At 43.8% G+C, this 144,179-nt stretch overlaps 1 pseudogene; it reads right to left on the bottom strand.

The window, feature by feature from the left end:
• Positions 1-36,685: 36,685 nt before the first annotated feature.
• On the bottom strand, positions 36,686-133,792 carry LOC148137382 (putative G protein-coupled receptor 139; annotated as a pseudogene).
• Positions 133,793-144,179: the final 10,387 nt, after the last annotated feature.

The following is a 144,179-nucleotide window of genomic DNA, read 5'->3' as shown; positions in this document are numbered from 1 at the left end:
GGTTTGGAGAGCTACAAGCAAATGGGAGGTGAGTTGGGATAGACTGGCACCATCTCCAGAGGGAGAGAGTACACCCCCGATGGGCTGAATAGCCCCCGTGCTCTGTGATACTGTCCTATTCATGTGAATGTTGAAGCTCTTCCCAGAGCAGAGCCATAGAGATGTACAGCACGAAAACAAATCATTTGGTTAAATTGGTCCATGCTAATGAGATATCCCAACCTAATCTAGTCCCATTTGCCAACACTTGGCACATATCCCTCTACACCCTTACTACTCATATACCCATCCCGGTGCCAAATGGTATATTTATACCAACCTCCTCCACTTCCCCTGACCGAAGGTTCCATACACGCACCGACTTCAGTGTGAAAATAAATTGTCCCTTGGGTCCCTTTTATACCTTTTCCCCTTTCATCTTAAACCTGTGTTCTCTAGTTCTGGACTCCCCCACCCCAGGGAAAAGACCTCGTCTATTTATCCTATCCATGCCCTTTATAATTTTATAAACCTCTATGAGGTTACACCTCAGCCTTCGGTTCTCAAGGGAGGAGTCCACCATTCATGTCAAAATGGGGCACGGCTGATTGAGGGAGCTTCAGACTATTAGGAAAGTTGGTATGCTCCTCCAGCCAATGGGAGTAAATGAGGGGTGGGTCCAGCGGGAGAACACCTGACCATGAGCTGTGCAGGCGTCGTGTCACTGTGAAGGAGGACTCAGTAAGTGCGAAGGGAGGGGAGAGACAGCAGAGACTGGGAGAGAAATGGAGTTAGTGTGGACTGGGAGAGTTTATAAACACACGGTTTTAGGCTGCTAGACTTGAATTAGAAATTCCTGGCAAATTAGAACCAAATGAAGTGCAGGTGCTGTAAATCACACACAGCAACCAGAAGTTACTGGAAAAGCTCAGCAGGTCTGGCAGCATTTGTTAAGAGAACTCAGAGTTAACATTTCGGATCCGATGACCCTTCGTAAGAAATAATGTGACTGAGAAAAAAAATACTTCAGAAGGTAGTGGTTAAGGAATAAATGATAGGTGGTGATAGAGACCAAAGAAAGAGATTGGAGCAGTTCTTCAAAGGAGTGGACAACGATCTGGCTGGGGGAGAGTGAATAGCTGTTTATGGGGATTGTTGTGGCTAACCATAGGTAGTGTGTAATGGCAGGCTATGTAATAACCCTGGTGTGTGGGGTGGGGGGCTAAGACATTGGAGATTTCAGGACCTAAAATTATTGAATTTGATATTGAGGCCAGAGGGATGGAGGGTACCCAAGTAGATGATCAAGTGTGGTTCTTCCAGCTTGCATTAAAATGTGATGCTGGAAAAGCACAGCAGATCAGGCAGCATCCAAGGAGCAGGAGAATTGATGTTTTAGGGATACACACTTTATCAGGAATGCTGGAGTTGGGGGGAGTAAGAGGGCTGAGAGATAAAAATGAGGGGTGTGTGAGGTTGGGGGAAGGGAGCTAGGAAGGCAATAGGTAGATGTAGATGGGGGTCATGATGGGAGGGTGGAGTGGATAATTGGGAAGGAAGATGGACAGGTGGGACAGTTCGAGAGGGCAGTGCCGAGTTGGAGGGTTGTATCTGACATAAGGTGGGGGCAGGGAGATGAGGAAACGTTGATAATGTGTGGTTGAAAGGTCCCAATGTGAAAAATGAAGTGGTGTTCCTGCACGAGTCGGGTGGCTCAGATTTGGGGGTGGAGGTGGCCCAGGACTGGCATATCCTAGTTGGAGTCGGAGGGGGTGTTGAAGTGCTTGGCCATAGGGTGGTGGGATTGGTTGGTGCATGTGTCCCAGAAATGTTCTCAGAAATATTCCACAAGTTGGCGTCCTGATTCCCCAGTGTAGAGGAGACCACATCGAGAGCAAAGGACACAATAGGTGAGATGTTTGGACGTGCAGGAAAATCTCTGCTGGATGTGGGAGGATCCTGTGGTGCCTTGGATGGAGGTGAGGGGGGAGGTGTGGGCACAGGTCTTACTCCCTCGCAGTTGCAAACAAAGGTGCTGGGAGTGAAGGATGGGTTGGTGCTGTGCCTGTATCTAATGAAGTCGCAAAGGGAATGGTCTCTGCGGAATGCTGAAAGGGGTGGGAAATATATCTCTGGAGGTAGTGGAAATAGCAGAGGATGATTCATTGTATCTGGGTGGACAGTGAGGACCGGGTGTTCTATCCTTGTAGGGATAGGAGGGGTGCGATTGAACGGCAGAGGTGCGGGAAGCGGAGGAGATGCACTGGAGGGCACTGTTGAACACATGGGAGAGGAAATTGCAGTCCTTGAAATCGGAGGCGATTTGCTATGTTCTGGAGTGTTCTGCCATCTTGCATCAAGCTTCATTGGAACACTGCAATAAGCATGAGACAGAGATGTTGGCCAGGGAACAGACTCGTGTGGAAGCAAAGGAGTCGTCTTTGAAAGCGAAATATAGATCAACAGCCACAATATCCATCACTGCCACTGAGATGCTGCCAGACACAGGTTCCTATCCCCTCTTTTAACAGCTATTCACCCTTTCCAGCCAGGTCATTATCCACTCCTTTGTCTTTACAAATGTTCCTGTCTCTCTTTACCCTTCATCCCCACCTATGATTTACTCTATAGTCCATATCTTCTGCAGTCCAAGGATGTGCAGGTTAGGTGAATTGGCCGAGCTAAATTTCCCGTAGTGTTCAGGGATTAGTCAGGAGAAATGGTGAGTAATAGTGTAGGGGCACGTGTCTGGGTGGGATACTCTTCAGAGGGTGGGTGTGGGCTTGTTGGGCCGAAGGGCCTGTTCCACACTGTAGGGATTCTAACTTCCCCAGCTGCCATTGGTTCTAAGGAAGGGTCACTGGACACAGACTGACCCTTGGTGAGTGCAGGAGGTGGAAACGGATTCCCGGGGGAGTGGCAGAGGATTCCGTGAGAGAATGAGACATTTTAGACTGAGAGGGTTTAATTACACGCTGTGCAGGGCGTTAGTCCTGAATTAGAAAGTCTTGGTTCTACGTTTGCAATAAATAAGAAAACAGCTGTGGGCCTCAGGCGGTGAAAGTTCCTGGGTTATGGTCACCATCTGCATTGGGGGCAAGGTCCAGCGAGGCACATGCACATGTCTGCTTCCTGGGTGGGGGCGGGGCGATTCGAAGTGGAGCATGTCCAACACATAGCAAGATAAATATTTGTCTTTACTATCCTTGTTGCACTGACTGTGAGTTTTGTTTTGTGAATTCTTTTTATAGGATATTAAGTGAGAATAATTGAGACCGGGATCTCAAAAACAATTTTCTACAGTCAGTGGAGTCATCAGGATCTGAATATTATTGGCATTTAACTGTGGAAGGAGAAAGGTTTGTTTGTTTTGTCTGTGGGAAAATATTTCCAATGTTTTTGTCAAGCAAAACGCACAAAGATGTTCAAGTTCATGGTTGGATCACCTTTGGGGTATGTGATCAATTCTTGGCCCTGCAGCTGAGGAAGGAGATATTGGACTGGGAGGGAGCACAGATTTATCCAACTTAGACCTAGTCTCTTTGCAGGAACTCTCAGATTTAGACCCAATCACCCACTTCATGATATTAACCTGCATGCTCCCTATTTTCAATTCCCTGCAAACCTCTCTTTCAAATTACTTATGGACTCAAATTAAAGCAGCTTTTCCGGTGGAATGTTCCATATTCTGACAAATGTTTGTTCATCCAGAAACTGCTGAAGTCCATGTTCACATTCGGGTTGCAAAGGGCTGAATTGAAAGATGAGATGCAGTTCCTGAGCTCCCATTGAGATGCATTGGCACAGTACAGGAGGCTGAGGACAGTGTAGTTGTGAGCAGACAATGAAAATGACAGGCTGCACTGTGACAGGGAGAAGGTGAAGTCAAATTCAGTTTAAGTTTAGACCATTCAGAAATTCACGTGGTCCAAATTGAAACAGCCAGTTTGTAAATGATACCTGCGGAGTATTTTTTAACAGTTTTTAAAGTATAACATGTCAACTTCAGTAATGATCTGAGTTTTTCATCATAATGAAAATGTTTGAATTGAAGGAAGGTCGCTAGCTCATTTTAAATTCTCTTAATATGATTAACTAGCTGAAACTAAAGAGTCGTTGTGACTGGAGACGTCAGACCCATTGTGCAAGAGCAGCACACCATGTGGAAAATTAAGAATGTTTCCAGTGTCCCTGACGGCTATGTGTGCAGGAAGGGCGCCCATCTGCAGCTACTGGTAAACAGCTTTTCGGACCTGGAGCTGTGAGTGGAGCATCTGCGATACTGCACGTTCAGTGAGTAACACACACTGCAGGTGAGGGTTACACAGGCAGAAAGGGAATGGGAGACCATCAAAACAAGTAAAAGGCACAGGAAGGGAGTGCAGGACTCCCCAGTGATCATCTCCTTCTCAAACAAATCTACTGCTTGGGATTCTGTTTGGGGGGAGCAGATGGGGTGGCCTCTCAGGGGGAAACATCAACAGTCAAGGTAATGGCACTACAGATAGCTCTACTGCACAGAACGGGAGGATCGAGAGTGGCAGGGCGATAGTGACGGGGAATTCAATGGTCAGGCGTACAGACAGGCACTTCTGTGGCCACAGACATGAATCCAGGATGGTATATTACCTCCTTGGTTCCAGGAATCACGATATCATTGAGCAGCGACAGGACATTCTGGAGCTGGCGGGTAAACAGCCTATGGCCGTGGAACACGCAGATACCAACGATATCGCTAAACAACCCGTGGATATGGAACACGTCATTACCACCGATATCACTAAACAAAGGGATGCGGGCCTGAGGTCTGGATGTACGGAGATCAGGGATACATTAAAATGTAGCTCCTTTAATGTAATGTAATAATGTCAGACTTACTCCCAGTGCCATGTGCTCGTGAGAGCAGGCAAAAGAGGGTGGATCAGCTGGATGTGTGCCTGGAGAAATGGTGTACCAGAGAAGGGTTTAGTTTCTTCAGGCATTGGGACTGTTTCTGGGTTAGGTGGGACCTGTACTAGCCTGACCGGTTACCCTTGGGGCGGGCTGGGAGACATCTCCTGGTGTGGGCTACTGCCAGTTCCTTTGGTGAAGTTGTAACTAGTCTGGCAGGGGGATGGGATCTAAAGTGTAGGCTTAGATGGGTCAGATTCAGGTCAGGAATAGGAGGTAGAGTATTCGTGATGTAGTCGGCGGCTCAGAAAGCCATAGGAAAGGAGGATTAAACAAGGATTGAGTCCCACTTCATCCATCAGTCCTGACATCCCAGGGATCAGAGTCAAAACAATATGGAGCTGTACAGCTCTCTGACGCTAAGTGCTTCAGCAAAAAGTGCTGGAGATCCTCAGCAGGTCTGGCTGCATCTGAAATGGTGACAGATGCAGGAAACATTTGCAGCCTTGAAGTATTGAGATGATCACACCATACACTACAATATCGATTACGCTGAGTGCCAGAACATGGGACTAGAATGAATAGGTACTTAATGATCAGCATGAATATGACGGGGCTGGAAAGTCGCCGTTTCAGGTCAGGACTATTAATCGGGACTGAGGAAGGGTCCTGATCCAAAACAGCAACCTTCCTGCTCCTCTGATGCTGCCTGACCTGCTGTGCTTTTCCAGGTCCGCATTGTATAGACTCTGATTTCCAGCATCTGCAGTCCTTAACTATCTCCACCTCCCAGGAGTCAGTCTGATGACCGTCCTTTACGCTCTCACAATAACCAGGAAAGCCTTCCTTGGGAAAGGGGAACAAAGTAGCCCAGGGGTCTCCTGTGGCTGTCCCCATCCCAAAACAGATATACTGTTCTGAAAAATGTAGGAGTTCACAGGGTCTCAGGGGAATGTAGCACTGACAGTCAGGTTACTGCTATGGAGGCTGGCTCCAGTGTAATAATTGGTATATCATGTTCCTGGTGATCAGGTACTCTCCGGTCAGGAGACTGCCGTTTTTGTAGTTGATAGTGAGACATCAGAATGGGATGGTGCCTCCCTGGTGCCATGGTCAAGGATGTCGCAGAGAGGGAGAAGAATACTCTCAAAGGGAAAATTATCAAAGGGAGGTTGTTATATTTTGGTACCAATGACATAGGAAGAGAAAACGATGAGGTCCTGATGACAATATAGCAAATTAGGCTGGAGTTTTTAAAAATAGGTCTTCAAGGATAGTAATATTTGGATTACTTCTGGTGCAATGTGCTAGTGACAGGAGGAATAGCAGGATGGAGCAGATGAATGAGTGGCTGTGTAGTGGAGAATGATTCGCATTTTTGGATCATTGGAATGTCTTGTGGGGTAGAATTGACATGCATAAGAAGGCTGGATTGTACCCGCATTTGCTAGTGCTACTCGGGAGACATTAAACCAGTTAGGGATTGTGGGTAAACCCAAAGAGAGAGTGTGAATAGAGGTAAGTCTGAGGCTGGGACTGTTCAGAAGTCAAACAGTCAAGACAGACAAGGGCAAGGCACAGAATGAAGTAGGACTGACCAGTTATACTGCATTTATTTCAACGCAAGTGGCCTGACTGGGAAGGCAGATGAGTTCAGGGTATGGGTTTGAACATGTGACTGGGATATTATAGCAATTCCAGTCAAGACCAAGGCACAGATTGAGGTCAGACTGGCGGTTTTGATTCGGGATAACATTGCGGCTAGACGTCGGGAGGATATTCATGAGAGTACATCCAGGCAAGCTATTTGGGTGCTACAGAGAAATAAGAAAGGGATAATCACCTTATTTGGATTGTATTATAGACTCTCCCACAAAAGTCAGCAGGAAATTGAGAAACAAATTTCCCAGGAGATCTCAGTTATCAGTAAGAATAATGTATTTCCTATTATAAGGAGTTATAAGACCATAAGGCCATAAGACATAGGAGTGGAAGTAAGGCCATTCGGCCCATCAAGTCCACTCCGCCATTCAATCATGGCTGATGCGCATTTCAGCTCCACTTACCAGCGTTCTCCCCGTAGCCCTTAATTCCTCGAGACAACAAGAATCTATCAATCTCAGCCTTGAAGACATTTAGCGTCCCGGCTTCCACTGCACTCCGTGGCAATGAATTCCACAGGCCCACCACTCTCTGGCTGAAGACATGCCTCCGCATTTCTGTTCTGAAATTACCCCCTCTAATTCTAAGGCTGTGTCCACGGGTCCTAGTCTCCTCGTTTAACTGAAACAATTTCCTAGCATCCACCTTTTCCAAGCCATGTATTATTTTGTACGTCTCTATTAAGTCTCCCCTTAATCTTCTAAACTCCAACGAATACAATCCCAGTATCCTCAGCCGTTCCTCATATGTTAGACCTGTCATTCGAGGGATCATCCGTGTGAATCTCCGCTGGACACGTTCCAGTGCCAGTATGTCCTTCCTGAGGTGTGGGGACCAAAACTGGACACAGTACTCCAAATGGGGCCTAACCAGAGCTTTATAAAGTCTTAGTAGTACATCTCTGCTTTTATATTCCAACCCTCTTGAGATAAGAGACAACATTGCATTCGCTTTCTTAATCACGGACTCAACCTGCATGTTTACCTTTAGAGAATCCTGGACTAGCACTCCCAGATCCCTTTGTGCTTTGGCTTTATTAATTTTCTCACCATTTAGAAAGTAGTCTATGCTTTTATTCTTTTTGCCAAAGTGCAAGACCTCGCACTTGCTCACGTTAAATTCCATCAGCCATTTCCTGGACCACTCTCCCAACCTGTCAAGATCCTTCTGCAGCCTCCCCACTTCCTCAGTACTACCTGCCTGTCCACCTAACTTCGTATCATCGGCAAACTTCGCTAGAATGCCCCCGGTTCCCTCATCCAAATCGTTAATATATAATGCGAACAGCTGTGGCCCCAGCACCGAACCCTGCGGGACACCGCTCGTCACCGGCTGCCATTCTGAAAAAGAACCTTTTATCCCAACTCTCTGCCTTCTGTTAGACAGCCAATCCTCAATCCATCCCAGCAGCTCACCTCAAACACCATGGGCCCTCACCTTGCTCAGCAGCCTCCCGTGTGGCACCTTATCAAAGGCCTTTTGAAAGTCTAGATAGACCACATCCACTGGGTTTCCCTGGTCTAACCTACTTGTTACCTCTTCAAAAAATTCCAACAGGTTTGTCAGGCATGACCTCCCTTTACTAAATCCATGTTGACTTGTTCTAATCAGACTCTGCTCTTCCAAGAATTTAGAAACCTCATCCTTAATGATGGATTCTAGAATTTTACCAACAACCGAGGTTAAGCTGATTGGCCTATAATTTTCCATCTTTTGCCTTGATCCTTTCTTGAACAAGGGGGTTACAACAGCCATCTTCCAATCATCCGGGACCTTTCCTGACTCCAGTGACTCTTGAAAGATCTCAACCAATGCCTCTGCTATTTCCTCAGCAACCTCTCTCAGAACTCTAGGGTGTATCCCATCGGGGCCAGGAGATTTATCAATGTTAAGACTTTTTAACTTTTCTAGCACTATCTCTTTCGTAATGGCAACCATACTCAACTCAGCCCCGTGACACCCTTTAATTTTTGGGATATTACTCATGTCTTCCACTGTGAAGACTGACGCAAAGTACTTGTTAAGTTCTCCTGCTATTTCCTTATCTCCCATCACTAGGCTTCCTGCATCAGTTTGAAGTGGCCCAATGTCTACTTTTGCCTGTCGTTTGTTTCTTATGTACTGAAAGAAACTTTTACTATTATTTCTAATATTACTGGCTAGCCTACCTTCATATTTGATCCTCTCCTTTCTTATTACACTCTTTGTTATCCTCTGTTTGCTTTTGTATCCCTCCCAATCTTCTGATTTCCCACTGTTCTTAGCCACTTTATAGGATCTCTCTTTTTCTTTAATACATTTCCTGACTTCCTTTGTCAGCCAAGGTTGTCTAATCCCTCCCCGGTTAATCTTTCTTTTCTTGGGAATGAACCTCTGTACAGCGTCCTCAATTATACCTACAAACTCCTGCCATTTTTGCTCTACTGTCTTCCCGGTTAGCCTCTGCTTCCAGTCTATTTTAGTCAGTTCCTCTCTCATGCCCTCATAATTACCTTTATTCAACTGTAACACCATTACATCCGATTTTGCCTTCTCCCTTTCAAACTCCAGACTGAACTCTATCATATTATGGTCGCTACTTCCTAAGGGTTCCCTTACTTTAAGATCTTTTATAGAGTCTGGTTCATTGCAAAGCACTAGGTCCAGAATAGCCTGCTCTCTTGTGGGCTCCATGACAAGCTGTTCCAAAAAGCCATCCTGTAAGCATTCCATGAATTCCCTTTCTTTAGATCCACTAACAACATTATTTACCCAGTCCGCCTGCATAATGAAGTCTCCCATGATCAATGTAACCTTGCCTTTCTGACATGCCTTCTCTATTTCCCGGTACATGTTGCGTCCCTGGTCCTGACCACTGTTAGGAGGTCTATACACAACTCCAATTATGTTTTTTTTGCCTTTGTGGTTCCTCAATTCCATCCACACAGACTCCACATCATCCGACGCTATGTCATTCAATACCATAGATTTAATTTTATTCTTAACTAACAAGGCAACCCCACCCCCTCTGCCCACCTCTCTGTCTTTTCGATAAGTTGAAAAACCATGGAGGTTTAACTGCCAGTCCTGACCCCCTGTAACCAAGTCTCTGTGATGCCTACTACATCATAATCATTCACTATTATCTGTGCCATTAGTTCATCGGCTTTGTTATGTATGCTACGAGCATTCAGGTAAAGTGCCTTAATGCTAACTTCCTTATCATTAGAGATGTTGGAAGTCATATGTCCTAAGTTATCCTTGCTTTTTACTGCATTCTCAGTCTGCCTCAATTTTAAATCCGCCTGGAAACATTCTATCCTTCTGCTAATCTTGCCATTTACCTCCATACTCCCTGTTGCTTTCACTTTCCCTTCCCCCCAACTCAGAAGTTTAAAGTCCTACTGACCACCCTATTTATCCTCTTCGCTAGAACATTGGTACCTGATCGGTTCAGGTGGAGACCGTCCCAACGGTACAGATCCCCCCTGTTCCAAAACTGATGCCAACCGAGCCTCTGGGTGCTGAAATGTTAAATGCTTGGATAGAAAGCTATTTTTTCAGTGTGTACGAGAAAGTTTTCTGATACAGCTTCTCAGATGTACCTACCAGACTAGGAACAAAACTTTTTTTCTGTTCATTCACAGGATGAGGGTGTCACTGTCTGGACCCAGAGGGTAGTTAAGAGTCAACTACTTTGTTGTGGGTCTGGAGTCACATGTAGCCCAGACCAAGTAAGGAAGACAGATACTTTCCCTGATGGACGCGTGAACCAGATAGGTTTTTCCAAAAATCGACGATTGATTCATTGTTATCATTCAATTCTTAATTCCAGAGTTTTTTTTTATTCAAATTCCTCCATCTGCTATGATGGGATTCAAACCCAGATCCCCAGATCGTTATCTGGGTCGCTGGATTAACTGTCTAGCGATAATAACATGAGGCCATCACCGCCTCTTCTCTTGGGAAATGAGGCAGGGTGAGTGACTGAGGTATCAGTGGGCAGCACATCAGCACCAAAGATCCCACAGTATTGCGGCTCAGTGGTTAGCACTGCTGCCTCAGCTCCGGGGACCTGGGTTTGATTCCAGCCTCGGGTGACTGTGTGTGTGGAGTTTGCACATTCTCCCCTGTGTCTGTGAGGGTTTGCTTTGGGTGTTCCATTTTGCTCCCACAATCCAAAGATGTGTAGGAATGGGAAGTTTAACATGGTTAATCCAACTAATGTCCAGATGCAATCGGTGAGGTGTTGGAATGTGCAGGCAAAACTGATGTGTAAAGACTCTATAGGGCCTTGGATGGAGGTGGGGTGGGTGATGAGGAGGAAGTGTGCACGCCGGTTCTATAGTGGTTAGCACTGCTGCGTCAGCGCCAGGGACCTGTTTTGGATTCCATCCTCTGGCAACTGTCTGTGTGGAGGATGCACATTCTCCGCGTGTCTGCATGGCTTTCCTGCAAGTGTTCCAGTTTCGTCCCACAGTCCGAAGATGCGCAGGTTCAGTGCATTAGCCATGGTAAATTGTCCATAGTGTTCAGACGCAGTCGATAAGGTGTTGTTTTTTGTTGTGCAGGTAAATCTCTGCTTGATTAGAGAAGATCCTTTGGGGCCCTGGACAGAGCTGGTGGGTGAGATGTGGTCGCAGATTTTAACTCCCTTGCGGTGGCAAGGGAGTGTGCTGGGTGTGGATAATATGTTTCTGGAACGGTGACCAAACAAGGAAGTCGCAGAGGGAATGGTCTCTGCGCAATGCAGATACGGGTGTGGAGGGAAATATATTTCTGGTAGCAGGGTCTGGCTGTAGGTGGTGGAAATGACAGAGATTACCAAGAGATTGTCGGTGTGTGTGGAGGTTAGTGGGGTGGAATGTGAAGACCGCATTCTTACTGTGGTTATAGGGGTGGTGTAAAGGCGGAGGTGCGGGAAGTGGAGGATATGCATTGGAGGGCATTGTTGATCAAGTGGGAGTGTAATTGCAGTTCTTGAAATAGGAAAGCATTGTGGGATGTTGTGGGGTGGAATTGCTCATCCTGGGAGCAGATATGGCAGACGTGGAGGAATTGGGAGGACAAGATCACGTTTTTAGAGGAGTATATCAAGGATATCAGGAGAACGAAAAGGGGACATGATTTTTTTTCGGAAATGGTTTAAAGAGAACCGAAGAGATTATACAAATACATCAAGGATAGAAGAGGAACCAGGCAGTGAATAGGACACCTGAGAGATCAAGAGGACCATCTATCGGCCCACAGGAGGGAGAGATATTATGAGTATATGACATCATTTCTTTACTGGAGAATGATATGGAAGCTTGAGCGTTTGGAGAAATAAATAGTGATAATTTGACAAGTGTTCAAATTACAGAGGATGTGGTACTGGATACCTTAAAACGCATCCTGATTCATAACGCCCTGGGACATGATCAGGTGTATCCCAGATGATTGTGTAAAGTTAGGGAGGGGATCGCTGGATCCCTTCATGAGATATTTGTCTCATTGATAACGATAGGTGAAGTACTGGAAGATAAGTGCCATTATTTTTTAAAAATGGTAAGGAAAGCCAGGGAACAAGAGAACAGTGAGTCTGAAGTCACTGGCAGGCAAGTTGCTGGAAGGGATTCTGAGGAATAGGATTTGCATGTGTTTGGAAAGGCATAGAATGATTAGGGAGTGTCAACATGGCTTTGTGCGTGGGAAATTGTCTCACTAACCTCATTGAGTCTATTGAAGAAGTACAAACAAAATTGATGAAGACAGACTGTGAATGTTGTCAATATGGACTTCAGAAAGACCATCAATGATGTTCCAGAAAGGAGACTGGTTAGTAAGGTTAGATAACATGTAACGCAGGAAGAACTAGCCATTTGGATGCAAAATTAGCTTGAAGATAGTGATACAGAGGGTGGTGATGGAGGGTTGCTTTGTGGCCTGGAAGCCTGTAAGCAGCAGTGTGCTGAGTCCTTACATAAATTACGTGGATGGGAATATAAGAGGTATTGTCAGTAGGTTTACAGATGATACCAAAATTGGAGATATAGTGGACAGTGAAGAAGGTTGCTTCAGAGTAAAACGGTATGTTGATCCGATGAGGCTGAGGAATGGTAACAACGGTTAACTTAGATGAAAGTGATGTGCTGCATTTTGGAAAGGCAAATCAGGGCAGGACTTCTGCAATTAATGGTAAGATCCTCGGGAGTCTTGCTGGAGTGCTGGTTCTTTGCTCCTTGAAAGTGGAGTCGCAGGTCGGCAAGGGAGTGAAGGCAGCATTTGGTACGCTCTCCGTTATTGGTCAATGCATTGAATGTAGAAGTTGCGACGTCATATTGTTGCTGTGCAAGACATTGATTAAGGAGCTTCTGGAATTCAGTTTTCCATTCTAATCTCCCTGTTCTCAGAATGATGTTGTGAAATTTAGGGTGTAGGGTTGCTCTCTGAGCTGTATCTTTGATATCCAGACGTTTCATTACCTGCCTAGGTAACATCATCAGTGGCGACCTCCAAGTGAAGCGAAGCTGTTGTCTCCTGCTTTCTATTTATATCTTTCTCCTGGATGGGATTCCTGTGGTTTGTGGTGATGTCATTTCCTGTTCATTTTCTGAGGAGTTGATAGATGGCATCTAGGTCTATGTGTTTGTTTATGGCATTGTGGTTGGAGTGCCAGGCGTCTAGGAATTCTCTGGCATGTCTTTCCTTAGCCTGTCTCAGGGTAGATGTGTTGTCCCAGTCGAATTTTTTTTTCCTCCGTGTTTAGGGCTACGAGGGACACGACCCTCTCTCCCTCGTAGCCCTACACATGAAGGGGAAAAAAAACACCCGGTAAATTAAAACCACAAGAACTGCGGATGCTGGAAATCAGAAACCACAACCAGGAGGGTCTGGAAAAGGTCAGAAGGTCTGGCAACGTCTGTGAAGAGAAATCAGAATTAAATTTTCAGATCCAGTGACCCTTAACTGATGATGCCTAGAAAAAAATGTTGCATTATTTGCAGAAGGTAGGGTAGTGTGAGGATGTAAGGATTAAAAAATAGATGGCGATAGAGCAAGAAGAATGGTGGGATAAAGGAATGGACAACAATTTGGCTGGGAGGGTGAATAGCTGCTAGTGGCTAACCATAAGTAGTGTGTAATAGCTGGCTATGTGATTACAAAGCCTGGTGTGTGGGGTAGGGGGCTAGAACATGAGGTTGTTAACCTATGGTTAGCCGCTAACTATCTCTGTTGTAACCTGTTCCCTACCTCCATGATTGAAGCTGTCGAGGACACAAACCTCTAGAAAACCCTCCCTAACCCCCTCTGTCCTTCTTTTAAGATGTCTCTTAAAATCGTTCTCTTTAGATTAGATTAGATTCCCTCCAGTGCGGAAACAGGCCCTTTGGCCCAACCAGTCCACACCGACCCACCGGAAAGTAACCCACACACACCCATTTCCCTCTGTCTAATGCACCTAACGCGATGGGCAATTTGGCGTGGCCAATTCGCCTGACCTGCACACCTTTGGACTGTGGGAGGAAACTGGAACATCCAGAGGAAACCATTGCAGATACGGCGAGAATGCGTAAAATCCACACAGACAGAAGCACTGAGCCAACATTTCCATCATTCGTGAAGCACTTCAGGAGATTTATCAATGTGGACGGCTCCATAAAATGCAGGTAGTTGTTGTTATTGCCTGACATTAGAAGAAACAGGAATGAACCCTCGCTTATACCTGATTAACAGCGGCAAAATCAGGAAGAACTGCGCATGCTCCAGCCCAGAATGGGCCTTGGTGATTGATGTCAGCGCGGGACGAATACGAGAATGGGGGCGTGTCTGGACGACCTGTAAGTGCCAGTTGGTCCTCCAAACAAACAGAGTGAATAAGGGGCGGGACTGCGCTTAACTATGTGATTTGCCTCGTTGACGGGAATGTGTGACTGTGCAGGGCACATTAAACGGTAAAGGAAATAAATGACCAGCAGGAAGAGGGAGGGGAATGGTGTTGGTATGGACTGAGGTTTTACAGCAACTTGGTGCACATCGCAAAATGCACATTTGAAAATTCCAGGCCTGTGTTTGCGGCAAACAGGATAACGCCTCAAATCGTGAATGGCACGAGTGAGCGCTGCCATCTTTATTGGGGGCAGTGATCCGCGGGGCACGTGTGTGGCTGCCGACTTTGTGAGGGGCAAGCTGTCGGGGACCGCATGCGCAGCCTTTCCTGGCAGGGAGTGATAGGGCAGGGTTTCCGCAGAGTGTCAGAGTCAGGATGTTTTCAATGTCGAATCGTGGTGCTGGAAAAGCACAGCAGGTCAGGCAGCAGCCGATCGGTGGAAAGGAAGATGGACAGGTCAAGAGCGCAGTGCTGAGCTGGAAGGTTGGATCTGGGATAAGGTGGGGGGAGGGGACATGAGGAACGTGGTGAAATCCGCATTGATCCCATGTGGTTGGAGTGTCTCAAGGTGGAAGATGAGGTTTTCTTCCTCCAGGCATTATACGCCTTGTATTTGGCAGTGGAGTAGGCCCAGGACCTGCATGTCCTTGATGGAGTGGGAAGGGGAGTTAAAATCTTCGGACACAGGGTGTTGGGGTTGTTTAGTGTTTTACTATTACTTTCACAGACTGTTTGTAAATGAGTTTTCCACTGCTGCCCAGCCCCTAACAATGTGCTGTCCTCTTAATGGATTACATTTTCCAGAATATCTTTGCCAGTCAAGAATTCCTAATTCCCAGAAAAGATTTGTATTTTTCTTACATTTTCTGACCATCAAGTTCTGCGCCATTTCCATTCCCTGTAATTCATTTTGTCCTCCCTGAAATATCAGTTGTATGTTTCTCCCTCCACAGATACCAGCGATCAATGCCAAAGGTGCCTGTGGAGATGGTGATGTTTGTCTTCCTTGTACTACTGCAGTGTGTGTGCTGAAGGTGCTCCCACAATGTGGTTGGGTAAGAGACATTAGATTATTCACTCAGCGTCAGTGAAGCATTGACAACGTATGTGCAAATCAACAACAGTTCGTGTTTTTGTTTTGATCATGTTTATAACTTCACAAAAATATTGCTGAGGACTTCTGACATAAGACCACAGATGGAGATATTAGGTGAGATGATTAAAAGCATTGCCAAAGAAGCAGGTTTTCAAGAATACCTTAAAGGAGGAAAGCAGACCTGAGAGGATTAAGGTGGGAATTCCAGACCGTGTTCCCTTGGCAAGTGTAGAAAGAGCCAGGCAGGTGAAGCAATAAATAAACATATCATTGGGAGTCTGAAAGAAAATGAGTTGTCGAGGTCTCACAGGTTATATTGTACAGGGAAACAGATATGTTCACGGCCAGGAATTAAATCAAGGGTACTTGTAAATAACAGCCTTTTGATGGTCAAGAAGTTTTTGGTACAAGTGAGAACTTGGGCAGTAGAGTTTTAGATATTCTTGAGATTAATGTAAGTTGAATGTGGGAGGCTGGCCAGGAGTGTGTTTGGATAATGAAGTCTGTAGATAACAAAGGGATGGATGAGAGATTCAGCAAATGAACTGAATTTAGGGTGGAGTTGGTTGATGTCACTGATGTAGAAATAGTGGTTTTGGAGTGGGTCTGGGCAGTAACCCCCACCTCCTGGATTCAGCTGTTGGTCAGTTTGTGGACATTCAGATGGGAACCTCAATAATTGTAACGCCAAACTCTGACATAATTACTCAATGCATCAAGACCTGGATATTTACATTGTGTGTGAGTATTGTGTTCCAGTTCATTTCGACTTACTGCATAAAAGTTCTCCTTTTATCAAACCATCCTCTCAATAGATCTCCCCCAAATCTTTAATATGTTTTCTGTAATACTTTTGTGATGAGCTGATTAGTGTTAAGTTTACCATCTTGATGTATATGTTTTGTAAACACTTCTCTCGCAGCTCCCCTCAATTTCCTTTGTTTTTTTATAGATATTTTTATTAGAAATTTAACATTTTTACAAGTTTACAAAAATAAACAGAACTCTCAAGTACAAACATTTATATAGTTGAAACTTTATTGCTGGAACAGCACAGCAGGTCAGGCAGCATCCAGGGAACAGGAGATTCGACGTTTCGGGCACAGGCCCTTCTTCAGGAATGAGCAGAGAGTGTTCAGCAGGAGAAGATAAAAGGTAGGGAGGAGGGACTTGGAGGAGGGGCGTTGGAAATGTGATAGGTGGAAAGAGGTCAAGGTGAGGGTGATAGGTCGGAGTAGGATGGAGGCGGAGAGGTCAAGAAGAAGACTGCAGGTCAGGAAGGCGGTGCCGGGCTGGAGGGATTCGGCTGAGACAAGGTGGGGGCAGGGGGGATGAAGAAACTGGTGAAGTCCAAGTTCATCCCCTGCGGTTGGAGGGTTCCCAGTCGGAAGATAAGACGCTACTCCTCCGACCGTCGCGTTGTTGTGGTTTGGCGGTGGATGAGTCCAATGACCTGCATATCCTCGGTGGAGTGGGAGGGGGAGTTGAAATGCTGTGCTACAGGGTGGTTGGGTTGGTTCGTCCGGGTGGCCCAGAGGTGCTCTCTGAATTGCTCCGCAAGTAGGAGGCCTGTCTCCCCAATTTAGAGGAGGCCACACCGGCTGCAGCGGATGCAGTAGATGATGTGGATGGAGGTGCAGGTGAATCTGTGGCGGGTATGGAAGTTTCCTTTGGGGCCTTGGAGAGAAGTGAGGGGGGAGGTGTGGGCGCAAGTGTTGCACCTCCTGCGGTTGCAACGGAAGGTGCCGGGAGTGGAGGTTGGGTCGGTGGGGCGTGTGGATCTGACAAGGGAGTCGCGGAGGGAGTGGTCTCTACGGAGGGAGTGGTCTGCCGTAGAGACCACTCCCTCCGCGACTCCCTTGTCAGATCCACACCCCCCATCGACCCAACCTCCACTCCCGGCACCTTCCGTTGCAACCGCAGGAGGTGCAACACTTGCGCCCACACCTCCCCCCTCACTTCTCTCCAAGGCCCCAAAGGAAACATCCGTATCCGCCACAGATTCACCTGCACCTCCACCCACATCATCTACTGCATCCGCTGCAGCCGGTGTGGCCTCCTCTATATTGGGGAGATAGGCCGCCTACTTGCAGAGCGATTCAGAGAGCACCTCTGGGCCACCCGGACGAACCAACCCAACCACCCTGTAGCACAGCATTTCAACTCCCCCTCCCACTCCACCGGGGATATGCAGGTCATTGGACTCATCCACCGCCAAACCACAACAACGCGACGGTCGGAGGAGGAGCGTCTTATCTTCCGACTGGGAACCCTCCAACCGCAGGGGATGAACTTGGACTTCACCAGTTTCTTCATCCCCCCTCCCCCCACCTTGTCTCAGCCGAATCCCTCCAGCCCGGCACCGCCTTCCTGACCTGCAGTCTTCTTCTTGACCTCTCCGCCTCCATCCTACTCCGACCTATCACCCTCACCTTGACCTCTTTCCACCTATCACATTTCCAACGCCCCTCCTCCAAGTCCCTCCTCCCTACCTTTTATCTTCTCCTGCTGAACACTCTCTGCTCATTCCTGAAGAAGGGCCTGTGCCCGAAACGTCGAATCTCCTGTTCCCTGGATGCTGCCTGACCTGCTGTGCTGTTCCAGCAATAAAGTTTCAACTTTGATCTCCAGCATCTGCAGACCTCACTTTCTCCTCAAACATTGATATACAATTAAATCTTAAATATATAATAACCAGAATTTAACAAAAGAAAAATACCGAGAAAGAAAGAAAACAAAATTGAACTAACTACTAATCTAACCTACAACTAACCAGAGTGCATATTTAAGTCTCTTGCATTATTAAAATAGGAGAAAGAGAAAAAAAAAACAAGTGAAAAAACAAAACAGCGGATAACATAGAAATTGGGTAGTGAAATATATGCTCGGAATGTGTTAACATCAAATGTAACAAAACCCGTATTCGTGCGGGATTCCTCTCCCAAGGGGCCCTGGACCAGCCAGGTTCGTAATCTCAATTGAATAAAAGCTTTTGTCAGGATAGCCGAAATATCTGTATTCATATAATTCAAGAAGGGCTGCCATATTTTATAAAATAATTCGGTCTTTCGGTGCACCATATTTGTAAGGAAGTCAAGGGGAATACATTCCATAATTAATCTGTGCCAATTTGAAAGTCCAGGGGGGGGCCTCGGCCACCCAGTTTAACAAAATATTTTTCCTTGCACAGACAGAGAGAATAGAAAATAGTCTGTTCCCGTGCATGTCCAGGGAGGGTAAGTTCAAAAAGCCCAAAACGAGAGATACGGGGTCTACTTTAATTTCCGTTCCTAAAATTTCTGTCAGGTCACTTACTACTTAAGTCCAGTATCTACGGATCTTACGACATGTCCATAGGCAATGTACAAGAGTGCCCACCTCTATTTTACATTTGGGACACGTTGGAGATGCCCCTGCCTTACATTTTGCCAATTGATCCTGTGCTATGTGGGCCCTATGAAGTATCTTCAGCTGGATAGTCTGAGTTCTGTTACAGATGGTAATTCTTCTAGTGTATTCCCAAATATTATTCCACGATTCTATAGAGATTTCTGGTCCCAATTCCTGATCCCATGTTTTAAGCAGATTGTCCATATCTCCTGATACTTCATCATGTAGTAAATGATAAATAGTACTGATGGAGGATACCCCCATTAATCGTAGTATTCTACATTCTCTATCTAATTTATAAAGACTATCTAATAATGTAGTCTTCTTCTGTATATAGTCTCGAATTTGGAAGTATCGATAGAGGTCTCCGTAAGGTAATCCAAATTTCTGACGCAGCTGTTCAAAAGACATCTGGACCCCATCTTTAAATAGATCCCCTAGACATGAGATACCCCTGGATCTCCAGAGTTTAAAAGTGGCATCTGTAAACAACGTTTGGAATCCCCATGCTCCCACTATCGGCGCATAGGGGGAGTTTTTATGTGAGTTGCCCTCATTTTGCCGCATTATATTCCAAGCTTTAATCGTATTTAGTAATTTAGGATTTTTGCAGTGATCCGTAATGATTTTCCTCTTGTCTGAAAATAAAAGGTTAATAAGTGGGCATTTTACTTGAGAATCCTCGATGTCCAACCAGATTGATTGTGGATCAGAGAAGACCCAATCAGCTATGTAGCTTAATAGTGAACTTAACTGATATTTCCTAAAATCTGGAAAGTCCAATCCTCCTCTTGCCTGTGGAAGCTGTAGCTTCTTCAGCTCAATGAGGGGCCGTCTACGATTCCAGATAAAGAAACCCAACCAGCCATATAATTTGCGTAGTGCCAGCCTCGACAGCATCACCGGAAGCATTCTCATACGGTATAGGAGACGGGGCAGGACATTTATTTTAATTAGTGCTATTCTACCCAGCCAGGAAATTGGAAGGTCTCCCCATCGCTGGAGGTCCTGCCTTATCCTTTCCAGTAAATGCACAAAGTTAGCCTTGTATAACTGACCAAATACTGGGGTAATAAAAATGCCTAAAAATAAGAAACCCTCCAGGGACCAACGAAAGGGAAAATGGGATCCGTCCACTAAGTGGGGTATCATGGCAAGGCCACCCATTAGCATAGCCTCCGATTTTGAGAAATTAATTTTATAGCCTGAGAATGCGCTAAATGTATGAACAACTTGGATGAAGCGAGGTACGGACATCAGAGGATTACTGAGGAATAGAAGAACATCATCTGCATAAAGGGTAATTTTATGTTTACCTGTACCAATCCTCGGGGCCGTTATATTAAGATCAGCCCGTATAGCTTCTGCTAGTGGTTCAATTATTAGCGTAAATAACAATGGCGAGGAAGGACATTCCTGATGGCAGACCCTACACACACTGAAGGTATCCGAACCTAATCCATTGGTAACCACAACTGCTTTGGGATCACTATACAATGTTGAGACCCATTTGCTAAACACCTTTCCAACTCAAAACCTTTCCAATGTGTTCAACAAATATGGTCATTCAACCCTATCGGATGCCTTTTCCGTGTCTAATGAAACTACTACTCCTGGTATCTTTCCCTGATGGTCGGCTTTAATCATATTCAAAACCCTTCTAATATTATTGGATAATCTACGGCCCTTAATAAACCCCGTCTGATCCTCTTTTATGATATGTAGCAGTACTCTTTCTAGTCTCAATGTTAACGTTTTAGAAATGATTTTAAAACCTACATTTAGCAAGGATATTTGTCTGTATAACATACAATCTTCTGGATCCTTTCCTTTTTTAAGTATAAGAGAGATATTTGCCTCTTTCCGCGAAGGCGGGAGACAGCCCTGACTATATGCATAGTTATACATGTCCATAAGTGGACCAGCCAATATTTCTGTAAATTCTTTATAGAATGCAGCTTGAAAACCATCTGGGCCAGGTGCCTTACCGCTCTGAATTTGCCTGATTGCGTCAAGTATTTCTTGGACTGTTAGGGGAGAATTTAAGACCGATACCTGTTCCGGAGTTAGGCCCGGAAAGGTCAATTTTTTAAAAAAATGATTGCATCTTCCTAGTCCTGTCTTCACAATCCTGCGATTTATATAAATCAGAATAAAATTTTCTAAAGATTGCATTAATCTTTTTATGATCATGAGTTAAAATACCCGTACTTTCCTTGATAGACTTGATAGTTTGAGGGGCCTTTTTTTTTTCTTTGCAAGAAATGCTAAGTATCTACCCGGTTTGTCGCCAAATTCATATACCCTTTGTTTTGCTCATAATATTTTCCTCTTAGCCGTTTGGCTAAGTGTAGTGTCTAGAGCTGTCCTAAGGGCCATCATCCTTTGCAATTTAATCATAGAAGGTCTATCAACGTATGCAGTTTCAGCTGCTTTTAAGCGAGCTTCGAGCAGACGCTATTGTTCTCCTTTTATTTCTTTCTGGGTCGCTGAGCAGGAGATGATCAAACCTCACGCGTAAGCTTTGATGGTCTCCCACATCATTGATGGGTTGCTAGACGTACCTAAATTAATTTCTAAAAAAGTTTTAAATTCTTGGAGAAGTACTTTACAAATTTACTGTCTTTCATTAGGGAGGGGTCCATACGCCAATGCCGAGGGGATGTCCCGTTGTTCCTCGCCTTTGTTTTCATATATACAACAGCGTGGTCGGAAATTTTTATACTACCTATTTTACAGGATGATATGGAATTTAAAAAAAATCGAGGGGGCAAAAACATATCAATTCTGGTATGACTTTTATGTGGATTGGAATAAAAAGAAAAATCTCTGCCCTTCCTCTTTCAAACCAGAGCTTGGGAAAAGTCCTGGAATAACATGATCTTGGATCCTTTATAGATCATGGCTTGGGAATCTTTTCCAAGATTTCTAGAGACTTCTAGGAGTATCTGCCTCTCCCTACAGCTCTACAGCCAGAACAGGACCGGGAGGGGGCTCTGGTTCGAGCCGGGCCCACGTATTGCAACCCGATAGGCCCATTCCACCCTTACCTAGCCTGATCCAGCTTCCAGATTTAAAAGCTGTGGCAGGCACTGCTCGAAAAACGCTGTAAGCTGGCCTTCCTCTTCCCGTTCGGGAAGGCCCAGCAAACGAATATTTTTTCGACGACCTCGATTATCGAGGTCATCAATATGATTCTCTAAGGTCCGGACTCGCTGTTCGAGTTCCGGACCTGATCCACGGCCGATTGCGCTGTAGTTTCGGAGGTTGCGGCCTTTAGCTCCGCCCCTCCGACTCGGCGCTCGATTTCTTTAATGTCTCGGTCGTGCTTTTGCAGCGCTGCCGAGAGTGAGTCCCATCGACTTCGGGATTCTTCAATGAATGCGTCGATCTTCGCATCCAGTTTAGAGATGATTTCCACGAGGCTCGCCACTGTAGGTAAGTTCCCTGAGGCGGCTGCTGCAGCTAGAGAGGGTGGGGGAGGGGTTCCTGCTTGCTGAGAGCTGCGGGCTCCCTTCCCTTTAGTAAAAATGACTAAAAATTAGATTGTTTGAATTTAATACTAAGCAGGTAATTAAATTAAACACCTATTTTAAATGATTTGGTGAGTGTAGTGGGGGTGGGTGGCCCACTTTGCCCAAGTATTGGGAGGAGCACTGTAGACTCAGACTTGCTGGGTCGCCGCCATCTTGGATCCCCCAGTTTCCTTTGTTGCAAGGAGATCAATCTCAGTTTTTCCAAACCCCTGATTCCCCAATGTCTGTTTGCTCTCTATAAGGCACACATCAGGATTGTGTTGGAACATTCTCCACTTGCCTGCATCAGTGCAGCCCCCAACAATATTAAAGGAACATCCTCCAGGACAAAGCACTGTGCCTGAGTGGTGTCCCATCCACCGCCTTCAGCATTCCCTCTCCCCATCCCCGGGGCACAGTGGCATCACTGTGTAAAAGCATTGTCCTACCCGACCATAGGGCTGCTCTCTCATTGTGGAGAGATGTCTGCTGGTGGTTTACCCTGAAGGTTACCACAGCCCAGGCAAGGGGAGATGTTGGGAAGGAGAGTCCATCTATTGTGGATGGATATTCTTGATGTGAATCATCAACACCCATGTCCCTGCAACAAAATCCCCCATTCCTGAACCATCCTGATAATTCTCCTATGCACCCTCACAGGGACCCTGCCATCCTTCCCAATGTGTGGGGGATCTCTGGTTTGCACAGACCCAGCTGCTCTGTGTTCCTGTGGGTGATGTCATCATCGAGCAACAGTTGCACTAATCCTCACTGTGAGGGTGGGAGACACAGAAATCCCGATGACATTTTAAGATGTATTTACATGTACACATGCAATGCCATGACAGGTAACACTTTGGACCACGTACTAGAAAATAGACTGGAATAGTTAGGTAGTGGTTTTCTTTGTCACAAACCTGATGGACCACAGAGTCTTTTTCTGTCCTGTAGACCGTTGATGTGCTTCTTATAGGAATATGACAAGCGACATCTGGAATCAGGTCAGAGAAGGTGATGTTAGATTAGATGGCACATGATTGTTTGATTTTGGGAGGAAAGAGACGGAGAGGTTCAGGGGGAAGTTCTGGAACTCGGCGCAGGAATCTGATAGTGTCATCATCACGTGCAAAATAAAAGTGGGGTAACCTCAAGACTGGAATTAAAGAAAGGCGCACATAGCAGAGCTTGGAGAGACTCGAGATTAGAGATAGGGTGGATAATAAGGCTGGAAGAATTCGGGAGGATTGAGAGTTTGGAGGATGTTAGAGAGATAGTGTGAATTTTGAAGCTAGAGAGGAATTAGAGATAAGGAAGAGTTGTAAGGCTGGATGAGGTGAGTGATAGATTTGTGAGGATAGAGGAATTAACAGATGGCGAGAGTTAGTCACAAAGATATTCAACACAGAAACAGACCCTATTGTCCAACTAATCCATGTCGACCATCATTCACCTCCACTTGGTCCACATCCATCCAGATAGTTCCAAAAGTGCAGCTGTCCAAATGTCCATGTCTTAGAATCCCATTCCCCTTGTCTGCATCTACCCCTGACTAATTCAGATAGCCACTTCCCTGAACACTGTGCAATGTACCATAGCCAATTCACCCATCTTGCATTTCGTTGAACTGTGGAGGAACCTGGAGCACTGGGAAGAAACCCACACAGACACGGGGAGAATGTGCAAAGCCCGCAGAGGCATTCGGCCAAAGCTGGAATCGAACCCGGGTCCCTGGCGCTGTGAGGCAGCAGTGCTAATCTTTGAGCCACTGTGAAATTGTAATTGCATTCACAGCTATCACTTTCTCTGGAAGTTCATTCCACACATGATCAACAGTGCAAAAACAAAAAAAAATCCCAAACGTCTTTTTAATGCCTTTCTCCTCTCACCTTAAAAAGTATATACGGAGTCATAAATTGCGCACCCCTCCTGGAAAGGACACCTGCTATTCACATTCCCTGTGCCCCACATGATTTTGTAAACCTCTCAGCCCTCAGCCCTCACCCCTCAGCCTCCTACGCTCCCATGAAAGAAGTCCCAGTTTATCCAGCCTCTGCTTATAATTCAAACCATCTATTCACATCAAAATCCTGGTAAATCTCTTCTGCACCCGCTCCAATTTAATAATATGCTTCCTATAACAGTGCATCCAGAACTGGACAGAGAATTTCTGAAGAAGCCTCAACAATATCCTGTACAACCTCAACGTAACGTCCCAGCTCCTATACTCAAAGGTCTGAACAATGAAGATAAGTGTGCTCAGCACCTCCTTAACCATCCTGTCTACAAACTTCAAGACCTGAACCCCTTGGTCTCTTTGTTCCATGTCACTACTCAAGGCCCTAATTTTAAATAGTTTAAGTTCTGCCCTCATTTGTTTTATCAAGATTTAATATTTTGCATTTATTCCCATCCAAAAATCCAAAAAACTCCTGTAAGTATAAAGACAGTAGGAGTATACTGAAGATGGTAATCAGTAAGGCAAAAAGGGGACATGAGATAGCTTTGGCAAGTAACGTTAAGTATAATCCAAGGGGTTTTCATAAATACGTTAAGAGCATAACGGTAACTTGAGAGAGAATAGGGCCTCTTAAAGTTAAGCAAGGTAGCCTACGTGTGGACCTGCAGGAGATGGGGGAGATACTAACCAGTATGAGATAACTGGCATTGGCGCTAACTGTGGAGAATGACTTGGAAGATAAAGAATTGGGAAAATAGACAGTGACATATTGAAAATGCCCATCTTACAGAAGAGGAGGTGCTGGGTATTTTGTAATGCATAAAGCTTGGTAAATCCCTGGACCTCATCAGGTGTACCCTGGAACTCTGTGGGAAGCTGGGAATGTGATTGCTGGGATATTTGTATCATTGATTGCCACAGGTGAGATGCTGGAAGACTGGTGGTTGGCTAACGTGGTGCCACTATTTAGGAAAGGTGGTAAGGACAAGCCAGGGAACTATCGACCGGTGCGCCTGACGTCGGTGCTGGGCAAATTGTTGGAGGGAATCCTGAGGGACAGGATGTACATGTATTTGGAAAAGCAAGGACTGATTAGCGATAGTCAGCATGAATTTGTGCGTGGGAAATCATGCCTCACAAACTTGAGTATTTTTGGAAAAGCAACACAAAGGTTTGATGAGGGCAGAGCGGTGGACATGATCTATGGACTTCAGTAAGGCGTTGGACAAGTTCCCCATCGGATAATGGTGAGCAAGGTTAGATCTCGTTGAATACAGGGAGAACTAGCCATTTGGATACAGAACTGGCTCAAAGGCAAAAGACAGAAAGTGGTGGTGGAGGGTTGTTTTTCAGACTGGAGGCCTGTGATCAGTGAAGTGCCACAAGGATCGGTGTTGGGTCCAGTACTTTTCATCGTTTATATAAGTGATTGGATATGAGCATAGGAGGTATAATTAGTAAGTTTGCAGATGACACCAACATGCGAAGAAGGTTACCTCAAATTACAATGGGATGTTGTTCAAATGGGCCAATAGGCTGAGCAATATAGATAAATGTGAGGTGCTGCATTTTGGGAAAGTGAATATTAGCAGGACTTATGCACCTTAATGGTAAGGTCCCAGAGAGTGTTGCTGAACAAAGATACCTTGCAGTGAAGGTTCATATTTCCTTGAAAGTAGAGTTAGAAGTCGAATGGATACTGAAGAGTGTGTTTGGAATGCTTTCATTTTTTGGTCAGAGCATTAGGGAGAGAAATTGAAAAAACATTTTGCATTTGTACAGGACATTGGTTTGGCGAGTTTTGGAATATTCTGTTATCCGCCTATCGGAACGATGCTGTGAAACTTGAAAGGCTTCATAAAAGATTTACAAGAATATTGCCATTTTTGGAGGTTTTGAGCTGTTGGAAGAGACCAAATAGGTGGAGGCGTTTTTTTTGCTCTGGAGCATCAGAGGCTGAGGGGTGACCTCATAGAGGTTTATTAAATCATTAGCGGCATGGATAGGGTGAAGAACAATGGTCTTTTCCCTGGGGTGGGGGAGTCCAGAAATAGAGGTCATAGCTTTAGGTGAGAGGGGAAAATATGAAAGGGAACTAAGGAGCAACGTTTTCACGCAGAAGGTGGTATTTGCATGGGATAAACTGCCAGGGGATGTGTTCGAGGCTGGTATAATTACTGCATGGTCAAGGCATCTCGGTATTTATGAATAGGAAGGGTTTAGAGGGATTTGGCCCAGGTGCTGGGAAAAGGGAGAGATTAGGTTAGGATATCTGGTCAGCGTGGACAAATTTGACCAAAGGTTCTGTTCGTGCTGTTCATCTGTGACTCAGAGCTCAGTGGGTTTCAGTCTCTTAAAAGATACATTTTAGTCTGTTTAATTTTAGTAAAGTTACGACATTCAGTAGGTGAGGGTTTATTTCTTCAAATACACATCTGATGATATTTAAGTTTTTTAATATAACATATTGGTACTAATTTATTCTAAAGTAGTGTTTTGTGAATGAGGTAGACTGTCCCATTTTCTGGATCTGTGGAATGTTATGATGCAGGGATGGCATTCGTACAGGCATGCGCTCTTCCTTTTGGATGTAGGAGATGAAGGAGAGTTTCAACGATCCTGATGGTCTGCAGGAAGTGTGGATGCAAATCCTATAGGCTTTCATGGATCAGATGGAGCGGTGGTTAAAGGTAATGAGGAATTTACAAGAGTTGGGGGGTGTGATAGGTGGCAGTTTCAGAAAGGTCGGAAAACGCAGATCGAGTCAGGTACATTGGTTACACCTCGGAAAGGTAGGAGCAGAGAGCAAGTAGTGCAGGAGTCTCCTCTGGCTGTCTCCATCTCAAACAAGTATATTGTTTTGGAAAATGTAGGTGGTACCAGACTCTCAGGGGAATGTCGCACCGACAGCCAAGTTACTGGTACTGAGACAGGCTCCAATGTAATGTGAGGTATATTAGGTTCCAGGTGATCAATGATGATAGGGGACTCCCTAGTCAGGGGCACAGACTGCCGTTTTTGCAGCTGACAGTGAGATATCAGAATGGGGTGATGTCTCCCTGGTGCTAGGGTCAAGGATGTCTCACAGAGGGAGCAGAATACTCTGAACGAGGAGAAGGATCAGTGGGAGCTCATTGTACATTGATACCCAATGACTTTGGAAGAGAAAATATGATTCCTGACGAGAGAATATTGCGAATTAGCCGGGAGTGAGAGTAGGAATAACAGGATAAAGCAGATCTAAGGATCTAGTGTCGGGGCGCCAGTAGCACATTTTTTTTGATCATTGAAATCTCTGCTGGAGTAGAATTGACCTGCATAAGAAGGGTGGATTACACCTGAATTGGACAGTATCTAATATCCAAGAAGGGAGATTTGCTAGTTCTACTCAGGAGACAGAAAACCAGTCGGGGTAAACCTAAAGAGAGAGTGAGAAAAGAGGATGGTACAGTTGAGAAGTTAGACAGGCAAGGGCAAGGCATAGAATGAGGTAGGACTGAGCAGTTGCAATAGACAATAGGTGCAGGTGTAGGCCATTTTTTTTATCAGTATTCTGTTCCTGCAGTATCCCCATAACTCTTGATTCCATTAACGTTAAGAGTTCTATGCAGCTCTTGAAAGTATCCAGAGACTTGGCCTTCACTACCTTCTGGGGCAGAGCATTCCATGTGTCCACTACTCTTTGCATGAAGAAGTTTCTCCTCAACTGTTATAAATGGCCTACCCCTTATTTTTAAACTGTGTCCTCTGGTTCGGAACTCACCCATCAGTGGAAACGAGCTTCCTGCCTCCATAGTGTCCAAGACTTTATTAATCTTACACATCTCATCAGATCACTTCTCATCCTTCTAAACGCAAGTGTATACAATCCCAATCGCTCCAATCTTTCAACATATGATAGTCCTGCCATTCGTGAAGCTACCCTGCATTCCCTCAATAGCCAGAATGTTCTTCCTCAAATATGGAGACCAGAATTGCACACAATAATCCAGGTGTTGGTGTCACTGGGGCCCGGTACAGCTGCAGAAGGACCTCTTTGCTCCTATACTCAATTCCTCTTGTTATGAGGGCCAGCATACTATTAGCTTTCTTCACTGCCTACTGTACCTGCATGTTTGCTTTCAATGAGTGATGTACAACACACATAGATTTCGTTGTACTTCCCCTTTACCTAACTTGATTCCATTTAGATAGTAATCTGCCTTTCTGATCTTACCACAAAAGAGGATAACCACACATTTATCTGCATTGAATTGCATCTGTCCACTCACCTAGCCTGTCCAAGTCAACCTGTATTCTCATAACATCCTCCTCGCAATTCACCCAACCACCCAGCTTTGTCTCATCAGGAAATTTGCTAGTATTACTTAATCTATATCATTGATGTACATTGTAAACAGTTGCAGTCCCAGCACTGAGCCTTGTGGTACCCCACTGGTCACCACCTGCCATTCTGAAAGGGACCTGTTTATCACTACTCTCTGCTTCCTGACAGCCAGCCAATTTTCAATCGAAGTCAGTATTTTGCCCCCAGTACCATGTGCCCTAATTTTGCTCACTAATCTCCTATGTGGGACTTTTATCAAAGGTTTTCTGAAAGTCCAGGATCACTACATCCACTGGTTCTCCCTTGTCCATCTTCATAGTTACATCCTCAAAAAAATCCAGAAGATTAGTCAAGAAGGTTTTCCCCTTCGTAAATCCATGCTGACTCTGACGAATCCTATTACTGCTCTCTAAACGTGCCGTAATTTCACTTTTTATAATTGACTGCAGCATCTTTCTCACCACTGATGTCAGGTTAACCAGTCTATAATTCCCTGTTTTCTCTCTCGCTTCCTTATTGAAAAGTGGGACAATATTAGCTACCCTCCAATCCCCAGGAACTGATCCTTTATTTATAGAACATCGGAAAATGGTTACCAATGCATTCACGATTTCTAGAGCCACCGCCTTAAGTACCCTGTGATGCAAACCATCAGGTCCTAGGGACTTAACAGACTTCAGAACTAACCGTCTATCCAACACCATTTCCTGCCGAATATAAATTCCCTTCTGTTCATCTATTACCCTAGGTCCTTCAGCCACTATTACACCTGGGAGATTGCTTGTGGTCTTCCCCAGTGAAGACAGCTCCAAAGTACCTATTCGACGTTTCTGCCATTTCCTTGTAACCCATAATAAATTCGCCCGTTTCTGTCTTCCAGGGCCCAATTTTAGTCTTAACTATTCTTGTTCTTTTCTTATACCTAAAAAAGCTTTTATTATCCTCCTTTGTATTTTTGGCCAGTTTGCCTTTGTACCTCATGTTTCCTCCACATGTTGCCTTTTTCATTATCCTCTGTTCATCTTTAAAAGTTTCCCAGTCCTCCGGCTTCCCGCTCATCTTTGCTCTGTTATACTTCTCTTTTATCTTCATAAAGACCTTAACTTCTTGCACCTTCTTAGGATCTTTCTTCCTCTTTGGAGTGAACGGATCCTGCACCTTCTGCATAATATCCAGAAATACATGCCATTGTTGTTCCCCTGCCATCCCTGTTCGGGGATTGAACCATGGAACTTTGTCCAGCTCTATAGGTCCCTTTGTTCAACTGCAATACTGACACTTCCGATTCTCCCTTCTCCCTCTCAAATTCCAGATTAAAACTGATCATATTATTGTCACTACTTCCTAATGGCTCCTTTACTTCGAGGACCCTGATCAAATCCAGTTCGTTGTACAACACCAGATCCAGAATTGCCTTTTCCCTGATAGGCTACAGTACAAGCTGTTCTAGGAATCCATCTCAGAGACACTCCACAAACTCCATTTCTTGGGGTCCAGTATCATCCTGAAACTCATTCTACCTGCATGTTTAAATCCCCCATGTAGTAATCCCTTTGCAACAGGCTAAGTTCAACTCCTTATTCAAATTGTACACTTTTGGGAGCCTGAAGATAACTCTCATTAGAGTCTTTCCACCCTTAGAATTTCTCAGGTCTTTCCATATTGACTCTACATCTCCTTAATCTGTCTCCCACCCTCCCCTCCCCCTTCGCAAGGGTCTGAATATCATCCCTCATCAACAGGGCCATCCCACCCCACCTGCCCATCAGTCTGTCCTTTTGATAGCACTGCACTGCTTTTATTTCAATGCAAGAGGCTTGACAGGGAAAGCAGATGAGCTTAGGATATGGTTTTGATCATAGGACTGGGATATCGTGGGTATTACAGAAACGTGGCTTAGGAATGGACAGGACTGGCAGCTTAATGTTCTAGGGTATAGATGCATGAGGAAGGATAGAAAGGGGGACAAGAGAGGAGGTACAGTGTTGTTTTGATTAGGGATAACATTATGGTTGTCATTAGGGAGGATATTCATGGGGGTTCACCCAGTGAACTTATTTGGATTGAACTGGGAACTATGAACATGATGATCTCCTTGTTGTGGTTGTCTGCGTGGGTTTCATCTGGGTGCTCTGGTTTCCTCCCGCAGTCCAAAGATGTGCTAGTTGGGTGGATTATCCAGGCTGAATTGCCTCGTAGTGTTCAGGGATGTGCAGGTTAGGTGGACTGGCCGTGTGAAATTGCCCATAGCGTTCAGGTATATGCAGGTTGGGTGGATTATCCAGACTGAATTGCCCCATAGTGTTCAGGGACGTGCAGGTTAGGTTGGATTAGCCATGGGAAATGCAGTGTTACAGAGGTAGGGTAGGAGTATCTGAGGGTCAGTGTGGATGTGATGGGCGGAATGGCCTGTTTCCACACTTGGGATCCTCTGATATTTCTACAAGGTTTAAAATAATTCGGGAAAATAATAGACCAGATCTAAAAATTGGTGTTCAAAATTAGACAAAGGCCAATTTTGACGTACAGGGCAAGAACTTTCAATATTTCTTTGCTGTTCCCAGGTAAAGGGACAGCTGGAAGGTGGGAACGTAACATAAGGAATAGGAGCAGGAGTAAGTTGTCTGGCACCTCCAGCCTGCTCTGCCATTCAATAAGATCAGGGCTGATCTTTTCATGGCCTCAGCACCACTTTCCTGCTCTCTCACCAAACCCTTAATTCCTTTCCTGTTTACAAATCTATCTTTTGCTTTAGACATTCAAGATGATAGCCTCAACTGCATCAGTCACCAAATAATTCCACAGACTCACAACCCTTTAGCTGAAGAAGCTCCTCCTCAACTCAGCCCTCAATTTGATACCACCTTATTTAGACACTATGCTGTCTAGTTTCACCCGCGCCCAGTGGAAATAACCTCCCTGATTCTATCTTATCTATTACCTTCATAATTTTATTTTTTTCCTATACAATCTCCCATTCTTCTATATTCCAAAGACTGTAATCCCAGTCTGCTCAATCTCTCCTCATAAGGCAACCCTCTCAACTCCAGACTCCAACTAGTGACCCTCCTCTGCACTCTCTCCAATGCCAGTCCATCCTTGCTAATGTAAGGAGACCAAACCTGTACACCGTCCTCCAGGTGTGGCTTCCTCAGCACCCTGTACAGCTGCAGCATAACCATCCCTCTAGCAATGAAGGACAATATTCCCTTCGCTGCCTTAATTACCTGCTTTACCAGCAAACCAACTTCCTGTGATTCATGCACAAGGACACCCAGCTCTCTCTGCACATCAGCATGGTGCAAGTTTTCAATATTTTAATTATCTAGTTTGCTGTTAGTCTGACCAAAATGAATGGCCTCACGTTTCCCAACTTTATACTCCATCTGCCAGACCCTTACCCAGTCTCTTAACCTATCTGTATCCCTGTGCAGACTCACAGTGGCCTCTGCACATATTGCTCTACCTCATCTTAATGTGAACTCTGACTCCGTACACTTGGTCCTCAACTCCAAAACATTTGTGTAAATTTAAACAGTTGTAGTGCCAACACTACTCCAAACACCCATTTATCCCCATACTTTAATTTTGTTCATTAACCAATCCTCTATCCATGGTAATGAATTACCCAAAATGCCGTGCAGCCTTTACCTTCTTCAGCAGCCTTTTGTGTGGCAACTTGTCGAATGCCTTCTGGAAATCCAAATGAACCACATCCACCGGTTCCCCCTTCAACGCGCTTGTTGTGTCCTCAAATAATTCCAGTAAATGCGTTAAACATGACTTGCCTTTCATGAATCAATGCTGTGTCTGCTCAATGACACAATTTCGACCCAGATATCTCACCATGACTTCCTTGAGAGATTCAAGCATTTTCTCCACTACCGTAGTTAAGCTAATGGAACCTTTTTGAAAAATAGTGGCATCACATTCGCAGCTTTCAATCTGTCGGAACCATGCCAGAATCCAACAAATTTAAGTTAATTATCATGAGTGTATTTGCTATTCTCTCCCCTCCCCCAAACCCCCACCCCCGCCCCGCCCTGCCGTCATCTCTTTTAGTCCCCTGGGATGCATTCCATCACGGCCAGGAGACCCATCGACCTTTAGGCTGTTATCTTTCCCAACACTACCTCTTTACTGAGAATGATTGCTTCTCTGTCCTCATCTGCCATTGCCTCCATAGGCCTGTGTCAATGAGTATGTAGAGAGAATGTTCCTGTTAAGGTCAAGGCTGGTAGGTGTAGGGAATGCTGCCTGTCTTGAGAAATTGAGGGTCTGGTCAAGAAAATGAAGGAGTCATATGGCAAGTACAGACAGCTGGGTTTGTGAGAATCCCAAGACTCCATCACTGTCACACTGGTCCCCTCACACTCACTCCATCACAGTCACTCGGCCAAACTCTCACTCAGTCCATCTCCGTAACAAGGGCACCCTCACAATCACTCCATCACCATCACCCCGAACCCCTCACACTCACTCCATCACCGTCACACTGGTCCCCTCACACTCGCTCCATCACCATTGCCCTGACCCCCTCACACTCACTCCATCGCCGTCAAACAGATCCCCTCACAATCACTCCATCACCGTCACACTGACCCCCTGGCACTCACTCCATCACTGTCACTGATTCCCGCACACTCACTCCATCACCATCACACTGATCCCCTCACACTCACTCCATCACCGTCACACTGACCCCCTCACACTCACTCAAACACCGTCACACTGACCCCTCACACTCGCTCCATCACTGTCGCCCTGACCCCCTCGCACTCACTCCACCTCCGTCACCCTGATCCTCTGGCACTCTCACTCCATGGCCCTCACCCTCATCCCCTCACACTCACTCCATCACCGTATCACTGACCCCCTCACCGTCACACTGACCCCCTCACACTCACTCCATCATCGTCATACTGTCCCTTTATACCCACTCCATCACCATCGCTCTGACCCCCTCTCTCTCACTCCCTCACCCGCACACTGACCCCTTCACACTCGCTCCATCACCGACACCCTGAACAGCTCACACTCACTCCATCACATTACCCTGTCCAACTCAGTCCCTCCATCTCCCTGACCCCCTCACACTCACTCCATCAGCATGACCCTGACCCTCTCACACTCACACCATCACCGTCACACTGATCCCCTCACACTCACTCCATCACAGTCTCCATGACAACTTCACACTCACTCCATCACCGTTAACCTGATCCCCTCACACTCACTCCATCCCCGTCACATAATCCCCTCGCACTCACTCCATCACCATCACCATGACCCACTCTCACACATTGCATCACAATCACTCGGTCAAACTCTCTCTCCCTCCATCACCATCACCCTGAATACCTCACACTCACTCCATCAGCGTCAACGTGACAACCTCACACTCACTCCATCACTGTCACACTGATCCCCTCACACTCTCTCCATGACCTTCTCGCTGAGCCCCTCACAATTATTCCATCCCCGTTATCCTGACCCCCTCACGCTCGTACCATCACCGTCACCCTGACCCCCTCACGCTCGCTCCATCACGGTCTCATTAACCCCCTCACACTCACTCCATCACCGTCACCCTGACCCTCTCACGCTCACTCCATCACTGTCACCCTGACCCCCTTGCACTCACTCCATCATCGTCACTCTGACCCCCTCACACTCACTCCATCTCCGTCATACTGACCCCCTCACACTCATCCAGCACCGTCACACTTGTCCCCTCACACTCACTCCATCACCCTGAAACCCTCACACTCACTCCATCGCCATCACCCTGACAACCTCACACTCACTCCATCACTGTCAGACTCACTCCCTCACACTCACTCCATCACCGTCATACTAACCCTTCACACATTCACTCCATCACCGTCATACTGACCCTTCACACATTCACTCCATCACCATCATACTGACCCCTCATACTCACTCCATCGCCGTCACCCTGAACCACTCACACTCACTCCATCACTGTCACCCTGACCCCCTTGCACTCAATCCATCATCGTCACTCTGACCCCCTCACACTCACTCCATCTCCGTCATACTAACCCTTCACACATTCACTCCATCACCGTCATACTAACCCTTCACACATTCACTCCATCACCGTCATACTGACCCTTCACACATTCACTCCATCACCATCATACTGACCCCTCATACTCACTCCATCGCCGTCACCCTGAACCACTCACACTCACTCCATCAACGTCACCCTAACGCCCTCACTCTCACTCCATCACCGTCACCCTGACCCACTTATACTCACTCCATCTCCGTTACCCTGATCCCCTCACAATCACTCCATCACCGTCACCATGACCCCCAAACATTCACACCATCACCGTCACACTGATCCCCTCACAATCACCCCATCACATCACCATGACAACTTCACACTCACTCCATCACCATCACACTGATCCCCTCGCGCTCGCTCTATCACAGCCACCCTGACCCCCTCACCCTCACTCCATCTCCATCACCTTCTCCCTGAACCCCTCACATTCTCTCCATCAATGTCACGCTGGACCCCTCACACTCGCTCCATCACCAGCACCCTGAACCCCACACACTCACTCCATCACGGTCACACTGACCCCCTCACGCTCACTCCATCTCCGTCCCCTGACCGCCTCACTCTCACTCCATCCCCCTCACCCTGACCCCCTCACACTCACTTCATCACCGTCACACTGATCCCCTCGCACTCACTCCATCACAGTACCCCGTCCCACTCAGTTCCTCCATCTCCCTGACCCCCTCACACTCACTCCATCACCATCGCCCTGACCCCCTCACACTCTCTCCATCACCGTCACCCTGATCCCCTCACAATCACCCCATCACCTCACCATGACAACTTCACACTCACTCCATCACCGTCACCCTGATCCCCTCAAACTCACTCCATCACCATCACACTGATCCCCTCACACTCAGTCCATCATCGTCCTCTGTACAACTATACTCACTTCATCACTGTTATCCTGACTCCCTCACACTCATTCCGTTACCTCTCATGCCCACGCAGTCTCCCACCATCACACTCCTCACACACCTTAAACTGAGCTCCTGCCTGTGAACACCGACCCAGTTGATCCCCTCTTAAATGGCCTTTAACCCCATCCCCATTCTATTCACTGAGTAACAGACAGTATGTCCCACACTATGTGTTCTGTTTGTGATATCCTTTCGTACCAGTCTCAGCCACAGCCTATGGTGCCACTCCACCTGTTACCCCCTCGTAACGGCTCGTGTTCTCACACCCACTATATCCCCGAGCAATGGCGTTTGGCCCAAGCTCCATACTGTTGCCCTCGCAATGGCCTGACACGTCGTCCCAATCTCTGTTCCCTAACATCGGTCTGAGGATCGACAACCCTCTTCTGTTCCCCCAGCACCGAAGGATTCCAGGAAGACACTAACATTGGGAGGTTATGATCATAAGATGGAGAGAGAGTGAATGAGATTGGGGAAGGCAAGTATAGTGGAATTGAGTGTGTAAATGGGAAAAGGAGAGAGGAACAGTTGCGCCGGGTGAGAGTGGGAGGGATATATGGAGGGAGATTGACAAAGGGAGCAAGGTGAATTCTGCTGAGAGCCAAGTTGGAATGGGAGATCCAGAAGGGAAAGTAAGGACAGAGGGAGTTAAACCCAGCTCCTGAGCTCAGGGCGCGGTGCCCTCCCCTTTCCTGAGGACCAGGACTTGGGGCGGAGTCTATCTCTCTCCGGCTCAGCTTCTCCAACACAAAGACACACAACAACATCGGTCACTCTGCTGCTCGGCACGCTTTAATCAACATTTTTATTGTTTACAAATGGAAGTGTTGGATACAGTCAGTGGCCACTGAGTTGTGAGAAACATTGAAATGTATCTCTCTAACCCTCTCTGTGGGATAAGGATGGACAAACCAGCGCTACCCTCAGTCTGTTACCATAGCGACAGGCTGCTCCATCGCTGAAACACTGAACTGAAATGAGAAAATCCTGGATGGATTGATTAATGAAGAAATTTGATTGATGGATGGATTTGGGTGAAGGGATGTTTCAGCACATTCTTCAGCTGCTGCCTGAACTTAGTCTGGGTCACGGCATAAATCGCGGTGTTTGTGCAGCAACTGAGGAGCTGCAGCATGAAGCCCAATTCCTGGACAAAGAGATGGAGATACATAGGGGTATCCACAATCCACAACATCCGGAACCAGATAGAATACAGCATTAACATTGACCATAACAGGATGAAATTGGCCGAGATCACAAACAGTAAAATGATGGATTTTTTTCGGTTTCTCATTTCTGTGTCAGACTGAGCGTCCCCATTGGTGTGAGCGCGGAGTCTCCTGCGGGCTCTGCTGGTCACTAAAATGTGTCTGACGGTGAGAGCATTGAGCAGCAGAATCAGTAGAAATGGGACACACGGGGTTAGAATCTGGTGGAGGAACTCGATTGTGACCCAGACTCTGGAGAAATGAACAGCGCCTGTTACCTCACAAAACCAGGGGCGGTTCTCCAGCCAATACCGAGCCGTGAGCATAAAATACCAGAAAATGTTCTTTAAACAACTCAGCCCAGTCACTGCTCTCAGAAGCACAGCCGCCGTTTTCTCACTGCAATATTTACTTTTCAGCTTCTGGCAACAAATGGCCACAAACCGATCAAAGGTGAAAGTGACGGTGAACCAGACAGAACAGTCAGTGGCTGCATAAAGCAGGATGGCGTGGATATTACACACGGGGACGGAGTCCCTCAGGAAATAAAACTGTTCCGGATAAACAATGGGAATGTGTCTCAGGATCAGGTCGAGGATAATGACCAGGAGATCCGCCGCTGCCATGGCCCCCAGGTAACGTCTGACACATGGAGACAATCCACAATCTTTATAAAGCAGGACGTAGATGGTCACTACGTTCACTGTGAGGAATGAAAACAAACCCATTATCCATCAGCCTGGAGGCAAAGGGACCCGTTTGATTGGGGACCCAGTGAGATTTTCAAATGTTTCCCTGTATTCAGGGATTTATTAAAATAATTGGAGTTGGAATAACAAATGGGAAGGTGGGAATTGCTGACAAAAATGTGACATAAACCACAAGAAACCCTCCCTCCCCAAACACACAGGGACACATCCATAAGGACAGATGGTTTCCAGAACATTCCCACACACTTAGTCACTCCTTCCCAGTGCCTAATCCGGAGGGTGGAAACGTTGCTGTCCTGAAGGATTCTCTCCCAGTTTTCTGAAGACGAACGGAGTTTGGGAATTCCTGTATTTTGGTTTAAATTGTGGTCGATCCCGTGTCGTGAAGAAATGTAAACGAAGGGAAAACGTATTCACCCCTTTAACTGCCTGAGGGGCCTTCAGAACACTGTCTCCTTCTCCCTGGAACGGGATCTCCTCCCTCGGGATCTTATCATTTGTTCAATGCACTGACATCCGGCCGTTCACAAGCAATGTCAGGGACAGAACGTTCCGGGGAATGTCGGTTATAGAATGTTGGGGAATGGACGTTCTGCGGAATGTCAGTTATAGAATGTTAGGGACAGAACGTTCCGGGCAGTGTCAGTTATAGAATATTGCGGACAGAATGTTCCTGGAAACTCCTTCACCTGTCCATCACCTTTCTCAACTATCCACCCCACCAATACGATCTACTGTGCACAGGCTACATACCTGTACAGCACCGGGAGCTGCATTGACCACATAATTGCATTATCTATAAACCTCAACCAGAAAGTCTGACCAGCACAGCGACCTGTGCAGTGATCACCCATGAATTAATCTGTAAACCAGGAGCAGTTACCCACCCAGCATGTAGAACTGTGTACATCACCCTCGTGTACTGATCTGTAACCAAGGAGCAGTTACCCTCTCAGCATGTAGGAATGTGTACATCACCCCAGTGCGTTGATCTGTAACCCAGGAGCAGTTACCCTCCCAGCACATAGGACTGTGTGCACCACCACAGTGCATTGATCTGTAAACCAGGAGCAGTTACCCTCCCAGCATGTAGGACTGTGTACATCACACCCTTGCATTGATCTATAACCAAGGAGCAGTTAACCTCCCAGCATGTAAGACTGTGTACATCACCCCAGTGCATTGATCTGTAACCCAGGAACAGTTACCCTCCCAGCATGTAGGACTGTGTGCACCACCCCAGTAAAATGATCTGTAAACCAGGAGCTGTTACCCTCCCAGCACGTAGGACTGTGTACTGCCCCAGTGCATTGATCCGTAAACCAGGAGCAGTTGCTCTCCCAGCATGTAGGACTGTGTACGTCAGTGTATTTCACAGTTACACTGTTAGATCCCTGCCTAGTGTGGAGAAACTTGCAGCCCATTCTGGAAGTGACAGGACTTACAGCTCCCACCCATTTACAGCTCCATACCTCCATTGTGCCATGACAAGGGGGTGCTGTGGGTGTGAACATCACTGCCAGAGAGAAATGGCGGGGGAATCAGTTTAAACGTCACCACATGGGAGGGGTTTCGGGTATAGACAGAGAGGGGCGACTGAGAGACATTGTTATGGAAGGATGTGTTCCCATGTTTCAGAATGCTGAAATGTCGACACTTCGATAGCATCCTGTAACATGAGCCAGTCTTCCCAGGAAAGATGGGAAAAAGGGATATTGGTGTGAGGTCAGATGAGCATTTGTACTGCATTTTTGTAACTGGAATTGGTTTCACCAGAATGTATGACTCATTGGGCAGATTCTAACAATAATTCATCTTTGCATGATTTTCCTTGAGTGTTACAGAGGGATTATCTGCACGAGGCTGAGCTAGTTTCCTGTTGCTATCTCATCGAACTCACCTCATTAACTACCCGTCCCACTCCGTGGTGTCCCTCTCATTCAATACCAGCCCGATTCTCCCACCCATCATGGTTGGATGCACTCACTATCGCCCGGGTGCCCCTGGATATTCCGTGATCCTTGGCACGGGTGACATCTTTAAAAGGCCAATGGGCACATGGTTGAGCTTTCTCAGCTTGGAGCTGCCCTGCACAGTTTACCCCGAGCAAGGCAGATAAGGAGCAATTTTCCCACGGTTTGTCGACAGGGGCACGGAGGTCCTGGGGGATTGGCTAGTACAGAGGGGGACCATTCTCTTCCCAGAGGGGGCCACAACACCAGACCCACTGAGCATGGTCTGAGCTCACCACCCAGCTCAGTGCAGGATCTGCGGTCTGAAGAAATGTCCAGCAAGACAGGACAAGCAGCAATAACCTTTCCTGCTCTGTCAGGAGAAGTGTCACCGTATTCTCTCTGCTCCCTCACACTCACTGTATATCTGCTGTAGCACCGACCCCCGAACAAGGCTCATGCTCCAACACTGTCACTGCTGCATGAAGCACCTTCGCTCTCTCTCTCTCTGAGTCTCTCTCTCTCTCTCTCTCTGTCTCTCTCTTCACCCCCCTCGCTCCCTCCACTTTACACCCGCCCCCACAAACACTAATAACACTGCATGGATACAACACTGTTAACTGACTCCCTCCGGACATCTCACCATGACCCTGTCCCCCACTATCACGAACACTAACAGCAGGGCCATCCACACCCACCCTCCCGGGAGAAACAGCCTGGAATAGGACAAAAAGGGCCAAGCTGGGTGGTGGAGTGCCCGATATCCGTTCCCTCCCCCCCCCCCCCTGCCCCCGCTATGTGGGTTGGACCCTGATACGAGCCAGAGAGGGCGAGGATGCCTCGTGTGGAGATTCTGAAACATCTATGTCCCACCGACCGAGTAAGGAGCAATGTTCAGTGAAGGGCAATTCTCACTTTGCACCCACTGGCATCTCCGTATCCCCCCGGCACAACTTAGAAGCCGTGGCCCTGATGCCATCTCCCTTTTGTGTCGAGCTGGTACAAATGGAATCCCCATGGTCTTGTTGGGCAGGAGGTTGGGCTCACATCGCATCGTCACCACCACCTGCTAGGAAGGGAGCACGGAGGCTCCCTCCTACACCTCCCCCTGTAAACAGCTCAGATATAGAAACTAATCTGTGAGAGTTACTGCTCTCCACACTTGTCCTGACATCTTCTCAACAATCTGTGCTCATATACATGCAGCGCTCTCTGCTCTAAATGTCATGTTGAGGTTGTACAGGACATTTGTGAGACCTCTTCTGGAATACTGTCTCTAGCTCTAACTGATCTAAATGTCCTTTATACGGTGTAACTGTCCCTGCTTTCACCACTTCCTCTGGAAGTTCATTCCACACACAAGCCAGATTCTGTCTAAAGTAATTAACCCATTCTCATGACTTTTGCAAATCGTTTTCCTCGCACGTTAAAATATCCCTCAGTTTTGAATCCCCACCTCTTTGGAAAAGACATCGGCCCTTCAGGTTATCTCTACTCCTCATGATGTTATATACTTCTGTAAAGTTACCCCTTAAATCTCATACTCTCCAGTGAAAAACGTCCCACCCTATCCAGCCTCTCCTTCTAGCTCACTCCTTCCTTTCCCAGCAACATCCAGGTTAATCGCTTCTGAACCCTCTCCGGCTTAATAATATCAAGGTCAATAATATCAAAGTGAATAGTCAAGGTATTTTCAAAGAGTACAAGGAGTCCTAAACTAGAGGACGTAGTTTTAAGATGAGAGGGAAAACATTTAAAAGCAACCTAAAGGGCGGTTTTTTTCACCCAGAGGGTGGTGTACCTATGGAATGAGCGGGCAGGGTGACCAGCCTAGACACAGTATTCCAGAAGAGATCTCACTAATATCCTGTACAACCACAACATGACGTCCCAATTCCGATACTCAAAGCTCTGACCATTGAAGACATGTGTGCTAAACGCCTTCTTAGCCATACAATCTGCATGAGACGCAAATTTTAAAGAATTATACCTGACAGCCTAGGTCTCTGTTCTACAATGCCACCCTACTTTTAATTGTCCCTGTCCTGCTCTTGTTTGATTTACCAAATCCAATTTCACGCATGAATCAAAACTAAACTCCATCTGCCACCCCTCAGCCCCGTGTGTGATATTACTGCCACCTCCCCCTCCCCCTTCAATTTTAAAATGTCCATCCCCTCTCCAGGAAGCCTGTACACTCCGGCCTTGATTTTCACAAAGACCCTGAGCTTGGGTTACCTTGTGCAGTTTGGAGAAGGAGGGACAGATTGCAGACGCAGTCAGTGGGGAGGAGAGGCTGGAGAGTAATCACCGGTCAAGTGTCATTTCCTGGTTTTAGGAAGAGGACAGTCGCACGTGAGTGTTGGATAATACTGATCGGTGTTTTGGGGCCAGAAATTATGGTTTTTCTCCATCTCTGGTGTTCAGTAATAAATATCTATTCGAGACCCTTCATTGTGCAGAGTGTATCTGCAGGATCTCTTTCCCGAATATTGCAGACTACAGATAATAGCGATTAAAGATGCTCATAGTTAATTTCGATGGCACAGCACTTACACACAACATCCAACAGTTGAGACAAATATTTTGCATTTGTTTAACAATGCAAAGTGTTTTGTGTAGTTCAGTAATGATAACCTGATTATAATAACCGAGCTGAAAGCTTACACTTAAAATGGTCCAAAATCTGGGTATTGTAGTGTAGTGGGTAATGTCCCTGCTTCTGAAACAGACGTCTAGATTTGATTCCAATTCCTGAATATGTGTGTTCATGTTCCTAGCTCTGGACTCTAAGTTCTGAATTCAAGGGCTGCCTGCTGCAGAGGTATGTCACAGCGTGTCAGAACGGGCTGATGAGCAAACACACAGGAGAATACTGTTACAGCTTTATGGGTATTGTCGAGTGGTGCTAGTGTCCCTATCTCCGGGTACAAAGGTCTAGGTGTAAATCCGACAGAAGTGTCTCATGATACATCTGAACAAACTGATTAAAATGGATTTGGAATTGTGATTTGATGGAGAAGAAAGAGGTGTCAGTATTTAATTTCAGAATTTAGGCCCGGGATAATTGAAAGCACAGCTATTCGTGATTGGAGTCACATTTCGCTACAGTAAAGGTTTATAAAATAAAAATGCTCATGGATAGACTTTTTCTCCAGATTAGGGACGTCCAAAACTCGGGGGTATTGGTTGAAAGTGAGAGGGGAAAGGTTTTGAAGAGTCCTAAGCGGCACATTTTCATGCAGAGGGTGGTGTCCGTATGGAATGAGCTGCCAGAGGAAGTGGTGGAGGCTAGTATAACTGCAGCATGTAAAAGGCATCTGGATGTTGACAGACCTGCCGAGCTTTTTCAACAATTTCTGTATTTCTTAAAAAATGCATTCATTTTAACAAAGGTATTCTGAATAAATTAAACATTTTATTTTTAATGACGCAGTGCCATGTAAACATACTTCAATTCGGCTGAGATCATTTTCTACTAAGGGTATGGCTCTGTGTATGACAACAATGATGCAGCTACATGCAACAGGGAATGTGGTGGATATAGAGTTTGGACAATGTCCAAGGAGACCTCCCATGAGTGGGCGAGGATGACATTACTTTGTGATTCAGCTCAGAGAGGGAGAAAATGTAATCTGTCTGAGAAGGAATGGCCTATTGCACTCTCTCTCCTTCATTGTTCCTCATTACAGCAATGTTAGCGAGCTAAACAAAAAAACTCTAAAGTCATCGTTACCATTCTTGTTTTTATAGAATCCCTGTAGTGTTGAAACAGGCCCTTCGGTCCAACAAGTCAATACCAACCTTCCAAAGAGGATCCTTCCCAGATCCGTTCCCCAACTTTTACCCCTGACTAATGTATCTAACCTAGAAACCTCTGATCACTAGGGATAATGTAGCATGACCAATTCACCTTTCCTACACAGTTTGAGCTGTGCGAGGAAACTGGAGCACCCATTAGAAGCTCACACAGACAGGGGGAGAATGTGCAAACTCCACGGAGATAGTCACCCGAGGTTGGAATCGATCCCAAGTCCCTGCAGCAGGGCTAACCACGGAGCCACTGTGCCACCTTTTGGGAGATCCCTGACACGAACTCATTGGAATCTCCTCACTGCCGAATGCAAAGGCAATTCAGCCAAATCCAACTGTTCCAGGATGAAATCCCATTGCTAGCAGCTGTGTGAGTAGAATATCGTCAGAAGCAGAATAACATTTTGGACAATCTCTCAACTTTTCTTTGTGTCATGAGTTCCACTAATATCTGGACACAAAGTTTTTTCAAGTTAAAATTGCAGAGATTTTGTTCATGTATGTGTGTGTGTATGTGTGTGTGCCAGTGTTTTTAGAAAGGCAAATATTAATTATATATTTGCAATACCCAAACAGTTTGCCATTCATCTTTCCACCATTGTTTGAGTAACATTGCTCTGGATCATAAATATGCTATCTTAGCAAATTAAAGGAACTAGCCTGACTTGTTCCTAAAACTGACCCTGACCCTGTCTAAGACCTTTAGTCGGCCATCTCACCAACCTGGTTACATTTAACATTTGTTGTGAGCAGTGGAGGAGTGGGACGAGAAAACGAAACAGTGACCCAAAAAGTCGGGGAACTATAGACCGGTGAGCCTGATGTCAGTGGTGGGTAAGTTGTTGGAGGGCATTCTGAGGGATAGCATTTACATACATTTGGGAAGGCAAGGGCTGATAAGGGTAGACATCGTGGGAAATCATGTCTCATTAATTTGTTTGAGTTTTATGAAGAGGTGACAAAGAAGATTGATGAAGGCAATTTGGTAGACATTGTCTATATGGACTTCAGCAAGGTGTTCATTTAAAGAACAAAGAGCAAAGAAAATTTACAGCCCAGGAACAGGCCCTTCACCCTCAAGCCTGAGCCGATCCAAATGTATTGTCTAAATCTGAGGGTCAATTCCTAAGCATCTGTATCCCTCTGCTCCCCACCTACTCGTGCATCTGTCCAGACGCATCTTAAATGAATCGACCGTGCCTGCCTCTACCACCTCTGCTAGCAACGCGTTCCAAATGCCCACCACCCTCTGTGTGAAGTACTTACCGCGTGTATCACCCTTAAACATTCCACCTCTCACTTTGAAAGCACGACCTCTCGTTATTGAATCGTTCACCCTGGGAAAAAAACTTGTCTCTATCCAGCCCGCCTATACCCATCATGATTTTGCAAACCTCAATCAGGTCCCCCGTTAATCTCCTTTTTTGCTAGTGAAAATAAACCTAAAATACTCAGCCTCTCTTCATAGCAGTATTTCATTCTGATTGGTAGACAGATTAGTAACTTTCAGTCACATGGGATACAGAGGAGGCTAGTCACAATCCTCTTGAAGGAAGAAGGGTATTTTTCAGACTGGACGCTTGTGAGCAGCAGTGCGCTGTAACAATCAGTACTGAGTTCACTGCGTTTTATCATTGATGTGAAGGATTTGGATGTGAATATTGGGGCCATAGTTCGTAAGTTTACAGATGACATTAGAAAGGTGGTGTAGTAGACTATCTCAGAATACATCGAGACCACAATTAGATGGGACAAAGGGGCAAGGAGTGACATAAGAAGTTTGATTTAGATAAATACGAGATTTTGCATTTTGGGAAGGCAAATCAGGGCAGAAAGTTTACACTTCATGGTAAATTCCTGGGGAGTGTTGTGAAACAAAGGGACGTAGAGCTGCAGGTGCATTGTTCCTTGAAAGTGGAGTCGCAGGTTGACAGAGTGGGACAGAACACATTTGGCACATTTGCCTTAATCAGTCAGAGCATTGAGTATAGGAGTTGTGGTGGTATGTTGTATCTGTACAGGATGTTGGTGAGGCCACTTTAAGAATACTGCGTACAAGTCAGTTGTCTGCAGAAAAGATTTACACAGATGTCCCAGGACTGGAGGTTTGAGCTTGAGGGAGAGGTTGATTAGGTTGAGATGTTTCCCCCTGGAGTGTCAGAGGTTGGGGGGTGACATTATAGAGGTTTATAAAATCATCAGGGGCATGGATATTCTGAAGAGCCACGCTCTGCCCCAACGAAAGGGGGGTCCAGAAGAAGAGGACATAGGTTGAAGTCGAGAGGGCGAGTGATTTAGAACAGTCCTGAAGATAAATGTTTCACACAGAGAGTGGTGTGTGTACAGTAAGTGCAGTCAGAGGAAGTGGTGAAGGTGGTTACAGTCGCACATTTAAAAGTGTCTGAGAGGAGGGATATTGACCAAATGCTGGCAAATGGGACGAGGTCAGATTTGATATCTGATCGGAGTGAACAGATTGGACGAATGGGCCTGTTTCCGTTCTGCATGACTCTCTGATTTTACAAGAGGGTTGATGAAAAATTCTGAAAGGACCTTTCAAGTCGGAATTCTCTTCACTGGAAGTTTATCGTGCCGCTATATTCACATTGATTGAAAGCTGCATTAGTTAAATATTTGACAGAGAAGTGAGTCACGCATAATGGGATACAGACAGGAAAGTGGAGCTGACACCACAACCTGATCAGCCACAATCTTAGTGCCTGGTGGAGAAGGCTCAAAGTATCTAATGACCCACTCCTGCTCCTCAGTCCCATGTTCCTGTGTTCCATTCAGCCCCTCAAACCTTCTAGACAGGAACAGTTGGAGGCCACTTACTCCTATAACCTGGTGCACAGAAACAGAGGAGACCATTCAGCTTCTCAAGACTGTCCCACACGCTTTGTAGTGATTTGGGAAATGTAATTCACAGACCTTCTCCTCTCTGCAACTTGTGCTTCATTTGTTGGTCATATTGTAGACCCACATTCACTGTGAATACAGCCCACATTCCTCACCAGGCAACGGATCACAAAATTAAAATAAACCCAAGGCCTCCCTAGCTGTTTACTCAAGTGGTCTGAAGTAACCAGCTTTGTAACAATCGTTCAATCTCTCTCTTAAAAGAACAAAGTACAAAATAACTTCTTAAAGCTGCAGCATCATCACACAACTTGTCAACACATCGAGCTGTTAGCAGGAAGCAGGGGTCACCCAATCAGGCCCTTGGCCCTGTCCAATTGGACGAGAAAGAAGCCAGTCAGTCCGTTGAGTCACTGACACAGCAAAAGGATGAGGCCATTCAGCCCCTTGAGTCACTTACACAGGAATAAGAGGAAGCCATTCAGCCCCTTGAGCCACTTATACAGAAACAGGAGGAGGCCATTCCCCCTCAACGCACTTACACAGGGACATTATGAGATAATTGATGCTGATTCCTGATGAACGGCTTATGCCCGAAACATCAATTCTCCTGCTCCTCGGATGCTTCCTGACCTGCTGTGCTTTTCAAGCAATCCACTCTCTACTGTGAACTCCAGCATCGTCAGTCCTCACTGTCTCCTAATTGATGCTCTAACATGAGGAACAAATGGAGCAGAGGCTGCACGTTGTTCCTCTTGGCTCAATTGCTCATGATACGGATATGGGACTTTAACGTGGTTTTCTCGCGGTGAGGAGGGAAGCCATATGACTTCTGGGAAGTCTCAAGAAGGCATCTCTTATCTCCGAGAAGACAGCCTGGTGTTCCCTCTGCGGTGCGGAAGCTGTTAGGAATGGCTACCTGTTTCAGATGGAAGGTATTGTGGCTGCTGTCTGGGATTTTTGAACAACATAACGTTCAGTAGGGGTTCACATACCGACTGCGCAATAACGTGGGGAGAGTTACGTTAGGCATATAAACTATTAGCAAAGCCACGTTAGACTGATGAATGGACTGTCTAAGATCAAATAATGCTGATATTGTTCATGTTAATCTTGTCTAGTGCACGTCCTGTTCAGTGTAACCTGTATGCCTTACTCTGTCCAAGTCTAATTCCACCCTCTGATCTGTCTGGCCATCCTTACTATGACCTGCCTCCACTGCTCATAAATAAAGTTTTTCCCTGTACTGAGGTACACGTGACAATAAATCAAACCAATCAATCCTGGTAAAGTATGGAATTTCTCACCATATCAACGTCTCTTTTGGAAATAAGTGATCGCTGCCACTCCTCGTGTTTCAGCATCACAATTTCTTCGTCTCTCGCAGCTCTACTGATTAAACACTCAGCGTCTTTCCTCGATCCTCATGTTACCATCATCTGTGTCTGTGGTAAGGAGATAATTCCTTTCAAAGGAGATCAAATCTGTAGAGAGTGCCCCAAATGCTCTCTCAGCAAGGCTCTATAACAGCCGGAAGATGCCTTCACTTATGTACTCGAATCATCTTACAATGAAGAACAGCCTACCATTGACTGCACCCATTACTTACACAGGGTTTGATTCGGAGCAGTCAGCATAGATTTGTGAGTGGGAGATCATGCTTCCATAATTTGTTGGAGTTCGTTGATGAGGTGACCAAGAAGTTTGATGAGCGCAGAGTGATAGACGCAGTCTCTATGGATTTCAGTAAGGTCTTTGATAAAGTTCCACATGGCATAATGCTCTGGAAGGTTACATCGCGTGGAATGCTGGGGGAACTGGCCAATTGGATACACAGTAGGAAGTACAGGGTTTAGTGGAAGGATGCTTGTCAGACTGGAGGCTGGGTCCATTGCTGTTTGTTATCTATGATTTGGTTGAGAATGTACAAGGCATGATTAGTAAGTTTGCAGGTGACACTAAAATAAGTGGTAGCGTGATCAGTGAGGAATTATATCAGAAATTGCAGCAGGACTTTAATCAGGTTGGGAAGTGGGCCGAGAAATGGCAAATGGAATTTAATGTAAATGTGTGAGGTCTTGCATTTTGGAAACTCAAATCAAGGTAGGAGTTCCATGGTGAATGGGAGGGCCTTAAGGAGTGTAGTGGGCAAAGGGACCTTGGCGTTCTGGTGCACGGTTCTCTGAGAGTGGAGTCACAGGTAGACAGGGCAGTGAAGAATGCTTTTGGCACACTGTCCTTCGTCAATCAGGGCATTGAGTATAGAAGTTGGGAAGTTATGTTGCGTTACACAGGACTTTGGTAAGGCCGCACTTGGAGTATTATGTTAGGTTTTTGTCACCTGGTTAGAAGGAGGATGTTATGAATTTAGAAAGAGTGCAGAAGACATTTACAAGGAACCAATGGTCTGATTTATGGGGAGAGGTTAGATAAACTAGGACCTTTTCTTTAGAGTGTAGGAGACTGAGCGGGGACCTTAAAGAGCTGCATAAGATCATGAGGGGTATGGATAGGGTTAATGCTCTCAGTCATTTTCCACGATTTCGAGAATCGAGGACTAGAGGGGATCAGTTTACGTTGAGAGGGGGAGGAATAAAACGAACCCTGATGGGCCACTTCTTTACACTGAGGAGAGTACATGGATGAGCTGCCAGCAGATGTGGATGAAGGGGGTACATTAACAACATTTCAAAATTTGGATAAATATGTGGATAGGAAAGGACGAGAAGGATATGGGCCAACTGCAGGGAAATGTGGGTAAAATGGATGGATATTTAAAAGGTAGAGTCGAACCCCTCTGTTAATTAAAACCAAACACCCAGAAGAGCTCGCCTCACCTCGTAATCTGTTAAAATATGTGCGACACAGATCTCCTACGTTCCACGATTTAAACAAAAATTAATAAGTTAGTTTCTTAACTTTAATAGTGAACACGAAACAACAACAATTCACAAATGCAAGCCCCTCTTTTCTTAGCTACTTAATATCTGACTCCAACTCTGTAAAAATATGCTATTCCATAGGTTAAACTTTGCAATCTCAAGACCGCACAGTCTCTATCTTTCCCGTTGTGTTCACCCTTCCAGCTGCTGATCTCCCTGGGTCATGTTTTGCTTTACTGCAAGGAGGTATTAAATGAACAAGTATCATTGACAGAGAGTGAATGAGATGGCCAGTTAGCACTCCTGCTGTTGGAGTGTAGTGACTCTCCCTCTAGTGTTCAATATGCTGGGTTTATATACTCCCCATGATACAATAATTCTTATAATTTGATTGCTTTCCAGGTGTCCAAACAATAATATTCAAATTCCATTGGCTTCTGGTATCCTGAACGTTATTTAAACTCTTTGGTAGTATTTGAATTGCTGTCAAAACAACAACCAAAACTCAGATATCCATTTCCCAGCTAATGGTGACATGTGGAACAGTCTGACCTTTAGCTGGCATCTGTAGCTGTACTTTCTATTCAGCAAAACACCTTCTGTCTTAAAGTGACCTGACATATTTTCGGCTTCATAACACCACCCTCCTTCAGAAAATAAAGTGAACTATCAGAACGAAAAGATGGTTTCTTTTCTTTTCCTCTAATTCTTAATCCAAGTATTATGAATTCCAAAAGTATTAATTTCAGTTATACCATTCATATTAATTCTGCACACATCTAACACTGGAATAAGTCAGATCTTATCTACACGTTTTCCTTTAAATCCGTGATAGCACATCTGATATCACATTTTTTGGACCCACAGCATGTACATTTTGTAATTTTAAAGTTGGTAACAAAAGACTCCAATGAAATAGTCTCATATTCTGCTCTTTAAATATTCCAAAAAAATGCGAGAGGATTGTCGTTGTCCACAACCGTCTCCAACAATTTGTTTGTCATATAATCATTGAAATGTTGTCAGGTCAGGACCAAACTCAATCATTCTTTTTCAATAATGGAGATGTTGTTTTATTTTCTGGTGGATATTGAGTTTCTTTCGACAAGTGAACAATTGGCCATTCAATTCCATATCATCTTTCTGTATCAACACATCTCCGAGCCCTATATCCCGAGCATCAGACACAATTTTCAAAGGGTTTCAAAATATTTGGTGTAGCTAAAAATGGTGCAATGCTTAATACTGATTTTAAATTCTCAAATGCCTCCTGGCATTGTTCTGTCCACCAAAAATTTGTGTTCTTCTTTAGTAAATCCATCAGTGGTGCCAATATGCTGTTGACATTTGGAACAAACTTCAGTTAGAATCCACTCAGTTCTAAAAACTGAAGCACCTCTTTCTTCGAGGACGGTCGTGGAGATTCCTCAAAGCCCTTCGCCTTTGTGTTCCATGGGGTCAACCTTCCATGTCCAATGTAATGTCCCAAGAACGTCACCTCTGCCTTCGCGAATTATGTTTTCCATAAGTTATTACCAAGTTTGCTTCTTGTATCGTTCAACATGCTCTGCCAACTGTAATATGTGAGCTTTCAATCACTTGCTAAAAATCACGACATCATACAGATAAACTGCAGAAATTGTACATCTGGCCATAACTCAGTTCCTGATTCTTAAATGTGGCTGGAGCATTATTCATTCACATGACGTACTCGATAACGTTTTTGTCCTATCGGGTATTTTTACCAGATAGTTTAACTGACTCAACGTTTTTTTATTTGAAAGGGGCCACTAAACCTGGCTTTGAAGGGATTTCCTACCACTGATGGCAATACTAATATTTCATCCCAACAGGAAATCGTCAAAGTTTCAGAGTTTTTATCTGCCCCCTGCTTCATTCTATTCTGTGTTCTCTTCAGGTGCTGTTTAACTAACTCACCTACTCGATCTAATCTCTCCCTCACCTCACAAACATAATCCAAGTGTGAGATCTCCGACTTTGGTCCTGTCAATTTATGTTTGATTAAATTAAAAGGACCTCTCACTTCATGTACGAATATTAACTCAAAGGAGGTAAACTGAGGAGATTTATTTGGGGCCTCTCCCATGGCAAGCAATTTAATGGGACACCTTTATCCCAATTATTCAGGCAATCTTGACAGTACGTTGTTAACATAGTCTTCAGATTCTGATGCTACATTTCCAAGGCTCCCTGGGATTCAGGATGGCACAGCACTTGATTTGAAGTGCTGTCTGCCTAAGCTATCCATGACTTCCTTAAACAGCTGAGCGGTAAAATGAGAACCTTGGTCTGACTGAATCTCTCTGGGTAGGCCACAGTGAGTAAAGAGAGCTTCCAAATCCTCCACCTCCCTTTTTTTCCTAACACTCCAATAATGGAATTGCCCCTGGAAATCTGGTGGACACATCCATTATGGTCAGCCAATATTGGTTTCCACTTTTATTTTAGAAAGGAGAGTGACACAATTAATCATAACCCACATGAAAGGTTCTCCAAATGCAAGAAATGGCAACAAAGGTGCTGGTTTTATTACTGCCTGTGACTTACCTACCATTTGGCATGCATGATGTAGGACAAAAACTAACCACGTCCTTGTGCATTCCAGGCCACTAGAAATGCTTCTGTACCTGAGCCTGAGTCTTCTGTACACCTCGGTGACCACCTGCAGTTAGTTTTCGTGCTACCCCTAACACTGTATGTTACCGGTAACACAATCTGGTGCACCTCAGTCTATTTCCCTTCTGCACTGACCTATCGTGGTCTCCATTTTAATTTTAGGATTCTATCTTTAAGTTAATAACGTTCGACAATACATTCTGTTTCCTTCTCTCCCTCTCTCTTTCTCTCTCTCTCTCTCTCTCTCTCTCTCTCTCTCTCTCTCTCTCTCTCTCTCTCTCTCTCTCTCTCTCTCTCTCTCTCTCTCTCTCTCTCTTTGTGTATGTGTGTGTGTGTATGTGTATCTGAAGTAAGTCCATTAGCCTTTCGGGACAAAACACCTCTGCCTGACCCTTTGCCTGTTCAGATTGATCCTGCACAGTTACATCAAATAGGGTTTCAGTTCACTTGACATCAACTCCTTTGTCTTTTTATTTCGTTTTTCCTTCCTGCTGTAACTTATGACAGTGAGATCTTGTAACTACACAGTCTGGAAACATTCCTGGGTATTTTTTCTTTAAACTTCCCAGTTCCCTCATCTTCCTTTAACTTCTCCACCACAAGGGGTGCCTCTCCCACCTTGGATCCTGCTAAATCGTTCCCAAGAACAAACTGTATTCCTGGAACTGACAGTCTGTCACTCACTCTCACTGTTACTTCTCCAAACTTGATTTGGCACTCCAACCTGATGTTTCTGTTCCCCCAACCTTAATTTCTGTCCCCATTCCACAAATTATCACACTCTTGAGTAACATGTCAGAAAGAGAGAAAATACCTCTATCTCTTACTATTAGGAGCTGAGAGAAAGTGAGGGCTACAGATGCTGGAGATCAAAGATGAAAACTGTGGGGTTGGAAAAGCACAGCACGTCAGGCAGTATTCCGGAGGCAGGAGAGTTGACTTTTCAGGCACAAGTTCTTCATCAGGAAAGTGGGGGGATAAGGGAGGGCGAAGGGGGCTGAGAAATAAGTAGGAGGGTGGGGGTGGAGCTGGGTGGAAGGTAGCTTGGAAGGTGATACGTATATGCAGGTGGGGTGTGGTGGTGATAAGTCGGAGAGGAGGGTGAAATGGATAGGTGGTAGGACAGCTGGACCCCTCAAACTATACAGCATCAACATCGACTTCTCCAAATTCCAAATCTGCCCTCCCCCAACCTCATCCCAGATCCAACCGTTTAAATTAGCAACGCCCTCTTGAACTGTCTTAATTGTCCATCTTCCTTCCCACCTATCGACTCCACTCACCTCTCGGACATATCACTATCACTCCCACCAACATCTTCCTATAGCCTTCCCAGTGACCCTCCAGCCAGACCAGCTCCTACCCTCCTATTTATCTTACAGCCCCCTTGTCCCCCCGTCACATTCCTGACGATGGGTTTATGCCTGATATGTCGATTGTTCTGCTCTTCAGATGCTGCCTGATCTGTTGTGCTTTTCGGGCGCCTCACTTCTCAACTATGAGAGACTTAGCAGATCTTGTATCTCACAAAATTATAATTTCTTATCCTTCCCCTTAACACCCCCCCAAACCCCACCTACCCCCTACCCCCCCCCCCGTCCGGCCTTTTCTGAGTAAAGTTTATCCACAGAGGCAAATTCTTTACAGAGATCAGGTACTTACTCCATACCTAGCCCCTGCCTCGTCTGTAGCTTCTCGGCTCCACTTGGGGTCTCCTTTACCAATTTCACTAATGCCACTGGCTTAGCATCTTTTCCACATCTTTTCCCAAAGTGTCTTCCTCCAACGCCCAGCACTGTGTGTCCCAGCTTACTGCAGTGGGACACCTTTCTCCCTGTGCCCTTCTTAAACCATCGGAACTGTAATTTAATGTGTTCCACTCCTTTATATTGAGAACACCTGAGGCCTTTCACCTCCTTTCAACCCCATTGGGCCTCTTTTTACACCCGTGCTAAACTATTGTCAGTGTGCCCGACTGTTCACTTTGTAGTGTAGGATCTCGCCTTCTCCCAATTTTTAGCTCTCACAGGATGAATATCCTTCCAGAAGCTACACTTCAACTCATGCAGCAATGCATATTTACCTGCCATTTCTGCAGCACTTCTTAGCACTTGTACTTTCTGTTCATTCACATGAATTCTTACCATCACTGGAAGTGAGTCTTGAAACTCCTCGAGCAGAATAATCTCCCTTCGAGCCTCACAGGTCTTATCCATTTTTAAGGCCAGCACCCATCTATCAAAATGACTGTGGTTAACTCCTTCAAATGCAACATAAGTCTGACCTGGTTTCGTCTCTATATTTCTGAACCTCTGTCTCTATTCTTCTAGTACCAATGCAAAACCACTCAAAATAGCCACTTTGACATCTGCATAATCACCCTTCATCTGACAGCACTGCACATACCTCACCAGTTGTGCCCACCCGCTTAGTCTGAAGGAGCATTACCACAAGTTCACTGGACACACCATCTACTGAGCCATTTTTTTCAAATGAAATAAAAACAGATTTTGACATTTTTCTCACCGAAATATGGCAATGTATTAACATAGCTGTATACATCCCGAAGTTCTCCCTTCATCTCTATTCTGTTAATTTAACTTTCTTGTCTAATTCCCAACTTCGGAATTTCAAATTTTCTCTTTTTCCTTCCTTTCCCTTTCTCTCTGTTCTCTCTTGGTTTCCATCCCCATTTTCACCTACTAACTCCAGTTGCCTTATTTGCAATTTAAGTTTTTTCTAACTCTACTGCAGTTGCCTGTTTGTCTGACACACCAACGTGTTTGACCATCTCCATTACAATTTCAGCTTTCCTTTTGTACCTGGTTAAACCCAATTCCAACATGTTTGCTAATTCTAAAAATATTCCTTCTTCTGTCTTTGTAAACTTCCTTGGCACATTTGGGAACCCCTTTACTAATGTTAATAAACATTTCCCTCACTTTTAATTTAACCAACCACAAGTTAACAAATTTACATGAATTTTCCAACCGGTTTTATTTGAAGATCTAGGTCACTAATTGCTACGTGTTGGAATCTGCTGTGACCTTTTGTATACCAAGTCAGTCCAAATCCCATACGGCCAGGCCGCAAACTGTTATGACATCAATATCAAACCCCTCTGTTAATTAAAACCGCACACCCAGAAAAGCTCACCTCACATCATAATCTGTTAAAGCATGGGTGACAGGGATCTCCGAAATTCCACTAATTAACGAAAAATTACAATTTATATGTATGCAAGGTAGCTCGCTGAACATGAAGGTGTGTTTTCAGACATTCATCACCATGACTAGGTGACATCATCAGTGAGAGTCTCCACTGAAGCGCTGGTGGTATGTCCCGTCTCTCTGTTTTTCGGTCTTGGTTTCTTAAGGTGGGTGATGTCATTTCCGCGTTTTTTTTATTGCAAGGAAGGTATCTAGGATATAATTGATGTGTTTATTGATGGACTTCTGGTTAGAATGCCACTCCTCTAAGAACGTCCTTGTGTGTCTTAATATGTGCCTGTGTTGTTCCAGTCAAAGTGTTGCCCTTCTTTGTCTGTATGTATGGAACATAGTGAGAGTGGGTCATGTATTTTGGGGGGCAGTTGGTGTTCATGTATCCTGGTAACACCCCAACAGGACCATTTCAATGGCGGAAAATAATTTTGTATACATTGTTTAATCAATGTGTGTGTGTGCAGATATTTTTCATATGTGCCCAACACATTCTAAATAAATAACCGAGACACAGTTATTGAAAAAATATGCACATGATGTATAAAATTTGTAAAACATTGTTTGATGCTCATCTAAAGTGATATGTTCCCCTTCTCTCAATGTTCCCTGCTTTTCTGGAATTCTCTACTCTAATCTCTTATTCTTATCAGGATGTGTGTAATAAACTCTTGTTTCTGGTATCCCAACTTATTTCAGTTTATCCCCTTTCTACCGGGAATTCAATATATTGACCTGCTGAGTTATTTCCAAAGCTGTTGTCTGTCATATTACTGGAGATTAACATTCTGGCATCAGACCCAGCATTTGAACACATTATTCTGTTGTACGTGCACTGTACAAACGACCACAGCACACAGGAATTGAGAAAACATTGAGGGATGTACATCTACTTCTTTGAATAATCTAGTTTTCTCATTTTTTCACATTTTCTCGCCGATATCCTCTCTCCTGTTCTCTCTTTGTATCTAGTTAAGAAATCTGCCAATTATTCTTTATGTCCCATCTCTCAAAACCCCTTTCCGTTTATATTTATTGCTCTCTTCTTGATGTAATGTGATTATAATTGAGCAATGTAACTACAAAGCCATGCGGGAGGGGCTGCCAGAGTTAATTGGAAGGGGAGCCGAGCAGGGAAGACCATGGAGCAGCAAAGGCAGGAATTTCTGTGGATAATTCGGAGGATATCAGAAATTCATCCCAAAGGAGATTATACATACTCATGGGAGGACAAGGCAGCCATGAGTGATAAGGCATCAAACCAAATGAGGAAACATGCGATTTGGTGAAGATGTTTGGGAATCCAGAGAATTCATTAGCTCTGAAACTACATAAGGCTGGGATCACTGACAATACAGAGCTCTTAATCATGGTCAGGGAGAGAAACAGAGGGAAAGGCATCCTCTTTAAACACAGAAGATGGTATTACTCAAGGAAAAATATTTAGATGATTTAAACAATTGAATTAAAATCAGTTAAATGCTTTTATGGAATGTGTCAGATTGGAAGCATGACCTCAACAGAATGAGAATTTAAAAATGGAAGTATTTCCACATCAGAAACCAGAGTAGGTCACTAAGTACAGGGCCGCTGGGTGAATGGGTGAACTAGGGGACAAACAGCAGAATTGCATTTCAGATAGTGCAGCTCGAAACTGCGTATTTATGTAGTGCTGTAGACCACAGCAGCAGGAGAAGCAGAACACCATTCAAACATCACCTGTAACATTTTCCCTAGGATAATTTCCTCAGTCTGCCATTACAATCAACACGATCTATGTTTCAGTGATGAGTGTGGGTGAACATGTCGGGGTCAGAACCATGTGAACCTAAACCTGATGCTAACACTTTAAAGCTTGACCAACAGATTTGATCGAAGCCCTGCAGTACTGAAACATTCAGTCATAAATGGTGATGGATGATTAAACAAATGACTGGAGGAGAGGGCTCCATAAACATCCCCATCCTAAATAATCGAACAGGCTTACACATCAGTGTAAAAGACAAGGATGTAGTATCTGCACCATCCTGAACCAGAAGTGTTGAGTCGATGATACACTTCACCCTCATCATGATGCCCACAGAGATGCCAGTCTTCAACCAATTCGATTCGCTGCACGTGAGATGAAGAAATAGCTGAACACAGTAGATATGGCAAAGACAATGGGCCCTCACCCCATTCCTGCAATAGGACTGAAGACTTGTGCTGCACAGCAACCTGTGTCCCTGAGGAAGCTGTTTCGTTCCAGCTCCAACTCTGACATCTCTCTGGTAATATGGAAAATTACTCAGCTATGTCCAGTCCCCTAAGAGGAGAATAATTACAATCTGGCCAATTACCACTCCCGGAGTACAATCACGACAGTCAAATTGGTGGGAGTTATTTCTGACAGAGCTGTCAAGCAGCACAGAAATAACCTGCTCAGTGTGGTTTCAGATAGGTCCCCATGTAGAGATGGTGCTGTAGTGGAAATGTCACTGGATTACTAATCCAGACCAGGATAATGCTCTGGTTGCTTGTGGAAGTTAAAAATAATTAATAAAATATTAAGATGCAAAATCTGGTGTCAGTAATAATCCCCTTCAAGCCAATGTCGATTGTAAACACCAATTTCCTTCCCCGATGTACTTTCAGGAAGTGACTCTCCCGTGCTTTCCAGGTGCGGCCTAAAAGTGACTCCAGACAGACAGACATGTGATAAACTCTTCAATGGTCTCTGAATCGTCCAAGCAAGACAGTCAATTGTATCAAACTGTTCCGGGCTCTTAAAGGATAAAACCAGACAGAACACCCGGCACCATACTCGGTTTTGGAAAAGAGAACGGTAAACACAATCCTGTCAACCCTGCAGAGACCTTCTTCCTAACATCTGAGAGCTTGTGATTACTTTCCCACAAACTACACAGAAACACCGGTAAAGGAGGAGGTCATACAACACATTGAGCCTCCCCCATTCTACTTCATATTCAAACATCTCCTCAATGCACTTATCCCATACAATGAATATATCGTTAATGTGATTAACCTTGCACAGCTATAAATAGGAAGTGCAGTAATCCCTTTGGTCCATCGAGTTTGCTAACCAATTCAGCATAATGATGGCTGGCCTTTTATTTCCACACCGTACTCTTGCTCTGCCCTCATTCCTTTAGTGTCTCTAAATCCTTATTTATATTCAGTGCCTTGGCTTCCAGGTGTGAGCAAATTCCCCAGGGTCACCAGTGTCAGAGTGTAAACATTTATTCTCATCTCAACGCAGAATGTCCTGCCAGTATCTAATACTGTAGCCCCATGTTTTAGACGTCCCAGCCTGGGGAATTATCATCCCTGCTTCTGATCTGTCACACCCTGTCGGAGTTTTGTACATCTCACTGAGATCTCCACTCATTTTCCTAAAGGCCATGGAATACCGGCCCAGTCGCCCCAAACTCTGCTCCCACAACAAGCCTGTCATCCCAGAGATCAGTCTGGTCATCCTTCGCTGCTCTCCCTCAATGTCAGGTTTGTCCTATGTAAGGTAAAGAGACCAAAACTGCATACAATACTGCACAATGTTCGAGACTGGTCCTCTCCAAGGGCCTGTACATCTGCAGTAAGACACCCTTACTCCTGGACTCAAATCCTCCTGAAATGAAGGTCAAAGCACCATTTAACTTCCTAACTGCTTTTTATTCCATGCGATATTGCTTTCAGTGACTGGTGCACAGGGAGATCCAGATCTTTCTCAATGTTACAACTCCCGCCTTGGAGGGTCTATGTACACTGGTCAGCGTGACAATGCCATTCCCAGTATTGACCTCTGGGTTGAGAACTCACTGCGCTGCAGGGACCTCGGAGGGTTGCTCAGAAGGAAACAAAAAAAAAACGAACATACGTCGCTTCATCGATCAACATGGTTCAAACAATCCCTTTTCAAACAAAGGCTGCCAATCTCTTGTTCCCACCAACGGGCATACCATCACCTCTACCCACCGTGTTCTCCATCTACTACGTATTTGCGCATTCACTCCACTTGTCTTAGTCACCTTGGAGCTTTTTTACAACCTCCTCACCCACTCACAATCCAACATCCTTTAGTGCAGTCAGCAGGTTGCGATATATTGTATTTGATTCCTGCAACCAAATGTTTAATGGGTATTGTGAACAGCTGGGGACTGACCACTGATCCCTGCGATACCTCAGCAACCTTCCTCTGTTTAATGTTTTTTTCTCTTTTTTTTATTTCGTGAATCTGGGTGTCTCTGGCAGTCACGAGTTTCCCTTGAGAAGGTGGTGGCCAATTGTTGTACCGCTGTAGTCCACCTGTGCTGTTGACCCACAATGCCATTAGGGAGGGAATCCCAGGATTCTGACCCAGCGACTGTGAAGGTACGGTGATATATTTCCAAGTCAGGATGGTGAATGGCTTGGAGGAGAACTTGAAGATGGTGAGGTTCCCACACATCTGCTGCCCTTGTCCTTCTGGATGGACGTGGTTCTCTGTTGAGAAGATGGTGTCTGAGGATCTTTGGTGAATCATTTGAGTGCAACATGTAGATAGTAAAACACTGCTGCTGTGAGTATTGATGGTGGAGCATTGTGGATGAAACGAAACTCAAACTGGCTGCTTTATCCAGGATGGTATCAAGCATCTTGAGTGTTGTTGGGGCTGCAATCATCCAGGAAAATGGGGAGTACCCTATCACACTTCTTTCTTATGCATTGTAGATAATGGACAGGCTCTTGGAAATCAGAATGTGAGTTACTCATCGCAGTATTCCTAGCTTCCGACATGCTCTTGGAGTTACTGTGTTTATGTAGCGAGTCCAGTGAGTTTCTGAGCAATGATTACCCCCCAGAATTTTGATACTGGGGAATGCATTCGTGGTACCACTATTAAATGCCAAGGGACAATGGTTAGATTGTATTTTAGTGGTGATGATCACGGTCTGGCATTTGTGTGGTGTGAATATTACTTGCCACGTGTCAGCCTGGATACTGTTCAGATCTTGTCGCATTTGGATATGGCCTGATTCAGTATCTGAGGAGTCACAAATGTTGCTGAACATTGTGCAATCATTTGCGAACCTCCCCAATTCTGACATTATAATAGAGGGAAAGTCATTGATGAAGCAGTCCTGAAGACGCTTGGGCCTCGGCCACTGCCCGAGGGGCTCCTACAGACTTGTCCTGGAGCTGAGTTTACTGACCTGCATCAACCATGACCTTCTTCCTACGTGTCAGATATGATTCTAACCAGCTGGGCGTTTGCTCCTGATGGCCATTGAATTCAGTTTTGCTAAGGCCCTTTGATACCACACTTGGTCGAAGGAGTCTTGTTTTAAAGGGCTGCCACTGGAATTCAGCTCTTTTGTCCATGTTTGAACCAAGGAAATGAGATCAAGAGCTGCATGACCCTGCTGGAGTCCAAACTGACGTCATTGACCAGTTTTTTCCTGAGCAGATGCTGCTTGAAAACACTGACACCTTCCATCACTTTACTGATGATCGAGAGTAGACTGATGGGGTGGTAATTGGCCGGATTGGATTTGTTCTACATTTTATGTATGAGATACTTGGGTAATTTTCCACATAATCGGGTAAATGGAGTTGTTGTAACGATATTGGAACAGCTTGGCAAGGGCAGTGACAAGTTCTGGAGCACAGGTTTTCAGTACTATTGCCAGAATGTTGTCAGGGTATGTCCCCTTTGGAGTATCCAATGTCTCCAACTGCAGCTGGATATCACGTGGAGTGAATCAAGTTGGTTGATGACTGGTAACAGAATTACTGAGGACCACTGGAGAGGTTGAGATAGATCATCCACTCATCATTTCTGACTGAAGATTGTTGCAAATGCATCAGCCTTATCTTATACACTGAAGTGCTGGGCTCTTCCCATCATTAAGGATGGCGATATTTGTGGAACTCTTCCTCCAGTGAATGGTTTAATTGTCCGCAGCGTTTTTTGACTAGAAGTGGAAAGACTGCAGAGTTTAAATCTGAACCGTTGCTTGTGGGATCACTTAGCTCTGTCTATCACTTACTGCTTCTGCTGTTTAGCACACATGTAGTCCTGTTTGGTGGTTTCACCAGGCTGACATCTGAATGTCAAGTGTGCCCAGTGCTGCTCCTGCCATCACGCACACTCCATTGAACCAAGGTTGATCCTCTGGCTTGATGGTAATTGTTGAGAGGGGTATGTGCCAGACCATGTGATTATGCAGGAGTACAATTTTGCTGCTATTGCTGACCCACAATACCTTATGGAAACCCAGACTTGAGGTGCTAGATCTGTTCGAAGTCTGTCTTAATTAGCACATGGATAGTGCCACTCAAAATGATGGAGCTTATTCTCAATGTGAAGGTGTGACTTTGTCTCCACAATGACTATGCAATAGTAATTCTTACTAATATTGTCATGTGCAATACTTCTGCAATTGGCAGAATAGTAAGGCTGTGGTCAAGTATATGTTTTCCTCTAGTTGGTTCCTTCACCGCCTGCGACAGACCCAGTCTAGCTTTTACATCATTTAGGATCCGACCAGCTCGATCAGTAATGCTGCTGCAGAGCCACTCTTGATGGCGGACATTGAAATTCACCACCCAGAGAACATTTTGCGTACTTACCACCATGAGTGTTTCCTTCAAGTGTTGATCAGCATGGAGGAGTACTGATTCATCAGTTGAGAGAGGCTGGTGCATGGTAATCAGCAGGGGGTTTCCTTTCCCATGTGTAAACTAACGCCATGAGACTTCATGGGGTATAGAGTCACTATTGAGGAATCCAAGAGCAATTCCCTTCCAGCTGTATTCCACTGTGCCGTCACTTCCGCTGTGTCTGTCCTGCTGGTGAGAGAAGAGATATCCAGGAAAGGTAATAGAATGACTGGGACATAGTCAGATTCACATAATCATACCTTACAGATAATACCAGGCTGTTGCTTGCCGAGTCTGTTTATTTCTATTCACTGTTTCCTGCCAGCTGTCCCATTCTAGAAACATGGCCATATATTAGCCTCAATCCACTAAGATTAGATTTTGCAAACTAGGTTTAGTGATTTTCCAACGTTTTTCTGAAAATCCAAATGTATTACCTCCATTGTTTCTCTTTCATTTGTCTCCCAGTCTGTTTCTCAATCATAATTCCCATTTCATAAATCTATGTTAATGTTGTCTATGCCCATTATTTTCACTCCCAATAATTTCTCCAAAACTATTTACTTACTATGTTCTATGTTGCGTGTACTATGTCATTTTCCCACACCAGACTAGTCTATTTTCCTAGTATTGTTAGAAAGTTCTGTGAAGACAGAACTGAAGTATTGGCTTCATAGTTCTGCCATTTCCCTGTTCCCCATTGCTCATTGTCTGGTTTCAGATTGTAAGGAAGCTGCACTTATTTTCTCATACTTCTCACATTGATTTAACAAGCTATTACAGTTCACTCTTATAACCCTTGTGAATATACTCTTCAGAAACCGATCGATTTCTGCCTTCAGATGCTCAATAATTGACCTTCCCCAGCATACACTCACTGGAGTATAGACTCTGTGCCAAAAGAAATACAGCACGATCTATATTAGTCCCACTTTCCAACACCAGGCCCATAGCTAGGAATGCTATGACACTTCCAAGTGCTCGTCCAAGCACTTTTTAACGGTTGTGGGGTTATCCATGCTAACCCCCCTCCTAGCAACACACTCTGTATGAAAAAGAATTAAATACTCTGTCCCTCAAAACATTCACTTTAAAAGTGTGCTCCCTTGTTCTTGACCCTCTGACTAAAAGGAACAGCTGCTGTCTATCCACACTGTCCATGTCCCTCATTATCTTATCCTTCTGAATCACATCCCCCTCAGCCTTCTCTGCTCCAAAGTAAGCAACCCGAGCTTATCCAGCCTCTCTCCATGGCTGATATGCTCCATCCCAGGGACTATCCTGGCGAATCTCCTATGCAGACCCTCCAGTGCAATCACATCCTTCCTGTAATGTGCTTCCCAGAACTCCACATACTATTCCATATTGGTCGAACCAAAGCCCTGTATCGCTCTTATAATCTACACACTGTTTAATAAACGCTTCACCAAAGGTCCAATTCTTACCTCGTCCATGACCCTGCCCAGTCTCATTCAGGGATGTGTGGCGGAGCACACTCTGAGCTTCCTAGTGTGCTGCCATTCACCGAGTACTCCCCTGTCTGGTTCCTTCTTCCAAAGTGCTTCACCTCATATTTATCAGGTTGACATTCCATCTGCCATTGATCCACCCGTCTGACCATTCCTTCTGTGTCTTCCTGCAACATAAGGCCTTCTTCCTCACTGCCAACCGCTCGGCCACTCATTGTATCAAACGCAAACTTACTTATCAGGACTCCCACTTCCTCTACTCTCCCCCTGCAGATTCACATCTACACCAGTTATGAATAAACACAAACAATAAGGGACACAGCACTGATCTATGTGGTATACCAGAGGACACTCGTCTCCAGTCACACAAACAGCCTTCTCCCACCACCCTCTATCTCCTGACACTAAGACAACTTTCGTTATAACTTGTCAAGTTATCCTTGATACTGTGAGATTGTACTTTATTTTTCAGTTGCCCATGTGGAACTTTGTCAAAGGCATTGCAGCAAAACTAAATAAGCGACCTCCTCAAATTCAATCAAATTCATTAGATGTGACTTCCCTCTGATAAAGTCATGATGATTATCCCTGATCAAACCTTGCCATTCTGATTGGAGTTCAATTTTCTCCTTTGCTATTTTCTCCAGTAGTTTCTCTAACAGTGATCTATCACTCGCTCCTCTATAATTCCCTGGTCTATCTCTACCACCCTTACTGTAAAATGGAATCATATTAGCTGTCCTCCAGTCCTCTGGCACTTCCCCGATGGTCAGATTCTAATTAAGATTTTCAGTCAGGATCTTTCCTCCTTTGACCCCGACATCAGCCTGTGAAACAACTCTTCCAGACCGGGGGATTATTCCAATTTTTTACCGGGCAAAGCCTCAAATCCCTGCTCGTATCTTACATCAATTTGTTAAAGAGCTTTCCAGACCATCTTCTTGAATTCTGTACCTGCCTCCTCCTTCTCCCAAGTAAAACAGATGCGGAAGTCTCATGTAACAATCCATCAATGTTCATCAGCTTCACACACAGATTGTCTCATTTGGTTTATAATGGACACTAACTGTTGTCTGATAATTCTGTTCTACTTGTACGTGTAGAATATCGTGGGATTCTCGCTAATCTCGCCTGTTTACACTTCTCCATGTCCCTCTGTTATTCAGTCCCCTCGTTGTTTCTAGGTTTCACCATATGAAACTCAAGATCACAGGCTGAGTTTCCCCATCAGACAATCTTGCCATCTTATGAATTAATCTGGATAATACATTTTGCAGTTCCTGTGTAGTCAGTAGATTCTATCTTAGATTGGGACTCCAAACGGTACACAATACTTTAAGTTTAGTCTCACCAACACTCTATGTAACTGGTGCACGACATCTTCTACATTGCAATTACATTTACGTGAATGTAAACCTAATTTATACCGTCCCATTTGCATATATTCTTCCCAATACCTTGCGCTTTAATTTTTCTTATGAGCTTACGTGTCAGTACTTTAAAAATATTGCTCCTGAATCTCCAACTATACGTTATCCATTGGTTCTTCATTGCCTATGTCTACAAGAATCATGTTCAAACCATTACAAAAAGTATTTGCCACTTATGGCTTTCATTTTATCGATGTATTATCATACTTCTGAGTTTTGCCATTTCTTTCTCTATATCTAGCAGCACGTTCTTTGTAATTCAGTCCAACAGACACCCAACCACGGATGACAAGTTAGTCGGTCTGTAGTTCACCGCTCTCCATCTTCATCCTTTCTTAAACTGCCGGATAATATTTATAACCTTCACCTTATTCAGATTGGCTAAATGCCTTTCAATAATGTGTCGGAAAATAACATGAAAATCCGAAATGCAATCAATATGTCTATTGCTGCTTCATCTGAAATTCTTGTATGAACTAAATCTGGTCTGTCAGATTTATCAATACTCAATCCAGCTATCTTTTCAATGACGACCTCATCACTGATGTGAATGAACTTAGACTTTACTTACACAAGTCCCATGGTCTCTTGGTATTTCTGGGAGAATTTCTGGATATTTTTCCTTGAAGAGTGACACAAAAATTACTGTTTCTTTGCCTTGTGATTTCTCTGTTCTCGACAATAAATGATCCTGTCTACACACTCACTGTTCCACATTTGACCTTGTTTTTGTTTTTATTTCATACATTGATAGAAGCTTTTTAGCAGTATTTATGTTTTTCTTTTATTTGCTTGCTTTACGTTTTTGATTTTCTTCTCAGTTTCTTGGCCATCCTTTACTTGTCTTACATTTCTCTGAATCCACTGGCTTACTACAACACTTGGCATTTTTCTCAGCTGCCTCCTTTGATCTAATGAGTAGATGAATGTGGGGCTGATGGAATGGAAGGTGGACACATAGGAACGTTCAAAAAGGCGGTGCTGAGTTGGAGGTTTCGACTGGGATAAGGTGGGGTTTGGGGAAGTGGGGAAACTGTTGAAATCCACATTGAACCCTGTGGTTGGCGGATCCCAAGGCAGAAGTTTCCCAGCATGCCGAACAGAACCACAACAACGAGCACCCGAGCTACAAATATTCTCACAAACCAAGAGGCTTTGTTCCTCCACGCTTCTGGTGGTTATGGAAAGGAGATGGAGCAGTCCCAGAACCCTCATGTCCTTGGCAGAGTGGGAAGGGGAGTTAAAGTGCACAGCCACAAGACTGTGGCGTTGGTCAATGTGGTTGCCCCAGGGATATTCTATGAAATGATCCACAAGTTGGCATCCTGTCTCTCCAAAGTAGAGAAGACCACATTGGGTGTAATGGGTGCAGTAGTTGAGGTGTTCTGTTTCCGTTCATCACCTTTCACTTTCAGCCCCACCTTCATCTACCTATCACATTCCCAGCTACCTCCCCCCTGCCACACTCCCTTCTCATTTATCTCTCCGCCCCCTTGGCCCACAAGCCTCATTCCTGACGAAGGGCTTATGCCCAAAACATCTATACTCCTGCTCGTAGTATGCTGCCTGCCTATGCTTTTCCAGCACCATACTCTTCGATTCTGATCTCCAGCATCTGTAGTCTCCACTTCCTCCTCACACCTTCATGGCCTGCATGACTCAGATTTACAACGGATACTTCAAATAAAACAAAAATTGTAGTATACTCAAACATCATAAAAGAAAACAAATGTATTGTGGTCACTGTTCCCAAAAGGTCCTTTACAGCAATGTTTTTAATGAGCTCTTCTGATCATCCAATCCTAAATTCCTAAATAACCGGATCTCGAGCTCGGTGCTCGACATAATGTTAATACAAGACATCTAACACATGCTCATGAAATCCATTTTCCCAGCATTAGCATTCAGTTGGGTTAACACAGCTTAGATATAATTTAAACAGTACATTATTACTGCAGTAGCCACAGACGTGTATATCTCATTTTCCTGTTTTATAACATATCCAACATTTGTATTGCAGCTTTCACTTTGATATATAACTCCCATTAATGCTTGCTTCTCCTTGCTGTTTCTGAGCTCCATCTTGTCATATTCTTTAGAATCTGAGCGACGTGGGATCTGGGTAAATTAATGTTAGAGATCATCTCGCCACATCATTTATGCTCTTCTTCAGATCTTCTGTTATGCTGTGGAGTAGAGAAGGACAATGATCTTTCAACAATGCTGTGTATTTCCCCTGAGAATGCTCTAACCTAGGTGGGAATCATACAGCACACCGATAAAGTGTTGCTGCTGCTGCACAGGGTCTTAGTGAGATCACATCTAGAGTAGTGTGTACAAATTTAATCTCCTCACTGATGAAAGGATATTATTACCTTGGAAGCAGCTCAGAGATGGTTCCCTCAACTGATTCCTGTAATGAAGGTATTAACCCATAAGGAAATGATGATCAGGTTGAGTTTAGAAGAATGAAAGATGATCATATTTTTACATTGAACACCGGAAGGAGTCAGCAATAGAAGCCAATTATACAATAAATGGAGGAATCCATTCCACTTCTCCAGCTTGTTACACAGGAATAGCAGAAGGATATTCACGCCTTCGACCCTTTTACACCAGAACAGGACAAGGGTATTCAACCCTGGAGCCTGTTGTAAGGTTACAGGAGGAGGCCAATCAGCCCCTCGAGTCAAAACGCTGGACTCAGAATGGACCATGCTGCACCAGTATCCTGTTACACAACAAGAGTATCAGTCCATTCAGCCTCCTCACGTCTGTAACACAGGAACTGTAAGAGGCCACAAAGTGACTGGAGATCTGTTATACTGGGATAACAAGAGGTCATTCAGCCTCTCTTATCCTTTGTAGGGGAATTGGATAAGGATACAAAGTATCTGAGGCAGTTTAAATAAGAAAGTTAGAGGTAATTCAGATACGTGTCTGTTGTGTGACAACAGGAGAAAACCAATCACTCCCTCAATCCTATCTCAGCGATGCATGAGGAGACTGTTCAGTATCTCCAGCCTGTTATGGAAGAATATGAGAAGACCCATCATCCCCTCAAAATGTTACACCGCAAAAGGAAGATTCCATAATCACCCAACCCTCTAACACATCAACAGAAGGAGGCCATTCTGGCCATAGAGATGAGAATATCGGAAAACCAGAAAGACGTCAGCCCATCGAGTTTGTACACCAGCAGGTTGATGAATCCATTCAGCCACACATGGCTCTTTCACAGCAATTGGAGCAGATCTCGTTAAGCCTTGTGCCCGTTAAACAGGAATTCAAAGAAAACGTAAAGGTTTTCAAAAGGAAAAAGCTTGTAATAACTGTATACATTAGGGAGTAAAACATAACGATAAAACTATTGTAATTTAAGGCAAATTATTGGAATCCGTTGATGAGGACATTTGCAAAATTAAACCACAATCCATCAGAGTCAATATGGTTTGACGAATGTTAAACCGAGTATGATTTGCTTGCTTGAGTTACTTAAGGATGTGACAAACAAGGTGGATAGTAGGTTTCCTGGAGATGAAATGTCTGGGTCTTCCTGAAAGCATTGGATATGTCGCTTCTCCAAAGAGTAAGTGGTAAGATCAGACAACATCGGTTTAGGAGTAATTTATTAGCTTGGATGGAGGATTGGTTAACCAATAAAATTCAGTCAGATGGAATAAATGTGTCATTTTCTTTTGGCGAATGAAACTTGTGGGGTGCCATAGATTTCAGTACTCATGCCTCAACTATTTGCGTTCGATATTATTACTTGGTTCACGGGATAGAAAATACTATTTTCAGAGGACACTGACAGTGGTGGGAAATTACTTCGGAATGAAGATGGAAGAGATGTGAAAATAAATATGGATAGGTTGGTTGAATAGGCCAAAATTTGGCAATGAAAATTAAAGTGGAAAAATATGGTGTCATTCAAGGAGGCCAGCGTAATAGAAAGGCAAATTATTATCTAAGTGAAGAGAAATTTGAAAGTGATTAGGAGCAGAGGGGTATGGGTGTCCACTTGCATATCACAGAAATGTGGGTACTGCAAGTAATGAAAAATGCAAGCATAATTTCAGTATTTATTTGGAAAATAACACAGTAGAAAGGGAGGGTGTGTTGGTGTAGCTATGCAAGGCATTCACGACGCTGCAACTGGTGTATGGTTTGGGTGCGCTGACTTGTGGAAGGATGCATTTGCGTTGGAGGCAATTCAGAAAAAGTTCATTAGGTTTATTCCAGAGATGAACCGTTTGTCTAATGAAGAGAAATTGAGCAGTTCAGGCCTTTATTCTCAAGTTTATAAGAATGAGAGGACATCTCATTGAGATCTGCAAAATGTTAAGAGTAATTGCAAATGTAGATGTGGAGAGGATATATTTTCATGTGGCGCAATCTACAGCAAGAGACCAGAGTTTTAGGATTGAGAGATGGCAGGAAAGTGGAACAGAGGCCGCGATGACTTCAGCCATGATTGTATTCAATGGCGGAGCAGAGATGACATCAGCCATGATTGTATTCAATGGCGGAGCAGAGATGACATGAGCCATGATTGTATTCAATAGTTGTTGTGGTTCTGTTCGCCGAGCTGGGAATTTGTGTTGCAGACGTTTCGTCCCCTGTCTAGTTGACATCATCAGTGCTTGGGTTTCCTCCCGTGAAGCGTTTCTGTGATGTTTCCTCCGGCATTTATAGTAGTTTGTCTCTGCCACTTCTGGTTGCCAGTTCCAACTGTCTGCTGCAGTGGCCGGTATATTGGGTCCAGGTCGATGTGCTTAAAAACGGCACTGAAAAAAAAATGGTCAAACTAACATACAACAGAGAGGACACCACAACACAATCCTGGGTTAGAAACCTCTCCCACAGACAGCTCACAGACACGGAATGAACAATACTGGCCAAGGGACTCAACTACAACCACTGTTACGCCAAGACAGCAGACTTCCTAGCAGCACTAGAATGCACACAATGGACTGACAGAAAAGACTCAACAAACAGTGAGACAAAGTATCGTACTCCTGATAACAAGGAAAAGACAAACACATAACCTCAACACCAAGGAGAGGGAAGCACTCTCATCACTAAGAAACGATAAGAACATAATCATACTACCAGCAGACAAAGGCAGAATGACGGCCATCCTGTACAAAGCAGATTACACCCAAAAAGCGCAACAACTACTTGCAGATACCAACACCTACCAAAAGACGGAGTTTGACTGCACCCTGCAGCTCACCAATAGGATAAACAACACACTGAGGAACCAACAAAAAACGAACAGTTAACCATGTTTGACCTGCAGATAATGAAGCCTGAAAGCAATGACACCCCCAGATTCTGGGGAATACCTAAAGTGCATAAACCAGACATCCCACTCAGATCCATAGAATCACTACCAGGGACACTATCACACAAACTGGCTAAAGAACTACAGCACAAAGTGAAACACCTGATCAGCGGATCCAGACACTCTATGCAGTCAACACAGAAATTCTTGGACATCATCAGAAATATACACATAGACATGGAAGAAGCTATGGTCTCATTCAATGTAATGGCACTGTTCACCTCTATCGACAAAACCCGAGCCATAGAAACATTAGCCAACCTGCTGGACATACAGAAGAGACAACAAGACAGGGAACCTATCAACAAAGACTGCATACTCAAACTACTGGACCTGTGCCTCACAACACATTTCACATACAACAACCAAATATATGAACAAATCAACGGCACACACATGGGCTCACCCATCTCTGGACTCATAGCAGAAGTTTTAATGCAACGATTAGAACAAACAGTCTTACCGCAAATTCAAACCAAACTCTGGGTGAGATATGTGGATGACACCTTTGCAATCATTAAAAACACAGAAATAGAGAACACACACCGGATCATCGACGCCACACTCACAGGAATCCGATTCACTAGAGAGAAAGAAAAGGACAACCAACTCCCATTCCTAGATGTGATGGTACAGAGAACGCCAAACAGAGAATTCACCACAAAAGTATACAGGAAAGCCACACAAACAGACCAACTCCTAAACTACGAAAGCAACCACCCCAACACACACAAAAGAAGTTGCATCAAGACACTGTTCAAAAGGGCCACAACACACTGCAGTACACCAGAACTGCAAAAAGAGGAAGGACAACGCCTATACAATGTATTCACCAAAAACGGATACCCACGCAATTTCATCAACAGATGCCTCAGGGAAAGAAAACGGAATGATGACTTGCCGCAACCCAAAGAACGAGCCACAATATCATACCTCCAAAACATTTCTGAACTGACAGCCAGACTACTGCGACCACTAGGACTCATAACAGCACACAAACCAACAGCCACTCTCAGCCGTGTTTGTATTCAATGGTGGAGCAAAAATGACATCAATCATGATTGTACTCAATGGTGGAGTAGCGATGACATCAGCCGTGATTGTATTCAATAGCGGAGCAGTCTCTGGGAGCTGAATAGCCGACTGATGCTCCGCGTTCGTATTCAGCCCTTTGAATGTGTTACACAGGAATGGGGAGGACTGGTTATCAAACAGGAAGCAGGCGCTCCGGATAAGTTCTCTTAATCAGTTGGACAGGTCGTAAACTATTGAGTCATATAGCGACCACCGCTGGGTCTTCAACTATATACAATCTATATTAATGATCAGTGGGATGGAAAGATGTACTGATACTGAGTTTGGTGATGTCGTTGTGATAAGGAAGAGATTATATTATCAAGAGAGGGTGGAGAGTCTGCAAATATATACAGAGTGGTAAAAGCAATGGATAATCGTTTGGCAGGTGGGATATAACGACATAACCTGTAATTTCATTTACAGAAATAATGGAAGGCAACATGTTACTGAAATAGAGAGGGATTACAGGACTTAATGATGCTGGGTACTGGGGGATTCACTAAGACCCGTTCAGTCATGGGAGGTTTTGTTCCATCCCTGCTCGATTGATCCTTGATGCTCCAAGTGACGCCATTGCTCGCCGTACACATGCAATATTTTGATGTGGTTGGTTGGTGATGCGATGATGTTTTGAAATGTGTATCAACGGGACGGTCTTCCTCCAAGATGCATTCGTTCCTTTCTAAATGGACGATGTGAATGAAGGAACTGTGGCTGCTTTCAGGCCAGGGCTATTCACCAACATGATGTACTGTACATGGACACACTATAAGATTAATAGAGAGAGAGGTCCTTCAGTTCCTCTACCTCTTCCCATACTCTGAAGATGCAATGTAAACCAAAGAGAAGCCACTATACTGGGAAAATAAGGATACACCCGGCAGTTCCGTAATGTGGGAGAAACAATGTATTTACTTCATCCACCATATATATCCTCCATCACCGAATGGTGACATTGATGTTGATACACTGGGAGATGATGGATATCTCACCCACATCTGCCTGGAAAGTTCCGGATCATAGAAGCTGAATGAAACTGTGAACCTAACAGCCACTGGCAGCACTGTCCTCCCCCTGGTATGAAGCTGCAGGTCATGTTTAATGAGGTGACACCAATCTGTTACCAGCTACTTGTTCAATAAGGATCTCCTCACATTCTGTTCCTGGGTGAAGTGGAGCTTGGGAAGCTGTTCCGAGAAAACCCGGATGGATACAGCAGATCCCTTTCCCAACACACTCAAAATGTTGATCCAGAGCTTCCCCTCTCTGCAGCCTTTGCTCAATTTGTTGTTCATGTTGCAGACCCCAGATTCTGTAACTGCAGTCCCCATGCTCCATCCAGAGTTGGGTCACCAAATGCTCAGCTGAAAATGTGTTGCTGGAACAGCGCAGCAGGTCAGGCAGCATCCAGGGAACAGGAGAATCGACGGTTCGGGCATAAGCCCTCACCAAATCCTCAGGTCTCCCTTAATGTCTGAGGCAACTCACAGCACAACCTCCAGCAAACCATCCCCAGCCCCTTCATTAACTTTTCAATAACAGGAGTCAGTCAGAAACCCCTCGGCTACAAGTGTTGTGGATCAGACCAGATCCCCACAAAATATTGTAAGAAGGCCGCTTAGACCTAAACTTTTCCTTATTTTGAATATAGATGTGAAGTGTATCTTACAGATAAGTTGTGACTGGTCAAACCACTCGACATTAAGCAAAATATAATTTATTCAAATGCTTTATTTAAAATACAAAGAAAGAAAAGAATATTTTGGAATAGCTTATATGTTGGAACACTTACACAAACAATAAATACCGTACCTTCTTGGTTTACACCGCTTTGTACAAAGATATATTCAAATACAGATCCTTACAGCAGTTTTCCAATCCAGGAGGAAACAACATCAACAGAGATCTCAGAGAGAAAAGCAGCTGGGGATCAGGAATTGAAACTTCCAACCCTCCTCGGATCCACAGCAGCTTCTGAATGCTGCCGCTAAAAACAAAACGAGAAAACCTGGTCTGGGGGAGCTGGCCACTGCCCTTCCATTGTTACCACCGTTTTAATGAAATCTAAAGGCTTTCCCAGTCATTTACGTAAACTGTTTTCAGACAGCATTTCTGCATCTCTGCCTTGAAAACCTCTCTCCAAAAAAAAAACCCAAGAGAAAATAACCTTTTTGCAATGATAGTATCTTTGCGATTCCACCTTCAATAAAATGATCCATCAATATACAAAGATGGATTCATTTTAGACCTCCTAATCTTCCACTACTAGTACACTGAAATGTATATATATTACAATGACTCTGAGCATACAAATGCTCACAACTAGTTTCGATTTCAGTCATTTTACTCAAATCACAGAATGCCTTTGTCTTTCTTCATCTAAGTCTTCACAACGTGTCAAAACTTAGTTTTTCTCGCCCTGTCACCTGTATAATTTCAAATTGAATGGCAGCATTAATAAGCTCAATCGAAAAAGACTGGTGTTTTTTTCCCAAACTTCTCCAAACACTTTAAGGAATCACGATCAGTGACTCAGGGATGTGTCTCTCTGAGATTTGTCTCGGGCACGTTATTCGAAATTTAAATGCTGAAATATTGTAAGGCCAACATCAAGCTCAAGGCCTCCTTCCCCATTGTGGAATAAATCTGTTTCCACTGGACACTCCAACCACACGTCACAAAATGGAGCACCTCTCATCTCTCCAATACTCCCTCTGAATGACATAGCTCCTCATGTCTCAGCATAAAAGAATTACATATTTCTGTAACTCTTAAAGCTGTAACGTCTTACCTGCTACTCCTGGCCTATGCCAGTAAACCTTACTCTCACAGGTAAATGTTTTAAGAAGATCTCGTACATTCTTCTCAATCTATCACAGAAACTTTGATTTCAGAACTCAATCATCATCAGCAGCCATTTCAGCTTCTAATCTTGCCGTTTTAACACTCTGCTCTTCTACACGAGTTCTCATGACTGCAGGAAGTGAATTGTTGAAGTTCTCCAAAATAAGAATCTCTCTAAGAGTGCCATAGCTTTGCTCTGTTTTAATAACCTGACCTACCTTTAAAAATTACCTCTCTTGATCCTTTCAAACGCAATGTGCGTTTAACCAGGGACCCTTTTTTAGATTCCTAAATGCTGTATGTCAGCTTCTGGCACAAGCTCATATACACTTCAGATGGCTTTCTTCACCACCCCATACTGGCCAGATACCTCTTCCGATAGGGATGCAAATACCTATCAGCTTTGTTTGGATAAATTAAATCGACATGGTCACTGGTCACTGCATTTGTTTAGCCACTTTCTCAAATGAAATACAAAAGGCTTCCCCATACTTCTCATCAAATTTAGATAATGCCTGGATGCATTTAAACAGAACCTCATTAGGCCATTGGTTACAATAGGCCATTGTTCAACCTCACTAACCTCCTCATCCAGCCTCCCAACTACCGTCATCTCCGCCGTCTATGTCAACTTTCCTCTCTAATTGCTAACTGTTTAAGTTGAAACTCTCTGCTTTTCTTCTCTCTTTTTCTCTCTTTATTCTTCACTTTCCTTTCTTTTATTTCTACTTTTCATCATAATTCAAACTGTTTCAATTCCTTTTCATGTTCAAAGTGCCTCATTTGAAATTAAATTCCAGCCATTTCCAAAGAGTCTGATGGCAGATCTATCAAATGTAATTGCGGAGCTATAGCTGTAATTATCTCTCATTTTCTCACAGACAAACGCATCCTCAGCTCCAGCTTGTCTGTCAATTCCTACAGCTTTGCCTTCATTACCTTTTTTAAAACCCCAACCTTCACTTTTCCACACCCAGAGAACTCTTAGTGACTGAATCTTTATACACAAAACACTGTTTAAACCAACCGAATTCAACATCCGGAAAAAAAAGACACTAACGACTACCATACGCGACCTTTGAACCCAATAGCCTCCTGGTGCATACTCTCCAGTGTCTGCATGAGTTTATTCTGGATGCTTTGTTTTCCTCCCACAATCCAAAGATGAGCATATCAGGTGAATTGGCCATGATAAATTGTTCATAGTTTTCACGGATGTGTGGGTTAGGTGCCTTAGTCGGGGTAAATGTGTAATAATAGGGTAAAGGAATGGGTCTGGGTAGGTTACTCCTCGGAGTTGGTGTGGACTTGTTGGGTCGAATGGTCTGTTTGCAAATTCTAAACCCAATTTGGTATTATCGATTTAGAACCGGACAAGAATCCCCAGTTTGCTATAGACAAACCAGACTGCCTCAAACTATTTTAAGAAGGTAGCTTGGATACCAACCTTTTCTTATTTTAAAGGTAGATGTGAGTTGGGTGTTCCAGATGTGATGCTACTAGTCAAACTACTCACCATTAAGCAAAACACAATATATTTAAACACTGTAATGAAAATCCATACAAAATGAAGAGGAATTTAGAATAACTTAAATATTGGAAATCTTAACACAATAATGGATACAGTACCTTCTACAAATGAACGGTTCCAATATACTAAAATCACCTAAACACACCCCTTGGCAAAAAGGAACATACAGACATGCATTCTTGCATACAGTTCTCCAATCCAGGAGGAAACAGCATCAAGTCAGGTTCCAACGAGAATAGCAGCTGGGGATAAGTTACTAAAACTTCCAACCCTTCTGGGACCCCAAGCACCTGGTGATTGTTATAGGTACAATAAAAAGAAACGTAGAAAGCCTGGTCTGTGCGAGCTGGCCATTGTTACTACTATTTATTAAAAACCCTAAGAGCCCCGTAAGTTATTTACTTGAGCCGTTTTCAGTAGGCAGTTTGGCCTTTAAGTCCTCTTACGAACAAAAACGAGAAAATAAACTTTTATTTAAAAAGTGACAGCAATTTCTATGCCTGGTCCTTTACTCACTGGGCTTCCTCGTGTTACTGACCGCAAGGTCACCTGAAAGGGACAGCCACAGGTACAGACCAAGTTACAAGGATGTTTCTCATAACTTCTGAAACACGCCTGTTCATGAACCATCACATGGGACATACCTGGAAGTGAACAACAGCTTGACACATCCCATTTCATTATTTCTGAGCTACACAATGCCAGCACTCGATAAACTAGGGAGCCAAAACCCAAGGCCAGGGAAAGATACAAAGGGATAGAGAGATTCACATCAAAAACAGAAACAGACAGTTAATTAACTGAAGCGATGTTGTGGAAATATGTGGAAAAAGTCAGCGCAGTGGGACTAACTGGAGAAGTGAGATCTTCGAGAGTAAATTTACAAGAATGAGAACATTGAATAAAGGCATTGTCAGATCAGCTGAAATGGTTTGTTACATCAAATTCTGAATCTGCTTCACAGAACACCACAAACAACATAAACTGGGACAAGATGACAGCAGCATGGAGAGCTGTGCAAACCATGCTAGTGTGTTGCTCAGTAAACTGAAATTTGTGCCCAGCATGGAGAGTATTGCAAACTTTACTATCATATGCTAACTATACTCGCATCAGACCACTGCCTACAATGGGAAGGTTTGCTCTCTCTGCGTATGTGTGTGTGTGTGTGTTCATCAGAGACTGAGAGAGTGTGTAAGAGTGTGCACGCGATTGGCGTGGTTGAATGCAAAACTCTGTTTCAGAAGGAACGCACATGGAGAAAACAATTTTAAATACGAACAACTGGCAGGCTTTTTGTTAATCAATGGAGAGAACGAGGGAAGTTTCATGGACAGATAAGGTAAAGTGTTTGAGAATGTTAAAATAAAGTAATTGCCAGACAAACAGCAATATACATCGGCGTACACATGAATGACAGATGGATGGGAGTTTGGTGTGAGTTCGAATCAAATTTGCTTTGGCAGGTTTGAAGCTGGGAGTGTCAGCAGCAGATCATTGGCTTCATTAAGACTGTACTTCATAGCTCAATATTCAACAGCAGATGGAATAAACCAGTGAGATATATTCTGGAGTGGTGAGTATTTCAAGTTAGAAATGGTCAGGGAATGGTGTCAAGAGTCAGCTCATGGTTAAAGGGATCTCCCACAGTTGTGGTTTGTCTGCTTCAGCTGCAGATATTGGCCAGGTATGGGATGTAAACAGTGGAAGGAAGTGGAGATTGTAACCAGAACAGTAGACAGTGACCTCCATGCTCTTAACAGCAAAGGCAATGATACAATGCATTGTGGTTCTCCCCTGAAACTGAATAGTTCAACATAGAGACCAGTGAGTAACACTGCCAGAGCAGTGAGCGAGACAGTAATTGAACACCTTCCTTGATGCAGTTAGCAGTAGTCTGTAGAGTGAATATCTGGATTGTGAGATTCAACAGGAACAATAATAGTAGCAAGATGTGTAGACTATATGAAATAACAATCATACAGTCATAACTGGTTTGTAGAAAACAAAATCTGGACAGTGACACTCACCAGGAACACCAACGATACCCAGGAAAGGATAGTAAAAGTATTGAATAATGAGAAGAGCGTAATATATCTGCGATGATAATGACCAACCAATCAAATGCAGAAAGATACCAAATATAATCGGATAAGCTCCTGTCTATTGTTGGAACATTCCTGTATAATGTATTCAGATTCTGATCCATTGTTGGAATATTCGAGTCTAATGTTCTCAAATTCTGATTCATTGTTGGAACATTCCATTCTCATGTTCTCAGATTCTGATCTCTCCTCCCCCTCTCTCTGGATCTGCTGATCCCTGTCAGCGCTGTCAATGATGCTCCCGCTCATGTTTTCGGTTGACATATTGAATGGAGCCTATTTAGCATTAAAAGATGGAAACCCTCCTCTGGGATAATTAGAATCCACGAAGACTGACATTACGCACAGTCACTGAACAAATAGGCTCAGTTAACAAGTTCAATACATCACTTTTCATTTCCTGGTTTTGGAATGAATGGATGAGGGTTGCTGAGGGATGGACCATAAATCTTTCAATATTGTTTATCTTTTTATCCTTGTATATGAGAGTATTAACAGAACACTGCAGGGGTCTATATATGTTGCACTCTGTTTATGAAAGGAGGCAGTTATAAAATAACAGATCGGCTGCATAAAAAAAGTCGGGTGGACAAGTTTCTAGATACCTTAACACAAAGTACGGTACTTATTGACCAGTGTGAGACTACTCCTGGTTTTAATGCTATGTTGTCAAATCCTTTCATAACCTTGAGACAGCGCATTAAGACTACCGCTCAGGAACAGGCCGAGGCAATTCTGTCCCTATGGGCCTCTTACAGAGCGATAGGAGAAGGCCATTCAGCCCATATTAGCCTGTTGCTACTTGAAAAGGTGGAAAGTTGGAATATTGGCACATTTTGTCGACAGAATCATTCAAAGCGAAGAGATGTGTCGCTGCAGCTTTATGAGGTGTTCCCGAGAGGACACCTGGAGTACATTTTGTTGGTTGTGTTTCTGTAACTGAGAAGGGATGGACCTCCATCAGATACAGTTTTCCAGCTGCTCGTAATCCACGGGTTGCTGTGTCATGGATCTGTTGCACAGGGACAGGAGGAGGCCATGCAGCCTCTCGAGTGTGTTATAGGAGAACTGCAAGACGCCATTAAGCCTCTTGAGTCTTTTACAGAGGGACAGGAGGAGCCCTTTCAGAATTTCTAGTGTATTACAGTGGGACTGAAGGACCCTATACAACCTCTCGAGCCCGTAACAGAGGGGCAGGAAGTGCTTATTTAACTTTCAAGTCTGTTACGCATAAATATTAGTTTTAAATTAGTTATGGAATAGGAAATACCTGATGTCAACATTAAAGTTCTAACTTCGAATGAGGCTAATTTTAAAAATGATAGGCAAACCCTGTGAAAGGCTGATTGTGATACCCGATTCACGGGTAAATGGACGGTTGGAAAATGCAAGGCCATCAAAACTTGGTTTCATAGAGTCCAGAGCCAACGTGTTCCTACTGGTGAGATGGGCAAGGCTGGTGAGTGCAGGGAGTGCTGGATGGCTAGATATATTGATTCTCTGGTCAACGTAAGGAAGGAGGCATATGTCAGGTAAACAGAGCTGAGATCAAGTGAATCCCGAGAGGTGTATAAGGGCAGTAAGTGTATCGTCAATGGGAAAATCGGGCCAGAAAAATGTGGACAAGAGATGGCTTTAGAAATTGGGTTAATGAGGCATTGAAGAAATTTTACAAATCCTTTAATGGCGAAAGATTAACTAGGGAGAGAATAGGGTCCCTTAAAGATCAGTAAGGCTACCTATGTGTGGAACCACAGCAGATTAGAGGGATACTAAACAAGTATTTCTCCTCAGTATTTAATGTGGAGGAAGTTACAAGAGCGAGAGAATAAAGAAATATATAGTGATACCTTGAAAGGGGTCTATAGTACAAGGATGTGTTGGACATTTTTAAACACATAATGGTGAACAAATCCCTGGGACCTGAGCAGTTGTATCCCAGATGTTTGTTGGAAGCTAGGAAATAGTTTGCTCAGCATTTTGCTGATATATTTGTAACATTGATTTTCACAGGTGAGGTGTCAAAAGACTGGAGGGCTACTAACATAGTGTCATTATTTAAGAAAGTAAGGAAAAACAGCTAACAATAGATCGATGAGCCTGTTGTCAATGGTGACTAAATTGTTGGAGGGGATTTCGAGGAAAAGGTTCGATATGCATTTGGAAAGACAAGGACTGAAGAGGGCTTTGCACATTGGAGATCACATCTCACAGACTCGGTGGATTATTTTGAGGAAGTGATGAAGATGATTGATGAAGGCAGGACAGTGGATGTTGGCTTTATGGAATTTAGCAAGAAAACCAAAATGTTCTACATGGTAGACTGGTTAGCAAGGTTCGACTGCCTGGAATCCAGGGAGAGCTCGCCATTGAGATCCAACATTTTCTTGAATATTGGAGACAGGGCGTGACAGTGGACATTTGATCATTAAACTTGGAGACCTGCGACCAGTGGCGTGCCACAAAGATCAATAGGGGGTCCACTGCCTTTTGTCAGTTATACAAATAATTTGCATTTGAGTATATGAAGTATAGTCAGTAAGTTTGCAGATAATTCCAAATTTGTTAGTGGAGTCGACAGTGAAGAATGATCTGAAAATGTGTTGCTGGAAAAGCGCAACAGGTCAGGCAGCATCCAACGAGCAGGAGAATCGAAATTTCGGGCATGAGCCCTACTTCGGGAATTTCCGAACCGTCGATTCTCCTGATCCTTGGATGCTGCCTGACGTGCTGCGCTTTTCCAGCAACACATATTCAGCTCTGATCTCCAGCATCTGCAGTCCTCACTTTCTCAGTGAAGAATGATCTCTCAGACTAAAATGGGACTTTGCTGAGGTGAACCGAGGAGTGGCAGATGGAGGTTATTTTAGTTAAATGTGAGGTGTTGCATTTTTGCAAGGCAAATCAAGGCAAGACATGTAGGTAGGGTCCTGTCGAAAGTTGCCAATCAAGGAGAACTCCATCAAAATTATAGAATCCCTACAGAGAGGAAACATGTTATCTGGCCCATCGAGGCGACCCCGATACTCTAACCAGTATCCCACTGGGCAAACCCATACCCTGTCCCTCTGAGCCTGCATTTTCCATAGTTAATCCACCTCGACTACACATTCCTGGGTACTTTACGCTATTTCCCATGGCCAATCTACCCTTATCTGTATATCTTTATACTGTCGGAGGAAAATATAACATCCGGAGGAAACTCACACAGACACGGTGAGAATGTGCAAACTCCACACAGGCCGTCATTCAAGGATGGAATTAAACCTAGATCGCTGCGCTCTGAAGCAGCAATGCTAGTCACTGAGCTACTGTGTCACCTGGTGGTGCAGGTTCTCCGTTCCTTGAAAGTGCCGTCACAGGTAGGCAGCGCAGTGAAGAAGGCACTTGATGATCTTCCCTTTCTTGGCCCTTGCATTCAGTCTAAACGTTTTCTCGACATGTTACATCTGTACTGGACATTGGTTTGGCCACTTTTTTAATTCTGATCTCCCTGCTGTCGGAAAGATGTTGTCAAACTTGAAAGGGTGCAGAAGAGATTTAAAAGAATGTTGAAGGTGTTGGAAGGTTAGAGTTACAAGGACAGTTTGAATAGGCTGGGGCTATTTTCAAGTGTTGAGGCTGAGGGGTGTCCTGAAAGAGTATATACAATCATGAGGGGAATTGATAAGGTAAACAGTCAACGTGTTTTCCCAGGATCGGCGAGTCCAATATTAGAAGACAAAGGTTTAAGGTGAGAGGGGAAAGATTTAAGTAGGGAGATAGGGACAAAATTTTCACATAGAGACTGCTGCGTGTATGGATTGAACAGCCAAAAGAAGTTCTGGAGGCTGGTACAGTTACACCTTTTAAAAGGCATTTGGATGGATACATGCATGGGAGATGTTTACAGGGAAATGGGCCAAATGCTGGCAAGGGGGACGAGATTTATTTAGGATATTTGGTCGGCATGGACGACCGGGCTGAAGGATCTTTTTCTGTGCTGTACATCTCTGAGACTCTATTGCCGCTTGAGTGTATAACCCAGGAACAGGAGGAGGCTAGTCGGCTTCTGAATTCTGTCAGTCAGCTTGTTTGCTCAATTTCTGAGAGTAAAATACAAGCATACATCATTCAGATTTTGACGTTGATTTACAGAAGCAAGAGAATGGCTTTTAGTCAAGAGAAGCTGTAAGGAATGTGAAGAGGCCATTCAGTCCCTCAATTCCATTCCACGGGAGCAGAAGTTGAGCACAGAGCTATTGGAGCCTGTTACACAGGAACAGGAGGAGGACATCTATTATCAGACTTGGGATCATGAGGCAGTCACTCAACTGCTCGAGACAGGGACACAGGAACAGGAACAGGAGGCCGTCACTCAACTGTTCGAAACTGGACCACAGGGAAATCTGTAGGCTAGTGAGGCCCCAGGATCCTGTTACGCAGGAACAGGAGGAGATGCCTCACTTCCCACCAGTATGGGACACTGGGAGAGAAGGGGAGTTTGCTTGGAACAAACATAAATACATGAATAAGTTGTATTCGTGGTCCATTCAATCCTGCCCCACCATTCAGGAAGATTACGGCTGATCTGATTGTGATTTCCTCATTCCATTTTACAGAGACTGTCCTCTCTGCAGCCTCTGCTCCATTGTTGGTTATGTTGCACACCCAGATGCTTTAACAACAGTCACCATCACTCATCCAGAAGGTCGGGTCTAAGGATGAGTCAGGATTTGAAGGGTTCAATCACAAGAAAGAAATACAAAATAAAGGTATTGCCAGATGTTTAGTTCTCTCACATTCGCAATCAAACTCACATAACCAGCCCATCCATAATACATTCAGGATGGAGCACTGTGTAGATATGGCTAGCGTACTGCTGAATGCAACCCAGCAATATCCAGAATGGAACTCTGTGCAGCCCACACCTATACTTGATCTATAATTCTGGGATAAATGTCCAGCGTGGGGAGCTGTACAGACCGCACTGGTTCATTCATATATAATCGCAGGTTGTTCCATTTTTCGGTAACATTGTGTTAGATCACTGCCCAGTGTGGGGAAACCTGCAGCCCATGCTGTAAGTGACAGGATATGCAGCTCCCATCCAGTTACAGCTTCATATCTCCACTATACCTTGACAAGTTTTGCTGCAGACGTGAAAAGCATTGCAAGGGAGAGATGTAAATGGAAACAGTTGAAATATCAATAGTTCTGATTAAGGCGAGTAGTACACAAGTATTTAAAGATGAAATAACTGAGATAATATCCGATGAGGTTTTGTGAGTGGTGCAAGGAAGTATAAGGGGGTTATGATGGTTGCAAATCATCAATGGGAATAAGAGGAACAAATATGCAGGGAAACTGGTGAGAGTAGCAGGAGCAATAGGATTGTCATAACAGATGATTTAAATTTACTAACATAGACTGAGACATCCAGATGGTTAAGAACTTCGATGGAACGTAATTTTTTAAGTTTGTTCAGGAAAGTTTCCCCAAGGGCCCTATACAGGAAGGGACAAACTCGACCTACTGTTGGGAAATAGAGATAGATAGGTGACGGTCGTAAAGTGGGGGAGTATTTTGGGAAAACTGACTAGCATTGTATTAATTTTAAAATAGTTATGGGAGGGACAAAATTGATCCACAGATTCAAGTTCTAAATTGTGGTGAGGCATATTTTGTTGGAATTAGACGGGGGATTGCAGGGGTGAATTGGAGTAGTTTGTTTTCAGGTAAAAGGATGTTGGGCACGAGGGAGGGCTGTAAAAGTGAGATAGCTCGAGTTCAAGGTTTACATATTCCTGTGAGAGTGAAGGGAACGTGAGGCTGGAAGAGAAAACCCTGAATGACAAGAGATATTGAGGCTCTGGCCAGCAAAATTGAGGCGTGTCTCAGGTACAGGTAGCTGGAATCAAGGGAATCCCTGGAGGGACACAGAGGATACTGGAGTTTAATGAAGAAGGAAATCAGGAAGGCGAAAAGGGAGTATGAGATTGCCTTGGCTAACCAAATTCACTATACTAAAGAAAAAGAGCATCAAGAGAGAGAATAGGACGCCTTAAAATCCAAAATGGGCATGCATGTGTAAAACGTCTAGAGATGCTTGAGGTCCTCAATGTCCCCTCTGTATTTATCATGAAGAAAGACATGAAGACCTGTGAACTTTGGGAGGTTAGTTGTGATATCTTGGTATAGTCCACATCACAGTAGAGGTGTTGTTGGACATATTAGAATGCACAACGTCAGATACATCTCTTAGTCCTGACTAGATATATCCAAGAGGTGAGAGAAGGCAGTTCCAGGGCCAAGGTCCCCGAAGACGGGGCAGTAGCAAATGTAGTGCCCTTCTTCAAGAAGGGCTATAACTGAATGCCTGGGAAATATAGACCAGTAAGCTTCACATCTGTTTTCGGTAAACCACTTGAGAAGATTCTGAGATATAAGATATGCATGCATTTGGAAAGGCAGAGTTTGACTTGGAGCAGTCGCCATAGTTTTTGTGTGGCAGATCATGCCTTACAAATTTTGTTAGAGTTTTTTGAGTAAGTGACCAGGAACTTTGACAAGGGCAGGGCGGTGGACATAATCTATATGGATTTCAATAAGGCCTTTGGTAATATTCCACATGGAAGGCCGCTCTAGAAGGTTAGATCGCATAGACTCCATGGTAAACTGGAAATTTCGCGACACAATTGGTCTGACATTGTGAAGCAAATGGCTATGGTGGAGGTATGCTTGTCGGACTGGAGGCCTGTGACTAGTGGAGTGCCTCAGGGGTCGGTACTGTCCCCATTGCGGTTTGTTATCTATATCAATGATCTGGACGAGGATGCACAACGCAAGGTTAATAAGTTTGCAGATGACACTAAAATAGGAGGCATCGTTTACAGTGAGGAACATTATCAAAAATTGCAGCAGTACCTTGATCAGCTGGGGAAGTGAGCGGAGAAATAGCAAATGAAGTTTAATATAGATAGGTGTGACGTCTTGCATTTTGGAAAGTGAAATTCAGGTGAGAGTTTAATCATAAATTAGAGGGCCTTAAGGAGTGTAGTGGAATAAAAGGATGTTGGAAATCAGTTGCACGGTTGTCTGAATTTGAGTCGCAGATACACAGAACAGTGAAGAAGGCTGTTGGTGCACTGGCCTACATCAGGGCATTGTGTATAGAAGTTGGGACATTATGTTGCAAATGTACAGGATGTTGGTAAGGCTGCAGTATTGTGTTCAGTTTTGTTCACCTTGCCCTAGAAAGGATAGTATTGAACTAGAAAGAATGTAGAAGAAATTTACAAAGATGTTTCCTGGGCTAAAGGGTTTGTGTTATAGGGAGAAGTTGGACAGGTTAGAACTTATTTCTTTACAGCATAGAAAACTGTATAGAAGTATATAGAAGTGTAGCTCTTACCAAATCATGATAGCCATGCATAGGGGTGAATATTTCAAACTTTTTTGCAAGGTTGGGGAACCAAGGACTAGAGGACATCTGTTAATGTTTGGAGGGGACAAAAACAAAAAGGAACCTGAGGGTCAACTTTTTTACACAGAGTGTATTTTGCATATGGACTGAGCTGCCAGTGGAAGTGGTTGAGGTGGGTACAATAACAACATTGAAAAAGTATTTGGATAAACACATCGATAGGAAAGTAGCAAGGGCAGGGAAATGGGGTGATTGTGAATGTACATTTTGGTCAGCATGGACGAGCTGGGCCGAAGGGCCTATTTCCATGCAGGAGAAACGTATGACCATAAATACGTGTGTTTCAGGATAGAGACAGAGAGGGACAGACTGAGAAAAAATGTCATGGAAGGATATGTTCACAGGTTTCAGAATGCTGAAATGAAGACATTTCGATAGTGTCATGCAACAAGGATCAGTATTATGAAGAATTATAGGCGAATGGAATATTGCTGTGAGTTCAGGCGATGGAGAGTTTTGAATAAACATTTGTTCTGCAGCTTTGTAACTGGGAGTGAGGACAGCAGAGTCTTCGGCTCATTGAACTGTTTAAAACAGTAATTTGTCTCAGTGTCATTTTCATTGAGTGTGACAGAGAGATTGTCTGTACGAAGCTGAGCTAGTTTCTTATCGAACTCACCTCATTAAATATCACCCACCCCAACCATCTCTCATTGAATGCCAGCCCGATTCTCCCACCCATCATGATTAGAGGTACTCACAGTCACCCGGATGTCCCGAGATATTCCTGTTCCCTGGCACTGGTGCCATCTTTAAAAGGCCAAGGGGCACACGGCTGAGCTTTCTCAGTTTGGAGCTGCCCTGCACAGTTTACCCCGCGCATGGCAGATAAGGGCCAATTATACCACAGTTTGTTGATGCTGCATGGTGTGCATAGTGGATGGGCTAGTACAGAGGGGACCATTCCCTTCCCAGACAAGGCCATACCACCAGACCCACTGAGCATAGTCTGTGCTCACCACCCAGCTCAGTACAGTATCTGCGGCCTGAAGAAATGTCCATCAATACAGGACAAGCAACAATAACCTTTCCCGCCCTGTCAGGGTAAGAGTCACCATATTCTCTCTGCTCCCTCACACTCACTGTATATCTGTTATAGCACGAACAGGGCTCATGCTCCACCACTCTCACTGCCACATGCAGCAGCTTCGCTCTCTCTCTCTCTCTCTCTCTCTCTCTCTCTCTCTCTCTCTCTCTCTCTCTCTCTCTCTCTCTCCCCCACACACAGTTAGAGAATATTCCGGAGAATACCAATTATGGAATGTTCCAGATAGTGTTCCAAATAATGCCAAGTTTCAGGAAAATGGCAGTGCCCCAGTGTGTAACACATAAGAGGAAGGAGTAGAGAGAACGTTTTCCAAATCACACACATTCCAAACCATGTTGAGGCCATTCAGCTCTTCAAACGTGCAGATTTGATGGTTTTCTCGGCTGATCTGATGCTTTTCTCAGCCTCATGTTACAGGAGCTTTCAGTCATTCAACCCTCTGGGTTCCTGTCACTGTCCAGACGGCACTCAGGCACTTTTACCCCAGTTTTCTTCAAGCGCCTGTTTTAGAGCATTTCCCATGGAACACACTCTCCTAACAGTATATTCCATCAATTATACACTTTCATGCAACGTTCAGCATGTTTTACACAGACCAAACAAAACCTACGCATATTTTATGATTATAGATATCCAATCACACTTAGTAATTCTGGTTATTTCACTTGACTCACCTTAATGATAATAAACCAAAAACAACTTCTAAACACGTCTTTTTATAAAATACAATTTCGAGCACAGAACCGTTCCTGAATTGTACCACTTTCCTTGTTATAAATGATTCTCTTGCCCTTTGTGGCTGTTTCTGTGTGTAACAGTTACGCAGTCTCCCACTCAGTTGGCTGGACGGCAGGTTTGTGATGTAGAGGGAGGCCAACAGCGCAGGTTCAGTTCCTCACACTGACAGAGATTACCATGAAGGAGACGCTCTCTCACCCTCACCCCATCACCCGAGGTGTGGTGATCCTCAGGATAAACCACCATGAGTGGTCTCTCTAATGAGAGTTCTTTGGGACTCTATTCTATCAATGTTAGTATTTTAATATTTTTAACAATATCTTTATTTAAAAAGAGTTTCTTAATATTATAATAAGCCAATAACAACACAACTCAAATAACTGATCAAAATTACACCTATGTGCATGTACGTACAAAACAAGTTAAAATACTAAACGGACAGAATAAAAAACAAAAATAAACAATAAATAATGAATAAATAATGCAGCTCAGAGTAACAAAATGATAGCTCTCGTTCTTCAAGAGAATTAAATGATATCCATTTTTATATACATTATTCTTCCTCTTTGGATATAAGATTCATTAGATAATATCGTCAGGGCTGTATAAAAGCCTTTCTGAGAGTGGCAGATAAGCCTGTATCACGGGAATCCAAAAAGGTCTGTCATGTCTTATATAAATTTCTGTTTTTTGGTGCACCATGCTAGTGAGAAAGTCTAAAGGGATATTCTCCATGAAGTGCTTACGACAACCCAACAGACCCGGGGGCGCCGGCGGGGTGGAGAGTAGGGGGGTGGGGGGAGTGGTTTCAGACATCCAACACAACAGAATGTTTTTCCGAACACAGAAAGTAAGGATATTTTTTCACATGTGCATCTGTGTAAAGAACCCTGGGCACGCCCAGGAAAAGAGAAACCAGCTCCATCTCCAGTTCAGTCCCCTCGACCCACTCTATCATACCTGACACAGAGCTCCAAAATATATGAAGCCTGCAACAGGACCACAAGCAATGAGTAAAAGTGCCTGTAGTCATTCTGCATTTCGGACATGCGGAAGATAATCCCACTTTGAATATTGAGAGATAATCTGGGGTCAGATAGACCCTATGAAGAGTTTTCAACTGCATGGAATGGGTGCTATTACAGATGAAATCTTTCGAACATTTTGACAAATATCATTCCATGTCTCCGAAGTGTTCTGAACCCCCAACATTATAAAGCTGCATTACATCTCGCATACATTATAAAGCTGCACAGTCTCGTCTGAGGGGACACTCTCCAACTAATGATAAAGGGTACTGACAGAGAGTGTATTCTATGCAATAAGCACCGTCTTCGATCTATCGGATCTGTAAGAGTCTGTTAAAAGTGTGCTATTTTAAAAAATCAAATCTCTGATTTGGAAAAGAAACAGAAGAGGTCTCTACTAACTAGTCCATACGTACGAGTTATTTGATCAAATGACATCATTGTTTCTCCCTCAAACATCACGTGGTGGTTCAGTGGTGAGCATTGCTGCCTCACAGCACCAGGGTGCCGGCTTTAGTTCCGGCCTTGGGCGACTGGCTGTGTGGAGTGAACATATTCTCGCCGTGCCTGTGTGGGTTTGCTCCCAGCAGTCCAAAGAAGTGCAGATTAGATGAATTGGACATTCATATATCACCCGTAGTGCTCAGGGATGTATTGGTTGGGTCATTAGTCAGGGTAAATAGAGGATGGTAGGTGAATGAGTCTGGGTGGGTTACTCTTCAGAGGGTCGAAGTGGACGTGCTGGGCCCAAGGGCTTGTATCCACACTGTAGGGATTCTACTAATTCTAAATCACTCAAGCAAGGTACACCCCTGGCTGCCCACAGTTTAAATCTGGAATCCATTAATCCCGGTTGACAACCCAGAAAATAAATTATAGGGGTAAGAAACATGGTTTTGGCTGTATTGCCCTCGATCTGATGCATTGTCATTAATGCTTTAACAGTATTGATAATTATTGGGTTATGACAATACTCCATAAATGTTGTCATTTTTTCTAAGACCAGCAGACTAAGAAGGGTTCACTTTGTCTGAAAGGGTTCAATATCTAATCCTATTGGAGCCGAGTCCTCAGTGGCCCAGGCACTAACATGAGATAAAAAAGACCTGAATTCATAGCTTTCAATCTGGGAGAACTATTCCTCACAATCTGTGGGGTAGATAAATTTTGGTTAGCTTGATAGAGAGTCGCTTATGATGCCAAATAAAAGAGCGAAACCAGCCATAAAGTCTCCTAAATGTTTGTCTGGGAAACATCAAAGGAAGCATTCACACGGCATATAGAAAATGGGGAAGGACATTCATTTTAATAACAGCTATAAGACCCAGCCAGGATGTTGGAGGTGCCTCACATCTTTGAAGGTCTTGTTTAATTTTGTCAAATAAATTGACATAGCTCACGTTCAATAAATGATCAAAAACGGATGTAATGAATATACTGAAATAGAGAACATTCCCACCCCCACCCCCCACCCGGCCATTTAAAAGGAAAACAGGATTTGCCCTCGACATCAGGTATTTCCCTAAGACCTCCCATAGGCATGGCCATCAACTTTGTAAAATTAATCTTGTCACCCAGAAAGGTAACAAGCGAATTAATGCATTGCATCACATGAGCAACCGAAATTGCGGAATTTGACGAAAATGTTAGACCTTATCTGCAAACAACGTAATCATATGTGACTTCTATCCCACTTCTCGGCAGGTATGTTGGGGTAATATTCCCAATTGTGCAGGATGCCACCGAATATAAGATTGTTGCAGCGATGGGGAAGAGATCAACCCTCCTGTGCCATTTCTGTGGGTTAAAGAAGAAAATAAAATCCCTACTTGTGAAGTAGATCTGCCTCCAGACATCCACGAGCTCTAGTGCTGCACACAAATCAACTAAATGCTTACATTATAACATGGGTATTGTGGGACCTTTGGACATTCTGCCCAACGTGGGGCCATAAGACAGTTGAAATCTCCTTCTACAATAATGTGCAACAATGCAAGATAACTCAATTTGGGAAATGCATCTACCAGGATTTTAAGAGTGTGCACCGGATGGCCATAAACATTCAAAATACTGTATTAATTCCCATCGATCAAGACTTTGAGGATTATGATCCTTCCATGAGTATTTAATACAATCTAGTAATTTAAATGGAAGATTCTTACTATCCATTATTACTTTTCTCCTACTCCTAGTATTAAAAGACGAGAAATAAACCCGATCAAAGCCGCCCTGCTGTCACTTCAAATGTTCCTTGTCATCACGGTGCATCTCCTGCAATAGAGCAATATCCAGCCTCTTTTTTTTAAGATGAGAAATTATATTTTTCCTCTTGACTGGAAGATGGCTCCCCTTAATGTTTCAGGTACACCATTTAAGCACATAATTATCCATAACACAGCAACATTTGACCTCGAGAGAGTTTCAAATCGAATTACACATCGCTGAGCATTAATGACAAAAGACACAGCGACCCTAAAAACGATACAAACTAAAACTACTGCAACTAACAAACTCTTAAAACTTTCCAAAGGTAAACACATAAAAAACAAAGAACGAAACAAAATCCAAAGTGCCAATGACACTTTATAGGGGAATTTACCCCATCCCCCGCCCAGTGGGGACGCTTACATATTCCAAAACTTTATCTTCTGCCCGCTACTGATATGGCATTTAGGGCAATTAATAACAAAAATCGGGCTTCAACTACCCTTAGGTCGGCACTGCGTCATCACAACTACCTCTGTAACTTCCTCCAGTTTGAGCCACACCTCAGACACAAGCAAAGAAAGTAGTAATACTAATGAAGAAGTTAAAAGTGTGCACTCTACCCATCCACGACTATAATTTAACACTGGTTAACAGCAGAAAAATCCAACAAATTTCTTTAAGCGAGAAACATGATTATCTAAATATCCAGCTTACTGTAAAACATCCACAAAGTTTTCGCTTCCTCTGGAGAGTATTTGATCCATTCAAAGCAATACAGAGCACCGCTGGGAATAGTAAGGAATACTGAATCCCGAGTTCCCTTACTCTTCTCTTGATATAATCAGAAGATTTTCTTTCCTGAGTCACCGCTGCTGAAAAGTCCTGAAATAACATGATCCTGGAGCTCTCGTGAATTCAAGCCATCAGAAACCACACTGAGCTTCCATCAGTTTTTGTTTAAACCTCTAACTATGTAACTGCACAAGGAAAGTGCAAAGGCGTTGGTCTGAGTCTAACCTCCGCGCCGTAACCCGCGGAAATGTCTTAGTCTTCACCCATCCCTCTTCAGCTTCGAAGTGAAGGAATCACAGCAGCCAGATCTTGAAAAAAACTCACTGGCTAACGAAGTACCGTCTGGTCCAGCAGACCGACGATGTGAACATTCTTCGTCCTGCCCCTGTTCTCGAGGAGATCATCTTGTTCAGTTAAGATACGGACCTGTATTTCAAGGGCGAGGCTCCTCTTCCAAGAAGGAGCGATCCCGGTCTCTGTCACTGCAGTTTGGCGCTGGACATTTGCTGTTCTGTTTTCAAGGCTGTCAAGTTGCTGCTCATGTTTTTGGAGCACGGCTGAGAGCGGCTCTAGCCACTGCTGAACTCTTCTTCAATCATGGCTTCAGTCATACACGTAACTTGGTGAACTCAGTGACCAAGGCCTGGTGAGTAACTGGGTCCATGGAACGAGCAGAGTGGGTTACAGCTACAGCCTCAGGCAGGCTCGATGCTTCTGACGGGTGCACCGTGTGTTGCGACTTACTCGATCCTTTCCCGTGTTTTGTCATTTCCACTTGTCAAAACGGGATTAGTAAAGAATCTATCGCTCTATTTAGTGTTGAATTTTAAATAAATGTGTGGGATGGGGTGGGTTAGAGAACGACTTTGCCCGTGCCGAGATGCAGAGCCCAGCAAAGCTGACTTCTGGGTTGCCGCTATCTTGGATTGCCCCTTAACATTTGAGCAATATTACCATTTCGTTTTGAATAATATTCCTGGATGTTCTGGAGCCGTGTCATTTGGTACCACTGTCGACATTTTCCCCCACACTGCACATTTCTGCCAATCCCCTATAATCCTCGACTCTGTTGTTAGTTATAAACCTTCTGTCTGTGCCTCAAAAATATTCAATATGTCTGTCTCCAATGCTCTGTGGGGAAGAGAGTTTCAAAGACCCACAACACCGAGAAAACAAAAATAAAACTCAAGATCCGAGTACAAGATTAATTTTTCTTTGTCTCCTTATCTGAGAAAGGATATAATTATATTGGAAGCAGTTCGGAGATGTTTCACTTCACGTATTCCAGGAATGAGTACCTTATATTATGAAGACTTTAACAGGTCAGTCTTGGAAAGAGAGGTGATCTTAGTGAAACATGCAAGACCTAGAGGAGAGTGGATCAGATAGATACCCACTAGGTATAGTCCAAATTTATTGTCACTTTTATAGAATCGCTTCAGTGTGGAAGCAGGACATTCCGTCCATCAAGTCCACACTGACCCTCCGAACAGCATCCCCCGGAACTGACCCCCACACCCTATCCATGTAACCCTGCATTTCCCATGACTAACCTGCCTAACCTACACAGCCCTGGGTACAATGAGCATTTTAGCATGGCCGATCCACTCTAAGATGCGTATCTTTGGACTGTGGGAAAAAAAAATTGGAGCATTGTGAGGAAACCCACACAAATACCTGCATAGAGAATACTCAAACGCCACACAGAGCGTCGCCCAAGGTTGAAATTGAACCCAGCTCCTTGGTGATGTTAGGTAGCAGTGAGGTACAGATCCACCCTGCACATCCGTTAGTTCTATTAGTTACTTGTGGCTGATTAAAGAAATCTGCCTGACTTGTTCCTGTCACTGAACCTGACACAGTCTGAGACCTTTATGGTCGGCCATATCACCAACCTGGTTACATTTAAAATTTGTTGGGAGCAGTGGAGGAGTGCGTCGAGAAAAGGAAACAGTGACACCCTCCAACCACAGTCAGAGCAGGAATTAGGAGAAATTCACCAAGTGGGAATTCATTCCAGTGGGAATTCTCTTTCCCAGACGTTTGGGAGGGCTGAAACTTTTTATTATATCGAGGCTGGCTTCATCTGAATTTCCATCGTCAGGTGAATCAGGAATAATGGTGCATGGAGAGAAAAGTGCAGCTGGGACCACAATGAGAAGAACCACGACTTTACTTACTGGTGGAGTAGTGTCAAAGGTCCCTCAGCCCTGTGTTCTGATGTTGCATTCAGCCCTTCGGACCCACTACACAGGGGCAGATCGAGGGCACTAAGACAGTTAGGTGTAGTTTCAGAAATGTACTTGGAGAATCCAGGCTGGGTCAGGAACCGACCCCCACCCCTAATTCCTCTTTCCAGGCTTCCCTCTCTGTAACCTCTGCTCCAGATGTGGGTAATATTACAGACCCAGTATGGGGAATACAGCCCCCATACGCCACCCAGGTTTGACCCAAACAAATCCTCTGCTCTCCCTGAAAGCAACATTGCGCAACACGACTTCTAGGAAAATAACCAGTTAATTTCCAAAACCGTAACATGCGAAATTAATAAATAGGAACAGGAGTAGGCCATTCTGTCCCTCAGGTTAGCCCTGTCATTTAATAAGAACATGGCTGATCCATTACAGGGCTCAACTCCACTTTCTTGCCGAATCCTGCATCCCTCCACACCTCTCTGGGTTAGAGAATTCCAGACATGCACTATCTTCTAAGAGAAGACATCAGTTTGCACGTCAGATTGAAATGGATGCTTCTTATTCGCTATCTATGTCCTCGAGTTCGACACTCTGCCCAGGAATGAAAACAACTTCTCAACATCTACATTCTCAAGCCCGCTCTGTATCTTGTATATTTCAGCAGTATCACTCTTCATTCATTTAAACCCCAATGAATAATCACCTCACCATTATAGAGGTTCTCAATAACTCAACCCTTTCATATCTGGAACCCGCCTAATGAACCAACCTAGTTACTTGCTGCATCAGCATGCTGACTTTATGTTTCATACACAGGAAGACTCCAATCTCTTTGTACTGTTCCTTTTCTGGAAGTCCTCCGTTAGTGGGCGGCACGGTGGCACAGTGGTTAGCACTGCTGCCTCGCAGCGCCAGAGACCCGGGTTCAAATCCCGACTCAGGCGACTGACTGTGTGGAGTTTGCATGTTCTCCCCGTGTCTGCGTGGGTTTCCTCCGGGTGCTCCGGTTTCCTCCCACAGTCCAATGATGTGCAGGTCAGGTGAATTGGCCATGCTAAATTACCCGTAGTGTTAGGTATAGGGGTAAATGTAGGGGTATGGGTGGGTTGCGCTTCGGCGGGTCGGTGTGGACTTGTTGGGCCGAAGGGCCTGTTTCCATACTGTAATGTAATCTAATCTAAATAACAGCCTACCTTTTGATTCTCAGTGTCATCCACAAACTCGGATGTAAATTGAACTCAACTCCCTCCTTCACGCTGTCAGTATAGATTGTAAATAACTGATGCCATCGGACTGATATTTGTGTCATCCAGCAGATATACCTTTGCCATAAAGATCCATTAATCCTGACTCTCCGATTTCTATGCGTTAACCAATCATCATCCCATGTTAATACATTATCTGTCATCCTACGAGCTTCTGGCTTGAGTAAGATCTTTTATTTTGTAATACCCTGTGGAAAATCTCTGGAAAGCCTCTTGTTCCCCTTTATCAAGTCCGCTTGTTACATTTTCAGACATCTCCAGAAAAGCGTTGTATGATCTTACAGGCCAAAATATAATTTCCCTTTCTCAAAACCACACTGACTCTGTGTGAAGCTTTTCTAAATGTCCATGCTGGCCAGGATTTCCAAATTGAAGTCGTCCCATCTGCTTTCATTTTTCCCATATGCCTCTCAATGTTTCCCATCCATATATTTGTCCAAATGTGTTTTAAATGTTGCAGCTGTGCATGGATCTACCACTCTTCCTCTGGCAGCTCATTCGATACCCACACCGCCCTCTGTGTAAAAACGTTGCCCATTCGTCCCTTTTAAATCTTCTCCTTTTCACCTTCAACCTATGTCTTCTATGGTTGAACTCTCCCATGCTGTGGAAAAGACCTTGGCTATTCACCCGAACCATACCTCTCTTGATTTTATACACTTCTATAATGTCAGTCCGCAAACTTTTACTAACTTCAAGAACAAGTATTTAAAGATAATTACTGTAAATTTGAAACTACATTAAACATGACAGTAAAACAATACTCAGTCCAAACTTCATACTGTTATTTGTTTTTCTCCATATTACAATACTGAGGCAGCATGAAATGCTTACTAGTGCCAATAAGAAGTCAAACATCTGAATTTCTTTGTCTAAAGGGGGTGATGATCTCGACAATTAAAACGTATCTCTGGCCAGATCTATATAATACCAGTTAGTCAACATTCCCCCTCCAGGCCTCCCTATGATCTTGTCTGCTTGTGTCTTCCTTATCTTGCACTCAATCGAGAGAACCCCTTTCCCCCAATCACATCTTAATTTAAACCCGTTTTACATTATCTTCTTTTATCATTTGCCACACGCTCTTATCCATGTCATCCAGTCCCCATCTCTGGCAAGGGATTAAAAGCCCATTTGCAAATCATTTTCAGTTCTGAAAGAGTCGCACGTAATGTGAAATACTAATTCTGTTTCTCTGTCTCTGCAGATGCTGACAGACCTGCTGAGTTTCTCCAGAAATGAATAGGCACACAACAAATTTTCAATTAAACAAAAAACTATGGATACTGGAAATAAAAATATCAAAAATTGCTGGAGAAACTGTGAGCTTTGTAGAAGGTTCACTGGACCTGAAAGCTTAACTCTGCATTCACTACAGAAGATGCTGCAACATATTCAGCAATTTCTGTTTTTGAACAATTTCCAACGACGTATGTCAAAGATGCGCAAACATTCTGTCCAACATGGAGCGCTGTACACTGGGAACTGAACGATAACACATAGTGACAAGTTCCATGACTCTGATACTGCAAAAAGCTGGCATCACTGACACTGCAGAGCTCTGAATTATGGTCAGGGAGAAAAACAGAGGGAAACACATTCACTTCAAACACAGAAGATGGCATTTTGAAAAGAAAAATATTTAGGTTAGTACGTTAAATTGATTGAGTCAAAGTAACAAGTTGGCGGCGTGACACCAAGGAAAGAATTTCAGCAGAATGAGAATATGAAAATGGAAGGGCTGCCGCATCAGAAACCAGGTTAGGTCACTCAGTACAGGGCTGTTGGGTGAATGAGTCTCGGTGTGAACTGGGGGATAGTCAGTAGAATTGAATTGTAGATACTGCAGCTTAAACTGGGTTATCATCTGATGCCGTAGATCACAGCAGCAGCAGAACAGAATTGTATTCAATGACAATCTGTAACCTTTCCCTCAAGATAATCCCTCAGTCCACCATTACCATCAAACCGATCTATGGCTCAGTAACGAGTGTGGGTGAACATGCCAGGGTCAGTACCATGTGTACCTTTACCTGACGACAACCCATTAAAGCTACCGCACTTGACTGGTTATATTCGAAACAGCAGAACTAACATCTGGTACAGAGGCAGAAATGATCCCACGACTAACAAATCAGATCTAAGCTCTGTCATCCTGCCAAATCCAAGCAGAAATGTCGATGGACCATTAAACAACTTACTGCAGGAGAGGACTCCACAAATATCCCCATCCTTAATAATGTAACACTCTTGTACATCAGTGTAAACGTCAAGTATATGGTGTTTGCACTATCCTCAGCCAGACGTGTTGAGTGGATAATCCTCATCACCCTATCATGATGCCCACAGATTCACAGATGTCAGTCTTCAACCAATTCGATTCGCTGCACGTAACATGAAGAAACAGCTGAACACAGTAAATACGACAAAGGCAATGGGCTCTGACACCATTCCTGAAATGGGACTGAACACTTGTGCTGCACAACAAGCCGTGTCCCGGGGGAAGCTGTTTCATTCCAGCTCCAACTCCGACATCTCCCTGGCAATGTGAAAAATTGTTCAGCTATATCCTGTTCCCTAAGAGGAGAATAACTATAATCTGATCAATTACCACCCCTTCAGTCCCATCACAACAGTCAAATTGATGGGATTTATTTTTAACAGAACAGTCAAGCAGCACAGAGGTAACCACCTCAGTGTGGTTTCAGATAGGTCCCCATGTCAAATGGTGCTGTTGTGGAATTGTAATTGGATTACTAATACAGACCAGGCTAATGCCTGGGCAGCGGATGCAAGTTCAAAACAATTATTAGCATATCGAGATCTAAAATCTAGTGTGAGTAATAGTGATCTTGTGTCCAATGTTGATTGCAAACATCGATCTCGTCCCCCAATATACGTTCAGGAAGTGAATCTCCCGTGCTTTCCTGGTCTGCCCTACAAGTGACTCCAGACACACAGACATGTGATAAACAATGGTCTCTGAAATGGCCAAGCAAGGCACTCATTTCTATCAAACTGCTCGGAGTTATTTAAGGAAATACCCAGAGAGAACACCAGGCCCCAGCCCCAGTATAGGAAAAGGAATTGGGAAACACAATCCTGTTGACCCTGCAGAGACCTCCTCCCTAACATCTGAGGGCTTGTGACAACATTTACAGAACTTTCCCACAGACTGCAGAAAAACATCGGAGAAGGAGTACGTCACACAACACATTGAGCTTTCCCTGTGCTAGCTAATGGCCGAACATCTCCTTAATGCAGTTTTATCCATACAATATTCATATCCCTCAATATGTTTAAACATTGTGAAATATAAACTGAGAACTGCGGTAGTCCCTTCAGCCCATCAATTTTGCCTCTCCATTCAATATACAGGCAGTTCTCAGATAACGCGTGTTGATTAAATACAATTTGGCTGCAATGTGATTCGTGAACTTTTTTCCATAAAGTGAACTCCCGTTCACTGTGACGCAATTCCTTGCCGGGAACCAGCTGAACAGCAAAACCCAGCCTCAGGATCCTCTGTCTGCAAAATGTACAATCAACGTGTTCAGCTAAAACAGGAATGCAATCCGCTCAGGAAGCCCTGAAACTGAGCCTGAAACGGGGAATTGTAGTCTACATTTAGAAAGAACTTTATTTCAAACTGCGGGAGAATCTTGAGGAGAACTGGAATTTCCCCATCAGCATCACGTGTTCAGTCAGCCCCACGCGCTTTCTGTTGTAGAGTGCGGTGAAAGGTGCACTGCTGTAGTCAGTGACAGTAGTTTGAAAGTGTTACATTTAGAGGACAGTTCCATTACAATATGTGATTTAACGATATATTTTAGACTGTGCTAGTGTGTGTGTTAGACGAAATTCAATTTTTGGTTTTACTGATATTTTGGGGTGTTCGTCCCTTACCCTCTTCCCACCTAGACCCCATTATTAATATTTCACGATTTTCTACAACACAGTGTTGCAGAGGAACACAGCTACTGCGTTATTGGAGAACAATCTGGACTGATATCTGATCTATCTTCACACGATACTCCTGCTCTCTCTCTATCCCTATAATTTCCAGTAATCCTTATTTATATTCAGCGCCTTGGTTCCCACAGCCTGATCTGGGAAAGAGTACTCCTGGTTCGCCAGTCTCTGAGTGCAGACATTTATTCTCATCTCAAAGCAAAGTGGCCTGACTGTACCTAATACTGTGGCCCCTTGTTTTAGACGTCCAAGCCAGGGAATTACCATCCCTGCGTCCAATCTGTCTCGCCCTGTCATATATAGGGTTTATATACGAATTTGTGTTGCAGACGTTTTGTCCCCTGTCTAGGTCACAGCTTCAGTGCTTGGGTGCCTCCTGTGAATCGCTTCTGTGATGTTTCCTCTGGCATTTATAGTGGTTTGTCTCTGCCGCTTCCGGTTGTCAGTTCCAGCTGTCCATTGCAGTGGTCGGTATATTGGGTTCAGGTCTATGTGCTTATTGATTAAATCTGTGGATGAGTGCCATGTCTCTAGGAATTCCCTGGCTGTTCTCTGGCTTGTCCTATAATAGTCGTGTTGTCCCAGTCGAACTCATGTTGCTTGTCATCTGCGTGTATGGCTACTAAGGATAGCTGGTCGTGTCGTTTCGTGGCTCGTTGGGTGTTCATGGATGCGGATAGTTAGTTGTCTTCCTGTTTGTCCTATGTAGTGTTTTGTGCAGTCCTTGCACGCGATTTTGTACACTACATTGATTTTGCTCATGCTGGCTATTGGGTCCTTCGTTCTGGTGAGTTGTTGTCTGAGAGTGGCTGTTGGTTTGTGTGCTGTTATGAGTCCTAGTGGTCGCAGTAGTCTGGCTGTCAGTTCAGAAATGCTCTTGATGCATGGTAGTGTGGCTAGTCCTTTGGGTTGTGGCATGTCCTCGTTCCGTTGTCTTTCCCTGTTGATGAAATTGCGCGGGTATCCGTTTTTGGCAATTACATTGTATAGGTGTTGATGTTCCTCTTTTTGCAGTTCTGGTGTTCTGCAGTGTGTTGTGGCCCTTTTGAACAGTGTCTTGATGCAACTTCTTTTGTGTGTGTCGGGGTGGTTGCTTTCGTAGTTCAGGACTTGGTCTGTGTGTGCGGCTTTCCTGTATACCTTTGTGGTGAATTCTCCGTTCGGTTTTCTCTGTACCATCGCGTTTAGGAATGGGAGTTCGTGGTCCTTTTCTTCCTCTCTAGTGAATCGGATTCCTGTGAGTGTAGCGTTGATGATCTGGTGTGTGTTCTCTATTTCTGTGATTTTAATAATTACATGTCTGACCCAGAGTTTGGGTTGAATTTGTGGTAAGACTGTTTGTTCTAATCTTTGCATTACCGCTTCTGCTATGAGTACAGAGACGGGTGAGCCCATGGGTATACCGTTGATTTGTTCATATATTTGGTTGTTGAATGTGAAGTGTGTTGTGAGGCACAAGTCCAGTAGTTTATCTGTGCCGTCTTTGTTGATATGTTCACCGTCCTGTTGTCTGTTCTGTATGTCCAGCAGGTTGGCTATTGTTTCTCTGGCTATGCAACACAAATTCCCAGCTCGGCGAACAGAACTGCAACAACAAGCACCCGAGCAACAATTCTTCTCAGAAACTTTGAACACCTACTGGCGAGAGACGCTAAGACAAGCCAGGAAATGGGAATTCTGTGCCAACCGCCTAAGCACCACATACGAACAACTCCGGTTCCTGCACGAATGCCGAAAGAATCGAATCCTTCCACCATGTCTCAGATACAGACCACCAGTCAACAACCCACAAGCCAGGGACACAGCCAGACAGGATTATCCAAGTAATGATTACAGACGCACACAACAGACTTCACAAACACAGACAAGAAATTGCGCGACAAAAATCGTTAATTTCAAAAACCACCAATCAGGAATGGGCCCGGAATATAGAACACTCCGTCACCATAGGACAGAAGAGGACCACACACCGCAAAAAACGGAACTAAAAGAAAAAAATGGCCAAACTAACACACAACAGAAAGGACACCACAACACACACCTGGGTTAGAAACCTCTCACACAGACAGCTCACAGGCAAGTAAAGAACAATACTGGCCAAGGGACTCAACTACAACCACAGGGACTCCAAGACAGCAGACTTCCTGGCAGCACTAGAATGCACACTCAGGAACAATGGACTGACAGAAGAGACACAACAAACGGTGAGACAAAGTATCGTACCTCTGAAGGAAAAGACGAACACATAACCTCAACACCAAGGAGAGGGAAGCACTATAATCATTAAGAAACGATAAGAACATAATCATACTACCAGCAGACAAAGGCAGATTGACGGTCATCCTACACAAAGCAGACTACATCCAAAAAGTGCAACAACTACTTGCAGAGACTAACACCTATCAAAAGAGGGAGTTTGACCCCACCCCACAGCTCATCAATAGGATAAACAACACACTGAGGAACCTACAACAAAACGGACAGATAACCAGGTTTGACCAACAAAGAATGAAACCTGAAAGCAACAACAGCCCCAGATTCTATGGACTACCTAAAGTGCGCAAACCAGACATCCCACTCAGACCCATAGTATCACTACCAGGGACACCATCACACAAACTGGGTAAAGAACTACAGCAGAAACTGAAACACTTGATCAGCGGATCCAGGCAATCTACACAATCAACACAGGAATTCTTGGACACCATCAGAAATATACACATAGACGTGGAAGAAGCTATGGTCTCAATCGAGGTAACGGCAATGTTCACCTCTATTGACAAAAGGTAAAAACAATGACTGCAGGTGCTGGAAAACAGATTCTGGGTCAGTGGTGCTGGAAGAGCACAGCAGTTCAGGCAGCATCCAAGGAGCTTCGAAGTCGACGTTTCGGGCAAAAGCCCTTCTTCAGAAATCAGCCAGAGAAACAATAGCCAACCTGCTGGACATACAGAACAGACAACAGGACAGGGAACCTATCAACAAAGACGGCATACTCAAACGACTGGACCTGTGCCTCACAACACACTTCACATTCAACAACCAAATATATGAACAAATCACCGCACACCCATGGGCTCACCCATCACTTGACTCATAGTAATGCAAAGATTAGAACAAACAGCCTTACCGCAAATTCAACCCAAACTCTGGGTCAGATATGTGGAAGACACCTTTGTAATAATTAAAAACACAGAAATAGAGAACACACACCGGATCATCAACGCCACACTCACAGTAGTCCGATTCACTAGAGAGGAAGAAAAGGACAACCAACTCTCATTCCTAGACGTGATGGTACAGAGAACACCGAACATAGAATTCACCACAAAGGTATGCAGGAAAGCCACACACACAGACCAAGTCCTGAATTACGAAAGCAACGACCCCAACACACACAAAAGAAGTTGCATCAAGACACTGTTCAAAAGGGCCACAACATACTGCAGTACACCAGAACTGCAAAAAGAGGAACAACAACACCTATACAATGTATTCGCCAAAAACAGATACCCGCCAAATTTCATCAACAGATGCCAAAGGGAAAGGCAGTGGAGCGAGGACATGCCACAACCCAAAGGACTAACCACACTACCATACATCAAGAACTTTTCTGAACTGACAGCCAGACTACTGCGACCACTAGGACTCATAACAGCACACAAACCAACAGCCGCTCTCAGACAACAGCTCCCCAGAACGAAGGACCCTATATCCAGCATGAGCAAAATCAATATAGTGCACAAAATCGCATTCAAGTACTGCACAAAGCAGTATATCGGACAAACAGGAAGACAGCTAACGATCCGCATCCATGAACACCAACTCGCCATGAAACGACACGACCAGCTATCCTTAGTAGCCATACACGCAGATGACAAGCAACATGAGTTCGACTGGGACAACACTACTATTATAGGACAAGGCAAACAGAGAACAGCCAGGGAATTCCGAGAGGTATGGCACTCATCCACAGATTCAATCAATAAGCACATCGACCTGGACCCAATATACCGACCACTGCAATGGACAGCTGGAACTGACAACCGGAAGCGGCAGAGACAAACCACTATAAATGCTGGAGGAAACATCACAGAAGCGCTTCACTGGAGGCTCCCAAGCACTGCGGATGTCCCCTAGACAGGGGATGAAACGTCTGCAACACAAATTCCCAGCGCGGTGAACAGAACCACAACAACGAGCACCCGAGCTACAAATCTTCTCACAAACATTGAAGAGTTTTATATATTTCGCTGTGATCACCACTCATTTTCATACACGGCATGGAATTCAAGCCCAGTCGCCTCAAGCTCTGCTCCAACAACAAGCCTGTCATCTCAGAGATCAGTCTCGTCGTCCTTCACTGCTCTTCTTCAATGTCAGATTTGTTTTTCACTGGGTAAGGAGACCAAAACTGCACACAATACTGTGCAATGTTCGAGATGGGGTCTCACTAAGGCCCTGTACAGCTGCAGTAATATACTCTTACTCCTGTAGTCAATTCCCTGAAGTGAAGGTGAATACATCATTTATCTGCCTACCTGCTTTCTGCTCCTGCAATATTTATTTCAGTGACTGGTGTACATGGAGATCCAGATTCATTTCAATGTTACAGTTCCCCACTTGCTGGGTCTATATACACTGGTCAGCGTGCCAATGCCATTCCCAGTATTGACTTCTGGTTTCAGAACTCACTGCCCTACATGTACCTAGAGGGTTGCGCAGAAATAAACAAAAATGCTGCTTAAGTTCTTTTGTAGAGCAACATTTTTCTACCAATCCCTTTTCAAATGAGAGGCTGCCATTCTATTGTTCCCATCAAAGTGCACAACATCTCATCTCTCCCATTGCTCTCCATCTGCCACGTATTATCCCAGTAATTTCACTTGTCTCAGTCACGTTGGAGCGTTTTTACATCCTCCGCACCCACTCACATGCTGACATCATTTAGTGCTATCAGCAGATTTGGGAATATTGCATTTGACCCCCTCAACCAAATATAACATGTGTATTGGGAATAGCTGGGGCCCAAGCCACGATCCTTTCTATATCCTCCAAGCCTTCCATTTTAAAAACAACGTTGTTTTATTCCTACTCACTGTTTCCTGCCAGCTCTCCCATTCTAAAACCATGACCATGTATTAGCCCGAGTCCCATAGGATTCGAATTTGCACAATAGGCTTGAGGCTTTATCAAAAATCTTTCTGAGATTCCAATCGTATTTCATTGATAGCTTCTCCATAATTTTGCCAAAAGCCACTTTATCAAAATGATTCCCATTTCATAAATCTCTGTGACTTTGTCTATGCCCATTAATTTCAGTCCGATAATTTCTTTAAACTGTTTAGTTGCTAATTTCATTCTATTCCTTTTTTCTCACCAGACTAAAGCTACCTATTATTACTAGGAAGTTTTATTTTTTGTTTTGTTTTCCTCTGTGAAGGCATAACTGAAACATTTGCTCCATAGTTCTGCTCTTTTCCGGTCTTCAATTATCTGGCATCAAACTGTGAGAAAGCTGCACGTTTTTTTTTCTCTTAATCTTGCCATTGACATATTTTCAGAATATATCACAAGTTCTGTCTTATGATCTTTGTTAAGAAATTCTTCAGAAACCTATCAATTCCTATTTTATGGTACTCAGTGATTGACCTTCCACAGCCATACAATCACAGAAGCAAAGAATGTGTACTATCAGAAATACAGCACGGTCTACATTAGACCCATTTCCGACACAATACCTGCAGCTGTTAATCTTAAGGCATTTCAGGTGCACAACCGTGTGTTTTCTAATGGTTTTGAGGTTACCATGACAACTCCCCTCTCAAGAAGTGCATTTCGGACCCCAACACCCTCTGGATGAAAAGCAATCCTCAAATTCTTACTAAACCGCAAAACCTTCATTTTAAAAATGTGCCTCTTTGACTAAAAGGAACAGCTGCTGTCCATCCACCCTGCCCATGCTCCTCGTAATCCTATTTTTCTGAATCATGTCTCCCTCAGCCTCGTCTCCTCCAAACTAAACAACCCAAGCTTATCCAGCCTCTTTCCATAGCTGAGATGCTCCATCCCAGGAAACATCGTGGTAAATCTCCTCTGCACCCTCTCCAGTGCAATCGCATCCTTCCTGTAATATTTTTCCCCGAACTACACACAGTATTCCATCTTGGCCTCACGAAAGTTCCGCATAGCTCTTATAATCTGTGCCTCAATGAATCAAGGTTATGTTTCCAGTCCCCGATGCTTTCCCAAATTGTGTATGAACCTGTCCAGCACATTCAGATTGTGTGGAGAAGCACCGTCTAACCTTCCTAGTGTGCTACTATTAATTGAGTCCTATCCTGTCTGGTTCCTTCTTCCAAAGTTCATCACCTCATATTTATCAGGGTTACATTCCATCTGCCATTGATCTTCCCAGCTGACCATTCCATCTGTATCTTCCCATACTTTAAGGCCTTCCTCCTCACCAACCGGTCAATCTTTGTATCAAACACAAACTTACTTATCTCACTCCCCACCCCTCGTCCATATTCACAGCTACATCATTTATGACTACCACATATATTAAAGTGGAAAATCACACAACATCAGGTTAGATTCTAACAGGTTTATTTGGAGGCACTAGCTTTCGAAGCGCTGCTTCTTCATCAGATGATTGTGCGCTTTGATGAAGAAGCAGCACTTTAAATGTTAGTGCCGCCGAATAAACCTGTTGGACTATAATGTGGTGTCATGCGATTCATAACATTATCCACCCAGTCCAACACCAGAACCTCCGAATCACAAATAATAAGGGACACAGCACTGATCCCTGTGGTATACCATTGGACAATGGCCTCCAGTCACACAAGCAGCCGTCTACCACCACCTTCTGTCTCCTATCTCTAAACTTCATTTGGATGCGACTTGGCATGTCACTAGTGAGTCCTACCTGTTCCCTAGTTATTCTGTTCCGCTGAACACACTTGTAGAATATCTGGGAATTCTCCCGAATCTTGCCCTGCCAGCAGGTTTCCATGCCCCTGTGTTAGTTAGTCCCCTACGCGTGCAGAATTTCCTCCTTATTGCAGCCTTAAATGGTTGTTCTTTATCCTGCCATTAATTCCCTTGAATGTGGATTTGGCAGCCGGAGAAACAACCTGTTAATTTTCAATTTGCCACGTGTTTTGGGAATTTTATAAATTTCACAGTGACCCAGCTCTTATTCTTTGAAACGCTAGAGAACACAGGCCGAGTTTCCTCATAACGCAATCTCGCCAATTGAGGGATTAATCTGGAGAATATCCATTGAACTTCCTCTGTGGTCAGTGAATTCTTTCTCAGATTTGGTGACCAAAACTGTACTCAATATTCCAAGTACAGTACTCACCAACAAGCTGTTAAACTGCTTCAACATGTCTTTACATCTATATTCTGACTCCCTTAAAGCAAGGCAATCCAAACTTTAACTTACCACTTGCACATATTCCTTCAAATACCCTTCGTATTCATTGCATTTACGAACTCAGTGCGTGAGTTCTTATAAAAAGCCTTCTGATAATCTAAAATATGCCAATTGTACTGGTTCGCGATTATCTATGCTGTAAGAATCAACTTCAAACAATTCCAAAGCTTCTCAAGTATGACTTCCCTTTCAGAAATGCGTACTGATTCTCTCCAATGTTGCTGTTAATTTCTAAATAACGAATATTACATCCTATATAATATATTCCAACAGTTTCCCCACAAAAGTCAAGTTAATTGGTCTGCAGTTCTCCACACGATCTCTTCTTCCCTTTGTAGATGCTTGGATCACTAACGTTAATCTATAGTGCTTGGATCACGTTTACTAATGTCCATTTATCTACAACGGCTTCCAGACTATACAGAATGCACTGGGAATTAGAACACAGTAATCGACATTGCAACTAATACTTCTATTAGTGGTTTATTTCGGAAGATTTTGGTATGAAGTACATCTGGTTTGTCAAGGTTAGCAATGCTCAATCCAGCTGCATGTTCAAGTAAAGCCTTGTTACTGATATAAATTGACTTTATGTTTTTCGATCCACAAGTCCTATATGATTACTTTGTATTTCTGGGTGATTTTCTGGATCTTCCTCCATGAAGACAGATGCAAAGTAACTGGTTATTTGCTTGGCCATTTCCCTGTTATCCCTAATAAGCTCGCTTCTCCTGATTGTAGATTTCCACATTTGATTATCCTTTTCTGTTTCCTTTGTAATATAGATCATAGATTTATGCAGTCTTTGTGTTCCTGTTTGTTGCATGTATGTTCACTTTTTGATTTTCTTACCTGTTTCATCGCCCTCCTTTTCTGGATTGTAAATTTCTGAGAATTCTCAGGATTCCATAATGTCTGGAATTCTTCTGAAGTCACTTCCTGTGATTAATATAATCTTTAATTTATTATGCTAATCATTGTTATCTCGCTTTCTCACTCTTGGGTGTTTTACCTGAAATAAATAGACATATTTTTCACACTTTGTAGTATTTCTATAAATCTCCTGGTCCTGACCATATATATTCAGAAACACTGCAGGAGGACAGGAAAGAAATAGCGGGGGCCCTGTTTGGTACTTTTGCATCATCGGTAGCCCACGGTGAGGTCCTGGAGGATAGTGAATGCTGTGCCGTTATTCAAGAGGGGCTACAAAGAAAAACCGGGGAACTATAGACCAGTAAACCTAAAATCTGTAGCAGGTAAGTTACTTGAGAAGATTCTGAGGGAGAAGATATACATACATTTGGAAAGACAGGGCCTTGTGAAGGTGGGATTATGGCTCACAAATTTGTTAGACGGCTTTGATGAAGTGACCAGTAACTTTGACAAGGGCATGGTTGTATATATATATATCGTCTATATGGATATCAGTAAGGCCTTCAATAAGGTTCCAAATGGTACGCTGCTCTGGAAGGATAGATCAAATGGAATTGAGGGGGAGTTAGCAAATTAGGTCCAAAATTGCCTCGATGACTTGGAAGGATGCTTGTCGGACTGGAGGCCTGTGATGAGTCGAATGCCACACGGGTCGGTGCTGGGACCATATGCATTCATATATTACACATATCTATGATTTAGATGAGAATGTACAGGCATGATTTGTAAGTTTCAAGGTGACACTAAAGTAGGCGGTATTGTGGACAGTGACGAAGGTTATCAGAAATTTCAGAAATTACAGCAGTACCTTGATCACGTGAGGAAGTGGGCCGAGACATGGCAAATGGAGTTTAATTCAGATAAGTGTAAGTTCTTGCATTTTAGAAAGTCAAATCAAGGCAGGAGTTTCATGGTGAATGGCAGGGCCTTAAGGAGTGCAGTGCAACAGAGGGACCTTGGAATTCAGGTGCACGGTTCTCTGTAAGTCGAGTCCCAGGTAGATAAAGCACTGAAAAAGGCATTTGGCTCACTGGCCTTCCTCAGTTAGAGCACTGAGTATCATAATTAGGGAGTTATGTTGCAGTTATACAAGATGTTGGTGAGTCCATACTTGTAGCGTCATGTTCAGTTTTGTTCACTTTGCTGGAGGAAGGATGTTATTAAACTGGAAAGAGTGCAGAAGAAATTTACAAGGATGTTGCTAAGACTCAATGGTCTGAGTTATAGTGAGATGTTGAACAAGCTATGAGTTTTTACTTTAGAATGTATGAGGCTGAGGAGTATCTGATAGTAGTGTACAAGATCATGGGAGGCATGGATAGAGTCAATGCACTCAGTCTTTTTTTCCCCAGGACTGGGCAATCATGGACTAGAGGGCATCAATTTAAGGTCAGAGAGGAAAGAATAAAAGAGAACCTAAGGGGTACTTTCATTTACACACAGGGTTGTATGCATATGGGATGAGCTGTCAGCAGAAGTGGTTGAGGCAGGTACATTCACAAAATTTAAAGTACATTCGACAAATAAACAGGTAGGAAAGGATTAAAAGGATACAGGGAAATGGCAGGGAAATGGGGTTAGTGTGAATGGACATTTTCTTCGAAATGGACCAGTTTGGGCCGAATGGTCTGTCTCCGTACTGTAAGACTATATGGATCTAACAACAATTGCTCTCCTACTGAATGTTATATTGTATTTTCCAATTCATTGGAGCGAACTTGAGAGTCTAGCCTCTGGGCCTCCATGATGTTGGACCAGAATGTTCAAACATTCCATATTGAATGCAGACGCCATGTAACATACAACATATTAATGTCACTATTCCTCCAAAGCTCCTTCAGAGCAAGGTCAGTAATTAATCCTTCTGACCACACAATAGACAATAGGTGCAGGAGTAGGCCATTCTGCCCTTCGAGCCTGCACCACCATTCAATATGGTCATAGCTGATCATCCTTAAGCAGTATCACACAACACCAAATCCGAAATAACCTGCTCTCTAGTTTGGTTCACAACACAGTCTTCAACCTACCTGATATACACTTATGGAATTTATTTTTCATAACATTAGTAGTCACGTAGTTAACTCAGTTTCGATGCAACTTGACACCATCCATTATTACTGCAGAACCTACGAGTACTTGTTGCTCATTCACACGATGAGTGTTTACCTGGATAACCAGGATTTACTGGCCATGCCAGACGGCAGCTAAGAGTCAACAGTGTTGCCTTGGATCTGGAGTGACATGCAGGCCAGACCAGGTAAGAACAGCCGTTTCCTTCACTAAAGGACATTAGTGAACCAGATGAGGTTTTCCAACAATCAACAATGGATTCCTGATCATCATCAACCCTTGATTCCAGATACTTATTGAATTCAAATTCCACATTCTGCCATGGCAGGATTTGAAACCATGTCCCCAGAACATTACCTGGGTCTCTTGGTTAACAGTCCAGCGATAATATCAGTATGTCATAGCTTCCCTTTGCATATGGTTGCATATATAATTTCCAGAGCATATGATTCAAAATATTTGCGCGACAGTTTTGGTTCAGATATATAACACAAGTTTGTTTCTCCTTGTTATTTGTAAGACCCACCCAAACTGATTCTGTGGAATCTGAGGGGTAGAGTCTGTGTCGTTATTAGTGATAGACTTGGATAAGACATTCGGGGAGGCTCACCTCGATGCTGAGATGATCTGAAGACATGTCCAGCAATACAGGACAAGCATTAATATCCACCCCGCTCTGTCAGGATAAGTCGCTGTTCCCTCACACTCACTGTATATCTGTTACAGCACCTACCCTCTACTAAGGCTCATACTCTATCTCCATATAAGGCTCAAGCACGACCAATCTCACTGTTAAATTCAGCACCTTCCCTCCCCCACATTTTCTGTCCTTGACGCATTAGCCCCGGACACTAATAGCACCTCATGGATCTAGCACTATGGAGAGACTCCCTCTGGCCACCTCACCATGTCACACCTCACCTAGCCTAGCACTAACAGCAGGGCCATCCACTCCCACCCTCAGTCATTCCCTCCCTTTCTCCCATTCCAGGAGAAACAACTTGGAATAGGACAGAAAGGGCCAAGCCGGGTGGAGGAGTGCCGGATATCCGTTTCCTCATCCCCCTAACCTGATATGTGTGGAGGAACCTGGAGGGAGCCGGAGAGGACCAGGAGGCCTTTTGTGGAGTATCTGAAACATCCACGTCCCACCAACCGAATAAGGAGCAGTGTTCAGTAAAGAGCAATTCTTAATTCAAACCCACTGTCAGTTCCAACCTCATCTCTCTCACTCGCAGACTAACAGACACCCCATTGCACAGAGATGCAGGCATTGAAATGCACAGACGTATTGGTAAATACCCCAATATACTAACATACACAATGCTTACAAGGAGATAAACATGCACATACGTAGTAGCACACAAAGACATTGACAGTCACACACAAATAGACACAAACACAGATAGAAACAAACAGGCTGATACAAAGACAGACAGACATCGTCACATAAATACAAAAATAGCAAGCACATGGACACACAGTCACATAAATGCACATTAAGACACAGACGCGAGTGCCATTAAGACACAAATAAATAAGTTTTTGATTTATAAGGAGATCATGGATTCTAGGGAGAAGGTAGAAGAATGATGCTGAGGAACATATTAGAAATGACTGAATGGTATAGCAGACTCGATAGGACAAATGGTCTAATTCTGCTCCTTTTTTAATGTTCGTGTGGTGTTATGCTATCAGGTATTCTCTTCCTGAGACAGCAGCAGCAACATATTTGATTGGAAACAGTCAGTGGTAATGTGGGAAAAGATTGGAGGGCAGACTGGTTAATGTCTATTCCTAGTTATTGTACCACAGTTTATAAAAAATGTGTCCCACAATGAAAGAAGGATGTCCCTTTCCCTTTACTGTTGTGCTATCTGTGATGTCCTCATCCTCAGGGAGCAATGAAGACTCGGTTAATTAAGGCATTTTAGTTTGAGCTTGACTGATCTTTGCTGGACAGGAGAGTCAATGTTTATTGGGAACAGACAGGAGACGGATGGTCAGACACACTCGGATCAGCCATGAGCATTCTGAATGGTGCTGCCAAATGGCCAACTGCTGCCCCTTTCCAATGTGTTGTTCCGTGAATCTACCCTTCCGGCCGTTACAGGAATATACTACTGACCCTACACCATATGTTGTTCCCTCAATCCAAGCTCCCGGACGTTACAGAGACATACTGCTGCCCCTACCCCATGTGTTGTTCCCTCAATCCACCCCTCGAAGCAGTTACAGAGATATACTGCTGACCCTATACCCCATGTGTTGTTCCCTCAATGCGATTACAGGGTAGAGACCCATCCCATTCGGCCAGACTAGATCGTTACAATGAGACGGGAGGAGACCATTCTGCCGCTCCAAAGAATTACACAGGAATATAGGATGAAGTCATCCAGCTCGTTGAGTACATTACACAGCCCAGGACGAGGCCATTCAAACCGCCTGAACTGCTGCACAGGAACAGGGAAGCTGTCACTAACAGGAAATAGACAGTAGAGATATATGATTTTTTAAACAAAACTGTCACTAGTTTTGACTCAGATATCACGTAGGGTCATCAATGATCAATAATCTATGTAAAATATTTGGATGAAAGGACTGAATGGATCAAAGCTGAGCTACCTTGTACACCAAAATGATCATTCAATAGATCTTCAAATGGAGATAGTGAATCTGCATTATGATGTAGACAGGGAAGGATTGTGAGCATACCCTCAGCAGAAATAATATAATGTGAGTTGTCCATTGCAGTCGGGAACAATATAAATGGAGAGAGATTGCAGAACTCTGTGATGCAGATGTTTTTCATATTCTTGGTACATGAATCATATGAAGTCTGTCTGCAGATGCAGCAAGTGATTCGGAAGGTAAGTGGAATGATGCTGTTTTTTGGCAATGGGTATTGGGTTTAATTAGGAATATTTCACTGTATCTGTCCAGGGCATTGCTGAGACCACATCAAATACTCTGGGTGCAGGTCTGATCCTCTAAACTAAAAAAATGGATACAATTCCTTTCAAAGATGTTCAAAGATGCTTACCTTTACGCATTCCTGAAATGAAGGCCTTCTGTTGTCGGGTATTATCTGTTTAGATCTTAGATGAGAAATCTTATTGAACCACGATTTTCAGGGAAGTCTTTCAGATGGATACATATTTTCTCTCGTTAAGACTAAAGCTAGATGATAATTTTTTGAATGAGATGCATTGGTGTTAACACAAATATTATGAAGATATCAACCCATTTTTAAAAATTACGCAGATGCATATTCACATCTCATCAAATCATAAAACGGGCACATTATTTTCTTTTGCTAATGAAAGGCACTGTGCACAACAACAGCAATGATGCTGCATACAGCATACAGTCTATTATCATCCATTCCAGAGAATGTACATGGAGAGTGCACATGGTCCAGTTTGGTGTTCAGTTGACATTCTTGTATTTTTTCCACACAGAGACGGAGAAAAATATTACTTGCTTCAGAAGCAGCAACCAATTGGTCTCTCTCTCTGACTTTGTTCTGCCTGAAAACAAGGCGTCAGAGCAGAAAAGTCCTGAGTCATCTTTACCACTCGTGCAGGATTCCTGATGAGGATTCATAGGAATCTCTGTCCAGTACGAAGCAAAGTGAATTCAGCCAAATCCAACTGTTCACGGAAGAAATCCGCATTCCCAGACATTTGTGTGAGCAGAATAAGTTCAAAGTCAGAAAAACATTTGAGACACTCTATCATTTTACCATTTGTTCACAGTTCAACTATCTGTGTCTGAGATGTTTCTAGAAAATTGCCCAGTCCGATACCGATATCATTGGACACAGCACTCAACTGGTTACATTTAAAATTTGCTTTCACCAATAGAGGCTCGGGAAAAGACATGAGTGACCCTCCAACATTGGTCAGACCATGAACAAGAGATTCTCAAAGGGTTGTTAAAGTGTGAATTCCCTTCCACAGAAGACTGTGATGCCTGGATATTTCCATTTGTTCAAAATTGTCTATGTAAGACATTTGAAAGACAAATGAATGTCGGGAAATGGTACAATGACAGAAAAGTGCTGCTGAGACCATAATCAGATCATAGTGCATGGTAGAGCAGTGACAAAGTATCTGATGACCCACTCTTGCTCCACAGTCCCGTGTTACTATGGTGCATTCAGCCTCTCATAGCTCCTGCTGTCACAACTGTCAAACACAGATTGGTACGGATTGGAATATGTTATTTGGAAATCCAGGCTGGTTTTGAAAGACGCCTCGGGCCTCTTTACAGAGTGCCCCCTCTCTGCAATTTGTGCTTCATTTGGTGGTCTTGGTCTAGACCAAGAGTCATTATGAATAAAGCTCCATACCTCACTCAGAGATGACTCAAAAATGCTTTGCTCTCTCTGATTACAACATGCAATAACAGTACATCCAGGAAAATTACAGCCATTTACTTGTAAATTACAGAAAAGGAAAACATGAGGAACAGGAATAGGTAATTCGGACGGTCAAGCCATTGTATACGATCATGGCTGATCTACTGTTGGCATTAACTCCTCCTAGACAGGGGACGAAACGTCTGCAACACAAATTCCCAGCTCGGCGAACAGAACCACAACAACGAGCACCCGAACTACAAATCTTCTCACAAAGTTTGAACTCCTCCTTACTGCCCAGTTCTTCACACTCCTCAGCTCTCTGACAGGTCAAAGCTTCATGTACCACCTCTTTAAATACTTTCAGTGATGTAGGTCCCCTAACTCTCTAGTCTAGATAATTCCTGACAGTGATTACGCTCTGTGAGAGGAAAGCACTCTCTGCACGTACACCGTCACCTATTGATATGAACAAGAGGCGAACACAGGGGCTCAGGAAAGAGTGAATGGCCTTGATATCAAGGCAGTAGTTGACTGAGGTTGTCATCGGGACCACCTATTATTTGAGCTCAATGAGAATCAGGTCTAACCTCCCCACTGTTTGGGGTATTTCAGAGCACAAAGGAAAATGTTTGTGGTCGGTGGCCTACAATCCTCTCAGTCCTGGGAAATCTCTTCAGGAGATCCTCAGATTAACTTCCTCAGCACAAACATCTTCAGCTCCTTCGTCAACGTCTATTTGCCCCCATTCCGGCGCCCTCCATCTATCCCAAGATCAGAAGCAGGATGATCACTGAAGATCACACAACATTCAGAACATTTTGTCCCCACTCAGCTCCGAATCCGGTCTGTGTCTATATTCAGCAAGACCCAAACAATATTCAGGTTTGTGCTGTTAACGTGTCGGTAACATTCATGTAACAGTGCTGCCAGACGCTGCACATTTCCACAGTTAAAAAATAAGCTCATTCAGCAACTCGAGCTGGTTACATGGATATGTGGAAACCACTCAGCCCATCGAAATGACTGAAGTAGAGGTGGGACAGCCCATTCAATCCTCCTGCCTGTTCCACAGGAAGAGGAGGCGTCTGGTCAGTACATTGAGCTGTTAAACAGGAACGGGCAGAGTCCAGTAAGACCCCTAAACCTGTTCTATGGAACCTGGAGGATACCATTCACCCCTCGAGACACTTACACAGGAAAAGGAAGGTGTCATTGATGCTTCATCCTGGAAAACGAATGGAGCAGAGACTGCACGCATAGACTGCTCACAATGTTCTTCGTGGCTCCATTGCCTGTTGAACAAATGATTCTTTAATGTGTTTTGCCGGCAGTGAGGAAGGAAGTCAAATGTTTTGTGCCAAGCCTCAATCAGGCATCTTCCATCTCCAAGAAGTCAGACCCATGTTCTCCGTGGGGGTCAGAAGCTGGTGGTGATAGTTAACAGATTTAGAATGAAGGTATTGTGGCTCCCGTCGCGATGGTGGATAACGTGAAATTCTATGTATCATCACACACCAAATGCACTGTATTAATGTTGGAAGAGTTTAGTTAAAGACTGTCACTCTCTCTCTCTCAATCGAAATGGGGAGTGGTGTGGAGTGAGAGGAACGTTCTCAGAGTCTTAAGCCAACGAGAATCATGTAAACCAAGTTAAAAAAAACATGGAATTTATCATCGTATTAATTCCGCTTGGAATATAATGAGTGACTGTCCATCACCTTAAGGTTCAATGCAATCACCTCTTATTGTTCAAAGCGCTATCGATGAATCCTCATGCACTCCCGATGGTACAATCATCCCAACAATTAGTCTGGTGAAACTCCATTACACTCATTCTGCCAAGTGGATTATTCCTGATAAAGGAAAGAAAATCTGTGCATAATACCCCAAATACTATCTCAACAATACTCTAGAGTTGATCACAATAATTCTGTTCCCTCACTTAGCAGTCTCAGCTTCTTTCCTGTGGTATAAAAAGCCATTCCTTCTCTCTACACTGCGAATGATGTGGATTTTTGAAGTTTCTTACATCTTTGCGTCAGTCATCACCAGAGGTGTCGATGGAGATGTATATCACGTTCAGAGGGAGACTCAATCAGAAAGAATTCATTCGAAACAGGGAATGGTCACCTACCTGAATGGAAATTACTTGCTGGAACATAGAAATTAGACAGAGGAAGGAAGCGAGCTTTCCTTTTGTTCTGCTCTCACGATTTGTGTGCAGCCTTGGTCAAGCCAGTATGTTATATCGATCTTGAACTGAGTGGCTGATTCAGCTGTTGCACAGGATAATAAAGAGTAAACAACATTGCTGTGGGTTTGCAATCACACAGAGACCTGAACATGGAAGGATAACCCATTGCCTTCTCTAAAGGACATGAGGAAAACAGATATGCTTCTGTTTAAAACTAGTGGAGATGATTTCATTTGCTTTCCATCATCTTCCTTCATGAGACACCAAACGATTATTATTCTGTGCCGCTTGATTATGAGTAAATGACTTGACCACGATGCACAGTCTGCCCATCTGACAGTTTCTGTGGACAGAACAAACTAACCATCTCAACTGCAAATATTTTGTGACGTAAGCATAGTTAGAAGGGACTTGAAACGGTTATATCTGGATTTACCAAAGGCACAAACGATGGGTAATTCAGCAGTTGCGTTGAGCCTGAGAAGGAGACTGAAATATTCTGATTGTGGTCTTGGGCAGGATTGGTGAGTGGGGAGAATATGTAGAAATGTAAATCTGAATGGAGAAAATAGATAATGGAGTTTAAGAACAGTCTGGTTTCTCCTCGGGTATTGTTGAGTAAGTTGTGAATGGTAATTTGCGAGTTATAATCAGTAAGGAATAAAATTTCTGACTGGATCTGAAAATGATGACTTCCAAATTTTAAAATTTGAATATGAATAGCAATTCAGTTCAACTCAGCTTAATGGTCAGAGGGAATGACTTACCAGGAACACCAACTATAGCGAGGATGGGATAGTAAACACATTGAATAATCCAAAGGATATCTTCGTGATGCTAATGATATCCAAGGCTGACAAAGGGAGTAAAGACCCTAGGATAAACTCCTGTCTGTTGTTGTAATATTCCAGTCTAATGTTCTCAGATTCTGATCCATTAATGGAACATTCCAGTCTAATGTTCTCAGATTCTGATCTCTCCTCCCCCGTCTCTCGAGCTACTGATCCCTGTTAGTCCAGTCATTGATGCTCCCGCCCATACTGGGATAACACATTGAACCAAGTCTTTAATTAATAGAAGAGGCAAACCCTCCAGTGACACATCTCGGATCCACGGAGACTGACATCAATCACAGTCACTGAACAAATAGCTCCAGCCAACGCATTTCAATTCAATATTGTTTTATTCAAATTCAAAACAATGATTCAAACTGTCATTTTCTGGATGGGTTATGTGAGGGTGACTGATGGAACAAATCTTGAGGCTGGTTGATCAACTGAGAGTAACCATTCAATCTGTCTTGGATACGGGAGTAATGCCATAAGTTTATCAGAACGTAAACATGCGTATCTGATTATAAATGGAAAACTACATCCTGGAACTATTGATCAAGCATCATAATTTCAATTAAACATTGAGACAATTTTTATAGTTCATGATCTGAGGGGAATGTGTGTCTGAGAAACGTAGGGTTGTAACAGACAAATGGCATGGATATGTCAACAGAGAATTGTAAGTGACAAATGCAATTCAGATTGTTATTCCAAGTTCAGAGAGCGGCAGATGAGGCCTGTGCTATTGATATTATCGATGTTAGAGAACTATGATGAAATATCACTTACTGGACTTCAATTACAGTGTGATTATGGCATTGTGGAGGAGACAGAAAACAGAGAGAATGTGGAATTGTGGGACATGGCAGTTCAGACAGGAGGGAGAGACAATAAAATTCCCCAGTCATCAGGATTGGAATGTTACTCTTTACAACTCATATGAAGAACAGATTCAAGGATGCATCTAAAGTGAGGAATGAGGAGTAAAGTTTGTTTACTGAACACAAAATACGAGGACAAAATGATTTTCTGTCCGTACTAAACTATGGGAAGTACAAAGAAATAATATACACTCATTATATTGAGCTACATAAATTGAAATGTGTATTATTAAACCACGGAGGTAATGTGCAATCTTTGTCAATCATTATTTGGCCCACAGCTGAGATGCTGATTTTCCCTCTGTCAGTGATCCACCTCATTGAGATTCTCTGGCGCAATATCTCAGTATTAAGGGGGTTCGCAGTTCCTGCTGCTGTACACCCAATCTATTTAAATTAAATCACCTTCTCACTGTAGAGAAAAAAGAAATCACTTGGCCTTGTGGACTATGTTTAACTGTCAGCAACTCAGCTCTGTGATATTATTGGCGATAAATGCTCTGGGACCACAGCCAGCAAAGGCACAGTGCTCAAACGGTATGGCAATAGATAAAGACCTTGCAGTTCGTGAGAATTTCTAAATAAAACTGCTATTTTCTGTCTGTTCCTGTCTATCTCCCCTCATGCTGTCCTCTAATCTATCCAACTCACCCTCGTTTAACATCCCTCCAATCACTCCCTGTTTCGAAATTGTGCAGTTGCACAACTTGATGTTGTGGCCATTTTGGAGAAATGGATAGAGCAGGGACAGGACTGATCGTTGGAGGGTCTGGGGTTTAAATGCTTCATTAAGAACAAGGAAGGTACTAAAATTGCGTGGGTGTTGTGGGTGGGGGGGGGGAGGGGAGGTGGCATTGTTAATCAAAGACAATATTACGTTGGCAGAAAGGATGTTCGATAAGGACTCGTCCACTGAGTTAGTATGGAAAGAGGTTAGAAACAAAAACGGAGAGGTCACCCTGTTGACAGTTCTCTATTGCCGTCTGAAAAGTTCCAGAGATATAGAGTAAGAATTACAAAGATGATACAGGAGAGGAGCGAAAATAACAGAGTAGTTGTTAAGGAGGACTGTATCATTCCAAATATTGACTGTAAACGCTACAGTTCAATTACTTTATACGGGTCAGTTTTTGTCCAATGCGTGCAGAATGGTTTCCTGACACAGTATGTCGATAGGCCAACAAGGGACGAGGCCAAATTGGATTTGGTACTGAGTAATGAACCAGACCAGGTATTAGACTTGGAGGTAGGTGAACACTAGGCTGACAGTGACCACAATTTAGTTATGTTTACCTTAGCGATGGAAAGGGAGAGGTGTATTAAGCAGGGCAAGAGTTATAGCTGGGGGGAAGGCAATTATGATGCGATTAAGAAAGATTTTAGGATGCATAGGATGGGGAAGGAAACTACAGGGGATGGGCACAATTCAAATGGGGAGCTTCTTCAAACAACAGCTACTGTGTGTCCTTGATCATTTATAACTGTCAGGAAAAGAGGAAGTGGTCGAGTAAGGGTCCTGTGGTTTACTGAAGAAGTTGAATCGCTTGTCAAGAGGAAGACGGAGGCTTATGTAATGATGAAACGTGAAAGCTCAGTTCGGATGGTTGAGTGTTACACGCTATCCTGGAAGGACTTAAACAAAGAGATAAGAATAGCCAAGAGAGAGCATGAGAAGTCTTTGGCAAGTAGGAACCAGGAAACCCCTCAAGCTTTCTATCAGTATGTCAGGAATAAAATAATGACCAAATTAAGATTAGGGTCAATCAAGGACAGTAGTGTGAAGTTCTGTGTGTACTCCAAGGAAATAGGACAGGCATTAAATAAATATTTGAATCAGTATTCACAATGGAAAGACAATTCCGTCGAAGTCGATATGGAGTAAAATCTATTAGACTAGGTGGGATTGAGGTTCGTAAGTTGGAGATGTTAGCAATTCTGGAGAGTGCGAAAATAGATAGGTCCCCTTGGCCAGATGGGATAAATCATAGGGTTATTTGAGAAGTTAGGGAGGACGTTACATTACCATTGATTCGAATCTTTACATCGCAACTGTCTTCAGGAATAGTGCCAGAAGACTGGAGGCCAGCAAATGTTGTCCCCTTGTTCAAGAAATGGAGAAGAAACAACCCTGGTAATTATGTAACAGGCTTACTTTGGATATGGGTAAAGTGTTGGAAATGATTATAAGAGATAGGATTTATTATCAACCCGAAAAGCATCATTTGATTAGGGATAGTCAACAATGTTTTGTGAAGGGCATGTCGTGGCTCACAAATCTTACTGACTTCATTGAGAAGGTGAGCAAACAGGTGGATGAGGGTAAAGTAGGGTATATGGATTTCAGTAAAACGTTTGATAAGTCCCCCATGGTAGGCTATTGCAGAAAATGTGGACAGTGTCGTGTTGGAAACGCAGAACAGATGAGGCAGCGTCCAAGGAGTAGGAGAGTCGATGTTTCATTTCTAAGCCCTTCATCAGGAATCAGTGTTCTGGTCTCCAGCATCTGAAGTCTTCACTTTCTCCTAGCTCCTCGGATGCTGCCTGACCTGCTGTGCTTTTCCAGCACCACACTTTCGACTCTGATCTCAAACATCTGTAATCCTTACTTTCTCCCAGAAAATATTGGACGTTGAATTGAGGGTGACTTTGCGGTTTGGTTCAGAAATTGGCTAGCTGAAAGAAGACAGAGGGCGGGAGTTAATGGGGAATGTTCATCCTCGAGTTCAGTCGCTCGTGGTATACTGTAAAAATCTGTTTTGGGGCGACTGTTGTTTGTCTTTTTGAAAATGACCTTAATGATGGAATGGAAGGATGTGTTAGTAAACTTACGGTTCGCAGTAATGTCGGTGGAGCTGTGGGCAGTGCTGAAGAATATTGCAGGTACTGAGCTGTAATGTTCTATGCTCATGCACCTACAATGGGCTGAATAGCTTCCTTCTGTGATGTAACAATTCTGAGGTACTCTGACCCACAATAAAAGTTTTAGGTGCCTGGAGAGACAAGCTGGTCTAGTAAAGGATACACACTGCACAAACATCCATCATCTCTTCCTGTTCTCTGATATGCAGCGGCCTCAAAATATCTGCCCAAACAAAATAGATTGATTCAAATTCAAGCAGTCAGGAGGACGTTCACACGAGGGGATTGCCGTCAGAGGATTCAATGAATAATAAGATTTCAGAATAACATAAATAATAAAATAATATCACAGGAGCATAATAATTGACAGCAGAGTAAAACTTACGGTTGTAAATATTTCCAAGGCCAACATATTGTTCAGTTTTGATCACCTTTCTATAGGAAAGTTTGTATTAAACTGGAACTTTACAAGGATGGTGCCAGGACTCAAGGGTCTGCGTCATAGGGAGAGGTTGGATAAGCTGGGACATTTCTGTTTAGAGCGCAGGAGACTGAAGGGGGCATAAGTGCTTCGAGAGTCTAGTCATGGTCCACATCAGTTCCAGTCTCCAGGCCTGCCTGGATCTCCTACAATTTTCCTATCAGTGGAATGGGTCCATAGCGGGTGCCATATCCCTGGAACATCTGGACAACAAGCACACCCACGTCAGATTCTTGCTCATTGACTCTAGGTTCATCTTCAACACCATTATCCCCTTCAGACTAATCACAAAACTCTCTGTCCTTAGTCTTGGCTCCGCCCTCTGAAATTGTATCCTCAGCTTTCTGACCCACAGTGCACAATCAGTGAAAATAGGTAAGTGAGTCTCTTCCATGATAACATTCAACACTGAAATCTCAAAGGATATGTCCTCAGCCTCCTACTATATTCCATGTACACCCACGCTGAATTGCCAAATTTTGAACGAATGCCATTTACATGTACACTGATGACACCATATTAGTAGGACAGTGATGTAATGATGGCAAGTCAAAATTCAGAACGGAAATAGAGGACTTGGTGATGTGCGGCACTGAGACCAAACTTTCTTTCAACGTCGGCAGAACTAACCAACTGATCAATTACTTAAGAAGAGAAAGAAAGAGAACATGCCCTCATCTGCATCAATGGAACTGAAGTTGAAAGGGTGGAAAGCATTAAGTTGATTGGAGTGACGAGAACCGACTTCCCATGCAGATGTGACAGTCCAGATGGCACAACAATGCCTCTTCTTTCTCTGGTAGCTCAAGGACATTTGACATGTCCACAAGGATACTCACCAATGTCTACAAATGCACCACTGAGAGCAAAGTATCTCAGTGGTGCATAATGACCTGGTGTGGCCACAGCCCTGTCCAGCACAGTAAGAGAAATGACAGAAGGTTGTGTGCACAGCCCATGCCATCACGGAAACCAAGGTCTCATCCATTGTCTCCATTTATACAGCTCGCTGCCACGAAAAGGCTAACAACATGATCGAAGACCCATCGCACCCTGGATCTCCTACAATCTCTTCCATCATGCAGACACTACAGAAGCTTGCACACACAAACCAGCGGCTCATGCACAGCATCTTTCCAGCCATTATTAAACTGAGGAATGGACTCTCTAACTTCAAATAATGCTGATCTTGCTCACATTGATGTTGCCTATTGCATGCCCTTTCTGGTGTAGCCTGTATGCCTCAGTCTAGTTTTTGCCTTTACCCTATGATCTGTATGTCCTTGCTTATTGTAGGAGAGAGATTCCCAAACTAGGATCAAAGACTCTGGAGGCAGACATGGCACAGACACGGAATGGACTTTAATTCAAGCAAAACCTGGTTAATGCTGGGAGAATACCAAAGGATCTTCCTCAAATCTGGCTTTGACATGAAAAGACAATCGTTTCCTTAATCTTTCGCTCAGATCAGAAGGTAAATCAATGACCCACTTCGTGTTTACAGTAAAAAGACAGTATTTTTATACGTTCTGTGTTGCAATGATGGTACACAGCCTTGTCAGTGTCCCCTCCACTCCCCTTCTGCGGAACCAATCTTGTAAAACTGATCAATGATGGACACTCGCATGGACAGCCCGAGCTTCTTATTTGTTTCGGATGTTTAACGATTTTTGTTATCTCTAGTCCTTGGGATCTTTCTATAATGCATTCCAAAATTCGTGACTTTGCTCTTTTTAGTCATACCCCTCATTGTTTAATTTGAAGCATTGCATGAATTCTATTCTCACATTGGGCCGGCTATCTCTTATCAAATTCCGTTATCACATTTTACATTAAAAAACTGATTCTGATACAAAATTCGTAATATCATTATTGTTTCTACAGTTAACCTTTTTCTTAGCGAATTAGACAAGACATGCCAGGCATCTCTTTAAGGTTTTTATAATTACGTTGAAATCTGTGTCCATGATTATTTATCAAATATTTAACTAGAACTTATTACTATTGTAAATAGTTTCAAAGGCGCAGGTAGCTTCTGAAAGATGACTTGAGTTGCTGTTTTTGTGGATGAAAAGAATCCTTACTGAGATCAGAATAAGTTACCTTTTGTAGTGATTCTTCAAAGCTTTTGTGCTACAATTTCATTATTTCATCTGTGTTCTGTTACAAATCATCCATTTCTTTAAAAAAAAACTATTTTATCACAATGTTGGCATGTTTCAGAATCTTGCGAATCAGATTATCCTTTCTTTGGCCTTCGAATTATTTCCTTCTCAAAGGTACTTTTTTTCAGTAATGCTACAGCAATCTATTTTAATTTCTGGCTATTTTGTAGCTCTTCAGAAACAGACAGCTGAAGTAGAGTTTTAAATTTCGGCCACTCCATGTCCCTAAAAAAGGCAGCTCCAACTCTCACTATGATCTGCCAGAACTGTGTATAAAAAGAGTTTCACTCTACTTAGATACATGTCACAATGAATCCTATCAACTCAAATGAAACCAAATCTAATGATAGAGAGAGAGAAATTGTCACAAAGTCAATACACCCAGATGAATCCTCTGCAGCCTGCCACATCCGGCCAAAAATCGTGATAGACGATTAAACAACTAACTGGTGGAGACGGCTCCACAATTATTCCCATTCTATCAATGAATCAGCTCTGCACATCAGTGAAAAAAACGAGGAAATAGTATCTGTACCATCCTAGCCAGCGGTGTTGTGTCGCTGATCCAATTAACCGTCATCATGATGCCTACAGGATCACAGATGCCAGTATTCAACCAATTTGATTCGCTGTCCGTGACATGGAGAAACAGCTGAACACAGTAGATACGACAAAGGCAATGGGTCCTGACACCATTCCTGCAATAGGACTGAAGACTTGTGCTGTACAACAAGCCTGGGGAAGCTGTTTTATTCCTGCTCCAACTCTGACATCTCCCTGGCAATGTGGGAAATTACTCAGCTATGTCCAGTTCCTAACCTTGGAATAATTACATTCTTACAATTACAACCCCCTCAGTCTCATCACGATGGTCAAATTGGGAATTCTTTTTGATAGAGCTGTCAAGCAGCACAGAAATATCCTGCTCAGTGAAATTTCCGATAGGCCCCCATGTGGCGATGGTGCTGTTTTGGAAAAGTCACTGGATCAATAATCCAGACCAGGCTAATGCTCTGGCAGCTGGTGGAAGTTAAAACAATTGATAAAATATCGAGATCTCATATCTGATGTCAGTAACAGTAACCCTGAAGTCAATGTCGATTGTAAACACCAATTTGCTTTTCCAATGTACTTTCCGGAAGTGAATCTCCCGTGCTTTCCTGGTCTGGCCTGAGAGTGACGCTGGACACACAGACATGTGATAAACTCTTCAATGGTCTCTGAAAAAGCCAAGCAAGGCACTCGATTGTATCAAACTGCTCCGAGGTCTTAAAGGATAAAACCGGACAGACATCCAGCCCCAGCCTCAGTGTGGAAAAGGGAACGGGAAACACAGTCCTGTTGACTCTGCAGAGACCTCCTTCCTAACATCTGCGAACTTGTGACAACATTTACAGAGCTTTCCCAGAGACCACACAGAAACATCGGGAATTGAATTCGCCATCTCGCACATTGAGCCTGGCCCATTCTAGTTAATGTCTGAACATCTCCTCAATGCACTTTCCCCACACTCTGTACACATCCCTTAATGTGATTAACCTTGTGAAGCTATAAAATAGGAACTGCGGTAGTCCCTTTGGTCTGTCGAGTTTGCTATCCAGTTCAATATAATGCTGGCTGACCCTTTATTTCTACACCACACTCCTGCTCTCTCCCCCATCCTTTCCGTGTCTAGACATCTTTCTTAGTCTTTAGTGCCTTGACTGCCACTGCCTTATGTGAGAGAGAATTCCCAGGTTCACCAGTCTCTGAGTGCAGATATTTATTCATGCCTAAATGCAATGTGACCTGTCTGTACCTAATACTGTGGCCCTTTGGTTGAGGCGTCCCAGCCAAGGGAATTATCATCACTGCTTCCCTGTCAGTGTTTTATACATCTCACTGAGATCTCCACTCATTTTCCTAAACCCCATGGAATACAGGCTCAGTCGCCCCAAACTCTGCTCCACAAAAAGTCTGTCATCCCAGAGATCAGTCTGTTCATCCTTTGCTGCACTCCCTCAATGTCAGGTTTGTCCTTTATTAGGTACGGAGACCAAAACTGTACACAATACTGCACAATGTTCGAGTTGAGGTCTCACCAAGGGCCTGTACAGCTGCACCGAGACACCCTTATTCCTGGACTCAAGTCCACCTGAAATGAAGGTCAACACCCAATTTATATTCCTGACTGCTTTCTGCTCCTGCAATATTGCTTTCAGTGACTGGTGTATAGGGAGATCACAGATCCTTTTCAATGTTACAGCTTCCCACATGGTGGGTCTGTGTTACCTGGGCGGTGTGCCAATGTATTCCCAGTATTGGCTTCTGTATTCAGAACTCACTGCCCTGCATGGAACTCAGATGTCTGTCCAAACAATAACAGAAGAAAAGTGCAGTTCCCTTCATAGATCGACATTTCTCAAACATTCCCTTTTCCAATTGTTGGCTGGAATTTTAGTGTTTCCCAACAAAGTAGACAACATCACATCTATCCACACTGCTTTTCATCTGCAACATATTTACTCATTCACTCCATTTGTTTCAATCACCTTGAAGTTTTTTTCACATCCTCCTCACTTTTCAAAATCCTAGTTCCGTCAGCAGACTTTGAAACTTTGCATTTGATTCCCTCAACGAGATGTTTGAGATGTATTGTGAATATCTGGCGCCCCAGCACCAATCATTGCGATGCCTCATGAGCCTTCCAAACTGAAAACCATCCATTTATTACTACTCATTGTTTTCTGTCAACAATCCCATTTGAACACCATGTTGATATATTACCCCCTATCCGATGTGCTTTTACTTTGCATACTAGGGACGCTATTAAAATTCTTGCTGAAAATCCAAGTTCAGTGCCTCTATTGTTTTTTTCTGTAAAGAATCTACTAGCCAGTTTCTCAAATATGTTTCCCATTTCATCAATGTGTGTTGATTCTTTTCAATTCCCATTATTTTCAGTTCCAATTATTTTTCCAAATTAGTTTATTTACTAGTTTCATTCCACATCATTGTCTCACCAGACTCATGTTTTCTCCTATTGCTGTGAAGGCTTTCTTTATGTATTTTTTCTGTGAAGGCAGAAGTGAAGTAGTTGTGTCATGTTTCTCTGTTCTCCATTCTCCAATCCCTGGTTTCAGACTGTAAGGAAGCTGACACTTTGACTAAAAAGAACATCTGTTGTCTATTCACCCTGTCCATGCCCCTTGTAATCTTAAACCTGAATTACTTATCGGCTCAACTTCCTCTGTTCCAAAATAAATAACTCGAGCTTACCCAGCCTCTCTCCACAACTCATATGGTCCATCCCAGGGAGCATTCTGGTGAATCTCTTCTGCACCTCATCCAGTAAAATCACATCCTTCCTGTAATGTGGCTCCCAGAACTGCACACAATATTTCATTTGGCCTTAGCAAAGTGCTATATAAAACACATATAATCTTTGGGTCAATGAATAAAGACTTTATATACAGTCATGCTGAACTCATCAATTATCATATCCAGTCACAGTGAAGAAGCACGCTCTGAGCTTCCTCGAGTGATGCCATTCTTTGAGTACTCCCCTGTCTGGTTCCTTCTTCCAAAGTGTATCACCTCATGTTTATCAGGGTTACATTCCATCTGCCATGGTTCTGTCCTTCTGACCATTCTATCTGTATCTTCCTGTAACATAAGACCTTCCTCCTCACTGCCAACTACCCGGCCAATCTTTGTGTCAAACACAAACTTACTTATCACACTCCCCCTCCACACTTCACATTCACATCAGATTAGATTAGATTACAACGTGGAAGCAGGCCCTTCGGACCAATAAGTCCACACCAACCCGCCGAAGCGCAACCCACCCAGACCCATTCCACTACATTTACCCCTTCATCTAACACTACGGGCAATTCACCATGGCCAATTCAACTAATCTGCACACTTTTAGATTGTGGGAGGAAACCGGAGCACCCGGAGGAAGCCCACGCAAACACGGGGAGAATGTGCAAACTCCACACAGAGAGTCGCCTGAGGCGGGAATTCTTGTTGCCGATGTGAATACTGAGTCACAATTAAGTAGAATCGATGGCTTTGAGGTATGTAGGGAAGAGGTGTTGGAAATTCTGGAAAGGGTGAAAATAGATAAGTCCCTGGTCATGATGGCATTTATCCTAGGATTCTCTGGGAAGCAAGGGAGGAGATTGCAGAGCCATTGGCCTTGCTTTTATCAGGAGTAGTGCCAGAAGACTGGAGGCTAGCAAATGTGGTTCCCTTGTTCAAAAAGGGGAGTAGGGATAACCCTAGTAAATATAAGCCAGTGAGTCTCACTTCTGCTGTGGGCAAAGTCTTAGAGAGAATTGTAAGGGATAGAATTTATGAACATCTGGATAGGAACAATGTGATCAAGGATAGTCAGCATGGTTTTGTGAAGGGCAGGTCGTGCCTCACAAACCTTATTGAGTTCTTTGAGAAGGTGACTAAGGAGGTGGACGAGGAAAAAGCGGTAGATGTGGTGTATATAGATTTTAGTAAGGCGTTTGATAAGGTTCCCCATGGTAGGCTACTGCAAAAAATATGGAGGTATGGCATTGAGGCTGAGGTGGAGGTTTGGATTAGGAATTGGCTGGTTGGAAGAAGACAGAGGGTAGTAGTTGATGTTAAAGCTTCATCTTGAAGTGCCGTTACGTGCGGTGTTCCGCAAGGATCTGTTTTGGGACCATTGCTGCTTGTCATTATTATATTTGACCTGGAGGATGGGTTAGAAGGTTGGGTGAGCAAGTTGCGGATGACACGAAAGTCGGAGGAGTTGTTGACAGTGAGGAAGGAGGTGTCAGGTTACAGCGGGATATAGATAAGCTGCAGAGCTGGGCAGAAAGGTGGCAAATGGAGTTCAATGTTGCTAAGTGTGAGGTGATTCACTTTGGTAAGAGTAACAAAAAGATAGGGTCCTGGGCTAATGGTCGGATACTTGGTAGTGTGGATGAGCAGAGGGATCTTGGTGTCCATGTACACAGATCTTTGAAAGTTGCCACCCAGGTAAATAGTGCGGTGAAGAAAGCATATGGCGTGCTGGCTTTTATTGGTAGAGGAATTGGGTTTCGGAGTCCTGAGGTCCTGTTGCTGTTGTCTAAGACTCTGGTGCGGCCGCATCTGGAGTATTGTGAGCAGTTTTGGTCGCCTTGCTATAGGAAGGATGTGGAGGCACTGGAACGGGTGCAGAGGAGGTTTACCAGGATGTTGCCTGGTATGGTAGGAAGATCTTATGAGGAAAGGCTGAGGCACTTGGGGTTGTTTTCATTGGAGGAAAGAAGGTTTAGGGGTGACTTGATAGAGGTGTACAAGATGATTGAGGTTTTCGATAGGGTTGACCGTGAGAACCTTTTTCCACGTATGTAGTCCGCTATTACAAGGGGGCACAGCTTTAAATTAAGGGATGGTAGGTATAGGACAGATGTTAGGGGTAGGTTCTTTACTCAGCGAGTCGTTAGTTCATGGAATGCCCTGCCAGTAGCAGTGGTGGACTCTCCCACTTTATGGGCATTTAAGCGGGCATTGGATCGGCATATGGAGGATAGTGGGCTAGCGTAGGTTAGGTGGGCTTGGATCAGCGCAACATCGAGGGCCAAAGGTCCTGTACTGCGCTGTATTCTTGTATATTCTATGTTTGTATGTTCTATGAACCCGGGTCTACTGGCGCTGTGAGGCTGCAGTGCTAACCACTGCGCCACCGTGCCGCCCCACTTATGAATACCACAAATAATAAGGGACACCGCACTGATCTCTGCAGTCCGCCAGGGAAATTTGGCTCCAGTCACACAAACACCCTTCCACCATGAAGTTGAGTTGGAATGCAACTTGGCAGTTCACTGATAGGCCTTATATATGTTCCCTGGTTGTTCTGTTCCACTTGATATACGTGAAGAATATCTGGGGATTCTCCTTAATCTCGCCCTGCCAACAGGCCTCAATGCCCCTGTGTTAGTCAGTCCCCTCCAAGGGAAGAATTTCCTCCTTATTATTGTCTTAAATGGCATATCCTTTATCCTGTCATTATTTGCCTTAAATATAGAGTGGGCAGCTAGTGAAACATCCAATTTATTTATACCTCATCACATGTATCATAGATTTTTGAAATTTCACTGCGATCACCTCTCATGCTTTGAAACTGGAGAGGTCGCAAGACAAATCTCCCCACCAGAAAATCTTGTCATCTCAGGAATTAATCTGGAGAATGTCCATTGCACTTCCTTTGTGATCAGTGTAATCTTTCTTCGATTAGGTCACCAACACTTCACTCAATACCTCAGGTACACTCTCACCAACACTCTATGCAACTGCTTCATGATGTCTTTACCTCTAAATTCCAATTCCCTTAAACAAACTCCAACGTAACTTTAACTTTCCAATTACACATATTGCTCCAAATACCATTCACACTAATTGCATTTACGAACTCACTATGTGAGTTATAGGGGCATAGAGATGTACAGCATGGAAACAGACCTTTCAGTCCAATCCGTCCATGTCAAGCAGATATCCCAACCCAAACTAGTCCCACCCGCCCGCACCCGGCCCATATCCCTCGAAACCTTCCTATTCATATAACAATCCAAATGCCTTTTAAATGCTGCAATTGTACCAGCCTCCACCACATCCTCTGGCAGCTCATTCCATACACGTACCACCGTCTGTGTGAAAAAGTTGCCCCTTAGGTTTCTTTTACGTTTTTTAAAGTGTGGAAACAAATCCATACTGACCCGCCAAAGCGCAACCCACCCAGATCCCTGCATTTACCCCTTAAACCTAACACTACGGGCAACTTAGCATCGCAAATTAACCTAGCCTGCACACTTTTGGGTTGTGAGAGGAAATCGACACAGACATAGGGAGAATGTACAAACTCCATACAGCCTGAGGCGGGAATTGGACCCGAGTGTCTTGTGTTGGGAGGCAGCATTGCTATCCACTGTGCCACCCAAAATCTTTCTCCTCTCACCCTAAACCTATGCCCTTTAGGTCTGGACGTCCCGACGCCAGGGAAAATACTTTATCCACTTATCCTCTCAATGCCCTTCACAATTTTGTACATCTCGAGAAGGTCACCCTTCAGCCTCCAACGCTCAAGGGAAAACAGCCCCATCCTCTACAGCCTCTCCTTATACCTCAAATACTCCAACCCTGTCAACATCCTTGTAAATCTTTCCTGAACCCTTTCAATTTTCACAACATATTTCCGATGGGAAGGAGATCAGAATTCCACGCAATATTCCAACAGTGACCTAACCAGTTTCCCATACAGCCGCAACATGATCTCCCAACTCCAATACTCAATACTCTAACCAATAAAGGAAAGCATACCAAACACTGCCTTAACTATTCTATCTACCTGTGACTCCACTTTCAAGGAGCCGTGAACCTGCACTCCAAGGTCTCTTTGTTCAGCAACACTCCCAAGGACCTTGCTATTAAGTGTATATGTCCTGCTAAAATTTGCTTTCCCAAATGCAGCACCTCGCATTTATTTGAATTAAACTCCATCTGCCACTTCTCAGCCCATTAGCCCATCTGATCAAGATCCTGTTGTACTCTGAGGAAACCTTCTTCGCTGTCCACTACACCTCCAATTTTGTTGTCATCTGCAAACTTACTAACTGTACATCTTACGCTCGCATCCAAATCACTTAAGTAAATGATAAAAAATAGAGGACCCAGCACTTATCACAGGCCTCCAGTCTGAAAAACAACCCTCCACCTCCACCCTCTGTCTACAACCTTTGAGCCAGTTCTGTATCCAAATGGCTCGTCATCCCTGTATTCCGTGAGATCGAAACTTGCTAACCAATCTCCCAAGGAGAATCTTGTCGAACGCGTTACTGAAGTCCATATAGATCACATCTACCGCTCTGCCCTCTACGTTACTTCTTCAAAAAACTCAATCAAGGTTGTGAGATATGATTTCCCACGCACAAAGCCATGTTGACTATCCCTAATCAGTCCTTGTCTTTCCAAATGCATGTACATCCTGTCCTTCAGGATTCCCTTCAACAGCTTGCTCACAACCGACGTCAGGCTCACTGGCCTATAGATCCATGGCTTATCTGTACCACCCATCTTAAACAGTGGCACCACGTTTGCCAAACTCCAGTCTTCTGGCACCTCTCCTGTGACTATCAACGGTACAAAAGTCTCAGCAAGGAGCCCAGCAGTCACTTCTCTAGCTTCCTGCAGAGTTCTATGGTACACCTGTTCGGGTCGTGGTGATTTGTCCACCTTTACACGTTTCAAGACATCCAACACATCCTCCTCTGTAATATGGACATTTTTGAACGTGTAACCATATATTTCCTGACATTCTGTATCTTCCATATCCGTTTTCAATGTAAATACTAATGCAAAATAATCGTTTAGTATCTCCCCCATTTCCCGCAGCTCCACACAAGGGCTGCCTTGCTGATCTTTGAGGGGCTCTATTCTCTTCCTAGATTTGATTTTGTCCTTAATGTATTTGTAAAATTCCTTTGGAGTCTCCTTAATTCTACTTGCTAAAGCTATCTCTTGTCTCCTTTTTGCCCTCCTGATTTCCCTCTTAAGCATACTCCTACTGCCTTTATACTCTGCTAAGGATTCGCTCGATCTATCCTGTCTATACCTGACATATGGGTTCCTTCATTTTATTAATCAAACCCTTTAGTTCGCCAGGAATCCCTATACTACCAGCCTTTCTTTTCATCCTAACAGGAATATACTTTCTCTGGATTCTTGTTATCTCATTTCTGAAGACTTCCCATTTTCCGTCCGTCCGTTTACCTGTGAACATCTGCCCCCAATCAGGTTTAGAAAGTTCTCGCCAAATACTGTCAAAATTAGCCTTTCTCCAATTTAGAAATTCAACTTTAAGATCTGGTCTATCCTGTTCCATAATTATTTTAAATCTAATAGAACTATGGTAGCTGGCCCCATAGTGCACCTCCACTGACACTTCAGTCACCTGCCCTGCCTTATTTCCCCACAGTGGGTCAAGTTTTGCACCTTCTTTAGAATGTTCATTAACATTCTGAATCAGAAAATTTTCTTGCACACACTTAATAAATTCCTCTCCATCTGGACTCTTAACGCTATGGCAGTCCCATTCTATGTTTGTAAAGTTAAAATCTCCTACCATAATCACCCTACTTTCTTACAGATAGCTGAGATCTCCTTACAAGTTTGTTTCTCAATTTGCCTCTGACTATTAGGGAGTCTATAATACAATCCCAATAAGGTGATTATCCCGTTTCATATTTTTCAGGTCTAACCAAATAACTTCTCCGGATGTATTTCCAGGAATATCCTCCCTCAGTACAGCTATAATGCTGTCCCTAATCAAAAACTCCACTCCCCCTCCTGTCCTGCCTCCCTTCTATCTTGCCTGTAGCATTTGTATCCTGGAACATTTAGCTGCCAGTCCTGTCCATCCCTGAGCCATGTTTCTGTAATTGCTACGATATTCCAGTCCCATTTTCCTAACCATGCCCTGAGTTCATCTGCCTTCCCTTTTCGGCCCCTTTGCATTGAAATAAATGCAGTTTACTTTGTTAGTCCTACCTTGTCCCTGCCTGCCCTGACTGTTTGACTCGTTTCTGTTCCCAATTGTATCACTCTCAGATTGATCTACTTCCTCACTATCTCCCTGCCCCCAACACCCCCCCCCCCCGCACCTTTACTAGTTTAAATCCTCCCGAGCAGCTCTTGCAAATCTCCATGCCAGTATATTCGTCCCCTTCCATTTTGGCTGCACTGCGTCCTTCTGGTACAGGTTCCTTCTACCCCAAAAGAGATTCCAGTGATCCAAAAATGTGAATTCTTCTCCCATACACCAGCTCAACAGCCATGCATTCATCTTCTCTTTCCCTCTATTCCTGCCCTCACTAGCTCGTAGCGCCGGGAGTAATCCAGATATTGCTACTCTCAAGAACCTCATTTTTAAGTTTCTGCGTATCACCCTGCAATCTCCGTCCATAATCTCAAACTTTTCCCTTCCTATGTCGTTGGTTCCAATTTGGACAATGACCTCTTGCTGGCCCCTCTCCCCCGTGAGAACATTCTGCACCCTTTCTGAGACATCCTTGATCTTGGCACCAGGGAAGCAACAGCCCAGAGAGTAGTCTCGTGAAATTCCTTTGCAGAGCCACTACTGCAATGAGATAATTCCTGTTAAAGGAGAAAAATCTGTCCATAATACCCCAAATACTGCCTCAACTACACTCTCAGTGATGATCACAATAATTCCGTTCCCTCACTTACTGGTCTCCGTATCTTTATTATGCACTGCCACTGTTATGGAATTTAAAAGTTCCTTACACCTGCATGTCAGCATCAGTAAAGCCAGCACCAGAGGTGCCTGTGGAGATGAACATCACTCTTGGGGAGAGACTCAGTCAGAAAGATTGCACTTGAAATAGGGAATGGTCACCTACCTGAAATTAAATGAAGTGTAGAAATAAGGCAAACAGGCAGAGGAAGGGAATTAACTTTACTTTTGTTCTTTCTATCACGGGATGTGTGCAGCCATGGTCAAGCCAGCATGTTATGCTGAACTTGAACTGAGTGACTGGTTCAGCTGTTCCACAGGACAGTCAAGATTAAAACACATTGCTGTGGGTTTGCCCAGACATGACTGGGGAAGGATAACGCATTGACTTCTCTGAAGGACATGAAGCAAGCAGATGGGCCTCTTCTAACAAATAATGATAGTTTCAGTTCATGTGATATCAACAGATTATTATTCTGTGCCTCTCGATTATGTGTCAATGACCTAAGCAGCATGAAGTGTCTGCCTGTCTGACAAAATCTGTGCAGCAATCAAGTTCAACATACTCAGAGGAATTGTTCTGCAATTGACATGTGGTTACAAGGGACTTGATGAATTGTATCCAGGTTCAACAAAGGCACAATTGATGGTTTATTCAGACGTTTCGCTGAGGCAGAGGAGGAGATGGGGATATCATGATAGTGGTATTGGACATGATTAGTGAGTGGGGAGGATATAGAAATGTAGATCTGTGCAGGGCTAGGAGGATTATGGAGTTTGAGAACAGTCTGGTTCTCCTCACAAATTGGTCAGTAATTTCTCATGAGTAATTTGCTCGATACAATTTGTGAGGAATGGAATATTTCATTGGAATTGAAAATGTTGACATCCACCTTTCTAAATTTTAAATAATATATGCAGCAATTCAGTCCAACCTGGCTTAATGAACAGATAGAATGAATTACCAGGAACACCAAATATAGCGAGAATGGGATAGTAACCAAGTTGAATAACCATCAGTATATCATAGATCCGCAAAACTAATGAGATACAAGGCCGAGAAAGACAGTAAAGACCCTCGGATAAACTCCTGTCCATTGTTGGAACATTTCAGTCGAATTTTCTCAGATTCTGATCCATTGCTGGAACATTTCAGTCGAATGTTGTCAGATTCTGATCCATTGTTGGAACATTCCAGTCTAATGTTCTCAGATCCTGATCCATTGTTGCAACATTCCAGAATAATGTTCTCAGATTCTGATCTCTCCTCCCCATCTCTCTGGGTCTGCTGATGCCTGTTAGTGCTGTCGTTGATGCTCCCGCTGATACTATGGGATAACACATTGAACCGAGTCCCTCATTAATAGAAGAAGAATGCCCTCCAGTGAGAAACTTAGAATGCACGGAGACTGACATCAATCACAGTCGCTGAACAAATACCTCCCGTTAACCCATTTCAATTAAATACTTTTTTATTGAAATTCCAAATTATGATTAAAATTTACATATTCAGGATGGGATATGTGGGGGTGACTGAGGGAACAAATGTTGGGTCTGGTAGATCAATCTTGTGTCAGCATTCAATCTGCCTTGGGTATGAGAGCAATGCCAGAGGTTTATCAGAATATAAGCATGCTTCTCCGTTTATAAATTGAAACATACATTCTGTATCCACTGATCAGGCACTGCAATGTCAGAAGGACATTGAGAGAACTTTTATCGTCCATGATCTGAGAAGAATATATCCCTTGCTTCAGGACTGGGGAGGGAGAAGGGGCTAACAGAAAATGGGTGATAGGGTGATGCTGGGGGAAAGATAAGTCATAGGTGAGTGAAGATAGGAGGTGATAGTGATAGATCGGTGGGGAGTGTGTGGAGCAGATGGTGGGAAGGAAGATGGACATTAGGTCTCCTCGAGAGGGCAGAATTTAGTCTGGGGGTTGGATCTGGGATCTGGGTTGGCCAGGGGAGATTTGTAAACCAGTGAATCCAATGTTCATGCCGTGAGTTAGTTGGCTCCCGAGGCAGAAGATGAGGTGTTACTGGTAATATCCAGGTAAATCTCTTCGGAACCCTCTCCAACTTAATAATCTCATTCCAATAACAGAACTGCACACAGTACTTCAGAAGAGGCTTTATCAATATCCAGCACAATCTCAGCATGATTTCCCAACTTCTAACCTCTAAGGTATCTGCAATGAAGTAACCTTAAACACCCTAAGCCACCAACTTCAAAGAATTATACCTGCGCCCCTGGGTCCCTCTTTTCTATATAACTACCAACGCCCAGCATTAATTGTATAATCCCTCCCCTTGTTTGTTTTTTTAAAAAATGCAATGCCTCACATGTATCCATGTTCAACTCCATCTGCCACACCTGAGCGCAGTGAATGATATTACTGCCCCATCACACTCCCCGTTCAGATTAAAACGACAATCCCCTCTCCAGAAGGCCTACAAACACCAGCCTTGAGTTTCCCAAAGACCCAGAGCTTAGTTTGCCTTGTGCAGGCAGAGGGAGGAGCCGGTAAGCAAAAACTGGAAAGGAAACAGTTGCCTCGTATCAATGAATGATTTTAGGAAGAGGGAAGCCACATGATAGAGATTTGAAATGGTGACCGGTGTTTTGGGCCCAGAATTGTGCTCCTGTCTCATCTCTGGTGTTCAGTATTGATATCTACTCGAGATCCTTCATAATGTAGAGTGTGCCTGCATGATGTTTTTCTCTAATATAGCAGACTACTGATAATAGCCATTTAAACCGGAAATCATAGCCAAGCAATTGAAGATGTTCATTGGTTATCTCAATGGCACAGCGAATGCACTCAATATCGTTTAGTTGAGGCTAATAACTTGTACTTCTTTTTTCAATTAGAAATGTCCGCTGTATAATTTGGTAATGTTAACCAGCATTTAATAAATCCACACACTTCAAATTTGACCCGAAATCCGTGCATGATTTAGGCCTTGTTTAATGGATGGTGCCCACTTTTCTGAGCCGGAGCTCTGGATTCGATTCCAGTCCCTGACTGTCTGATAGTGCCCCTATCTCTGCAGAAGGTGGAGTGGAGTCATGTCCTGTGGAGGTGTGTCACAGCATGGTACAACAGGCTAATGAACAAACACACAGGAGCATCATGTTGCAGCTTTAGGGGCTAATGTTCAATGATGGTAGTGTCCCGATCACTGCGCCGAAAATTCTAGTTCCAAATCCCACAGAGCTGTTTCATAATATGTCTGAACAAGTTGATTAAACCTTTTTGGAATCGTGCCTTGATGGAGAAAGAAGAGGTACGGCTACTGAGTTTGAGACTATAGACCCAGGATGGCTGAATGCACAGCCAACCGTCTTGATTGGAGTCACATTTACACTTTTTAGAGGTTTATAAAATCATGAAGGGCATGGATAGGGTGAGTGGTTAAGGTTCCTTCCCCCCAAGATAGGAGAGTTAAAAACTAGAAGGCATAGGTTTAAGCTGGGAAGAAAAATATTTGAGAGACAATGAAGAACAACCTTTTTTTCCTGCAGAGGGTGGTGCTTCTATGGAATAAACTGCCAGAGAAACTGATGGGGGCTGGAACAATTACATCATTTAAAAGGCAACTGGGTGGCTTTATGATTAGTGGGACATGGGTCAAATGCTGGCAAATAGGAGTGGATTAATTTTGAATAATCGGATGGCATGAACAAGTTGAAGAGTCTGTTTCCCTGTTGTACATCTCTATGAATCATTGATTTAATTAATGAAGGTCTCTTTGTAATCTTCAGCTGTTCACCATTATACAAACACTGCCCACTGTACACCACAACTTGATGAATTCCGCAAATTTGCGAAATATACTTTCTATAACTCTCATCTAAATCATTTATATAAATGACAAACAAAAGTGGACCCAACAATTTTGCCTCTGAATCATCGCTGCTCACCGGATTCCAGTTCAAAAAACAACCATCCACCACCACCCTGTCTCCTGCCATTAAACAGATATTACACAGAAACACACACGCAATCACACACACATACAGAGACACCGACGCAACCATGTCTTTACGACAAAGGTAAGATTAAAACAACGATCAAGAGTTACAGTGAAAAGGCGGGAAAGATGTGTTGAGAAACGCACCAGACAGGATCAAATAGCAAAGTAGACTTGATGGGCCAAATGGCCTAATTCCAATTTATTATGCTCTGTGGCTTTAAGGTGTCAGGATTATTTTCCAAGGGTGCAGAAGAAGCTAAGTTTGATAAATAGTTCACTGTACAGTCAATGGGACTGTGGGATACGTTTGAGGGGCTGAATGGCATATGTTTGTTCCTATTTGCTGTGCCCCTGTTTCTGAAAAGAGTAGGTGACGTGCTGTGAGGTTAACACGCTTTAATATAAAAGGGGTCTCCCATTTCCATTTGATATAACGTTGCTCCTTTCTCCTTTGGATTATGCGATCTGTGGCGTTCTCATCCCCCGAGAACAGTGAAGTCTGGGTCATTGAGGATATTCAAGGTTGACCTTGACTGACCCGTTGATGGACAGGAGGGTCAATGTTTATTGGGAACTGACAGGAAAGCGGTATTCAGTTGCAATCAGACCAGCCATGATGTTTCTAATCTGAGGAGCAAGTTGAAGGGGACGAATGACCAACTGCTGCTCCTACCTCATCCGTTGTTCTGTCAATTCACCCCCAAGGCTGTGACAGAGGTAGAGAAAGATCCCATTCAGTCAGTGAGCATCGTGATAATACAGCAGGGGCAGGCCATAATGCACCTCTATGGGGTTAGACAGGAATAGAATGAAGTATGCAAATCATTTCAGTAAATTACACAGCACAGGAGGACGCCGTATAACTATCCCAGGCTGTTACGCAGGAGCAGGGGCGCCTTGGGCAGCATCAGGCAAAACAGAGAAGAGATCATTACTCATTTTATTTTTGGCAATCTGTAACTAATGGAATTCTTCAGGGATCTGTGTGAGGTCATCAACAAATTACAATCCACAGCAATGAATTGGATGAAGGGGATGGAGCTCAGTTTGCTCATATATCAGGATAGTCAATCAATAAGATGTCAAATGGACACAGAGCATCTCCAATGAGATACAGACAGGGGAGGGTAGAGCGTCAGCAATGGAATACAGACGGGGGATGGCAGAGCATATGCAATGGGACACTAACAGGGGAGGGGCAGAGCTTCTGCAATGGGAGCATCTGCATTTGGATACAAGCAGGGGAGGGCAGAGCGTCTGCAATGGGATATAGACAGGGGAGGGCAGAGCGTCTGCAATGGGATACAGACAGGGGAGGGCAGAGCGTCTGCAATGGGATATAGACGGGGGAGGGCAGAGCGTCTGCAATGAGATACAGACAGGGGAGGGCAGAGCATCTGCAATGGGGTACAGACAGGGGGAGGGCAGAGCGTATGCAATGGGACACTAACAGGAGAGGGGCAGAGCTTCTGCAATGGGATACAGACAGGGAAGGGCAGCGCGTCTGCAGTGGAATACAGACAGCGGGAGGGCAGAGTGTCTGCAATGGGATAGAGACAGAGGAAGCGCACAGCGTCTGCAATGGGACAGAGACAGAGGAAGCGCAGAGCGTCTGCAGTGGAATACAGACAGCAGGAGTGCAGAGCGTCTGCAATGGGATGGAGACAGAGGAATGGCAGAGAGTCTGCAATGGGACACAGAATGGGGAGGACACAGCGTCTGCAATGGGATACAGACGGGGGAGGGCAGAGCGTCTGCAATGGGATAGAGACAGGGGGAGTGCGGATCATCTGCAATGGGATACAGACAGGGGAGGGGCAGAGAATCAAGCAATGGCATACAGACACAGGACAGTTTTGAGCAAACCTTCAGCAGAAAAAAAAGTACAAGATTTCTGTGATGGGAATTTTCTGTTTTGGGGAAAAGACAAAACAGCAGAAAATTATTTAAATGCAAGGAGAATGCAGTACTGAGTGGTACAGAGGGATCTGTGCGTCTTAGTACATGAATCACATCAAATTACTCTGAAGATGCAGCTGGTGATTTGGAAGTAAATTGAATTATTCTGGTTCGTGTAAGGGGTGTTGTGTTTGATCTTAGCGATGATTTTTGCATCAGTACAGGGCATTGCTGAGGTCACATCTGATGTGTTAAGTGTCGTTATAATTGTCTTAACTGATAAAAACAAAATTGCTTTCGAAGCGTTTCAAAAATTTTTCTCCTTACTCATTCTAGGGATGAAGGTACTACGTTACGAAGAACGAACAGTTCGACCTGAGAATCAGAGATGTTTTATTGACCGTATAACATACTGAGAAGAGTGTAGTTGGTGAATACCGGATGGATATTTCTTCTTATGTGGGAGAATAAAATTGGGGAAATAATTGAAGAACAATTCAGGTTCAAAGGAAAAGTCATTGGACCGAAAAATCGAACTCTGATTTCTCTTCATATCTGATGCCAGACAGGTTGCGCTTTTCCAGCAATTCCTGTATTTGTTTAAGAATAAAACATATTCAGCATAAACAGATATTGTGAAGTCATCAAACGCTTATGTTTACATTGTGCAGGCACATATTAACACATCTTCAAAACAAGTAGGGCCAGTTATTGTTAATGAATTGATTCGGTGTATGACAACAGCAATAATGCACTGACTTGGACTCGAGAATGTGATGGGAGTCATATAGTTCAGACAATATTCAAGGAGAGCTCACATGGTCCCGTTTGGGGCCTGATAACGTTACTGATTTAACTTACAGATAGAAAAATATAGCCCATCTGTGAAGGAACAGCCTATTGCTCCCTTTCTGTTTCCCTGTCGCTCAACACAGCACTGTGTGGGAGTGAAATAAAGCCTAGTCGTCTTTTCCACTCATGGAGGATTCCTGATGATGATTCATTGGAATCTCCCCACTGCCTGAATCAAAGCAATTCAGCCAAATCTAACTGTTTCAGGAAGAAATCCCATTGTCAGAAGGTTATACGAGACGAATAACTTCAGAAGTAATGATTCAGACTCGATATGTGAGGGGATCAGACAAGGGATTCTGTGGATGCAAATGGGAAACCAAGATGGTGTATAGCGTCCTACGTTCCCGCGTCCAGGATGTCTCAGAGCGGCTGCAGAACGTTTTCACCGGGGTGGGAGAAGCAGCCAGAAGTCATTGTGCACATTGGTACAAATGACACAGGTTGAAGTAGTGATGAGGTCATGCAGAGTGATTATAGAGACCGAGGAAAAAGGGTAAAGTACAGGACCACGACATTGGTAATATCCGGTTTACTTCCAATGTTCTGTGTTAGTGAGGGTAAGAACAGGCGGACACGGCAGAGGAATGCGTGGCTAAATAATTGGTACAGGAGGTAGAGATTCAGAGTTTTAGATCACTCGGATCTTTTGTGGGGCAGAGGTGACCTGTTCAGGAAGGACGGTTTGTACCTGAATTGGAAGGGGGCTAATATCATTGCTGGCAGGTTTGCTAGTGCTACAAGGGAGGGTTTCAACTAGATTGGCTGGCGTGGGGGACGGCATGGGATCCTCAAAAGCAGGGTTGCAAGTGCGAGGCTGGAAGGAAATACCGTAATCACAAACAGTAAAGTGCAGAGATAGGTTAGTAAGGAACACGATAGGGAGCAAGGAATGCCTGTTGGATTAAATTGCATCTGTTTCAATGTAAGATGGCTGACAGGTAAGGCCGATGAACTCAGGGCATGGAGAGGTACGTGGGACTGCGATATTATAGCCATTACAGAAACATGGCTAAGGGAGGGACAGGACTGGCAGCTTATTGTACCAGGGTACAGGTGCTTTATGCGAGGCAGAGTTGGTGGAAGGAGGTGTGGGGGGTTTCATTTTTGATTAAGGCGAGGACCACAGCAGTAATCAGAGATAAATTAACTAATGGATCATCCAGTGAGGATTTGTGGGGGAAGCTAAGAAATAAAAAAGGAATGATGATATTATTTTGGTTGTATTATAGCCCCCCTAATAGTAAACGGGAATTAGAAAAAATAAAATATGTACAGAGATTGGGGAGACTTGCATGGCCAATAGGATTTCCATAGTTGTAGATTTTAATTTTCCTAACATTGACTGAGAATTACATAGAATTAAGGACTGAGATGGGGTGTATCTATTAAGTGTGTTCAGACGCGTTTCCTCAAGCAGTATGTAGAGGGTGCAATTCGGGAACTGGTAAAACTTGACCTACTCTAAGAAATAGGGCAGGACAGGTGACTGAGGTGACAGTGGGGGAGCACGCTGTGACTAGTGACGACAGATTTAAAATACTTATGGAGAAGGACAAAACTGGCCGTATGTTCAATTTCTACATTGGGGTAAGGCGAATTTTGATGGAATTAGATAGGAGCTTGTAGGGGTTAGTTGGAGGAGTTTGTTGAGAGGCGAAGGGACCTCCGACTGGTGGAAGGCCTTTAAAAGTGAAATGATTGGAGTTCAAGGTCTATATGTTCATGTGAGGGTAAAAGGCAAGGTTGGCAGGAAGAGGGAACCCTGGATGTCAGGAGATATTGAGACTTTGACAGTCAAAAAGGAGGTGTGCATGGAATGCAGAGGGAGCTGACAAATTGGATACACAATTGGCTTGATGGTAGTAAACAGAGTGTTATAGTGGAAGGATGCTCTCGGACTGGAGGCCTGTGAAACATGAAATACCTCAGGGGTCAGTGCTGTGCCCATTGCTGTTTATTATCTATTTCAATGATATTCTTCAGAATGTACAAGGCATGATTCGTAAATTTGAAGATGACACTAAAATTGGTGGTATCGTGGACAGTGAGGACGTTTTTTTGCAAACTTAGATCAATGTAGGGGTTCATGGTGAATGGTAAGGCCTTAAGCAGTGTCGTTGAGCAGAGCGACCATGAAGTTCAGGTCCACTGTTCTCTGAATGTGGAGTCACAGGTAAACATGGGCAGTGAAGAAGGCTTTTGGCTCACTGGCAGTCAATGGTCAGGACATGGAGGAGAGAAGTTGGTAAGTTATGTTGCAGTTGTACAGGATGTCGGTGAGACTGCACTTGTAGTGTTGTGTTCAGTTTTAGTCATGTTGCGATCAGAAGGATGTTTTTAAATTGAAATGTGTGCAGACGGAATTTACAAAGATGTTGCCAGGATTCAATAGTATGAATTATAGGAAGAGGTTGGACAAGCGAGAACTTTTCCTCTTTCGAGCGGAGGAGACTGAGGGGGATCTTAGAGAACTGTACAAGATTATGAGAGGCATGGATAGGTTGAATGGACTGAACCTTTTTTCCCAGAGTTGGGGAATTGAGGACCAGAGAGCATCAATTTAAGGTGAGATGGGAAAGAATAAAAGGGAAACTGATGGAAACTGTTTTACACAGAGAGTGGTACACAAAGGGAATGAGCTGCCAGCGGAAGTGGTTAAAGCATTTATATTAACAATATTTAAAAGGCAATTACATGGACAGGAAAGGACGAGAAGTGACATGTGCTGGGAAAAGAGGTTAATGTGGATGGATATTTGTGTCAGCATGGACCAGTTTGGGCCAAACGGCCTCTCTCCATGCTGTAGGATTTGATGACTGGATAAATAGAATAGCATTTGGGTCAAACTCTCATTCTTCCGTTGGTCATGAGTTCGAATAATACTTGGACAAAGTTCTTTCAAGATAATTTTGCAGAGATTTTTCTTTTCAGTTTGATATCAAACAGACGTGAATGTGTGTGTGTCTGCCTGTGTATGTGTGTGTGTGTCTGCGTGTGTATCTTTGTGTGTGTGTGTGTCTGCGTGTGTATCTTTGTGTGTGTGTGTGTGTGTGCATGCGTGTGTCTGTGTGTGTGTGTGTGTGTGTGTGTGTTCCGCAGTATTTTTCAAAGGGAAATATCAATGTACATATTTGCAATATCCACTCGTCATTCTTCTTTCCATCATAGTTTGAGCAACTTTGCTTTGGTCATATACATGCTGTTTTAACAGATGAAAGAAATCTGTCTGACTTGTTCCTAACACTGACCCTGAGACACTCTGAGAACTATATCATTGGCCATATCACCAATCTAGTTATAATAATTATTTTAGTTTTGTGGCTAGTGGACGAGTGGGACTAAAAAAGGGAACTGCGATCCAAAAACACAAGAAATTATCCACTCAGTCAGCCTAATGCCAGTGTAGAGTAGATTGTTGGAAGGGATTCTGTGGGATAGGATTTACATGCATTTAGAAAGACAAGGACTTTATTAGGAATATTCAATATGGCTTTGTACGATGGAAATTATGTCTCATTAATGTGATTGATATTTTGAAAAGGCGACAAAGAAGGCACTGTGGTATACATTGTTCACACAGACTTCAGCAAGGCATTTAATAACGTTCCGCATCATAGACAGAATACTGAGGTTAGGTCATATGGAATTCAGGAAAGGCTAACCAATTGGATACACAATTGGATTGAAGGTAACGCATGGTGTTCCAGACTGTAGGCCTGTGGGCCAGGGCGTGCTAAAAGAATCAGTGCTGAGCTCAGTGCTTTTCACCATGTATATAACCAACTTGAATGTGATTATCGGAGGCATAGTTAGTAGGCTTACAGGTAACAACAAAAAAAAGTGGGGCAGTGGACAGTGATAATTATTTCAGAGTACAACGGCACCCTTGACAAACAATGGACCAAAGACTGGCAGACAGAATTTAATGCAAGACATTTGTGAGGTTTTGCATTTTGGTAAGTTAAAGCAGTGTAGTACCCTGGGGAATGTTGCTGACCAAAGAGACTTACGGATGCAGGTTCATAGTTACTTGAAAGTGGAGTAGCAGGGAGACAGAGTATTAATGTTCAGTCAGAACATTGTGTATAGGAGATGGGGTAGCATATTACGTTTCTACAGGACGTTGGTGAGGCCACGTTAAGAATACTGCGTACAATTCACTTGGCACTGCGAAAGGATGGATGTTGCTAAGCTTGAGAGGGTGCAGAAAAAATTTACGAGCATTTTCTGGAAACGGAGGAATTGAGCTGCAGGAGAGGATGAACAGGTTTGGACTTTTCCCCCTGACTGTTGGAGGCTGAATAGTGACATGATAGAGGTTTATAATATCCTGAGGGCCATTTATAGTCTCAATGGCCAACATCTTTTTTTCCCAGTGTAGGGACTTCCAGAACTAGACGGCATAGGTTGAAGAGTACAGAGGAAAGATTTAGACAGAACCTGAGGGGAAACGTTTTCATGCAGAGGCTGGTGGGTGCACGGATAGTGCTGTCAGAGGAAATGGTGAAAGCTGGTATAATTACATGTTTAAAATATATCTGGATAGATACATACATAGAAATGGTTCAGAGGGATATGGACCAAATGCTGGCATTGGGACTAGGTCAGGTTAGGATGCCTGATTGGCATGGAGAATTTGGACAAAAGGATGTGTTTCCATGCTGTATGACTCTCCTATTCTATCACAGGGATGAGGGAAAATGCGAAAAGAGCTTTTGAATGGGAATTGTCTTCCCCAGAAGTTTGTGGTGCCTCTCTGATTGAAAGTATTCACAGCTGAGTTAGTTAAAGATTTCACAGAGACTGCACCATGGCTAATGGCATACAGAAAAGA

This window comes from Chiloscyllium plagiosum, unplaced genomic scaffold (genome assembly GCF_037043375.1).
Source record: "Chiloscyllium plagiosum isolate Xiang-an unplaced genomic scaffold, Cpla_swu_hap1 HiC_scaffold_44, whole genome shotgun sequence".
Lineage (NCBI taxonomy): Eukaryota > Metazoa > Chordata > Chondrichthyes > Orectolobiformes > Hemiscylliidae > Chiloscyllium > Chiloscyllium plagiosum.
This window is presented reverse-complemented; position numbering and strand designations above follow the sequence as displayed.